This window comes from Acanthaster planci, linkage group LG01 (assembly GCF_054643075.1).
Source record: "Acanthaster planci isolate LZ-2023a linkage group LG01, COTS_SCS, whole genome shotgun sequence".
NCBI lineage: Eukaryota > Metazoa > Echinodermata > Asteroidea > Valvatida > Acanthasteridae > Acanthaster > Acanthaster planci.
Window position 1 is genome coordinate 6,086,066 of NC_141777.1, and position 144,179 is coordinate 6,230,244.

The following is a 144,179-nucleotide window of genomic DNA, read 5'->3' on the forward strand; positions in this document are numbered from 1 at the left end:
TATGAAAAAAGAGATTGACCGTTGACAGTATCGCCACAAAGCATCAGTTTGCCTGAGCTTTCTCCAGCCAATTTCCTTGTTTACCAGTTAAATAAAACAAAACAATATTTAACCTCAATTCATAAATATCAATTTTCAATTTTTAAAATTCCATCCTTCAGTATTGCCTCATTTGATATGTAAATCCACAATCCGAAAAATAAATTAAAAAACTGTTGCCTTAGGAAGTTTTGGAAGTACACGCTCTTGCATTATGGTTTTCAGAGTAGTGATCTCGTCCATCTTACATCCGTTACAAGTTAGGTCACAAGTATTAGATTAACAAAGGTATAAAAATGTTTCACAGTTCATTTGCACAGCTTGTATCCCTCTTGGGACGGCATGTCTCACGATTGGCCAGTGATTACGTCAGTATGGCTTTGCTACAACTTTGCAGTTTTCAGCATGGGAAGATTTTATGGCTCCCAATCAAATGAGCCCATGCCGCAGGCTTTTTATAACTAGTTGAGGCAAGTTGTTGGCCCGGGGAGTAGGCTAAGCAAAAGTGCTCAGAAAGGAAGAGACATAAAGGGAGATTGGCTCTCAAGAAATTGATTAAGTGACCAGAAGTAGGAGCTGTTACTGTAGCGGTGTCATGCTTGCGTGCATGTTGTGACTTGGAAAAATACGGGCACACCTCAAGTTTAACAAGTCACATGTGAGTTTGGTGCAATCAGTGGTGTAGCTAGGGGGGGGATGTGTCCCCCACAAATTCCCGGTGTCCCCCAGGTGCCTCCCCCACTAAAGAAAAGAGATGAATGGATACTGAGCAAGGCTAACAAAAGCTTACCCCCCAAAAACCACACCACTGAAAGCTGGTGCCCCCCATAGGATGCTGGAGCCCCCTTGTGTCCCCCTGTAGTAAAATCCTAGCTACGCCACTGGGTGCAATCAATGTATCAGTATCTCCTCGGATTGTTCTTCTGAGGGAAGCTGAAAACTTTCCTGCCATTTTATTGATAATTTGCAAAGGAAATTGAAATAGATTGAAATGTTTCATTTTTTCATTTATTTTCTGAATTCACCTGACTTCCAAATTGCTTCAAGTAAGAACTGACATTCACTCATTATGGGCACTTTAAATTTTGAATGACAGACTCAGTGAATGAACTTCGATTTTGATTCTAGAGTGTCACTAAGGAGCTGGAGAACAAAGAGAGGCATGCCGCTAAACTGGTCACTGACCTGCAGGATGTCAGTGAGAATCTCAAGGCAAGTCAGGAGCATGAGAAAATTGCCGTGGCCCGGCTGAAGGAGCTTGAGAAGAGACTAGCCGATGGCGACAGGAAAGCAGAGCGGCAGGAGGAGAGACTACTGGAGCTGGAGAGGTTGCTGGAAGAAGCTCGGTACAAGAAGGACGATATGAGGACCAAGGCCAAAGACAAGATAAGGCAGTGAGTGAAAGACGCAGCCTCTTATCGATCTTTGCATGTACCGACGAGGGCAAAGTGTGAGGTGCAAAATGGCACTGTCATGCCATGAGCAGAAGCACCCCCTCATTGGTTGGAAAGTGCCATGCTGGTGGGGGATGTTCAGTTGAGCGCCATCTTATTTAATACGATGCGACCGTGTCTGACACATTCATTTCAAAAGTCACATTTCAGCTGCAGTTGAAAGTGTGTTTTGATTCTGATAGAGAATTTGCCTGCCTAAAGTCTGCTGTTCTTTTTTTCATTTGTTCTATATTTATTTGGAGAATTATGCATCAAATCTTCTAACTCCAAGGTTTTTGTTGGACTTTGTTGGTACAGGAATGATTCAGTGTGGAATAGTTACCCGGTTTGCTTAAAACACTAAATTGTGTGTATGATTTTGGATAGATGGAAGTTAAAGTGTGCTAAGCTGCAGAGAGACGCAGACACTCTCAAGCGTCGCTTGTCTCAAGCTGTGGAACGTAATCAACATTTGCTGACTGACAATGAGTCACATCGGACACTGAATGGCACCTCCACACACCGCTTGGACAGCTTGCAAAGAGAAATCAATGATACCCTGGTATGGAAAATTGCCCCATATGTTTTCGTGATGTAGGTGCATTACTTCCTTGTTTGGTAGAGAAACGGAGGACCTTGGCCATTGTCATGACTTCGGGGGGGGGGGACAAAGCACTTTTTCTACCCAGCAATGATCTGATAAACCATTGACAATGGAAGGGGTCAATGTCGAGGTTTTTATTTTAGCCAATCGGTGATTTTCATCCCCTTTCATTTCTTTCACTCTTGGTCTTCCTTTTCATCTTTCTTTCCTTTTTTTGGGGGGGCAGAGGAGGGAGAGAAGTGGGGTGGTAGCCCCTGGCTACTCTACGACCCCTATGTGGAAGAATCTCAAAAATCACATAATTGTGCCAGGTCTAACAAAACAAGTCATAAGTTTGCAAAGCCACTCTTGAATGTAAGCCTTGAAAAGAGTTTTTCACAATGGAAATCAGTTGGAACTATCAACATTTTTCACCCATACAAAGTCTATTTGTAGTAGGACGCCAAACTGAGTGATATGTCAAAACACAGAGCTCGATTTGCTCTGTATAAACAAAATAACCGCCGTAAAACTCATTATTTGGCATCAAAATTGGTCAAAGTTGGCTGAATGCAAGTGTACTTTGAAAGTTAACTAATGTTGCTGGTGCATGGAAATTTTTCCACTTAACAACCTAATAAGCCAATCGGGTGCTTTATAACCAGGGGAAAAGATGTCAAATTGATTAAAATCATCATCATCCTTGATTAATGCAAGTTTGAAGAAACCCCTGCATAGCAAACATTTCTCAACTGTCATGAAAAGAAAGAGTTTTATTGAAAAAAAGTAACAACGGTTTTATTTTTTTGAACCCACCCGTATCGATCCACAAGTACATATTCATTGTGAATGATGCGTCTTTACCTCATGAGAAAAAGGAACAATTATTTCAGGATCTCAAAATACTAGTCTTTTAGGTGAAATGCAGTCATTTTGTGGCAGGTGCATTGTAAATTTTGCAGTGTGCAATAGATGTTAACAACATGGAAAGTAAAAAATACTGTCACTTGCAGTAAATCTTTTTCCTGTAACTGGCCTAGTTATTTGAATCTGGGTCACATTTGGTGCCTTTAGACATGCAACCGAAAAGACATTTATTTCATTAAGGGAAGAAATTCATTGTTTCACATTTTTTTTTTTTCCTTGTGACATCTCCGTAAGTTTCAATTTCCTCTTCCTTTATGAAGGAGAAACGTGCCCAGCAAGATGAACAGCTTCGCCTCAAGGATATCGAGATAAACGAGCTGAAGTCGGTGCGCAAGGATTTGGAATTGGAACTGCGAGACACAAGGAACTTCATGGACAAGGTAGGATATATTCACAGTTCATCCCGCCTTGGGTCCAGCCAGAGGAGGTGTGTGGGTGACTTTTAAAGAAACCCCCCATTTCCGAATTTGGGCTGTGCTAGACTTACGTCCGTATGCATCCAGTGTTGACGTTGGCCGGGTGTTGTGAACGAAAAATTTGTTTTGCAGTTTTGTCTTTGTTGTTTGTGTTTTCATCGACGGGAGTTCCTATTCCCTATTCCGGGCTTCAGGCCTTGCCTGGAGCAAATTTGGTACCTTACAACATTAGAGAATTTTGAACAAGCAGTTTCTGCCTACCCGAGCAGAATATCCGGGTTTCCGATGAACCATGCAAATCACTGCCGGGAGCGTAATGATGGTGAGGGATGCTAGTGGTTAGCTAGTCACTCCCATATGAACACATTCACTGTGTGTTTGCAGTCAACAAATAAATATCAAGTTATATTTCTGTGCCCTGAATCGGGTGATCATTTCCTGTCTGTATTCAGATGTGTCAGAACAAAAAAAACTGTCCTATCTCATGTCATTTTCCTGATTAAGAATTGACACCTGGAAATGATTTCTGAAAAAATTCAGACTGTTTTACATTTCAGTTAATATTGCAGCTTTTAAGAGAATAGATTTTAGGGGTGTGTGAAATATTTAGACAGATTAACTATTGCAAAAGTGATCTGTCTGACTGAATTTTGAGGGGTAAAAAAAATAAGTTCAACTCCATTGCCAATGGAGCCAAAAGCTTTGTCTGACTGTTATTACACAGGACGTCATATAGGTGCTGTGATCTCAAAAGTGAACTGCCTAGTAAAGCTATCAAGTTTTGTAGAGCTGGATATTGTAGCCTGAGTGTTTTGACTGTCTTCAGGAATGATTTCTGTCGTGGCCCTTGGAATTTTACTCTCCTCGTTATCATGAGGAAGGCAGATTATCATTTTTTCACATCGAGTCATTCATTTCTTTCTTAGGTTTAGACGAACTAATATCAACCCTACCCATGCTTAATCCAAGAACAAGACTCTACGTAATCCACTTAGGTTAAACCTAGTGGCATTTTTTACTGAAATGTTCAATGGTTGCATTCAATTTACCAGCACGCAGTGCAACAACAGTTTTACTTGATTGCTTACGACCAGCTGAGCGTTAGACGTTGTGATCCTTAATGACTTTTTTGTGTCATTATTTACATAGAAACAAGAGAGAGAGGATGAACTGTTAATTAACTCCACTTACGTTGGGTCAGCTTGCAACCAGACCCTGTAAAAATAAAACTGAAGCACATTTTTTCCAGTATCCCTTTGGTGATTTAAAAAGAACATTCTCCGTTCATCGTTTTGACGTGTCACTCAGTTCAACTCTGTGATGAAAATGGACGACAAAAACACATTTGGTTCCTGTTAATTTCCATTGAGTAAGAATTTCTGAAGTGCCTGCAACTCAAATGTTCCTCTGGGGACTTGAGACTGATTTTGTTGAGTGAGATCACCCATATCAGTTCATTCCTCTCCGTGAAAGACCTCTGATGAAGGCCTTTCATTACACTGTCAAACAGGTGCTGGAATGAGGGTAACCACACGATCTAATGATAGACCTTGAGGTGAAAAATTCCTTGTTTCAGAAGTTGGTGTGTTTTTTTCATAATGTACACCAGTATTTACATTTATATCCATAATATGAATATTCATGACTGGATCCCACAGAGGGAGTCTTGAGGCTCCTGTTTTTGTAACTTTGTTTTGTTTGCTTTGCAGAGAGGACATGTAAACTTACATTAGCTTATTGTTCTTATGTGTCATTCAGTTTGGCACCCTGATAAAAAGTAATCAGGTGAAAAATCTCGTAGTACACATGATTGTGACCAAATAGTGCAGACTGATTGTTCAGGGCTTACGAGAGAAAGAGCAATGTCTCATTCACTTTGGTACCCTGATGAAAATGGACAATACATGGGTGAAAAATGCGAGGGCTCCAATTGATTTACATTATGCAAGAGTTTTTTTACATACTGTCAAATCTGAAGTGGCTGTTACCACCCATGATTCATTTTGTTTAATTGGTTTGTTCATATTTATACAAATTGAGGTTACTTGCGTCATTTGTTTTGCAACCAGCTGTGAAAAAAGAATTGGCATTAAAGTTGCCATTCAGTTTGGAAGCCTCCCTCAAAAAGTGCAGCATGTACATAGTCCAGCTACTTATCCCAGCAGTCCCACTGACAGTCTAAAGATGTATTAATTTTGAGTCATCATGTCCAGGGGCTGGATATCGATTGGATGTTATTTGTTCAAGGCCTGAATGGTGGAGCGCCGTACAGGGCTGGTGTGTTTGCCCAACTGCATGCTTGGCAGCTTGGATATAACCATGCTCTTCCCTGTGCATTTTCTCATTGTTGACACACAGTGCTTTTATTGACAGACTCCGAACATCTCTCTCTCTCTTTTTTTTTTTCTTCCCGGCTTCGTCTTCTTTTTCAGTTATAATGCCCCCCCTCCTTTGCCATTGGCGTCACTGGAATTGCACAGTGCACATACGTAGTTGGGGCTAGAGTGCTGTGACTCTAGATTTGTTGGTTTTTTAGAAAAATTAATGACTGAAATGCTCCCGCATTGATGCTTGATGTAAGAGATAAATGGAATGGCCATCACACTACATGTCTTTAACTGTCAGACTTAAGTGTCAGTGTAAGTCTATCTGATAAAATGCTCATTGGATTGTTTTAAAAGGACATACAGATATTAGGACACTTCTGTCTGCACCTTTCATATTTCCTTACAGAGCATACATGTATGTCACAAATACACCCCTGATACATGCATACATATCAGTAATGTACCCATACAATACCCTGTTGATAAAACTTCATAAATGGTCAGTAGCAGTCCCAAATCCTCTGATTTCCATGTGATTTTACATACACCCTGGGGGGGGGTTAGGGTTAATATTTAAATGATATTTGTATTAACTTCAAGACCCAAGTAATAGGAAGTTCTTTTTTGACTGTTATTTTGATAACTTGTAGACAATTCATGAGCACCTTGATTAAAGACACTTTGTTTTCTTAGGAAATCTTAAAAATTGTTTCGGTGATCATCACTTCACATTTTTGTCTCGTCGACCCAACCAATTAACATTGCACAGTCATTCTGACGTCATTGAACACACTGCACAGTGCATATTCGCAATCAACCCACACATGTCGTAATTGAATGTGGAGCTAAAAGCGTCAGGTTTTCCATGATTGGAAATCTCAAGGAGGGGTCACAGAAGCCAAGCTACCGGTGTGCAGCATGTTATTGCAAATCGCAAGCAGGATGTCACTGCTTCATAAAATTTTGAGCTGGCGCTCAAGGAAGATGGGAAGCTCATTTTTAAGACATGCATACTGTATCTCTCTGGTGAAGTGGGAATGATGATATTGGATTCTTTTCAACAGTGTAAAAGATAGGCCGACATGTTCCTTGAGGAAGGGTGCTCAATTCATTCAACTGGTTTTGGGTACTTCTGAATGTACATACTCTAGGTTTATGAATTGGTCTTAAAAGTTTTGTTTTTTGTTACAGTGCATTCAGTGCCAATTACAGGATGAAGCGGCAATGACAAAGGCAGTGAAGAAATGTTCAGTTTAGACGTGGGAGGAAAACCTGAAAAAAATATGCTAGGGAAACCAAAGAATCCAGTGGGGTACATATACACGTACGTGTAGGGACTAGAACCCCACTCCACATGTTGACCTGGGTGGGATATGAACCTGGCTGGACCGAAGAGGTGGAAGCCAAGGAAAAAGCCACTATACCGGTACCAGCCTGACTCCCCAAAATTGTCATTTGTAATGATGAATAGATTTAAATACGAGTACTGTACATACATTGTACATGTACATGTACATCGCACTTTAGCTCATCACTAGCAGCAGTATTGCTCATGGTGCCATTGTATAAACTTTGAAAAGCAACCAAAGGTAAGTGCAGCACTTTTGTAGCTTCTTGCTTTCTTGTGCAGTGCTACCCTGTAAATACAGTTGTTTTATTGTCAAGTTGTTTAGGATTGTAGCAAGAGTTTGTACAAACTGTGTAAGTGTTCACCACTTTCCTTTTATTCACGGAGTTGCATTTTTTTTTTTGACTTTTTGAAAGTTTCGCAGTCATTCCGCTCAAAATTATGCAGTGCTGATTGCAATGTTTTCTTATCAAGTTTCTCTGGATTTGTAGCCAGAGTTTGCCAGTACAGGTATTTTTATTTGCCATTTTCCGATTTCCCTTTAGGTCAGTAGCTGTCAGATAATGTTTACTAGGGAATTTTGGGGCATTGTATTGAACTGTCATATGCTTGCCTTGCTACTCTTGAAGAATCCGACCCGCGCCCCAGAGACACTTTTCTCAGTGATGTTTGAAACCTTGGACAAATCCATAACCTCCAGAAATCGAAGCTTCCCTGAAGTGAGGCTGTTTACTCATAGTTGCGTGGGTCAAATGTCTCCTCTCCCCCGTCTTTTCTCTTGAGCAGAAGTCTGTCAATACTAAACCGCAGAGCAGGTTGTTTGTTGTGGGGTGCCCCCTGGTCTGCAGCATTGCGGCCTGGGTGGTAGTGTGTCACATCATGCAAACCCGCGGTAGCCAAGATTTTCAGGGAATCAAATGAATCAATTGGAGGCATGGATTCGGTCTTCACATCCTGAATAGTGATCCCAGCATGAAACAGATGTGACCGCTGGATATTGCACACTTTGTAACGGTTCTCATTCCATTAGTCTGGTTTCTGTCTCTTCAATTAAGTTAGAGGTTTAAAAAAAAAAAATTGCAGGGTTTATTTTAAATGCTGAGTCTGCCACAAAGAGGATCAGTGTTACAATAAAAGTTGTAGGAAGAATCATGCTCCTCCAAAATCCACTGATTGATTTCTGCTGTTGAAAAGATGATATTGGAAATGTACATGTGGTGTAGCAATGATCATAATATATGATATGAGGTTACCGTTAGAATGCATCATTGTGTAGACATCTGTATTAATAATAATAATAATATACTTGGTTCTAAGCCAACTCAGACAAACCCCAAAGAAGTGTTGGCATTAAAAACCTAAAATACACCAAGGTGCCTTTGGATACTCATCAGTTCCATGCCTAGGCTTCGGTTCCTGTGTATGAAGAGGTACTGTATGTTTATCTCAGACACCAAAGAACATGTAGAGCAGTTGTATACATGTATGAAGTCTGTACATACCGTACATGGAGTTGGGTCAGAAGTTGGGCAGTACTGACAAAATAGGCTTTTGTTTTAAGTTTATTATTGCCAACACTTACTTACATGAATAATTTGAACTTGAACGGAACAATTTTTTTCCACTTCCTGTACGTTTTACAGTTTACACCCAGGAGATTTCTAACCTTAATAAGATAAGGAGGGGAAACATTGGCCCTCCGTCAACTCACCTATTTTACTCAGGTTCACCAAATCAAATCATGGATTGTCAAAGTCTGATGATTCATTTTTTTTTGTTGCCTCTCTGTCAGTTGGACAATGAGCTGAGAGCACACCAAGTCAGGTACAACGTCCTAGCCGATGAAAAGCTCAGACTGGAGGAGGACTTGAATTCCTTCAAAACCAAAACTCAACTGGCAGAGGACCACATGCAGAAATTACAGGTATGTCCAATTCATTGCTTGTCCTTGCCACACAGTGGGGGAAAGTATCCATGGTTGTCAGGGAATTTAAATTGACGTCTACCTATCACTCCATTCTTGGAAATTGTGACCAGTTTGAATACAGGAGCAGTCAATTGGAATATTTACATCGAGTTCAATTCAAGCTTATACTGTTGCTTATAAAGTTGCAGATGCAGATACTGCTAAGCTGATCACTCAAGATATACAATTCCTATTGATGGATGTTTGTTACAAATTGACAATTGCCGCTAAGCATGCATATAAAGTTTGATACAAATGTCTTCAAGCACTCTGGAGTTAGACCGGTTCATTCGGCCAACAGCTCAGTTGTATGCTACATTTGCACACCGTGAAATCTATTTCTGCTTACCGGTGCCTATTTGTGTTTCTAAGTTGGGCAGGGGGAAATAATGATAAACAGTATTGCCTAAGAGCAAAAGAGTCAATTTGCACTTGATTGGGAACTCACATACCATACCACTGTACAGTAGTTTGATCAACATCCCTGATTGTAGGACCCGTGGCACTTTTAATTGACATTCATTTTCAAAATTTTGATTGTTATTTTCCAAGACCCAAAATCTCATAGGGTGACCCAAAAAACCCCCACCTTTCTGGTACATGTACATGTAAGTATGTATGTATGAAGCTACTTGCCACGTTTGTTTTTACAAACGGTAGTTTCAAGGCAGCTTTTAAGGAATGCTCTCAAATCATGCTTGAAAGGTCTGTCTGGAAAATGTGACTAAAACAGCACTCAGTATCTCGTGCGGATTTCCTGCATTACGCTAATACGTCAGACTCTTCACAGGCTGTAGTCTCAAGGTTGCCCGCCCTAGGCGTTCCTTGGATGTCTACCGTTAATGCACAGATGTTTTGCACCGGAGTGAAGTCAGGCTTTGCTCCCGGGATCTGATCCGGTGATTGCCTGAATACCTCGCTCGCCAAGTGTGACTTTCGAGCATTTTAAACCCCTAGAAATCCCAGCATTTGTGGGCATCAGCATTCTTAGCTGGGCTTTTCCCCGGACTCCCCCCATCCCCCGGGGTCTCTCCACTGTCTGCCTGGGCGATTGATTTAGGCTTCTCGCTCGGTTGCAGGCCCAGAAACTTTTGTAGCAATTAACACAAACCTGTGAGGCGTTTCAACCTTACAAGCTACCGTAGCACAATCCGTGGGGGGGGAAGGATTCGTCTGCATTGCTGCACGTTTCATTGCCTGCATACACATGCACATGTGCAGGCCTTGTCATGTTCAGAATGCAAATTTCTTGACATATGTACCAGTACAGTACATTGGGCGCATCATTCTTCTTCATAAAGTTATTTTTTGGGGCACATTTGGTCAAAAAACATGACCATAAATGGCCTTCACTTTTCAAGGATGCTAGTTTTTAGACAAAAGCCAGATTTCAGGAGTGAAGTCAGGCTTTGCTCCTGGGATCTGATCCGGTGATTGCCTGAATACCTCGCTCGCCAAGTGTGACTTTCGAGCATTTTAAACCCCTAGAAATCCCAGCATTTGTGGGCATCAGCATTCTTAGCTGGGCTTTTCCCCCGGACTCCCCCCATCCCCCGGGGTCTCTCCACTGTCTGCCTGGGCGATTGATTTAGGCTTCTCGCTCGGTTGCAGGCCCAGAAACTTTTGTAGCAATTAACACAAACCTGTGAGGCGTTTCAACCTTACAAGCTACCGTAGCACAATCCGTGGGGGGGGGGAGGATTCGTCTGCATTGCTGCACGTTTCATTGCCTGCATACACATGCACATGTGCAGGCCTTGTCATGTTCAAAATGCAAATTTCTTGACATATTTACCAGTACAGTACATTGGGCGCATCATTCTTCTTCATAAAGTTATTTTTTGGGGCACATTTGGTCAAAAAACATGACCATAAATGGCCTTCACTTTTCAAGGATGCTAGTTTTTAGACAAAAGCCAGATTTCAGGCTTTTAATGTCAAGCATTTGTTCAATTTCAGACTCCAATCAGGTACCATATATTAACAAATGCTTTTTGGCCCTATTTCAAGGCTCTGGATAAGAGCCTGACTGTTCATCCATGGCCATCGATAGGCATACATGTACCTGTACATTTATATACAAAGTGCTTGCATTTGACTCCCTTGAGAAGGAGACAGAGTGCCCTCTACAGTTCATGCTCTGATTTACACGTATATGTAACAGTTGGTCTGAAAACGATTTGAGGCTTTCAGTTTGGTGATCGGGCTTGTTGGCGTTGGCTGGTATGTCAGGGGTCAGGGGGCTAGGTCGTGACATCAGGGTGTGACCAGAGTTTCAGATGGTGGTGGGACAGGGGTTTTGGCCGGTGATAAGATTGGTATTTTGAACCTTGTCTAACTCTAAAACAGGAATGTTCATCTCATGCTGTTGAAGTAAAAGATCGGTTCATAGCCAGCTAATGTTTGTCGAAATTGTTCTCATGAAGATTGACACATTTTGTCTGTGGCAACTTTTTGTATTCATTTAGGTGCAACCCTGATTGAAATTAAAACAGTAACGGAATATTGATTTATATTGAGTTCCTGTTGCTCAAATGCATGCGACTACTTTCTGACGAAATTTTCTCTGAATTGTTTACGCACTGCATTCCAAGTCACAAATCAAGCCGCCAGCTTTCTCCACCAATAGAAATATTGATAGTCAGCGGACATTCTTGCTCTATCATTAATTGCCACCATTTGGCTGGCTATGGGGCGCAGGTCACAAACATCATAACATTTGTCTGATGGGGAACATTTGAAGAGCCAAAATATTATATTTACTCAACCAGAAGAATGGATAATTTACTCTGAAGAATAACCGTATAAATTACTTTATTCAGGCATTGAGCAAATAAACCAGAACATGAGTGAAAGGTAGTGGGAGAGACGAAGGGTTGAAACAAATATTTATTGTCCAAAATGCCACAGACTCCTCTCAGTGAAATTTTACTTTCTAGTTGTGAAAAATTATGGAGAATCTAGGGTTCTTGCAGGTAATATTTAACAGATTAAGAGTGTTTTGGCTAAAGTACCTGCACATTTTGTGGCCACATACTGGAACTTCTGTCACATTGGACCAAGGACATGTTTTTCTCCCACCAGTAGCTCAGTTCTCTAGCCAAAATTTGTAAATATTTACCATTTGGTGAAAGTGGTGACTGACTGCTGGAACCTGAAGTCCAGATTTGGATTGGATGATGAGAGCAGAGCAAAAAGAAGGTTTCGGGAACCATTTTTCTGAATTTCTTTTGCCAAGAAACAGTTAGGAAGAGTGGTGGTTGTAATGTGTGTGTAGTTCCTACACATTTTTAATGGTTGTGAGGGGTTACGGGCCAGATGTTGTTTGGACATTGAAGTAACATATTCATTAAACCCAGGGATCCTGAATCCTCCAGTCTTGGTTGAGTTTGCACACACTCAGGGAGTTAGGAATGATCATTGTATGCTGACATGTTCGCATACTTGCAGATGTGTATTAACACCTCGTGCCCATTTTTCTGTACAGCTTTTCCTCTAAATTTGATGTGAAATTCAGGCGTAGAAGTATTGACTTTAAGCCTGATAATTCAATCTTTGTTTCTTTAGCCTGTTGTTTCTGTCATTCCCCACTATACCGCGGGTGTGAATGCTACTTCATCCTGCATACCCTTCAGTGCTGGGGTTTTGGCCTGAAGTGATAGTGTTTTATAGTGGAAACCATCGCAAGTCCTGGCAAGTTCTTGCAAGTCCACCTCAAGTTGTGCAGTCTTAAGTCAAACCACGATCTGTGTGACGAGTGAGAAGACGTGCAAAGGACCCGATTACAACGCTGACCTGACATCAAGGCAGCGTCATCTCTGGTTTTGAGAACTACGACAGCTTGTGGAATTTTAAGATTTTCCCAAAACAAAAAAAACAACACAAAACCACACTTAAACCCCAAAGAGCTGTCTCCTTATTTTCCTCCACTTTTATAGGGGTATAACTCATTCTTGTTCCAAGTAATCTAGTTTGTAATCATCAGCATTCAGTAACACATGTGACACACTACACACTAAGGTGGGCTAGTGACTTTACCAGTGTTTTCCCTGTGGTTATTATTATTTGTTTCTGGCAATGACACCAAGAATTCCTCAAAAGCACCCTAGGCACTGTAGCTCGCAAGCCTGAAGAAACCTGTAGAGAGGAGACAATGAGAAGCAGTTTTAGAAGTGGGAGGAATATTCCGGGTAAACTGTATGGAATCAGGTAGGGATTGGAGACCCAATCCACATGTGGACTGAGCCGGGAATTGAACCTAGACTGCAGAGGTGGAAGGTGAGGAAATAAGAGAACCACTACACCAACCCAATTATAAAAATCTGCAAGTGTTTCAGCACTCAAAACATTTTGTGCTTTATACGAATGGACAGAACAAAATTTACCTGTTAGTTTCGAAATAAACATGGACATAGATTTTTTATTAAATGTAAAATCGAGATCATTCTCTGGTCTCAATCCAATTATAAACCTTCACACTGAGATTGTTATTATAAGGCAAAAATGTGAAAAATAAATCTGGCAAACTCTGTGAATGTGATGGTACCTTACTGGCCCCGTTACTGTGTTTTTGTCTTGCCATCCAAATAAGAAGAGCTACAAGTACATGGATCATCCTCCAGGGTTTGTGCACGGTGGAAAAGCAGAAGAGGCTTCAAAGTCATGGCTTAAAAAATTCACATGTCCCTCTGCTGGCTTGTAAAAATATCTTAGAGCCATTCACAGCATAATGAAAAGGGGGAAGCATACTAATAGCTTATGGTGTGAAAGATGCCTTGAAATGTGATGATACTAGAGTAAAATTACGTTGGTTCCTAAGGTTCCGACTTGAGACGAATGTCGAAACACGAAACATCCACTACATTGCAACTGGATGTTAACCCGGCAATGGGAAATTCTCTTCACACTTTATCTTTTCCCCTCGGAATTCAGTTTCGTTTCACAAAACGTGAACAACTTTTCCCCCAAGTGGGAAAAGCTTTTCACAAATTTTCTCCCGAGTGGGGAAAAAACATTCACAGATTTTGTCACAAGTGGGGAAGACATTTCACGCCTTTCTACACAAGTGGGAAATAATTTTCATGCCTTGTGAAATGCAAGCGTGAACGTGGATGTGAGTTTGTTAAAAAAAAAAATCCCACACCAGCTAATTTTCATTTGTGTTAGATATACTGTACCTCTCTTACACGTATGTGTTTTTGAGATGTTGGTACTCGCTTCCAGATGGCTTCATTGTAAATGTACATGTCCATTCAGTCTGTTGTGCTCTGTGCATGTACATGTAATTTACATTGTAATGTAAAATTTCTCTGTGTAGTCTGCAGGTATACAACAGGCACCATTTAAAATTCACCATCGGCCTCATGTTCTGACTTATACTGCCGCCCAAACCATAGAAGTACGGATAAAAAGAAGTAGAGCCTGATTTCCTTTAGGCTTATTCATGCATATGTACATGTAATTGTCGTAGAATGTGTTATTGGTGGCTCATCAAAAACAAAAACGTGTTGTGCTGCTTGGGTGACTCGTTTTAAATGGCCAATTCATAATCTCTTTGATGGCTGTTTGTAACAACATCAAACAGGAAAGATATACACAGTACATGTGGAAAGAGAAGTATCGAGTATATGTATGTAAATTGTACCGGTACATGGGACCCAACTGAACCAAATTCGTCACAATTCACCGGGGCCTCCTCGGAGCGAAAGGCCTTACAAAGAATTGTGCATGGCGTGAATAAGGGAGAACCCCCAACATTTGTCACCCACAAAATACCCGTCATTGTACACGTACATGAATCATGAATGTATTTCAAAACAAAAAGCTGGGTTTGGTGTTTTAATTTAATCTAACAATGCCAACTAGAACAATTAAAATTCCCTAAAAAAAAACAAACAAACAAATGACCTCAAACCTCATTTTGTTGGATCCAATCAAATGTATAATATGTAAACCAAGGTTTCCATGTGTGTGTAAACGTACATTTGGGCCATTTCTTAATTTGGATTTGCCTGAAAAAATTCTTGAAAATACCTATGCATGCCAAATGTATAGTGTATGCACCGGGACTAGGTATGTGTGCACTTGTGTGTTTTGTCCTCCTTGTAATCAGCCTGTGATGATGGTCATTTCCTCAGTTTGTCACGGAAACCAGAAGAGTTGGAATTGCTCTCAATCCGGTGGTATTTTCAACATAAGCCGTCCCGGATCATTTCTCAAGGGGATGGTCCGAAGCAAATTGATATTTTGAAATTTATACTCTGGAGACAGGCATTTGGCCACGTCATATTTCATGCAAACACGAAAGCAATGCAAAGTGCATGCCAGGAAGAATTCAAGGACAAAATTCAGTGCTGTACGTTGAGGTATGTTCAACTTGTGATGAATTTAATATTTGCAACACTTCACAAACTGGTGTTTTTGTTCATTTTCACCCTGAGGATGTGCATATGTACACATGTATCTGCTTGTTGCCACTTTGCTAAGCAGTAGTGGGTAGTGTTTGTTCTACTTAAATACAGTGGTGCAAGAGCTGAGTGGGGGCAGTTGCGGTTACAGGTCAGTAAATAAACTGCCTTAAAAGAGAATGGGAAAAGCCCTCGCATAACAAGGATTAATCCATCTTTCCAAGGTCCAACACATCAAAAGTAAGCTTATTATTTTTCGTTTCAGTTCAGCTTGTGTGAGTAATGCAATAACTTTTAGGAGAAATTTTCTTTGTAAGGATGATCACCTCAAATACCCGTCAAAAGTACCACACAGTAAGTCCATATTTTGGCATTTTGAAAAAAGATTCCTCCAATCCAGTGCAGAATAGAGCACTGGAAGGGCCTGATATCATTTGACAGAAGTACAAGCTCACAGCCCTGTTCATTGCTTTCATTGGAATGCAAATGCACAAAACATTCCTGCCTTAATGCCTCTAGATTTTTCCAAATCCACCAGGGAAGGTTTTGAAGGATTTCAAAATGACTGAGGATGCTCCTTGAAAAGTATTATACAGAGAATTTGAAATCGTCACTGTTGTACTCTGAAAGCTCTGGGAAGGTTACAGGGAACATGGCCATAAAATTATGGTCAGAGGGTTGGACAGGACATCAAGGATCTCAGACCAGGGTATACTCTTCAGATCTGGTTGACTCCTTTAATGAAATGCACTTGTCAAGACTTGGTTCTAGTCGGTCATCCGTGGAAAACCCACAGTAAGTGTGCACAGGTGGATGAAGCCGCCCTTGTGCTTGGTTTACATAATTGGTCCTACTGAAGCACTTTGCGCAGCCTGTGTCCGTCTTTGAACCCCCTCGATCATAACACGTGGTTGATCCAATGGCTGATCTGATCTCACCCTGAACTTTGGATTGCCTAGTGATGTTAGTGTTGACATTGGGAGAGCACGCGTGTCAGCACGCGGGCATTGACATCAAACAGAAGCAAATCCTGGGGCCTCTTCAGGAAGTCCCGATTGATTAGTCGGTTGTTGTCATTAGCACAATTGAAGCCCATGCTGCACAACTCGAGGAATGATGCTTGCTGCCGGAGATTGCCTCACAGCTGGTGAGGAGGTTGCCATGACAACTGAATGGCAATGATGCCAGAATCTGTCCTGACCTTGACCTTGTATTGCGTAAACTGCCCTTGCAGTCCTAGTAACGTAGTACATGTGTACGAGATGCATAAATTTCATCCAGGGAAGAGCAAATTGACAAGGTCCAGAATTCCTGCACTGAAAAAAATCATTTTTCAATTTGGTTATTTGTAAAGAATTGCTTCTATTAGTGATACTTAACAAAAACTCACAAGCAACATCAAGAAATTGCCTTTAAGAAAATTAAGTTCTGCCCAATTAAAACTTGGTCGCATAGAAGTCCCCCATGCAACACTCATGTAACATGTATTCAAATGTAGCAATCAACCAGAATCTGCTACAAATCAAATGGTTTTAAGTCATTGTTTCACAGCTTTTTCACTCTGAAGTCCGTGTGCCAAGATCACTCAACTTCAGGTGTGGTTTGCCTATTCATCACGCCTTGATTTCTGGCCAAGTGTGTGCTTTGAAATGTTAGTGTAAACTTTGCTGGACACAGTCTGTGCTGGGCTTTCAGGGCTTTCAGCAGAGGACTCGGCATGACACGGCCAATTGATACCTAAGGTAAACAGACCAACGCAGTGGTTGCAATATTGCCAGCTGAGTATCTTAGTGAGTGGTAACTTAGGGAGAAGGCAGATATCGTTTGACTTCCTTTGAAAAGACTCCAGATGAGTCTAGATGTCTGCATGTAAAGATTGGCCAAAAGACTTGACACTGGAGAGCTCTCCATGGGGAGTATTATACTGACTTGTAATCCAAGCTGTAAATGATATGGCAGCTCTTTAGGAGTGGTTTGTTGACACCATGGTCAACAAAGGTATTCATGTACTTTACAAAATCGGTGCACACTATGACTTCCTTATTTGATCGTCAGATCATGAGGGCACTTTCGGGCCATATTCGATTGTCTATGTTCATTTTCCAAGTGTTATCAATCATTGAGGGGTAATCATACATGTTGTATCACTTCTCAATGAGAGATCATGATATGCTCGAAACTCTGGTACTTTGAAGAAAAACTGACTGCAGTAATAAGGATAAATTTGTGGACAGCATGTCTTTGAATGTAAAACATTTGGAGTGTCCCATGAGAAGAAATTTGGAATAAGTAGACAGCTGTAAGCAGCTTCATGGAAGTTGCCAGCATCTGACTAACATAAAGTACCATGTGTTATTAGCATATATGTTGACAACCTTCATATGAAGAAGCAGAACATCAGTCATGCTGCCTCAAAGTTGTTTCTTGAAAAGTTGGTGCTCCTCTTGGACATCATTGATGCATTGGATGTTGTATAGATCTGCAGAGATTGCGTGCAGATACTGTCAGTTATTAATGGCTTTGGTGTGTTACTTGATGACAACATAATTACATGTAGTTGGTTACAAACAGAAATAACATGTGCGTTTGTAGAAGCCACCGGGTACCGGCTGTGTCTCAGCCATTTCCCATAGACTTGTGTATTGTGGCTGGCCTCAGCCAAGTAGTTTGGATGCAGCCCTAGCTGCCATTAGGAGGCTAAAGAGAACCTCCCACTCTCCGTGCACAAAGCCATTCGACTCATCTTCATGGCATCTACACCTAGATAGCAGAAATTTCTCTTTCCCAATAAAAAGAAAGAAAGAAAGAAATGGGTTAACACGATAACTCCCCTCAATTGTTTTACCACGTGTAACAAGGAGTCCGTTGATTGAATGGGTTGCGTGTTGCTGAATGACATACTGGCTGGGAATGTTGAGGTTTGTCAGTGATTTTCTTATTCCCTTGTCACTTCTCGTTAGTGGGAAATGCAAACCCCAAATGCCATAAAGCAGACATCAGGTGCGCAGTGGTCTAGCAAAGATCATTTTCACTCAGTTGGATCGCTGTTCCGTGACACATGGACCAGGCAGGGTTTTACATCCTGTAGCCGGGGAGACTGTGGGGGTTGGACTGCACTCGCTCAGCGGGCTTGAAACTTTTCCTTGGATCAGTTGAATCCCTTCTTTGTCACCGCCCACATGCAAATGAAACACACCACACAAACTCTAGTGCGAACTTTGCGTCCTCATTTTTCTGGTGGCCTCACGAGGGCATATCTGGTTCATTTCCCGGAATGTCGCTTCAGTGAAATTGTGAGATTTTTACTATGTCATGCCCTTCGTACAATTGCAGCTCTTCAGAGAGGATTTCAGGGTCATAAACATTAACAGAAAATGTGCTTAGTACACATGTATGCCTTAAGTTCTGATGTGTGGAGTCTCATTGTTTGCAACTTGGAAAATTCTCTCTGAGCAATATGCTTCAAAGATCAAAAGCACATACATGTATGTATTGGGTATGGCACGATGGAAACTCACACAAATACAGTGTAACAAGTGACAGTTAACCATAGAGGCTTTGCATGGAAGACATCTTGCCGGGCAGTTCTTTTGTTTCACTTGGACACCTCTTTTGTGCATACCCTGTGAAACAAAAGCTATGGCCTTCAAGATGGCAGCCATGCAAACCTTCCATACGCCTACATTTCCATTCATGATATTGGAGTTTTCCAGAGAACTTTATCTCAACCTTGTATGTAGGATGATGTTAAAGGAGATCAGGCTAAACTTGCAAATGTTACAGATACTATTTGCAGCAACAGTGTTCTTGGAGTTCTAAATTTTAAACCATGGTCACAATTTACCCAGTTAGTCTGGTCACAGTTTACTTGCCTTCACCATTGTGGCAGTGGGATGTTCTTCAAAAAAGTGTCAAAAAAGATCAAGCTCTTGGATTTTGTAGTCGGTCTTTACTGTATGTTACACAGAATACTTGTATTTTGATCAGACTCTGGAAAGCAAAACTTAGACACTGAATCTTGAGCAGTTGGTTATTTAAGTTTAAGTAGGTTGGTTGGTCAGTCAATCTGTCAGTTGGGTTGCTTTGCTGACAGGTGACGGTCATTCAGTCGGGCAGCCAGTTAATTGGCCAGTCAACCAGCTAATCAGTCAGTTGGTTATTCAGTTGGTCGGCCAACTGGTCAGTCAGTCGGTTGATAAGCCCTCTCCCTACCTCCATTCATTGCAACTCTAAATCTGCGTCTCATTGCTGACCCCCTTGTTGGCCTAGGGTTGATGGAATCTCATTACCTTGGTAATTGGGTTCAGTTATGATTGCCATCGGATACTGAACCAATATCAAACCAAGCAGTGCATGCCCTGTTTACATCACGGAGATGGAATTTCAGCATTTTGGGGCCTGGCTATGGTCTACAAATCAGCTGGTATGAACTCCACAAGATGAAATGTGCTGCTCCCCCCCTCATTTGTTTGTTGATCATGTGAGACACGTAACTGAGAAACAAGGATTCGCCAAAGTTTTATGGTTATATAATTCCTTTCATGCAAATCAGTTCAGCCATTTGATCTCCAGCGAGCTGTTCAGTCAGTGCCTCGAGGGGTTTGCACCAAGGGCAGGAAAGCAAGCCATAAAACACAAAACAATTTTCTGGCACTGGTGTACTACTGTAAATTGTGGATTTATTGAGACCTCATAATGGCTTTCTTCACCGTAGGGTCATAAATTGTCACTGCAAGTGAACAATTTGTTGTGAGCACATTTTCCATTCAACTTATTTGGGACCTGAAAAAGTTGTTCTAAAAAAATCTGTTAGCACCTTTGGGACATAGGTTTGTGCCTTGGGACAAGTAAAAAAACCCAGATGTGTAACTTTGTAAGTGCCACATTTATAAATGATTGCTGTTGGAGTGCTTCAATTTGCTATTTTGCTCTGATCAGAAGAACTGGCAAGAAATATTCAGTGCAAGGGTGACCTTCAGCATCATAAAATATTAATTTTTGCGAAGGGCAAAAGCACATGGATATCAGTTTGTGAAGTGCAAGTATGCACCTCTGTGCCATGGGTTTGCATCCAGACCCTCCCTAATAATCCTAGAGTTTCCTCTGGAATAACCATTTTAGGATTTCCCTGCAATTTTGAAAACCGAAAATGTCTTCATTTCTTCAACTCCTCTCCCTGTTGCTTTGTGCTTCTGAACTACGTCATCCAGTGTCTTGTGTGTTCTTTACAGGAACTCTTTGTTTTATTTCCAGAAAGAATCAAATGAATGAAATCATCTGCATGTAGAAGTAATTGATTGACATGTATTTCACAGCATTGCTCTTGTTCTGCAAGCATTAGACTACTCCTGTTGGCCCTGTCTTTCTTGGTTTGATGGGTGCAGAATTGCACAGCCGAAGTCCTTTTTATGGGCATTCCCATGTTGCCTTTTCCATGTATTGTTCTTGTTTGATGTAGTCTGCTTAAAGTCACTTGTCTTTACCTCATACATGTTACTGTAATAATATTGTGGGTTAAATAAGAAATGGGATAAGGAAGGAATGAAATCCTTTGGCTTCTCCTGAACTCTGTGCTGACATTTTGTTGTAACCGTCTAAAACTAAGTTCTTCTAAATTAGAATTTTTTTAACTTACCGGTATGACTCCCCATAATGTGTATCCGTTGTGGTTGTCAGCGTTGTACATTGATGTCATGATTTTGCTTAACACAGACTATGTGCCATTTGCTTGCTGTGCAGTGTGAGATTTTGGTGAAGTGGTGATGGTGGTGGTGGGGATATTGTAGAATGATCTTAAGATTGGGATGTTTTCCTCTTCTTTCCAGAGTGAATGGCATAAATCCAATGCCCAGAAGACAGAATTGTCCGCTCAGCTAGCGGAGGAGTCTGGCAGTCGTCGCGTCGCCGAAGCCCACATAAGACAACTGACTCAAGATATTAAGATAGCTAAGGAAGATGCTGATCGACTCACACAGCAACTCAAACAGGTTTGGTAATTGTAGCTTAGATATGTATGCATTGCTCAAAAAACAAGATTGAGAGATGGGAATGATTCATCAGTGTTGATATTCAAGTCTCCATAGAGAACCCCCTTTGTTGATGTCAGTATTTGCGCTCAGTCTTGTTGTGATACGATCGCTGTTTGCTAACCAAGAGCCCTAGGAGGCTTCCGAAGCATGGCCCTCTACAATATAGACAAGTCCTGGAGTTTTTCCCAAATGTTGACTTGGTCTCTGCCTCACTGTCTGTAGGCTTTTAGCCCCAAAAGTTTAGATTTACCTTCAAGCTGAACACAGCTTCATTGTTTACAACGGAAATATCCGGTTGTCGGATCCATGTTGTAGTTGCCCATCACTTAGTCTAGTGACAACTCCTTGCACATTGCTAGTCATGAGTAATGGATTAAACAATGACAAACGAATACTTCTGAATAGCTTTTGAGTTGGCTCAAGACTGGATGACTTGTGATGGAGGTGTGATGGACTTGTGGGGACTCGTGTTGGACTCGACTACAATACTGTGTCTAGTCATGTTTGAGGCCTAGGTTTGAAGAATTTCTAGCCTGTTCCATCATTAAACGTTGGAAACCAATTGCGGGGCCTGAGAAATAGAAAAGACAGAGTTGAATCTGAGGCTTGGAAAATCCCTGAGCATGTGAACTCTGTAGATGTGGCATCCAATTGGTGGAGCTGAGAGACACACAAATTTGTTTAGCACAAACTATTTGCTCAGCGAGAATAGGTCATCAGCCAGTATGCACTGTATACATGTACTGCTGATGTTTGCTGAGCACGTAAACTTGCTTGTGTTTCCAAGTGAACAGCTTTGCAAAGTTTGGCCCAGGGAGGCCCTGCCATATTATGAAAACAATTAAGATACTTATCTAATTAAAATTCTTATTTTTTGCATCTTTTTTTACCCATTTGATGAAATTTGTAATGACATTCTACAGTTCGAGATGGTTTGGGGAAAAGTTTAAAGTAAATGTACATTTTACAGTACAACTTCCAAAATTTCACAATTCTGTAAGGACATTTTTACTCAAGTTGGCATCAAATTTCTTTATTCCTTATACATGCATACCCAGCAGTTCTTCAATACTTTGTCACTTTCGCTATTGGGGGAGTGCATATTGTGCACACCACTCCTGGTCATATTATATTGCAGCTCTCTCATACTCCTGATAATGTTATCTGTAACACTGACCAGTTGGTGGTGTGAGTGGATTGACACAGATTCTTGTATGTATGGTTGATCTGAGATATGGAATGTACCTCTGGTCACTGATCTCATTGCCAGGCAGGGTGAGGCTCACTGGTATGTAAGTGACCCAGGACCTTTGACATCCCGAGATTAGCCTGATTTTGAAGACAAAACCATTAAGTCTGCCCTGATTTCCACAGTTAATTATTTTATTCTTTTTGCACAAAACCTTGTGCTTTTCTGAACTCTGAAAATTGTCCTTGGTTGATCCCCTGAACTTGGGATTTAAATTTTTGATGAAATTGTTTCCCCTCACTATACACAGATTCACTCACTTGATTACTAGCTAGGAAAGCCCCTACATGTAGTTACAGTGTGTAACTTACAAAAAGTGCCACAAGAACTGGTAGACACATTTGATATGATGCTCCATGCATCATCCAGCTCCAAGCTCCATGAGTTCTCAGTCCTGATGGAAAGTGTATCTGAGTTTTGCCCTTCACCTGATGACTATTTCAAAACACTTCCACTGAAGTGGCTTGTTGCAGGGAATCAAGGTTGGCCGTATCCTGAGATTCAGTTCCCTGTATACATGTGAATTTCATGGATCATAAATCACCCAAACTTACATGTAGAAGATCAGCTAGTCCTAGATTCCAAGTTTCGTTCACAGCAATGTCGGCACATATTCAAATCTCCTGTCATCAATCATGTTGCCACAATGCATGCACCTCTTAAATAATTTTAGAATGTATGCCACATGTTTGTGAGCATAGTTTGCTAGTATGTCACAAATGTTTTTGATTTATGATTATCGATGTACTCTCCTAGAGCCAGCTTTTAATTATTCAATAAATGTTGCAAACTTGAAATGAATATTATGTTACCTACAATCATACACGTACATGTACAGCTATGCATATGTGGCAGAGAGCAGTTACACTTTGATAGTTTGACTGTGAACTCTGACATATTCCTTGAAAGCAGTCTTGGCAGGTTTCACAGCCAAACTTACAAAATTCCTTTATTTACCTGTATTTCTGCTCTCCGTTAACTGACTATTGGAGAGCCAATGCTTTCACTTGGTTCGTGTTTTCTTATAAATACTTAGTGTATCAAATGAAAACAAGAGCCGTCTGTCTGCCACTGTCACAAATTGACTTTGTAATTGGTGACATCAGACACAATCAATACTTCTTGATTTCATTAACCTTTTCCGGTACAACATGTTCATGCAGAATGTTTGAAGTACCAGACACTCGGCCCAACTCCTTATGAGCCATTATGGAGTGTTCACGTACCCAACCTGGCATGCAATTATGTTGCACATCCTGACGCAGTACTGAAAAGCCTCCATGATGTGAATTTTGTACTAAAATATCTAGTACATATTTTTGCAAACATCCATGAGAATGATCTAATATTCTTAGAAGTGTACTTTTAACTGGTAAAATGCTGTACTTTTGATGTCATAATTAGGCACATTCTCTGCAGTTAGGTTTTTCTGTACAAATTGAGAAACAAATATGTTGTTTATAGCTTTGGAGACAATTTGTGCAAACAATACCCATTTTCTGACTGTTGTCACTGAGTCAACAATGACACAAGAACAGAGAAGAGAAGTAAACACTAAAAGCAAATAAACAAAACAAAAATTGTAGCATCCTTTAATGTTGAAGCAGCCTCAATACTGCCATTGGCCTCATGAAGAGAGAAATTTACTTAAGACTGCCGCCCCAAAGCCGACAGAAACCCCTGAAGCGGCACCTGGAACGCTAAAAACAGAGCAAACTGGAAGCGAACATGTTCTAAGGATTGTATCCTGAACTTGCCAACATTTATGGCTGAAAATGTATCTGAAAATGACTGCAGTTTTTTCTTGTTTAGGAATGCCTTTTAATCCCGCTCTCGACACAAAATGTACGCTAAAACTAACTGAGAAGGTTAGAAATTCACAGTACATGTCACAGTTAGTAGAAAATTCGGTCCAATGGAGCCAAAGATTTAACTATTAAATTAAATGAGCATGACAAACAAATGTTTGAAATAAGAACGGGTCCTTTCAAAGACAGCTCTGTCACTACTCCCCAATTCAATATACCTATAGTACATATAAATTAAACATCAAACATAGTCAATGAAGTAATAGTTTGCATACCACAGGATGCAAATTTATGCAAGTTCAGTTTACCGACGTCGACATGAAGCTGAAAAAAAAGGTGAAATTTGCTGCTTACTCTTTGAAATAACAATCAGAAGTGACAAATCATCCAAATTCCAGACGTAGCTTTTTCCAAATATTATGGCTTAGTATTTATAAATGTTGCACAGTATGAGTTCTCTGTTTATAAGGCTGTCATTGGCAAGAAATGTCAGCTCATTTTTTTTCCAGTGAAATATTTGATAATGATCGTCGGAGAGACCTTCAGGAGACAGTCAATCTATTAATTCTGGCTGAGAGTTTCCCTACAAGGATGGACGGAAGAAAATCGTTGCCGCCTCGGTATTCATTTCAAAATTTTACAGTGGAGTATAAATCTTCCCCAAACATTCACCAGCAACTAATTTTCATGTCTTCCTCCGCATTCTTTGGTGAATATTTCTCGGCCTGGTTTACTGAAGGTTTTGGGAACATGACATTATCACGTTTCAGATTGCCCAAGCTGAGAAAATAATCATTGCTGATCAAATTTGTGGCTCTTTCTGAACAACCTTTGCTTGAATATGTGTGTCTGATCTTGTTGAAAGACTTTGTGAGATGACAATTTCAAAAGCCAAGTCGTACCATTTCAAAGGCATCCATTGTTATAAGGAATAAGGTTATATTTAGCAGACATGTATAGTAAAACGTTTTTAAAATTTCCATAGAAAATAAGGTCAGAAGGATCCATCCTCTTCATGCTCAAATAAATGGTCAGTTAAAGAGTAGATCAGTCAGTGTACAAAATGAATTTGCACCCAGGTAACCCCCCAAAGGAACCGCCAAGCACCTTTCAAACTAAGTGGCTGAAACTAAGTAGCTGAAAAAATGTATGTGTAGGGTAGGTTCATGTAGTTCTGCAAATGAGTTTATTTTAAATCTTGTCTTTTCATCTTTTACACTAACTTTGTCTTTGGAGATGAATTTCTTTCATAGTTATTAAATTAGCTGGTGTAATTTATCAGTTGAAACTTTTACTCTCAACTGGTTCCAGGAGTAGAAGGTAGTGGGTCTATCCCCAAGTTTATTTATTGCCATTTTCCTGTCAACGACAAGTTTGACTGGTCAAGATGTCGACAAAAATAGGGTAAATACATGAACTCGTTTTGTTTTTTTGTTGCTGCTTTTTGATTATTTTTGTTTTGGCCTTGTGCTGAAGAAAAGCAGGCACAAACCCTTGCCAGCAATTCCGTACCCCGTGAAATTTACAATCATGTTCGGAGTGGTAAAAACAAATGAAAAGTTACGCCGCTGCAAGGGATATCAGTCAGTCATGGACATTGGACAGCGTGAAGAGACTGACACTGCTCAATAACTTTCAAATTTCCATGTTTTTTAATGCTGCTCCAACTCCCCTTCTTACCTTGTAACGATAGGAAGTCCGTCTTGAACTTCAAAAGCTTTGTTGATTTTATTAGTATATTCCAAGCATCATACATGTACCTTGTTCCTAAACTACAAGGTAACTTCATCTGAAAACAGCCCTGCCACTATTAGATAAATGGATGTCCATACATGATCTGCTTCCTGCTTTTATGTGTAGCTTATTGTCCTGCCTCAATTCAGCAAATTATGAGGACATGCCCCACAGCTTTATCTTTGGCATTACCGGAATCTCAGCTTGTCCATACCATTCATATTACAGTTCTCTAAATATACCACGGCCTTGACAAATGCTATACTTTCCATCAGCGGTTGCCATTCAGTGGCCTCGTGCATTCCCTGTAAGAACCGCTGTTGAATTGACTCCATTAACCTGTGCTTCATCCGTTAAGAGGTTTCTAATTGTTCTCTGCTGGGACTTACGTGTATTTTCAGAAGACTTTTTTGTTGGGGATGGAACTGGATGAAATAAAGGGTTTCTGTTCATTGTTGATTGAGCAAGCAATTCCGCTTAAATCGGAAAAGACACTCTTGGAACTTTCAACTGCTGCATGAATGCATTTACCTGGAAATATTTTAACCCTGACCCCCTAGGGTGTATAAAAAATATATTGAAGTTGGAGCTGGAACAGTTCTGAGGTTGAAAATCATTATATGGCGCATTGTGTTGAACTCTGGGGTCTATAACTTAAGGGTGAACTTGATTTGAAAAGACAGAGAAGAGACTTTTTAGAAGTGATCAACTAAGCTGCTAGTTCAAGTCTCACCCACTCTCAACACAAGCTGACATTTCCTGTGTGTGCAAGGTTTTTCTTACTCCGATCACCGACCGATTGGAAGTCATTGATTGGAAAGGAGAGACCAAAAGTTGTTGATGTGTTGATAGATGTCGGATGACTCTGATTACATGAGGTAGCTGCCCACTGGTTGTTCAAAGTTTGGATATCAGGAATTGCTGCATAAATAATACACCAGTGCATTGAGCTGAATGTCTAATTCACCGACATCAGGACAGCCCACGAACATACAAAAAGTGATGCCGAAAAGACCAATGGCTGTCATTGGTCTGTAAGTTTTCCCGTTGCAGTGAAGTGATCTCAGTGTTAAGCTGGTGGTAAAATGGATAGCCTGCCTAGGGCTGGCTTTAAATGGTCTATATTTGGGATTTGTACATGATTCTGTTGAATGTTAAGCTATTTTTCACGGGAACGGTAAGAGGATTGGCTTAAACTGAGGATATTAAGGAATAAAAGAACCGTAGGGGAATTGTTTGACTCAAGAGTTGTACCAAATTTTGTTGGTGTACAGGCTTGGCTTGGAATCTTCATTTTGGACAGGTAGTTCAGGAACAGATGCAGTACATCCAATAAGCTTACATGTGCCAATAAATTCCGTGAGTGCTAGTGATCAGATTATAGTTTATGCATATTGCTTATAATGCAACAGCACAAAGCTCATTTGTTGGTCATTACTCTAAGGTTGCAGACCAGTAAATAAGCAAAGAGAGAGAGAGCAGTGCTTTAAAAATCAGGAAAAAATACAAGTTTTTCATGTGTTCAAGACACGATATCAAATTACGGTAACTCTCATTTTCTCATCTTTCAGTTGCCTTGCAATTTTTAGTGGCTTGAACGGCTGACTTTAAAGATTTGTCTCTCCAGAGATAATCTCCCTTAGAATTAGTTGTGAAGGCACTTGTACACTCCATTGCAAAATAGAGTGATTTGAAGGGCTCCGTTTGGTCTGATACTTTCAGAAATACAGGCTGGAAGTCCTGCTGGTAGATTCCATCCTTCTTTTTACAAACCGCTCCGTCCTTGTGCCATGGAGTGTTCTAATAGCAGAGAATTTGACAGCATGTACATGTAAATGGTGATTTGATCCACGTAGGCAATTTTGGACCTACACGCGTTTACTGGCCTAAGTAGGCTAAGTAAAGGCTGGCTTATTGCAGGAGGTGCATTTGGTTGTCTTATCCAAGACTGGCTCAGAGGAATAGTCGGCTATGATTATACAGTCTGAGCCAGCCATTTCTGTTATTGCAGTCTGCCCCTAGTACTTACGTGGATTATGATTTCCAGTACCAGTATTAAAAAATCCAGTATTTTCTTGCAAGTTGCAACGCATCCAAAATTGGCATTTCCTTCATCTTTGCTGAAATGAATCTTAGTTTAATCGAAGAGCAGTAGTGACGTGGGCTTACTGCCTTAAAGAAAAAGTATATGTACAGTGCAGTGTGATTTATGAGAAAAGCCACACCAACTGGTTAGTTTTATCTTAAGCTTTCTATACTAAGCCTTATAAAAAAGCTGTCTTAGTGAAGCAAGGTTTCCCAAAGATCATTCCCCCCTCACAAAAAAACAAATTCTCGTGCATATCTTGTCCTGATTTTGGGCACCATTTGGGCACATTCCCATTCATGAAATCTCTCAGTGGTATTAAAAATCCCTCGGTAGTGTTTGCACAGCCGTTTCTAGTCACTCTCAGGATGGCCCCCCCTCCGCTTCATCCATGGAGTGGCTTATCTCACCTGCCAACATTCATCGACATCAAATGAGGACACTCCGGCATGTATGGCCTACTTCCAGAGGGGGTGGCCCCCAGGTAAGGACTGGAGTGGGAGCACCGGCCCAGATGCTGACAATTTGTTCCCCGTTGGCCTGTGCACAACACCAGAGTGCATTGTCTGATCAGCTCGTAGCAGAGCCTGAAGGTGGGACGCCCTGTACAAATCACAACTCGGGTGCAATGATGTTGGTAACTCGTCATCTGGCATGACTTTCGCAGAAGAAGCCGATAGCTGAGGCATCCCCCCCAAGCAGTACGAATGGCAACAGTAACTGATTGAGTCCATCCATGTACGTCCAAAAACACAGAATTTGAACACTTAAAGTGTAAATAGCAGTGCAATTCATTTAGGCGTGAACTTCACGTGTAATCCATTTATTTAAAGATGTTCAGCACATTTTTTGAGAAATATAATTTGTTAAAACTGTATTTATTTTCCAGTTTTTCTGGTCCCTTTCAGCATTAGCAAATCCAGAGGGCGACACAACTCATTTGGTGCATGCCAGCCCTCCTTTTTTCCCCACTTTTTTTCACTTTTTTTATGGGGATATTTTGTGCCATTCATTAGTGTTTCTTCAGCTCATAGGCCGTAACTTTTAACAATGTTTAAGACAGATCCTCCCTTCCCCGATGAGAAAAAAAAAAAACGGGTCCGACTTGTAGAATTTTTGGCGGGTATTCACAGGTCTTCAGTTTGGAAGTCCCCTGCCAATGTCTCGTTTTATTTGTCAAGTATCTGCTGGTGGTACTGGTACTGGTGTGTTGTATTCCAGTGACATAGCCATTTCCTGGAGCCTTGAAGGGCCGTGGCCTCTGTGCCCAAAATGGCATGAGGCTATGCTTCTATGCTGGGAGCCCACAGGTACATGTAGACAGTCTAGGGGCAGATTTCAAATGGCTGCTGTCAATACACAGAAACGTAACTAAACTGAGTGCAGAAAATTGCTCTGGAAAAGCTGGTTACCAACTACGAGTACAATAGTATGCACTGTATTTCTTTTGACTTGTTATCAGCTGACATTTTTTTCTCAGCGCATACATGTACGTGTACATGTAGATTTGATAAACACCATTTGCTGCTTAGTAACACTGTCAGATTGGGCTCTGTTTTGTGCACATTCAGATGAACATTAGTTTGGCTGGCTTGCGTCATTTCCACACCAGTGCATTCATCTTGTGAATTCCACATTGTTCTCATGAGTGATCATACAATACCATCCGCAGTTACTGTACAATACTATCCACAGCCGGGCTGCTCCTCAATCTCGCCTTGCTCATTTCACCCACTATTAGCAGTTACTCATCCTCAAAAGGTTGAATATCCTCCACCGAATTAATTTTATCCCCCTACCTAACCAGTCTGTAATCGCTGCGGTTTGCCACTTCATGTTTTCAATCAAACTGGGCCAGTGCTGGCAGGCAGCACATGGTCCCCCCTCGTTCCAATTTGTCATCCTTGGCTCTAGAACTGTGGGTTGCATATGCATGTCACTCAGTGGCGCACAAATGTTGAATGTTTGTCCTGCCATCATCCCTTTTGTGCTCTTCTGAAGTGCTCACATAGTTACACGGTGTCCCCTATCACTGCGCTGCCAGTCTCAGCCGCGCTGTGTTCCAAGGCCACAGGCATTCCAGTCACGCGGACTGTGTTTAGTTTTCTTACAGTTCCAGTTGCCCATGCTTTGTATGCTATAATTGTAGAGTTAAGAGCGCAGTCACATCCTGACAGGTATAATCAAAATCATGTGCTCTAATTCGCTGATTGATAACCAGGAATCCCAAAATATTTAGTTTGGTAACTTTTGGAATGCTTGGATATTGACTGTGATCACTTCGTCATTTAAAAAAGATAAAAGATGGAAAGTTCTTTGCGGTTTCTCTGAGCAGTAAATTCTCCATCAGCGTTTTTATGCCTATTCAAAAGAATCATCCGGTATTTGACTGTCAAGATTGCTCAGTATGTACAAGGAAATCTAATTTAGCTGAAGGATATTGGCATTGGTAGAGCTTTTATCAGAAATATTTCCTAGGTCAGCAATTTCAACCCTTGAAAACAACACTGAGTTGAGCAGGATTCTGCAGAATATCAACAGGGGGGGAGGGGAGTTGGGTCAAACATCAGAATTCTGTCCTGGCACTTACGCACTGTATCCTGCTGGCCTGTATACTATCTGAGAAATTAACTTCTTCAAAGTAACTGTGTCTACTTAAGCTTTTCAGGTATCCAGTCCTGCTTTGTACATGGAGACAAATTGTACCTACAGTAACAGCTATTGTCAATGGACTTCTGGGACTGTATTCACACTCAGAAGTAGAAAGAGTCCTTCTTTCTTTTTGTATTATTCATATAATATTTCATTTCTACTTGCCATGATATTGCCTACTAATGTACTTTCCTGAAATTAAGTCAGTACATTATTGAACTTGACTGTTTATTTCCTCTTTTTTTTCCTGGAATGCTTCTCAGTTCCCTATATTAGGATCAACTTTATTGAACTCTGTTTAAAATTTTTGCCCCAGTAGAGATTTTGTTAATAATGTGCAATGTGTATTGTGGTTTGTGGCATCTGTGGCTTTGTCGACATTCTGCCCTTGCTGCCATAGACAGCATCCCTGGAAGCACTGAAGCATTTTAACTGTCTCATTTTTTTTATTGCCCCATTTCAAGTATGGATTTGCTCCAGTTACAAAAGAAATGATTAAAGCCTATCCAATTAGATTAAGATCACATAGAGTGCTTCATATTACTGATCGTGCTTCGCCGTGTAGAATAATCCCACATTGCCTGGTGCTGACATACATGTATCATTTCACCTCAAGAACTTCCAAGACGTACACGTACTGTACATTTTTATTTCCCTGGCAAACATTAACCATTCATCCAGTTGTTTGACCTAGCAAAGCTTGCATCTGGCCTCACCATTTTCCCTCAGTATGTTTCATTATCCAGCCCCTGCGCATTGCCCCAATTTCAACAGCCGTAATTGTGTGGTGATGATGACATTTCATAAATGTAAAGAACCAATCGGTTCCCATCATTAGGCACCCCCCCTCCCCTGCTCCGGAGAATAATTGTAGAATTTCTGCCGGCGCAAGGGAGAAACTGCCATCAAATTAGGTTTAAATTAATTTATAGTCATTTTAATGCTTTCCACCTGCCAATTACCAGCGGTGTGCATAGAAAGGGACGATAATTCATGCTGTGACAACGATCACTCATCTCAGGTTCACAGAGGACAAATTTAATAAAGGTGTGCACAGCCTGATTTATTGATTCCAAGAGCAACCACAGACAGTGCAAAATGCCCCACTGACTCCAAATAGCCCTGGGTTTTGGCATAATGACATGATAATGCCAATGTTACTCACACTCTGTTGCCTTTCCTCAGGATGGGCGTGCATGTCGTATTGCCTTAGCAAGCTTTCAGATGCTTGACGCTGCCCCCTGCCTGCAACGTTCCCGGTAAATGCGGTCTTATTTACCCTTTTGTGCTGCGCATGAGTTGACAGAAAACTTCTAAAAATAGGTGAACCCTAGTTGAATTATAAGGCGAGTAGATTTCCCAGAAATAATGAATATTCAAAATCCCCAAGCCATTCATAAGAACCGGACTATTTCTGCAACTGATTTCATTTCTTAACTTCCTCCCTCAAGATCTGACGGAAGAATACACTTGCTTTTGCATCTCCCTCCCTATCTAATCAATATTTTGTTGTGCCTGGTATTTTGTTAAACACCTCGATGCTTCTTATCCTCTAAAGACATAATTATAGACTTTGACATCTCTCTTCTCCTCTTCATCCCAAAACTCAATCGTTTGATGGAGATAACACTGACAGTCAATGGCAGGCTAATGAAAATGGCCGGAACTGCTGTTTGTTGCAGGGTGTATTATATTGATGGAATTGAAGAAACATTTGAAACACAAATTGAGCACATAGCGACTTCAACCTGTTTCAATTACGTGATCATCTGCAGCCACAGCAGCTGGTTTTATTGTATTGGGAGCGTGACCCCAGCTGACCTTTTGCTAATAGATGCCCCATCTTCCTTCCGATCTCTTGCCGTACGTGCGCTTTGCACCGCAGCCAGCTTCTGTATTTAGCTAAGGTAGGCATTCCCCTGGCTGGGGCTCATGGATTTACTTATGCAAAACACAGTATCCTTCATAAGTATTGGTACACCAGAAATTTCTGTGCCCACAATTGGAGTATTTTACAACTTTGAATGGAATTTTGGCGTGAGTACGGGCTTGCAGACTGCAGAGTGTGCGGCAAAGAATTCTTTTCCTATTTGCATAGTGCTAAAGTTTTGTTCTATCCCTTGGAAGCACAGAATCGTCATTAGAAGCAAGCAAGTTCCAGTTACATAAAGCTGCTAAGTACCGGTAGAAATAACTATGAAGTAAAGGAAAGGAAATACAGTTTACTGGCTAAGGTCTCATGCGTTGCATATTTCTTGGGACTGGTTACCGATTGAGGTTTACTCCGCACATAAACTTGTTTAGCCGAGACATAGCATTGGGCCTTGTTAGGAGAGCAGAGTCCAGGTTACCCTTCGGCTTTAAGATGACGGAATGTTAGATTGCCCAACTTGGGTTTATTGCTGACGGTCACAGGGATTGTCTGTACAATATGAGACTTCTGTTTGTCTGTGTTTACAAACATACGATGCAGACCGATACAAACGGTCCTGCTAGAGAGAACACCTGCATAAAAAAGAACAGTCTGGCGTGGTACAGTTTACTTTGTGTATTTGCCAACCATCTTTGAGGCATTCTGAAATTTCAACACAGTAAAATCTAACACTGAAATGGTTTACACGCGCACAACATTGCAGAATAAAACTGAATTGCTGCCGTGCCCAGAACTCCCGTCCCACAGATCATGAGAAGGTCCGTTCCTCAGCTGTTTTGTTCCTCACATGTACAACGGAGGTAGTGAAAAAGTACACACATACACATGGTAAAGTTCTTAATTTTTGATTGAAGCACTCAACCTAGTTTGAAATGGTTGTGAAAGCCAAAATGTGAGAGGTACGGTACATGTAGAGAAGTGGCACTCAAGTATGGGATGCCCAGGAGCACAGCCAGAAATCTTATCCTGTGAAGGCATGCTGTCGTCGCCCACTCATATTTTTCTGCCTGAGCAAACATCCCAAGGAGTGGAAAATACTTAGACAAGTGGGAGGTTAATTCAGTCGTCAGTACACTGTTTCACAAGGTAGTTTTCTTGAAATTCCATTTATCTACAGTGTACTCTCTACATTCGTTTCTGAAAGTTTTAATTCTGACTCGGAATGTTGTTTATGTTTTGGTTTTTCATCTCTCGGAACATGATGTTTGTTTTCACACGGCCAGTTTGGGTGTCATTTGTTGTTAAGTCACAGACGGGATAGATTGACAATTGGGAAGGTCTGTTTGTCATCCTTTTTTGTTTGCGGTGGCCAAGCATAAAGTCTTTAATAATTTGACCTCCCTAATAATATTGTCCCAATTTCAAGCAGGCTGTGGGCATTGTACATGGTCATATGTAGCACTGAACAGAGCTATTTAAAATTTCATAACCTGGAGACTTCATCACCGGGTAACATTTACCAACACTGAGATAAAGATTATCTGAAATGGAGCATATGTGGATTTTCCGGGAAAACACCCAGTGGCATTGCAGTTCCATTATATTAATATGTCCATTGATTTTGTCTTCCATTGTTAATGGCAGGAGAAGCGTGACCATGAAATGAACATGGAAGAGTTGCAGAAGGAGAACGAAGAGAAGAAGGTACCTGGTTTTGTTTAGTTAGCGGCATTTTATGGTGATGGCGTGCATAACACTGGCTTGTTTATAACGACCACAAACTTTTACATCCCCATCCAGGGCCAAGTTATTTTGAAACCAGATAAATTGAAACTGAAAGCTTTTGACAATCCTTGCCTTGTTTTGAAAACACATTACCTTATTTTTTAGATTGTGTTTACTTTTATTCCTCTTTTTAATGATTGTTTGTACTACTTTTGAATGACCTCGCTATCTGAAACTTCTGGAAAATTTCCAAAGGACTCTTTAGAACTGTTTGTTGGCTTGCCTGAGGAGAGTAGGGAGAAACAAAGGAGATGATGATGCCAACATGTGATTCCTACTTCCGCCAAAAACCTATGAGGGAAACTTTTCCTTGACACCTGTAAGAGAAAATTGAGTCTGTTGAATTGTGCCAGTTCTGGCCAGATTGCATCAAATTAAAGAATTAAAGCATGTTTGCCTGATCCTCCTCTTAAACTCTTTTTTCTTTCTGCAGTAATTTTTAAAATTCTTTTTCCTGGATGTGTCTCCGATTGTGACTTTGCAACAGTCGAGCAGATCATCGGCTGCGCCAAACAGAGAATAACGCCTAAGCCCGAAGTCGCTTTAATATTTCATGGCTGCCAGACGTTTTGAATTTGAATGGCTATTGATCAAAGCTGTTGGAAAAAGGAACTCCACATTTCCAGGCAGACGACCCGAAATATTATCTTTTTTATTTGATTCCTCCATTGTAGAGTCAGGGAGAACGAATGATCATGGACCGATCCAATCGCCTGAAGCGTGAACGAGCCGAGATGGAAGCAGAACTGCAGACCCTCAAGGTTGGTACATCTATTAAGCATTCAGTTTATCGAGTCCCGCACATGCCGACGTTTTTTTCTTTCTTTCTGTCTTCTGCCTGTATCCCAAGTAACGTCCCCTTGAGTAGTCTGTGATTAATCGTGACTTGTAATTACTAAAGGCATTGGAAACACAATTTACCAACCAGACTTGGCTGGCTGTGCGCTGTCTGGCTGTACGCTGCAGTACTTGCAGATAAAGGAAGGAGGCGCATGCAGGGTTCTAGGATCTGTGCCTCAGGATTTGAAGAAAGAATCTTGGAATATGGTTGCCCCTTGTCGCGTTGCATAAATATCAACTAAGAATTAGATGTGTAGCACTGAGGTTTTTACATGATATTCATGTAAAAGTGCTTTCTTGGCTGCAAGTGCCTTACAATATACTGAACAATTTCTTAATTCTTGGTTTTTGGAGGGTGAGAGTCTGTTACGGGAATTGGCTCATGTTTTTAAGTACCAAATTTGTTTTACAATTGAAATTTTTAATTTTTATTTAAAGCTTTATATTTGTGGCCCGAGTAAAAATTAAGAAATGTGTGACTTTCAAGGACTTATTTGAAATTATTTTCACCCAAAAAGAGTTAATAAGGGCAATTTTTTGGGAGGGGGGGTAGTGGAGCACCCGGGTTTGAATTAGGAGGAGGGGGGGAATAGGAATTGTTTTCTGCAAAAAAATGTCAAGAATTTTTTCCCTTTCGCAGAGGAACTTTCCCTCCTCCAAGGGAAGATGATAGACTGAAGAATCATTTCTAAGAGTGTTGGCACTTTCAATTCCCTGCCAAAATAATAATTTGGCAGTTTTCTTCCTCAAATTGCACCCTACCGAACCTAACCTTCTAGAGAGGGTACATAAGACAGAGTGAGCAGATATCAGAATCATGCTGGTGGCCTTCACACTGTGTTTAATTTACATTGATTACGAGAGGCTGTCATGAAAGAGCAGCTTGGGAAAAAGATGCCATAAAAGAACTTAATATCAACCCAAAGTGTGGTTTGTAATAAAATTAGGCGTAAACAGGGCCCCCTGTTTTGTTTAGACAAGATCTTGAATGTTATGAGATGGCTGCAATCTTTTTCTCTTCTGGTGTTTTCGATAGCATCCATTGCAACATTCTGCAACAGCAAAAGTGTGTGCCCACTTTGGGAGGGCACTGTTTTGCTGTCTTTGGTCTAAAAAGGATATTATTAGCAGCCAAAATATGTGTGTTTGTGGAGTGGATGTCAGGGCTGGAATAAATGATAATTACATGTACTTTAGCCATGGGTAAGATACATGTAATTTAAAGGGAATTTCAAAAATGCATGACTTGTAATCCTTATAGTGGTACTAGTTTTTTATATCAGCTATATGCCATTGGCACTTATTGGAGGTTCTTTTAAATAGGGTATGTCTAATCCTTATACCGTACTAGTTTTTGATATCAGGGTATAAATGCAATTGGCACTTATTGGAGGTCCCTTGAATAGGATATGTCTAAGCCCAGGTTTAGCCTGTGTGCTGATGTGGGCAGATGCTTTCTATATTATTGAGAAGGTTTTGATTGACAAATTGGAACTGAGTTGTGGGGGCATGTCTCTGCCCATGCAAAATTTGTACTTACAAAAATTGTTTACTTCCCAAATGAGTTGGCCAAACATACCTACCTGACAGTTTCATATTCTTGCACGAATGAAAGCCAAATTGTTATAATTAACATACTGCAGAAATTATATTTAGAAATTAATATTTTATCGTAGTTCATGCTTTACATAGATTAAGCATTGATTACCCTCATCCCTTTCTGTTAATCATTTGTTTCAGGTTTTTTTGGAGGGGAGGGGTTTTTTTTTTCTTTAAATGACTTTCTTTCAAACTGGTTTTCTACACCATGTACAACTGCAAGCGACTTTGAAAAACTCGTGATGAAGACGTGTATGAAACACCATTGACCTAGATGAAATACACAAATGGGTGCAGTGAACTTGTCCTCATTTCAAGCATAGCTTGACATGATTGTGCACCGATTGTGGCCAGGCTCCGAGCTCGTGCAGGCAAACCGCAACTTCATTAGTCTAAATTTGGGGAGGGATGCTGCTTAATCCAGAACAATTACTGGAGTGGCAGATTGCTGGTCCCGACTATTTAGGGACAGGACTGGCCGAGATGACCGCACCACAGTGGGTGAACTCTGTGATTGATCCACCCTAAAATGCATAAAGTGCAGGTCAAATGTAGACTAATCTGGTGTCCAAATTTAGATGCCAGGGCTGAGGTTGTACCTTGCCCATGTCTGGTCTTTTGTGTTATGTCTGGTCTTCTGATGGACCGCGCCACTGACAATAAATACATGTAGTGTTCTCCTGCACCTTACATCAATCAAAACACGTCAACTTTTACGTGGAAGCCAAAGCCCTGCATTCAGTTTGGGGGAAAAGCAGTCAGTGCTTGTTGTTAAGTTTTTGCACAGTTCTGTGTATAAGTACTTCTGTGTTAAGTTGAAATTAATTGAAAATCCACCCTTACTGTTTCCAATTACAACCAAGATGACATTTCACATTTGCTATTGTGTGCTGTGCTATGTAGGAAAGACACAGATGAATTGGAACAAGTGCCGTTTTGGGGTCGATTTGAACTATTTGAGAAAGCGTGGCCATCATTTTGTAGAAAATTAGCAGGCACCACATCACACGGTTTTAGTCATACAAAGAAAAAAAATGTGAACCCCCCCCAAAATTTATAACAAAAAATTGATAATTGCTGAATTTCCCTTCCAGTGTAAACGTGGAGAACTTTAGTTTCTTAAATAGGTTGACTCACCTTCTCAGTGTAAAATTTTATTACAGTGCAGAAATTTCGTTCAAGAATGCGCAGGAAAGGTGTTTTCCAATATGTATGTGCCGCAGAAAAAAATAAGTAAACTCATTCACCATCTTTAGAACGTTTCGAAGATACACACATGCAGATACTTTTGTTTTGGTTCATCATTTGACTTGAGTTGGTTTATTATCCTATTTTTTTACGAGACTCTGAGGAGTACCTCTTTTTCCGCAGAAACAGTCAATTCAATTAAATTCCAGAATCTAGTTAAGTTCCACCTTCGGTACTTAGTTCAGGGAAACGCACCCTCTGGTGCAAGGGGACAGGACAGAATTGATTTTTTGAGCCCCCGCAGTGAACAATGCTTAGGGGACATGTATTTATGAAGCATACATGTATATGAGAAATCAAATTAAATTGTTTGAGGAGGGTATTTTAGTGGGTAAATATTGAGGGCACTTTTATGGCAGTGTGTGTGTGTTGGGGTGGGGGGGTTCAACAGTGGCGGAGCAGTACCAGCACAGCATTAAGTGGAAACAATGAGAAGACAGATAGTTGTGTATGTTAATTCCATGTTAACAAGGAATTTAACGAGACGATTCAGAAATTTGGCGGTTGAAATACTGAAGACATCAGAAATGTAAAATGCAAACTCTTCTACAAACTACACTGATCAGAAATGTACAAAAAATTGGAGGGCCTGACATTTTGATCGAAACACAAGTAAGTCAGCTCGAATTTTGGTAATTTTATTTCCCTTGGATACTTCAATTTTCGTTTTATATGTTATATCTAAAATATGCCTCAGCAGGTAAAATCATGTTTCCATTGTTGTTCTGTATGGTTTAATACAAATCACATCATAATGCAATGAGAAACACAGTAATAGGTGCATGAACTTCAGATAAGACAAAGGAATATAAAAAACAGTTGTTCATCATTGCAAAATAAGGCTGCCTGGGGGAATAGATTCAGAGTTTCTGCTCTGGCTGTGTTTTTGAAGTCAGTCAATACGAAAGAAGCAGTATGGTCTAGTTTCTAACATCCAATTCATTTTGTACCCCAGTACCTGTACCTTCATCGGGAAAACAAGGAATGAAAACAATTCCTTCAGTACATTGTTAAATCTCAAGAGTAATTGTAAATACACCTTTATCCAGTTTGTCTACAACTTGATTCACAATCTGTTTGACCAAGTATAATTTACAGGATTTCCCTGAGAGATTACTGTTTTACAACACCACTATCTGATTCCCCAGCCAGGCAGTTGTTTTCTTAAAAGTGATGTTGGACATTGTGGGCACTCATCACTAAATACACCTATTAACTTTAACATAATCTGAGAGCTGTTCCCTAAATGGCAACATGAATTTAGGAGCTAGGGCTTTTATGGTTGTTTTCTTTTGATAGTAAATTTTGTTTCGGTTCATTGTGGCTGTTTGATCAGTTCCTGCGTCATCGATGAAAATCTTAATTGACTGATGTGATTTATTTTTAGATGGTTTATTGACTATGTGGTTAGGGGGCCATTTTGTTGGAATGAGTTTCTCAAGTAAAAAACCTGGAAGCGATGACCAAAGAATGCAAGCTACGCGTGTGCATGCGGTAATGCATACATATTGATACGAGTAGTTTGAAACAGTTGACATTTGGACATGTTCATGTATGCCTAAGCAAAATGGACCTTTTCCATGAAATATGCAAATTGGACAGGTGCATATGCGCTACTACCACTGGTTGGTGAGTGCAGTTGCCAACACTGTCGGTAGCATAGGTGAGCTGCAAGTAACCATAACCTGGTCCGTTGACAGTCAAACAAAACCATATTACAGCCCTTGCCTGATACTTGAGCACGCTTTTCTCGAAACTAAGTGAAATTTTCAGTGTCCTGAGGTTGGAAAGTAACACTTCCTTGTCTTTAAGTTTGGCACTCATGTCAAACTATACTAGCACAGAAACGGCGATAGTGACGTGCGCATGGAGATTTGTATTGTTACGTCAAAGATTTAAGCAACTTTGCCAACCAGTGGTACTAATGCGCACGCGCTTGCCTTATTTGCATATTTCATGGGAAAGGTCCATTTCTAGGACTTTTCAACTAATCTAAACCATATCTAATATATTTTTACATGTTCATGTAACTTTGACATGCTTATCTGACTGCCAGTCATTTTTGCAGCAGACTAATATAAAATCAATGTGCCAAAATTAAGTTTCACTTCTAGATAAAGAATCGTAGAATTGTTAAAAAATCTAAACTGCTCCAAACTGCTTGCTCACTAAGGCGACCTGAAATGGACAAGGATTTTACAGGAAGTTTCTGCTTGGATCAAAATGTGAGGCCGTCCATAAATAATTAAATAATAATATATTCATTTATAAAGTGCAAATATCAAACAGATACTGGTATGTTCAAATGCGCTGTACAATGAAGACATTAAACATGGTCCAGCCAATGGCACACACCCACATCCACCTACATCTGTAGAGAGGAGACAATAAGAAGCAGTTACAGTTTTAGAGGTGGGAAGAAAACCCCAGAGAAGAAATTTCTGGGTAAAACCCATGGAATCGGGTAAGGACTGAAAACCCAATCTACATATTGACCAAGCTGGGAATCGAACTCGGGCCACAGAGGTGAAAAGCGAGGAAAGAACTACATGTACTTCACCAACTCGACTCCATTAAAGGAGAATTCTTTTAGATGTAAGTGGTAAATGAAATTGGCCATTTGAAGACAGACAGTCAGCTGTTTGAACAAACTGATTCCTTTTTTATTGCTTTTACAAAAGTATGTTTCTGTGCTTCTGTGTAAAAGCATTATTTTTTCATATTAATTAAAACAAAGTGGCCAAAACAAATCTTTCCCTGATTTCTTTTTGGTGAAAACAAAAACCACTGAAGTTGTTAATTTCATTTTTTGAAATGCTATCAGCAAGTCTCTCTCAGTCCACCTCATCTCCACTGAGTCAGAGTAAATGAACAGGAAATCCGAACTTGTTCAGTTTGTAGTACTGATATCCTGCAATTACCATGGGTTCCTGGAGTGCCGGCGTGCCGCGTAGGCAAGAGCCGAGATCAGATCTCAATGGTCTGACAGAGCCCTGGCGGACCGAGTGGGTTTTTATCTTTTGAATGGGGCAGGGAGCCTTCTGTAGTGTTGCAAATTGGATCTGCGTGTAGCCTCTCCAGCTTCATTATGTGCTCTCACCCCCTCTCTGCACTTGGCCATGCGAGATACCGGAATCTGGACGTATCTCAAATGCTTTCATCAGAATGCTGTTAACTCTCTGATGCACGGGTAGTCACGTGTGGGTATCCAATAACGTTGTCCCCATAAATTTTCTGAAGTTGCGGCCAGGATAACTTCAGAATTAAATTTCATTTTTTTTTTATTGGCCAAGTTTTCCATTCGTATTTGGAAACTGCAGCATTGGAAATGCCTGAAAGAAATCATATGTCTTCGAGTACATGTAGTTAAGAGGCTCTTCAGAAAAATGTAAGTCAATAGTTGATGTAAAAAATAAACCAATTGCCAAAATGTCATCGTAAATGGATATATATTCCCCCCTTTTTTGTACTGGTTTTTATAAATTAAAAGTACAAACAGTAATCAGTAGGTATGCTTAAATTCTGGTGCCTGTCGTTGCTTCAAGGCAGATCCAAAGAAGGAATGCATGTGAACTTGCATACTTTGTAACTTGATTTTCTTTTTGTCAGGTTCCGTTAAAGTTGCACAGTCATATCTTTCAACACATTGATAGGCAGGTGATGAATAGACATTGAACTTGAATTACATAACATATGGATCTGCAAAAGTTGAAGCTTCGAAGGACACTGTTTAAAGTATAATGTACATGTAGTGGTAGGTTAAGATTGAGATGGTTTAAGTCGTGCTTGGCCATGCTGTAGCAATGCTGAGTTACGTTTATTGTAGTTGGTAGAAGATCTTGTATATGGCTTCCATTTTTCTTGCTAGAAGACACTAGAACCTTTTTGCTGGCTCGACTGGTTCACCGTGGTGTCAGTGGAAGATGGGGGTCTGTTTTGATTTGTAAAGACAACACTAATTTTCTTTATCCTTCACAATTTCAGCTTGAAATTGCGGACAGCCAGTCTCAGCTGAAGACGCTGAGACGTCAGTTGGAAGAAAGCCGCTCAGATGCCGAGAAAGCAAAGACCGAGCTGATGAGCGCAGAGCAGGAGAATGGAAAACTCCGACGGAAGTACGAACGCGCAAAAACTGGTTATCAGGAACAAGCTCAGCTCGCTGAGGTAGAAAACATCCGGTGAGTGCCTGCTCCGCTCATCTTCTGTCGATTTAATCAAATTGAAGTTGCAGAGGAGGAGGAAAAGAAAGGGAAAAAGGAGAAGAAAAACCTGGTTGATGCTTCAATGCTAACACAAAAGGGTTAATAAATTGCTGACTCTAAGAATCTGTCGGCAGCTTTTCTTCGTGCCACACGTTTTATTTCAAGTCTTGCATGAAGCACGGATCAGAAACAGTTGTAAGTGGTTTCAGTCAGAGGCAACAAAAAGTGAAATTGACTTTTTTTGTGGTTCGCAAATGGGTCACGGTTTGTGCAGGAAATTGCTCGGGCAACCTTGACAGATGGGATGAGAATTTAATTTTGCGCTGATTTTATTTTCTGTCGTTCGTGTGGTTCGGGACTTTTTCACAGAAGTTTGATTTCCAGACCAGTTGTAATTGTGCAGGAGTGTAAGAGAAAATCTCCGGTTCATAGCATTCAGTGATCTTATTTGTCTTACTTTGTGTATGCAGTCCTGGAATTGCACATGAATCTGCAAAGATGTCAATCTCAGGGGTGGTGTATACACTGCATTGAAGTGACAGATAATTCCTAATACCTCGGCAAATATTTGCTGTGCAATTTACAACAGTTGAACATCTTTCAACTGTGGTAAATTTGTCCAGAATGTTTGGCTTAATGTTTGCATTGGATTGAAGCACCGTGCAAACTGGAAATAATCTGAAATATGTAAAAAAAAAAAATTAAAATTCCTAACCAAGAAGTCAGTCCTCCATCTAATTCGCATGAAAGTTTTTAATTTAAGAGCAAGGAATGAAAATTTCCTGACTTCATTTTGTAGTGTACTTGTGCATGTACAAGAAAAATTCATGCAGTAAAATTTCCATAGTCCTGAGACACATTATATCTTTACTCTCTTTGCTAGTGTTTAATGTCAATCCATACATGTTTAATGACTCTCTATTGCCTTTTCATGTATGAACTGAACTTTCCCTGTTTTAGGACGTGGTTATTGCCTTTTACCCACTAATGCATGTCTGAAGGTGCATGCAAAGCTAAGGAAGTGGGTCTGTCGCTTTCTTTCCTTTCTTGGAAATAAATGAGTGGAGAGAAAAGTGAAATTTTGTGTGAGAAAATTTGCAATGCTACATGGAATGGATATGTTGTCATAAATAATATCCAGAAAGTTTTAACAAATGCCGTGACATGTCGTGCTTCTTCACTGATATGTCTTAAATGTAGATACTTCATTTCTAATTAATGGTTTCATAAAAAATTGGTCTACTGAAAACAGGCCGCTGCATTCGGCCTGAAGCAAGTGGAATAATCCTAAATATGTATATTTTCATTTAGTAGTCGATGCAGTGCTTTCTGTAGGAAAATCTCCATCCATGGTTGCACTTCATCAATCAGGCAGCAAAAAAATTGGTATTTGGAAAGAGTTTAATTAAAAGAGAAAGTGCTTGTCATTGATCTATAGCAAGAATGACATGTAGCATTCATGGTGTCAATGTGTAACATCTCTTAGTGCACGGTGAGCGAAGGTCAAAAATGGAAAGGGCCACACCATGAGTTAATGTTGAGCTCTGCCTTGTTTGCTAAGGGGAAAAAAGAACATGAATGTACCCTTGAGGCTTCCAGGGACATGTACGTTAGGACGTGGAGTAATTTATGCGTAAGAGTGGCGGTGCTTTAAACAAACAATATCTGGAGCAAGGACGGGGCGCTTGGGTGGTGTTAAAGGTCTGTGGTACACTGTACATTCCAGTGGATGATGGCTAGTCCATCTGCTCTTGTACATGTAGGCCGGAATGACTGGGCCATGTAGGTCATTGGGTTGCGATTGGCAGATCATCAGAATAGGAGTTGAGTTTATGTCTTGGCGGACTGCGAACTCTTGATGGAAAGGCAGCAGACAGACACGTAAATGTACATGTGCATACGTATTTGGAATTGAGCCTAAACTACACCTTTCCAGTTGGTGGTATCCATTTACTTTTTTACCACAGTGCTACAGTGTGTCATTTTCTTTTTAAGTGGGCTGCTCATTGTTACATGTCCATTGCATGTGTAACATTTGCATATCTGCCATAATGCGACAGTGGCGACCAAGAGCTGGAATGTGGGAATGCCATACAGCACATGTACATGTATGATCAGTGATGATAGGTTGAAATGTCAGAATTTGGGTAAAAAGGTGCCATTGAAAAATAAAATGCCAAAATTCGTATTGCTTGAAAATGGTTTGAAATACATGGAGACGGTAGTCTGGTTCCAAGTGTTTAGAAAGATACATGTACATGTGGATAATTCCAGAAATTTGGGGTGCAAAATTGTGACATTTTTGTGTCCCTGTTACATATACACCTGACCTTTATTATTTGACATGGACATATCACTGGAATGAATTTCAAACTGTTAACTATTTGTTTGGTAGGTAATTTGCATTGATTCATTGCTCTTGGGAATTAGAAAATGTGTTCCGAACTTAAAAACTCATATGTCAGATGTGACAGGGACGCCCCCCTCAAAAAGGCCCCCTTATTTCTGGAATTACCCATGTAGGGCCTACGTGCACCAGTACCGGTACAGGTTTTTTTTTTTATTTTTCTTGCATAAAACTCTCAGTTCTCATTCATATTCTGGTTCAATTCATTCAAGCCTTCAAGTCGATATTGTCTTTGAACTTGGGCTTGGAACTGCCTACTGTTATAACCTCGCTAGGTTTTGCAGGTGCATTTTCTGGTTCAGAAACAGAGAACCCTGCAGAAATACATCCCCTTTGGGTAGAAAAGATGCATCTGAGGCAAGGGCACTTCAGGTCCACTCCCAGTCATAAACTCACACACTTCACTGTGTACCTGTCAGTCAAGCTCGGGCTGAAAGGCTTTTCTCTACGCCGTGTGGTTTCTACCCAGTCCGTTCAAAATTTTTTGTACTCACATGCACTTTAAAGTGCCATTTGGCCACAGTTGTAGTGCGATGCACCATCATTGCCAAGGCACTCTCCCCACCCATGTACTTTTGGTGGCTTGCTGAAGGCAAAACAGCGCCCTCAGCAGTTCCAGTGCAGTGCCAATAGATATGAAGGATGGAGGCAGGGGCCAATTTTGTACAGATATTAAGTTTGGGGGGGTGTCTAAGCTCAGAAAATAGCTTGCCAGCCAAAAACCCACAGTGTGCGTGTTGCCTGTGGCTGATGATTTGCCGAGCAAACAATATTTGGTAAGAGATCGTCTGCAGTTGAGTTCCGAGAAAGTGGGTCTGATATTACTCCATTTATTTAAGGACATTGTAATGGCCTCATACTCAGCAATGAAGCTGGTTGCTATGTACCTTTCCAGTTTGATTTACTGTGCTACATTAGCATGTACATGTATACAAGGGGCTTGGGAGACATTTACATACACCAGTAATTATTGATTGATTTGGACTCACATTTACATGGAAATTGTGGGTCACACCTCAGAAATTGGGTCCAATCAAGGCACATTAATGCAGTTTAAAAAAAAAAATTGAAGAGCAGTTTAGAGGAATTGGGGATTTGGAAGGCGCCATGTTCCTCATGAGTCATTTTCCTCCCCGTCGTTCCGTATCAACAAGAATCATTTTCATTTTATTTGAGAGATATACTATTTCTTTTTAAAGGAATGTTTGGAAAGGCTCTTTGTGAGAATTGTATGGCCGTGAGGATGTTGAACCAACAATGCTTAGGAAATATGACTTAATGGCTTTGTTTTAAGTGGTACATGTGTGCCGTAGCACGTCGTCTCATGTGTGATTTTCATTTTAAAAAAATATTTTAACATTTTAGCTCTTTCAATCTAGAAAAGGGGCAGGACAGATTCTGCTCTCCTGTGTAGGATTCAGATCTCAGCCCTTTAATGACCGATATTATACATGTATTTAGAAACGTGGTTTTGTAAGCCATTATTTTGAATACAGTTGTCTTGTTTGTTGTAATTGTATTGACAAAAGTATAAATAATTACAAATGATAAGAATAAATCAAATAAAACTAAATTCAAACACATGAATATATGAATTAATTAATGTATAAATTAAAGACTAAATAATTCTTGTCAACACTGTGAATTTTCTATCTTGCACTTTGGGCAAATGCTAAAAAGCTGTCATATTGACAGTTCTTTCATTTTGAATGGAAAGATATGCATTTCAATTTAACAGCGTGATTAAAATTCAGGCAACTACAGGAAGTTGGGCTTATTTGGGAATTAAAATACCGTTGAATTTTCAGATGATTTGAGAGCAAACAATCCTCAGAATGGTCTTCCGGTGGTGAGGCATTGATGTTATTTTATCTGGGTCTTACATTATTCACTGATTGACGAATGGATCCCTATGTAAAGAGCAGACTCCTTGAATTCTTAAAATATACATTTATGTTTTGGGGGAACCCAGGTATTGATAAGGATTCACCAACCAATAGAAATGTTTAAACTTGATTAGATTTCCAGTGATTTTTTGCAAGATAGTTTAAAGTTTAACGTCCGTGACTGTACAGTGGCCAGATCCCTTATTTGCTACCTCTTGTGAAAACCAATCAGACTTTATCGAAGGTAGTGAAATTTAGGGACCTGGCGACCATACAGTCACGGATGTAGAACAATTTTAAAGGAAACCAATGAAGGACAGTGAAGAAGATAACTTATCATAATTGTAGTGGTAAACTCCATCATCTACCATTGTATATCTCATCTCATGCCAATAATTAGAAGCCAGCTTCAAAGGGTGCTTATTAATAGGTATCCATGACACACACAAACTTTTAAGCTCAGTACCCAACATGTTTTCAAAACAAGTGGGTTATTAGCCCTAAATAATACCATACCTGTCCACCATTGACTGCATCAATACTGGCAGGCTGCACCCTGCTGCGTACTTCTTCTTCCTGCTTATAGTAGTTTCTTGAAATTTGTCCAGCCCATACTTGAACACTTATTTCAGAGCTAGAGCAAATTTGGCAAGAAAGCTGAGAGTGCCATCGTAGCGGTGGGACTGCAGATTGACGTCACTGGTTCACATGTGAATGTACTTTCTTTACACAAATTATTCAGAGAATAAATGTGTTTGTAATAGTAAGGATGTCTATCTGAGGAAGAGGGATTTTAGTCCCTCGGAAATCCGCTGCCCCTCTGTTTGTAATCTCCATTTTTTAAAAATAGTATTTGTAAGATGGCCGATCACTATCAAGGTTTATGTGATCCAGTACTTTGTTCCTTCGGAATGTAAAATTTGGACAATACTTATCACTTGAATGGGTTTCGTGGAATTTCGGATAAAGAGCAATTTAAAGTGACTTTTTTTGGTGATTCAGCTTTTGTAAAACTCTGAGCGTGATTAATTGATTCAATTTGTGGGCTTGTAATGACTTGTCTTTTTCATTAGTTTTTCTTGAATCCGAAATCTGTTCATTGAGCTCAACCATTATACATGCATCTCTATAGACAGCACTGGTTCTGATGATCTCTTCTACGCTTTTACACCGGAGCGGAACGGACGATTTGATGTAATCGGAGAAGATTCAATTTCCCATCGGCCATAATTTCGCATGCCATCTGTTCTGTTCCCCCTCCCCCCGAGCGTTCATACCAGGACTGCTTGACACAATACTCTGCAGCTGCCACGCAGCGGCATACAGGAGATGCTCTTAACGCACAGATACACCTAGAAATTCCCCCATCCTTTTCTGTTCTTCTCTAGCGAGGGCATTATGCCATCATTTTTTCCCAGTGTTTTCCCTGCTTCCTCTCTCCTCTTTCCTTCCCTGTTCAAAGGTTAAGAAAATACAATACTGCCGTGAATCGCTTCATACCCCACCAGCCTAGATTTCTTGTATTGATCTCACTATTTTCAGATACACATTTCAAAAGTTTGTGGCCACCCTGATATCAGATGGACCACAGCGGGCCGTATTCGTGAAACCCATTTGGCAAGTGTGCTAAGTGGTCCACAAAGAGCTTCCATCATGAAGCACTTGTAGGCCGTCCCTTATGGCTACAAATGGAATAAAGGCTGCACTAAAAGCGGCGGCAAATTTCGAAGTTAGGAAAGCCTGACATTTTGATTCTAGAAAATTATCCAATCCAATATTCTGGATAGTTCTCTTCCAAATATGTACACGTGTTTCATAATCTGTATGCTGGTCATGTGCTGTTTCGTTTTCAAAGAGGGAAGCACTGTCATGATCATATTTCGGTTTTTTTCCCCACAGTTGTACATGTAAATGTGGGAATGATTGCCCCATAACTGCTTCAATGTGGAAAACTTGTAGATTGAATAATAATTTGGGGGACAGTGTGGTGGTTTTTCAGGGTCTCAGCTCAAACTTGCACCATATGTGAATTTAATGGTTAATGTTGATTCCTTTGCAATTAACTTTTGCCAATCTTAGGGGAACTCTTTTGTGTACTCAATTTTTACAGCTTTGGTGAAAATGTTTCAAGACCCCACTTGGATTGTTGGTGTTGTATTGCAGTAGTATAAGCCGGGAATTACCGGTCACGCCTAATAAAAAAAGAATTTAGATCAAAGCCACTATCTCACTACTTTCCAAGACTGAATGGCTACCTTGAAGAGTCAGCCCATGCTATTAGCTCACCACAGCTGACTTGTCATTCAGGAAATTTGATCAAGCAACTTGAGTCGCAGCGGAAAGCAACCGAGAGATGCCACTTTGCTTACGTAGAGATGCTCTTTTTTGTTCCCGAATGAAAAGAGTCTCTTTTATGTTTATATGTTTATCGTGGCTACTGCCAATTACTTCACCGTCTTTTTTTTTTTCTTTCTCCCTTGCAGTTCAGGGACAATTCTTGACACATCAGCACATTTGCACAGAAAACATTATGAAATATGTATCAAAAAGCTGCTCGCTGTTCGTACTTTGGAAGCAATTTCAACTATGCATATTTCCAATCAAATGGAGTGCTTACATAAAAAAAAAAGAGTCTGCAGCTGTTTTCCACTCGGGAATTGTCTTTTTATCCGGTGACTGTGGTATGGTTTTGGCTCCCTTTATTCTTTCCCTTTTCCCCTTGGGCAAGACATGGCATAAAGCAAATACGACATGGTTTATTCTACTGGAGGCACTGATGATTACTAGTCCCATGGTGTTTAAACCAGAGCTACATCTTTGATATCTGTCCAAGGGTTCTGCTCCCCCAAATCTTAGCTTGCTGTAAAACCGTGGATACCGTCAATAAACATCAGAAATTACATGCACCTCTTTCCTTTCTCTGACTCTCTCTTTTCTTGAGGATTTTTCAATACTTCTCCTCTTCTTGGGTTTCAATTTGACAGATGTGCGCTGTGAACACATATTTTTCAATGCCCGACGCATAGCGGAGGCCATAATCCGAGAAGCCTATTATTCAACACTCACACTCTGATATTTGGGCAATTTCAGTTATGTGACAAATTTTTTTTTGAGGGAGGAATTTTGAAGCAATTTGAAATGGCGGCATTGAAAAAAAAAAAAATCAAATACTGTGAATAGAGGTTCAGGTAAGGAATTGACTTGTATCCGGGCATTGAAATGGGGAGGTTGAAGGCTGAATGATCATCTGTCAGTGGGCAGTGCAGCCAGTAGAGGATCAGGTTTTAATGTCAAACATTTCAAGGTGCGCTAGTCAGGCATAATGCGTTCATCAGTCCATCTTTTACCATTCAGATTGCCTCTGTGTTTTTGTGTCATTCGGTGTTGACACTGTGAATGTTCTCAGGGTGATGTTTACTTCCGAGTATTGATAAAAACTGAAAAGGAAATGAGAATATGTTGCTAACTAGAGCCAGGAAGAAAGTGTGGAGAGTCACCGTATGAACTGAAACAATCCAAAATGGCCAATTCAGTCCAGCTGTAGCATCAGAAATAATAAATTTTCACCAGCCACGGCTGTTACTAGTACCATATATCCCTTATGGGGAAATACAAATATTCATAGGAGGGAAGACAATTGTTTGAAGCTCAGATGAAAAGCCTTCCACCACAGGAGCAAAGACACCTGATCTCACTGTTTCAAGCCTGCTTAAATTGCTCAATGTAGAAATCGATTAAGCTCGGGATATACTTGCCTTGTGAAGACAAATTTTCGGCAAAGAAACGTGTGAGAGGCTCCCTGTTAGGCATTACTTTTTCCTTTGCAGCCCCGTGACATTCAACCCTGCAGAACTTTGAAGTACATGCAGAGTGAGCACAGTCCATGATTTATTGCCGGCTCAAAGCCAACTCAATACTTTGCTGGTGTTTGCAGCATTTGGCGTATGGGCTTCCTAACTGGTAATCTCATGGTCAAAATGCAGTACAGGAAGATACTGTGACACCTAACTCGTGGCTTGCTAAGCTTAGTAGATAGAACACCAGAACTTCAGTTTAGTGGTCTGAGGTTCAAACCCGCTCAGATTCAAGGTTGTATACTAGTTTACAAACTGGTGCCAGTCCTCTATTAAGCCTGACTCCGTTTCCATTAGTGCTCATGAAGGAATATATTGTTTCTTATCCCACTGCTTACTCCCATGGAATTAATGTCTTGTTTGTCACTTCCAGGGCGTCCAATCTAGAAAAACGTCTTATAGGTGTGTCAAGCCAACTGATGGATCAAGACTTGGAGAACGAAAGTGTTCTGCATGCCATCAATCAGGAGGTCGATCGTCTTGTGGAGGTTTGTGCTGGACAGGACGAGGTACACAGGGCCATCTCGTCCCCGACCAGAGACGTGAAGCACAAGCCACAGCACTGGCTCACGGAAATCAAGGTATGATAAATAGATGAACGCAGACAAATCCATGGCTGTAAAACAAACACCGCTGTCTGCAGGCCGTTGGTTTTTAATGAACGGCAGTGGTTGGCCGGCTGTTTGTTGTGCAGAAATGCCATATATCATTGTAATGAGTGGGAAACTATGAGCACTATGCGTGGATGCTTGGATGCTCTTCATAACGGTATTGTCCTGTAATTACGGTGTTCTGTTTATTTCTTTTAGTTATTCACAGTTTACAATGCATTGGGGAATTTTTGGTATAGTTTTTATATCCAGGGGGCATTGTTGACTGCACTGAAGTTCCATCGTGGGTGGATTGTAATGCAGACGGATCTGTTTGATGTACTGATTTAACCACTTCTCACTACCCTGTTTTAGCATCCAGATATTAGATCCGACTGAAAAAAGGTTTTCCCAAACATTTCTGCAAGGACAAATTATTTGAACTATGGTGTGGGCAACCTTCATCTCCAAAGAAGGAATCTTTTTAAGTGACTTTGTGGGCAACCTTCATCTCCAAAGAAGGAATCTTTTTAAGTGACAGACTTTGTAGCATAATACATTTACATGTCCTTCTTCCGGCAAGTCTGGCAAAGGTCAGGCCAATAACATGAAAGATCAATGAAAATGGATAGAATTTCTGGAGGAGGGGAAAAAATTGCAACCCTTCGGACATGTTACTGCTGATCGTTACTACGCTAACAATTCTGTGAGGGTGCTGGTCCTCTTAGTGGGAGTAACTTGCATCAGTCAGACTCAAGCTGTGATCTACATGTTGAAGTAAACAAAAACTAACTCAAAATGGCAGTCTGAATTACATGAGCCGTAAGTTACTCCTCAAGAGAACGAAAGCTTAAATTGATTCTTTCATCGAGTGTACATGGCAGTACCACAAGGAGGTGAACACTTTTACGTGTGTGCCTCGCTTTCCCTGTTGGCAGGGTAAATTGCAATGGGTAGAGGAGGAAATGAGCAGAAAGCTGGCCCATCAGAGGAAACTCCGGCAAGACCTGGAGCGCAGCCGCACTGACGCGGACGAGGTGGCCCGCTATGGCGATCTCCAGAACAGACTGCTGCGGTCGGAGCTGGACAAACAGAGTGGCCTGCTGCACGAACTCGAACAGAATAATCAAGGTACACTGGGAAAACCTTTTAGCTTGATTATATCTCGTCAGGGATCGTCCTTTTCGTACTCGACATGCATGTTGGGCGAATGGCCGCAGCATTAATGAGTGGTAATTCACAGTGGAGCCTCCCATGTCCTGACACATACATGTACCTGGCAGGTCTTGAAGTGGTTTCAGACTTTGTGCTGGACATGCTCATTGCTTTCACTCGCCCTTTCAGTGTTTAAAAAGGATGATGGCCCACATTGAGCCATGAACATTCTCGTACGGGGGTCGAAATTGCTCTCTGGGCTGAATAGATTTCTCTTTTTGATTGGGAAGCAAACTTCAAATTCCAGAATCACGGCCTTTTGGCACAAGTAAAATCTAAATTTCAGTATTCAGCTAATAAATGGCTAGATCTCTAGTAAGAAGTGACTGTTGCAATCCCACATTTTCAGAGCGACTGCCTTAATATTTACTCATTGTTTTGGCGTGTCCACTTGAAGAAGCATGCTTACCATAGCCATGAAGAATATACAGTCTGTGCATTTTGGTCTGTGCTCTGCAGAAGAGCGTATTACGGTAGATGTCAGGTACATGTACCTGCGTCTTAGCTGTAAAGTTCTGAGATTACCGCGGCGGTCTCATTCCATATCTGATGATGTACATGTGGAGGGGGGGGAGCAGTGGAGTTGGTGTGAACGCGAAATGGTGCTTTTAGTAACTTGCTTATGAAAAGGTGCCCCTGCAGCGTGTGGTAAATGTAGGGTGTGTGTGTACATGTATATCTACATCTACCGTGTCCTGTTGAGATGTACTGTGAAAGATGTGTTGCATACTGATCGATGGTTGATGTTTAGTTTATTTTTGCAATGCTTGGAATTCGAGTAGGCTTTGTAGCTGGTTAGATTACGCTCAAGGGTGTGTGAGAGTGAAGGGATTAAATCTCCTTCAGATTTTCGTTGCAAGTTGAGATGGACTTGAAACCACACTTGTCCATCTGGTGTATTTTAGCCTGATTGAAAAAGACGTTTTCAATTTGTGGTCTTTGGTATCTCACCCTCCTGTTTCTTTGCAAGGTCAGTGAAAAATTTCAGTTTTTCAAACATAAAACTTAAAATAAAATAAAGAACAGCATGCTCATATTCTGTGAAATTAGCGTCCAAATCTCAGCCCTCAACAACCCGAGACACCCCCCCCCAAAAAAAACTAAACCAAACAGCAGCAGCAACATAACATCCCCAAATAAATGTGACCCTTTAAAAAAATGGGAGTGAAAATAGAAATTATACATGCAGGCATTGGGTGGGCCAACCTGTGTGAGAACAGGCAGCCGTCGGTACCCATAGGGTTGGTCAAACAAGTGCATTGCACCTGGTTGTTATCTGCGAGCATGCATCAATATGAACACAAGACATTGCAAAGTTCAGGCAGAAATAGAAGGCCCATTTGTGGCTGTTCAGTTTGATGCTGTACATTGACACCCCCCCCATGGTGACCGGTTACAGGTATTGTTGAAGTCGTTTTTCCCTTTCCATCAGGGACGTCATGCAACATTATTTAATAGATAATGCCTCTCATCCTTGCCTCCTGTTCATCACATTTTAATCTTCTTATTGAATATTTTCCCTTTACATGTACATGTATTTTACATGTATGATATCGGTACTGTTGCATAATGCAAGAATTTTTAAAAGGAGTGGTCACAGTGCAACAATATTTAATTAATAGTGCTGCGCATATCATGATGAAAATCCTAGCCAATAGTAATGGCCCTTTTGCCTCCGGTTCATTGCATTATTATGCTCTTATTGAGCAGTTCCCCTGCACATACATGTACTGTTGCATAATGTAAGAATTTTTGAAAGGAGTGGATAGGATAATGCAACAGTGTGAATTGACAATTTTTCTACTTGTATCATGGTGAAGATCGCTGCCAAATATTATGATAGCCCAGTGAATAGTTGTTCATGAGCACTGTATTGTGTGATACCGTTGCATATGTATGAATATTTGAAATGAGTGAAGTGTATACTGCCAATTGCCGTGGCTACTGTATCTATAGACAGATGAAGCGCAAAAGTCAGGAGCATCAATCAATATTTGACTTGTTGTCTGCGCACTCACTTAGACTGTCTGCTCGTTCCGTGTCATTTGTGGTGCGGAGAAATGTGGAGAGATAGCCCCGGCGAGAAACATGTTGAGTGAAAATGGAAGATTAATTAAATTTGTGTGTGTGAAGCACTCCAGATGTATCTACCTGTAATGCAGCAAAGAGGGGGGGGTTGACAAATGTGTCTAAGGTTGGAAAAAAAAAGCCTTTAAAGACATTTCTCTAGGAGTGTTAGGTTGTTGCTTCTCTGCGTTCAAAGTCAACTTTAGAGAATCTTTCTTGCGGCATAGTCATTAATCCTGGATCGAATTTTAGTACTAAAATAATACATCATTTTTGCCAGTGTAGGAGGCTTCCATTTATGAATTAATATCAGCTGCATGTATTTAGTAGTGATTTTTGGGAAAGTGGCCCTGGTTGTTATGGTTTTGTGACTTATGATCAGAGGGTTAGGGGTTCAAATCCAGCTGCTGGCCACGGGTTTGGAGCAATCTGCAATGGAGTGGCATCCCATCCGGTTTGGGAGGTTTTCACGTCAAGGAAACTAGGGGCAAACATATACACACCCATCCACAGTGGCTTGAGACAGACTTGCCACTAAATATCAACGAATTACGAAATTGAGCCAGTATCTGTTCGCAGCTTTGATGCAGAGCTCATGCGTCAACCTACAGCAGGCAAAGACATGCAGCACATGGAAGATGTATTCGGTCCTTGATAATTGAAACCAAACAATTGTGGTTGTAGATAGAGGGGCCAGAATCTGGTGAGCAGTGATCTTCAACATCATGCTGTGTTTGCCATACCGTCGATTATAATGCCAAGAAGTGTGTACAGTTTTATGATGTACATGTACAATACAAGAGATACTCTTTTTCTTTCTGAATTGCATTGTGTCAATCAGTCCACACAAGTTTTCCCGTCTTAATGATATCTGAAATTACGACTGCAAATTTTCACGTGGCTAAGACTGAGATGTCAGTTTGCTGGTTTAATGAGAACCTAGGCTTGTTAAAGTGATCCTGTGTGTATGGAATGCATGGTCTGTTTATGGAACTTTAACTTACAGAGTACACACACAGAGGTGAACCACAATGCCTTGGATCCAGCAATATTCCTTGGGTGTAGCCTGACTTGTCCTGCTATCCAATGGAAATTATCAGCCAAAGTACAAAGTTGAAAACATGGCAATATCTTCTGGAAATTTGTTGGTCAGAATATTGGGGTGTATTCCAAAGGAGACCGCCCATGAAATGAATAATACAAAATTATCACATTCATTAGATTAATGCTAACAGTCCTCAGTCCTCCAATTTCAATATGATCAAATACAGAATTCAGTTCAAGATCCTCCTTCTAACATTCAAGACACTCCACGGCTCTGGCCCTCTTTATTTAACAAACATGCTGGAACCGCGCTCTGTCAGGTCGGGTCTGAGGTCAACAAGCAATACCCTTGTTGTTCCCTGGACGTGGCTGGCCAGTTATGGAGACAGAGGTTTTTCCAGCATTGTACCTCGCTTATGGAACTCGCTCCCTGATCATTTGAGACAAGAATGTGACATCAAACCTTTTCAGCAGCATCTCAAAACATTCTTGTTCTCGTGAGCTTTTTCATTGTGAGCACAAAATTGGGTTTTTGTTTTCCACCTCAGACTGGCGCCTCTGAGTGTTTTACAGATTAAGTGCGCCTTATAGGGGCTTTATTATTATTGTTATTATTTTACATGCATGCTAGGGGGTTAGGCTTAAGTATACACACTTTATGTCGGGATGGGTCTGTATTGAAGGCTTCAGTCCATTACATCCCCCTCTTTTGTTTGTAAACATTGTACAAGTCTGTACACACGCACTGTATGTCAGTTTTGAAATAGTGAAAGTGCGGATGGTGATTTTATTTGTAGTTGTGCAGTGCACTTTAACTGAGCGCGTTTCGACTTTCACTCCTGTTTGAGTGCATTGCGCATTTATCAAAGTTGACTGACTGCGGTGATGTGTCAGTCATTGCTCTTGCCATTCTTTCGAGCGTCTTTTCAGTTGCACCTGTTCTTAGCAGCTTTTGGCATTTGCGTCTGCCCCTAACAAGTTACTACATTGATCACTGCCAAGAAAACACCTTGCTCACAATGTCTTCTTGAAGTCAAGTTGTTGAAAAGTAATTGGCATCTGGAAAGGATGATCAATAGTGGTGCACTCTTTCAAGCGCAATCGAAAAAGATAAGTGACCAAAGTGGATATGATATAATTACAAGATAATGCAGTTGCACAAGGCGTCTGCAGTTTCATTCAAGGCACTGTACAGTACATGACAAAGAAAAATAATGTAGCCATAAACATGCATAATATTCTTTTGTCCTTGCTTTTGAGCATACTTTTACATTTTATATATGTACCTACTCTCAGATTTGTATGTGCGGACCACTGAGTGCACAGAATCGGGCACTCCTTGCCTCCGTAGTCAGGACACCACAAGGGCAACTGACTATCCTGCCACATCTTCACTATGGTAGATTGCTACTAGTACAGGTGTTGGCAACTGCTTGTAATTCTGTTAATAGAGATTGACCTTATAATAATGAACCAGTTGCAGGGAAATGTAACCGCATATTGTACACTTTTACTTCTGCGCGCCCCATCTGTCACACACATTCCCCATCTGTGGCTACTAGCCTCCTATTGCATAAAGACATGCCACACACCGTATGTGCACATCAACTTGTTTACCGTCTGGAAATGTACCCTGCTGTAGGCCAATACATGTGACTGGTAAGTCCATGTACATTGTAGTCCACAATCTGGAATAGGACAAAGTTCCCCTCGGAGAAGTCACTAACCTCAATTGGAATTGGTATGTACACATACATGCACATGTACAGCCCAGGTGGTAACGTACATTATTTGGATTAAGGTATCGTAAAAAGTGCCAGGATATGTCAGTTGGGTGCATTGATTATAAAAGTTTGATCCTTTTACTAAAATGAATTGAAGGAGGTTGACCATCTGGATTGGTGCACACATTCCTATTGGATATATACCAGTGCCATTTTAGAGTGGTTTATTTGTATGGTGTTTCATTTACAAGAAACAAGCCATTGATTTGTCCCTTACAGGGTCAAACTGCAACCAATAAGTAGGAGATTCTGCTCCATCTGATATGCTTTACTTCAATTTGTGGGCAAACGGTAGAGACAGAGAACACGAAGGAGGAGAAATTGCATAACACTTAACTCACCAGCAGTGTACATAAAGGGTCATCCATGGAGCTCATGGCTTGCTGTAAATTAAGTAACAGTATGAAAGGCCATCCTGTCATTTATGACCACTTGAAGTTCATCCTTTTATTGAAAAGAGAGAAAAAGGAACAGAGACTTTTGTTGTCCGAAATGCCATATTCATCAAGAAAGGCACTTCCCACAGCAAAAAACGTTTACTTGGACATTCACTTTAGCTAGCACTGGAAAAAAAACATTGTTGGCAAGTCTCCAGATTTGACTTAACAGTTTGCTGTGACAAGGACCACTGTGATAGTTGTGCTGGACACTGAAACCTTTTGCCACAAAATACAGGTAAGTAATGGCCACAGTGTCTGTTCTCATGTGTGGGCCTTGACTTGGGAGTTACAATTGCTAATCACTGTCCCCACTTCATACAGTTCAGCCCAAGTCTAATTATGGTAGGTGTCTCATGACTGCAGATTTGGTGGCAAGCAAAAGGCAGAAGGACATAGTGGTGAAGTCTTTGGAGAAGCAAGTGGATAAGTTGGAGCATCACATTGAGATGGTATGTACCCGCACTTGCATCTAGTCTGAACTTTTGATGACACTGAATCTGTATATAACTTCCATATATATTTATTATATTGCATGTTTACTCCTAAATCAGTGTCTCATAGCCGTCATGTTTTGGTTGATCATGCCTTGTGGTATACACAACGGTCTACCTTCACTGAATCTGATTTTACAAAAATAAACCTTGCCATATGCTTTCCGTTGCCGCACCCGCACAAGAGCTGTTACATTTCTTATGTTCTGCATTCTTGTCCACAAAGTGCAGTCGACTGGCTGAGCGGCGGACAGACAGAGCCGAATGTCCAGCTTTTTTTATTAAGTTATCAAGGCGCCTACACACTGTCAGAGCTGGAATCCTTAACAGGTGCATGTTTGTGTCTGTTGATATTGGGCGAGCGGCAGGGTTGGCAAAAAAGGACTTTTGCCTTGTGCTCACTCGCGTCATTTGCACAAATGTAATTTTAAGTTTGTGTGTTCATACATTTGATGGTGTCTTAGTGTGATGGTAATTCAAACTGAACGCTTGGTTTTACACTTGGTTGGTGTTATGTTAAAGATACTCTAATGTTAAATGCTCAGTTCATCCGAGAGCTGGTAAAAGTAGAATGTAGGTACGAGACTGCTGGAATGGGACTGGCTCCCATGCTCTTCACCTATTTGGTGCATACACGTATGTCATAACAAATTGACCAATCGGCTTGCTGGAGTCAGCTGATAGATAGCCAGTTAACGTTGGATTTGCTTACCTGAAAAGCTGCTGGGGGTGGGTTTTTTACCTGCAAATTCTTCAACCTTGCAATTGCGCGCTCTTTAATACATTAACCACGGAAATGAAAAAAAAGAATTCCTAAATGAGTGTGCACGTCCTCAGTGGAACAAATAAGCAAAAGGATGTGTGTTTGCATGCCATCCAGCATCAAGTGGTTAGGTAAAGTATCCTTCTGGATATATTGGCAGTCGTAGCATCTCCATTCAATATAGAAATATATTAGCATGGCAGCTAGGAAAATGGGCTTAGTTAACAAAGGTGCTAGACTTCCAATGTTCAAATTACTTTAAATGGGTACATGTTTTTAACAAATTGCACATAAAATGAACAAAGAAAATGACTTTGCTTATCCTTAACCTATTACCATGCAAGTACCTAGTCAGATTCTCCATATGGTTTGTTTGGTTACAGTTACCTGTGCTCATCTGTTGCATCTTTCATTTCCCAGTCTTTTTTTTGGGTTCTTTTTCTCGGAACGGCATGGTTACTTTGTGGTTGGCGTTACCACCTGCCTTCAATATTGGTAAACCCACAGTGTGCTGCAAAACCTGTTACTTATTATCGAATTATTTCTGGAACTTTCGCATGTGGTTTGTACATATATATTAAAACCGGAAGGAGGGGCTGTGAAATGGGATTTTTGCATTAAGGAGACAAGGTATGCCTTCCGTTTACAAAACCCTAATTAGATGCTTGAGTTTTTTTGCCATGCATTTGCCAAGAATCCTTGGGCAAGTTCATCATCATGCAATTTATTTTTCCCCTTTTAATATAAAGAAGTCCACTTTATTCTGCCTACCTTCATTACAAGATCTCATCTCAAGGAGGTTTCAAAGCAGTGCAGGGTTTCACATTTTCTAAGAATAAAAATCAGAAAAAAAACTGCTTTTTAACACGTGGTGCCCTTTTAGGTTCACGTGTCTTGTTCATGAGCATCTCGAGCGTGATCTGCAATATGTGTCACGGGATACGTATCAAGTTAATGAACGTGTAAAAACATAACTGTGGTGAGGTTGATTCCAATAGTGTGTGCTCAGTTTGATTTTGTTTCATCGGCAGAAGTACTAATTAACCATGACCTGTGTTCCTGCCATTAAAAGGCGTCCCTGAGTGATTACAATTCCTTGGCTTCTCTGTACTCTTTTTGCTCGTCTTCGTTACGTTTGATGGAAGGTGCTTCATATTCATTTCAAAACAGAAAGATCAATTTTCAGGAAAAAAAGAAGTAATAGCGAACCCGTCTGTCTCAGTAGTAAGCACAATTAAAAGTGGAAACTCCATTTCCTGAAGAGCCAGATTAGTAGTACATGTATATATAGGCTCGACCGACGCCCCGCCTCGATTCCAGAGAGTCTGCTTTGCTCTCGGTCTAACTCATTCATTCATGACTGAATTAATGTGGAACAAACAACTGTAGAACGCTATAAGAGTAATTAGCTAATAACAAACCCAAGTGCACTTAACCTTGTTACAACCACTAAACCATATTACTCCGTTAATACCCTCCCCGCTGAATTAGGGAATCAGCCAGAGAAAAACCCTATGAAAACAGGCTGGGCAGACTATAGTCTTGGCTACTGCCTTATTTGATTTGTCATCCAGAAAACGCGCAAAGCAGCTATGAAAACACTGGTTTTAATCAGACAGCAATTCGCTGGGTGCAGAACTTGAGGCAATAGCGCGATCATGGATGGAGTGGAAAATGACGTTGACCCTAGCTCCGACGGTTGAAATAATCACGGCGGCCGGGGGTCTCCTAAGAATTGTACCCAACATGTCTAGACAGTCCACAGTCCGGGATTCCCAAAACCTGACTCCATTATGAGTGTGTTATCCAGGGCAGAATCGTGTTCGTGACGAGATTGGCATATCATCCATCATTTTGGTCAATAGACAACTTATGTTTCAATGGGAGTGATTGCCCTGTGCGCGATGAATGAAAGTGTGTCAGGGTAGTATTCCTGCGGGGGACGCAAATCTGAAAAAAAAACCAACAACAACACTAGAAGCATTCACTTGACCAACACTATCACCAACTTCTTCTCATCATATGATATTTTTTGTGAGTGAAAGTGCAGACATGACTTAATGCAGCAAAATTTTGGCATGTTAAAAGTCTGTGATGCCCTTGACATTTAAAAAACACATGGTCAGAACAAGAGGTCAAAAAGAATTCTGGGAATAATTCAGGGTAACATAGAGTGTAACATAACATGTTCGAAATGGGAATGTAGTCGTTTGTGAAAGATTCTTGGGCACGTTTAGAGTCAAAGGCCTTGGAGGCAGTGTGAAATTTCCAAGTTCCTCCTTGCTCCATTCAAATCCTCCTGACAGGTCTTCTAAAGCAGGGAATTTAAGAATTCCTTAATCTCCCACTCACTCAGCCACATCGGAGCAATTTTTCATTTAGTGCCTCCTACGCAACTATGCATAATACATGTACATGCGCACTTGCCCCCGCCCAAGTCTGAACTGGAGGAATTTTGACAGGCCTGTATTACAAATTCACACCGTGGACTTTGTATCTCCTTCATTTTGACACACATTGCACCACTCGACACAGCAAGAAGTAGGCCAGCGTGTACTTGCCCATTTTTAATCTTCCCTCTCCCTGACATTTGGTATTTTAATTTGTCAAGGCTTTCGTGTCGAGTACCGGATCTTTCCTGCCCGATCAATTTCTGGTTATTGATTATTATGGCATGTGTGTTGAATTGATAAATTTGATCTTCGTCACAGATTTCATTGATGGATTTGTGTTTTCCTAATAGGTTTTAAGATGAGGCAGATTACTTATCTTTGGTAACACTCAAAGCCACGTTGTTGTAATGTATGAGTTATCAAAACGAGCTTTTGATGGCGAATATCCTTGAAGATCAAATTCGGTTTTTTTTCTGAACATTGTTGAGTTATGCGTTGGCCAATTGAATAGATAAATTAATTTCGAAAATACAGAGGTGTTCATATTGAAATACTAAGTAAACACGTCAGTTTGGATTGTTGAAATATAATGTGTTTCCATGTGGTCCAAATACTTGGAGAAGTATGAGATTATATAAAGAAATTGGTTCAACACCTGATCCAGCTACCCCCAGCTGTTAGTAAACAAGGTTTTAAAAGTGGACCACCATTAACAAACTTGCTGGTTCTATATTATTTCATAATAAGAAATGGATGTTACACTAATGAGCGAGGCACAATTCAATTACGTGTTCAAGTGAGCGTTTTCCCCTTTGAATAAACCAAAATTCACGGCAACAAATTTGGGCATTAAATATCACAACCTGTCGACATTGATTTTTAACCAACAGAGAAAAAGGAAAAGTACCATCCAGAATTCGAACCACATCTTCACCATATGTCCTTTATCCGCAAACCAACTCATGACATGCCACCCCACGTAGTATGCTGAAGCAGTTACGTCATTCATGTGCCTATTATACTGCTTTACCGGCTGGTTTCAAACGTGGCATTTTGCTGCCTGATTGACATGGCATTTTCCTTCAAAAGCCTCGTTTATTAACAGCGATGAGTTGTCGGGTCGGAAGGGTAAAAGACACAGACCACAGATAACACTTAAAAGGGCTCATTCAGAGCGAGTTTCTTTATATTTACCTTTGTTAGAGATCCTGTCTCTCAGTTAAACAATGTCTCAAAATAATTATAACAGTTGTCATTACAAACCAAAAAAGTTGGTAGAGACCACCTGTGTCTCAGCATGGCTTGCCTTGAAACGACGGTACTCTGTCCACAAAAATTAAAAATAAAACAAAAAATAAAACAAGAACCGAAACAAACAAAAAAGCAAAAAATTCCCAACTAAAACCAAAGACAATCCCAAACCTGAACCTCAAAACCCAAATTCCAAAGCTCGAAATCCAAATCCCCAAGCCCAAATCTCTAACCCGAAGCCCCAACCCATACCACAAACCCAAACCCGAAACCTAAAAACCCAAAATACAAACCTCAAACCCCAAACCTGAACCTCAAAACCCAAATTCCAAAACTCGAAATCCAAATCCCCAAGCCCAAATCACTAACCCGAAGCCCCAAATCATACCTCAAAACCCAAACTCGAAACCTAAAAATACAAACCTCAATCCCCAAGCCTAAACCTCAAAACCTAAACCCAAATCAACTGAAAATAAAATAATAAAAAAAACAACAACAAAAGGCTTGGACGAAGACTCAGTGCTTGTGACCCCTTTAAGGGAGATGGCACGAGACTCCCCCGGGAGGGGAAATTCTGGGTGCGCCGCCGGGGTACCGCGTCAAAAGCGAGGACGTGCCTGGTCTGCGAACAGCTGTCTTTGCGTGGGCAGGGGCAGATGTACATGTACACGCTGCGTGTCCAGACCGGCGGGGGGGGGGCTCGACACTATACAGACGGTGTTGTAGAGCACGTAATCTCAGTTTTCTCCTTACCTGGTTTATCTCGACAGCATTCTGAGAGGAAATTTCTGACCATGTACTGATATCTCTGTCAAATCTTGTGATTACACTCTTGTGGCAGAATTAATGTTAGTTTAATGTAAAACAGAAGTTCTGTGGTGTTTCTGTTGAAATATTTGTTTGATGGTTGGGGACATCTTAAAGTTATTCCTTTTTCAGGACCATTGTTGTGTGGACAAATAAGAATTTATTGATGAAATTTAGAAATACGAATGAAATTCAAGTTGAGATTTGGTAACATTTTAGAAAGAATGCGAGGTTTTGAGGTGTTGTAACCGTCTCCCTAACTCCTAGGAAGCTTTTTTGTCCGGGGGGGGGGACAAAGTTAGTAATTAAGGCTCCTAGCCCCACTACAACTGAAGACTGTATTTTACAAGCAACTGATTGGTGGGGTTCAGACATTCTAAGGGAACTATATTTTTGGATGTTGAAGGCAGAAATCGTAAACTGCTGTACTCATTGGAACATGTGATAATTAAAACTCAGTAAGCGCTAATCACCCATCACCGCAGGGGCACCACTGTCGCATGCACATCGCACCTCATAAACTTGAGGTACTTCCATTCGTTTTGTATTTTAGCTTGTCATAATTGACATTCTAAGTGTACATACATGTATGTAGGCGAGCCTGAAGCACAATATATTACGCTTTTTACTTTGGTCTCCAGATTAGTGTATTATACATGTATTCTATTAATGCTTGACTTCGGCACATCGTTGCCATGTCTACGGACAGATAAACCAATTTGTTTGGTCACTGCACAAAGAATGATTGAACTAAACAAGTAGATTTGTAGCACAACCTTGAATTTAACTCAATTCTTCCTGCTTAATTCGACTTAGGAATCTTTTGATTCGTTCTCATTCACTCTACCAGAGATGCTCCTAGTAGGATTCGTTGTCATGCTCTCTGCTTGCTGCTGTTGATTTGGTTTTCATTCTTTAGCGCATAACGTATAGTTTCGGTTCAAATCAGACATTAATAATTCTTCAAAGATAGAAAGAATACCACTTTTTAATAAACAATATTGAAACCCAAAGTATTAAAAGCGAGATTTGAAAGTAAACATTTCAGCAAATCTGCAACATGAAGACGATTGTGATTGCCAGTTATGATATTCAATCAATAATTTTGGATTTGATTTTGAGTTAAGAAACGACTATAAAGAAAGAGACAGGAGTCTAGGTCAGTCAAGAGTCAGTCAACATTTTTTTTAAAGGCGCGCGCTTGTTTTTTTTCCGTTAAAATTTATCACACGGCAATTGTTAAATAGATGTATTCCCAAATGGATTATGTCCAAACAACATTTCAGGTTTCGAACATCCTTCACCTGACAAGGTTTTATTGCTCCAAATTGATTCAATCAACTAAAGAAAACAATGCCGAGAATAACAGAGGAATGCTCAACATTCATTTCAGAATGTCAAATCGCTACGTCGCAGCCTTGAACTGATTCCAGACCTGGACAGCCCACCGAGAGACTCTCCCGCGCAAGACTATAAAAAACTCAAGGTACGCCGCTTAAGATGATAATGAACCCACCGTGCCACCCAGCGGTGTGGTTGGGTTCTTTCTGGCCACGTCTCATTGCTACGCGCCGTACAGTCGGCAGTCTGCCCGAGCCTTCGGGTCTCCACAACCCGAGTATCAAGAGTCGAGCAGGGCAGGAGTGAGAACGACGCCGAGCTGAAATTTCAGAGCAATGGCAGTCTCGCTTACCACTATTTGACCTTTTTAAAAGCCCTCTGCGCGCCGGGTCCTCTGTGCCCGAGCGGAAATTTAGCCGAGGCATAACGGTATTTGCAATGAATTGCATTACTTTCACCAAATGAAAATGTACGGCCGCCTTGCTGCGAGCTGTGGTTATCAGGTGCCATGGAGAGTAGCCGCGAGATTGCTCAAGCTTTGATTTTCTGGGGTGAACGTGAAACGTCAGGGCTTGATCGAGCATAATTATTCACGAAAAGGAGGACCGTATACTGCGTAGAGATTCAGTATTGGCATTTTCGAAATAAACTTTCTTCGTAAGGTAGTCTTTTAATATTTAACCTCAGATAATTGATTGATTTATTGGCTGTCACTGGGATAAAGAATGCAGCTACTTATTCCTTACATCAAACCCTTCTCTAGTCACTTATCCTACATTTGCCATTTTGTCCGTGTCAGGACCTACAAGAAGAACGTGACCGCATCAATGACAGATACAATAGGTGAGCCGAAATTACAATGTCATTCTGAAATCTGCATAAATTCACAAAAATTAATACTTATTAATATTAATGTATTTATACAATGAATTTTAAAGTTTTAAGACGAACAACAAAGTCTCCCAACGCTGGAAAAGGTTTAGTGTTTCCAAAGCTGTACAGTTTACCAGTTTATTTTGTCGGGAAGATTTTCTCCTTTTTATCACCAGTTATTGCAGAATAAGAAGAGAGACATTGACAAAATTGCCGGGTAATATATTATGCCATAGCTCATGTAACTAAATGGAAATGACCAAAAACAAAAGGCGAGCCAGCTCTGCCGTTTGGATCACAAAACTTCCTGGAAACAACCAAAAGAAGAGGGTATTTATCAAAACGAATCAAAAATATATTAGCCGGGGAATTTGTGAAGGTACCCGGTTCTTGAACCTTCAAAATCTTTCACACTGTTGAGGAACCAAACGGAATGTCAATTACACTTGTGCACCGAAGAGGAGTCCGGTCCCATGTGGATGTATCAGTGGCGGGATCTTGTGGCTTCTGTCTTCTATTCTTCAAAATCCTCTGAAACGTGGTGGATTTTTGAGCTTCGGGGAATGCTTAAAAATGCTAATGCGAATGAGTCCCCTGCGATGTGACCTGTTCCACGTAATATGCTAACTCCACGACACTGTCTATGAATCGACAGGTACAAAGGAACGGTCACTCTCTTACAACAGCAGTTGGAGGAAGCTAAGCAGTCGACCGGCTTCCAATCCCCAGGAACGAGTCCCCTTGTACAAAGTTACAAGGGCAATCGAATATCTCAACCCTCTTCAAATCTCTCCTTGAAGAAGCACAGAAGTCCAGAGACAGACTCACGAGGAAGGCATCCAGCTAAGGGGCTTTCAGATCTGATTGGTAAAAGCGTGTCACCGTCTTCTAAAAAGAGAGGTAAGTGCTATTAAACCGAAAAAGGTACTAAAACTCACCCAAAAACTTTTAAAATGCGCTTAATAGCCAAATTGAATTGGTTTATTTTTCTGTAACTTTGTATGGAGTGTCATAATCATACTAATTGGTGAAATGTTACTTGTGGTTGGTAAAACTGGAGCATTTATAAGGCTTGGTCACTACTTCTGAGGGGATTTTCTAATCGAACAAATCCAAAAGCTTGTTTTTTCAACTTTTGCAAAAGTGAAGCCTCAGTGTAAAATAACACTTTCTCGATGAAACAGCCGTTAATTAGTCCAAATCAGGCAAACCCAGTGCTAGATTTTCAGATAAATATCCTATGAATTACGACAGTTCCATAAATGTACGTGTAATTACTTTGGTATTGATATAGTTTCTTGTAAATTGGTGGTGTGTTTACATATACTTCTATGACACTTTGGCCATTTGTGAGTAAATGTAATTTTCAGTCGATTTCTTAACATCTTGAATATTAGTCACTGGCATTCTGTTCCTCTTTTTGACATTTTGTCACTGTCGCATCTTTGATACCATCACTGTCGCTGTCAACTCACCAGTACTGTGTATCCCGTGTCATTCCAGCACCTTACAGATTGATGCCTCCGGACAGCAGCGAGAACCCATCATCCGCGTGTCTTCCTCGACATTTGTTATGATGATAAATCGTGTGCATGATATATCTGCTGCCCAGTGTTAGTTAATATTTTTGACCCTGGAAGATTGTTTATTTTCCTTTTACAGCGCATCATTCCAAATTGTCTCCAGCTGATGACGCATTTTTGTCTCTGCGGGCGAGGGACTTGTAAGGCCCAACATACCAAAGCGAAGATCGTTTGTCTGGGCCCTTGACACTCTGCACTCAACCACGGATAGCAGTTTACGCTGTTCACGGGAGCATATTCTCAACTGTGAATCGCTGTACAAATGAGAACATTAATGGCAGTAATAAGTAAAGTGCACTTTATCTAGCAATCGCTGGTGCTTGGTGGATCAGTGAATAAAGCAGGACACTGCCGGCAGATACCAGTGAAACTAGGTGTATCCAGGGTATCGTGTTCTTGTGAATAGCACATACTGTTCATTAATCATGAATGTTATTACAAATGAATGTTTATGCTTGGAAGATACGCCATGCAAGGATGACGATGAACCATGAACAGTTAATGCAGAACTATTGCTGTCCTTCCTGTTCCCGCGTCACAGCTGCACTTTTTTGCCCATGCCAAATCGACAAACATGAGCGCCGGCAAAAGCAAAACCAATTAACTCCAACAAACTTGAGCATCCTTTCAGTTGTATTGTACGATTAAATGTGTTGATACACTTTATAAGAGAAAATACCGCCTAAATGACTTAAAGCGCCCTACCTCTTTCAAAATGGTGGTCAATTGTTAGGATAACATAAAAAGACTCTACCAGATACGGTTCTTTCCCATGAAGTTTAAACTGTATTGGTAAATAAACCGCGGCGTTCATTACCAAATTAGTAGGCCTACAGTTTAGGGTTGGATGAGTCCAGTTGTGTATGAAGACTGTTTTTATTATTCAGGTGGTATTTTTGCGGCCTGTAGCATAAATGACCAATTTGCTGTGATGTTAGCGTAATATAGAAATATTTATAGAGGTATTTATTGGTTAATGGGCATTCGTTTGCCGACTTCTTTTGTGTGGAAGCCATTTAGTCGTAGCAAAGTGTACGTTTGATTCTGTCTCTCTCTCACGCCAAGGAGATAGTGAAGGTTGTCTACAGCCTACCCAATTTGCTATTCGAAATGGTAGTCTTCTTCGCAGTGTTACTTCCAGATGGGGTGTAACATAGCGGCGATGAACAATTGAATCTTGGTTGGGAATCGGGATGAAATTTTTTAAACACTCTCTGTTCAAACTCACACCACTGTATCTCCCTTGCCCTACTTTGATAAGTTACATCACATCTAATGTGTTTGCGGTGAAATTACCCCGTCACGTGCAAGAGGGCTGTCGGGGGAAAAATCCAGCGCTACCAACTTGTGTGATTTTAGAAAGTCAACAGTTCAATTGGAAGGCATTTGTACGTTGGCACGAGATTGTATTTCCGCGGTGTGTTTGCTTGAGAGGAATCGGGTATTTATTTAGTGATATATTATGTCGCTTTATCGCGCAGTGACGGTGGCACGTTGACAGGAATGGCGTCATTTATTTTACTGTATGGAGACTTCAGTGCGGGAAGACTTGAGAGTTGGGTATCAAGACACGCAATCAGGCATAGGGTGTAAGAGCGCGATGTCTCTCCAACTTTTGAATATGGGTTTTGAAGTCAGGGCAAGGGTGACGGTAATGTTGAATAAGCTTATACGTCGTGTTTGTAATGATGGCTATTGGACATGGTCGATTTATTCCTGGGTACGTTTATGGAAGATGTTTTGGGTGTGTGTTTTTTATCGAAGATAGGGAATATGCATAGACATCTTATAAACTAATTTGAAGAGTTGCCTTCATAACTGTGATTGCTTAGCACTCGCGAGTATTCTTCAACTCGACTGGCGCATGTAGTCCTGGCGAGCCCCGGCACCTATTGGTCAAAGAGTCATGTAACACGCGCGTACCACCTGTCCACGTGTGTGGTGTCACCGCAGTGAAGTATTCGTATTCTGGCTGTCCAGTTAGTTTACAGGGAGAGGTTTTCGTAACAGGTAATTTTTGAATGTGCATAAGAACCTAATCCTCTCGTGACAGTCTTTGCGCCTGTAAAAACCGACAGTATACAGTCGACTGATTTATTTTTTGATTCACCAAAGCTGTTCCTTCTGTTGATAAGAGAGCTCATGTTAAACTAAACACTTGTTTCTTTGAGATGAAACGGAGCCAATTTGGTATGTTATTATTTTGAATACGCACTTAACTTGAGCGGTGCATTATTAATTTTCAACTACTGGGCAAAATCTGAAATGGAGTTGATGTGTACACTGTCGCTGCCTCACATAGGCTGTTTTCATTTGCCACACGGCCCGTGTGTCTCTTGGCGGCAGTGAAGCAGACCATAGAGGCAGGCGGTGCTTAATTGAATGCGTACAACCCGCTCGATTCCAACCAGGCGAGAGAGAGAGATATCAGAAAGAGAAGAAAGATCTTCATTTGGTCAGGCGCTGCTCACTCCTGGTGCCAGATTTGTCATTTTCCTGCCACATTCCCACTTTCCGGCGTTTGCTTCGGCGCAGTAATGACGTCAGAGCCCTTCATGTAACACACTGTGGACCCATCCCCACGTTGCCAGATGTCGATTTGCTATTACGTTAAAGGTGTTGCGCGCGTGTGAAGTCTGGCCCGCAGAACGCTCGCCTGCAGCTTCTGTTAAGTGTGCGACACTCTCGCAATATTATCTAGTTCCACCGGTTTTTTATTTGTACAAATCTGAAATGATACATATTTATACATTTTGCATTGGTTACATGTGATTTTTTTACCTGTATAAATTTAGGATATTTTAAGGAAATAAAACTTTTCAGAACAGATTTCTTGGAATGTTTTCATTTATGAGACAGTGCCGTACTCTTATGCTCCGGCTCGGCCGTGTGTTTTATATCTTAGTGCTTCCACTAGGTAATCTTGTACATGATGCACCGACAGTGTATTTAAGGTGAAACGTCTGAAGAGAAAGTATCTTTGTTTTGAATGATTTTAATTAACTACAGAGTAGGTCTTCCATTCCAACAATATGTGCTGTTGATGTAATTTTCACTTATATCTGTAAATAATTCAGTAGAAACAGCAATGCATAAGACTTTATGAAATACATTGCGTCACCATTTTCCTAAGTCCTGGGTTTACAGTTCGTGTTTGTACAAATTCTAACCACTAAAAACAAATATGGAATAAAATTTTCGAGGCCATGCCGACTTAGCAGTTGGTTGATTGGTTAAAAGCCGTTTTTATATTGTGTTTTCTTCTGCAGTGGTTTTTTTGGGGGGGCGGGGTAACGTCCCGTGTGCGTAGGAAGATCCGAGCAAAAAAACGTTGGAAGGTGCCCCAACAGCCTTCAAAATACGGTGCTGTCTTGTTTTTTAAACTGTTGGGTCTTGAGCAAAATAATAACAAGAAGACCTTGAGACAGGAATCACTGCAACTGCTTGGAATGTGGATCATGAAATACTGGATTCAAGGATTAGTACACGGAAAGATCAAGTTTACCATCAACATCAACTTTTGATTTTCACGTTAATTGGATAATGCAAAATCATGGAATTTGATGGTTTTTTGGCATGTATATGGAAAAAATGTAGACGTAAGTTACAGTGGACATGCTAACATAAACTGTACTCTGAATCAACATTTCGCATCAGCGCGCAACATAGACCTGAATGTTTACGGTTCGCTCATAGTTTCCTTCATAGCTTCGTTTTCTTTTACCTTGTGAACACCCAACTCATCGGTCTTTCATCTTACTACTAGAACATCTCCACTCAATGTAAATAGCATTGATTCTCTGTTGAAATCTAAATGCTATTCAAGGCCATTATCTGTACTGAAGCATGTGCAAATTCCGATGCTGAAAGATACAACTCGGTACACAATAGTCTGAAACAGGTGTATGCGATGCAGATGTACGCGATGCAGATTTCTGTCTTGAGAGTTTTGTTGCCGTTTTTCTGCTGTAGTTCTGCACTGGTTGACCCACTCTCAGCTCGGAAGAGACTGCGTCTTTAACCAGCGAGTGTTGAAAGCAGGAAGCGCTATTGAAGGCAACGATTATGATGATGACGGTCAGTCCGAGCGATGTCTGGCCGATGCGCGGCGGATTTGGCCCGTGTGGCAAGTACATCAACCACACTGAAGCCTTGCTGACTAAGTCTTCAGTGGCAGTGGGATTCTTTTGGGGGCAAAACGTCACGTTTCCAGTTTGCCTATATGTGTTATTTCCCAATCTCGTTTTTTTTATTGAAGGCCCGTTATGTTTCGCAAATGATGACATTCATCTCAGCAATAAATAGTTGAGGTAGTGGATGATAACCAGTGTCCTACTCCAGAGAAAGATTGCTGAGTTGACACCCGTATAGTATGCCTCCCCTCCCCTTCGCCTGAACGTCACCGATGGACCAGACTTGTTCCTAACACGAACTTGCACCACAATGGCTTCCTTTGGAAAGGAAGGAAAAATGTACAAACCTATGTTGGTTCTCAAGATACGAATCAAACTGGCGATCTGAAGCAGGGATTGCGTGATAGTACAGTTGTATTTACGCTGCCCTTGCCCCAAGCTGTGATTCTCATAAAGGGCGCCGTGTTTGTCCTAATTGGTGTTTAGCCGACACTGTAATGCGATAAGAAATGAATGGATCAACTGGATTTTCCAGCCAGGCTCAGTTCATTGCCGGAAATAACTGCCCAATTATCTGGGATGTTAGGCTCGGTAAACGTTAAACCATCCTCGAACATGCCTGTATAAATTTACTGTGCACACGAGTCGTTGTGCATCAGACTGTCAGGTAGTACATCACGTTTTTTGCAAAATGGAAAGTTTGTCGAAACAGACGCACTGAGGTGGAAAGGGGAAAACGTTTATTGTTCAGAAATCAGGTAAGTCGTGTATCCTGATCCTTATAGCGCCTGACGATCCTGACGTTTCGTCAGATCCCATATGCAGTAAGGTATGAGACGGAGAGAACCCCCCTGCTTTGTGTTGGTCATTGTCGCGCAGGAATCTGGGGAATTCCTTTCAGGCATCTTGGGGGGGGGTGTGTTAAGTAACAATAGTCTGGAATGTGTATAGGGATTGGACATGTTCGGGGGTACCCCTCGGTCTCATTTCTTGCTGGATTTATCAGATCCCTTGTTGGTCAGATAGCTGCTACGGTCTGAAATCCAACGACTCAACCCCCGTATGGCGGCTAGAGGGCCGTGTCTAACAACGGCTTCCAGAGTTACGGCTATGTCTGGTAGTAGGAATTATTACGGGTCTATGTCTTCAACTTGACCTTGGTCTTGCACGATACAGATGCAGCCTTGTAATAATGTAATAATGGTTCATGGGTGGATAGTGGATAAACTCCAGAGAAGGAACGTATTGGTTGATTTCCAAATAAAGCCGAGAGGAGGTAATGTCCACTAATACCCACCGCCATTATACAATGTATGTGTTTTACCGCCCCCCGTATTCGGCTGCCATAACAATCCCAGACATCATTTGAACGCCATTCAGTACGGAAGCGTATTGCTGCCAACGCGAAAAATTATTTTACCTCCTTTAAAGGACTTATTATCTCGTTTAAACGAGATATCTACATGTATGTCGTTTTAAAGAGATGGAGATTTTTTTCGCGTTGGCAGCGACATGCTTCCGGACCTTTCAATGTTTTTTGTGCCGCCATCTGCTCATATGCAGCTAGGGTGATGATTACGCATGCGTACTTACCTGGGAGAGAGTTCGACTGTAGCTTCACTAGCGAATGCGCAGTATACCGTTCCCGGGCTTCCAGCCCTTGGTATCGACGCGCTATTCGGCCAGTTTTTAGATATCGGTGGTCTTAGAACTTGCAGAAATTAGATTAAAATCACATCTTCATAGCTACAGTGTGTTTCCATTGCGTTCCAGAACCATGGTTATCTGAATGCTTTTGCTTCTTAACAGACGTTTCTTAACAGCATCTAGGCCCACGCGTTGGCAAAATTTAAATAGGCCTACGTCAAGATAAATCTGTTCAGTATGATGTTGCTACTTGAGTTCAGTTTCATGAGAAGTACCGTACTGTTAATGGCTGGGCGCTTTAGGTTTCAACTGGAGTAGCTTGTGAGACTCGCACCTTTCACGGATACGCTCGCTACCTCGGGGTATCGGTCTGTGAGTCTGTGTACCACATTTGAAAATGCAAAGTGGTACTCGTCATAAACGTAGCACGGTATCTGCCTAGTTCTGGTATGCTTGTTGATACCAGGGGCGGGAGACAGCTTCAGACATTATCTTTAGTTGAAGGTACGTAGGTTTTTAATATAGGTAAAGTATATGGACGACCGCGTCAGCAGATCGTATCGGTGTTTCATAAAAACCGCGTTTCTGTTTTTTAGCTCGAGACTTCCGAGATTACTTGATTGATAAACACCTTAAATCGGAAATTATTTTACATTTAAAATAGGAGTTCAGTTGATAAACTAAGGAACTAGGTTTGGCTTACACGGAGGAGTTTACACTGTCCCTGTATAGGAAGTCTTTTATATGCGCCAAACTCATATGCTCCTCATCTCCTTTTGTACTCATTGTCAAACTGAGGACAGGTTATCATATCCGAGGGCCTAATGTCAATGTCATTCTCTTGTTAGTGTCCGCAGTATACACATCACACACACACGTGCACCTTTGGATCAGAGAGGGGAATCAGTATTCCGCCTCTATTTGTGTTTTGTTTTGGAATGAAATTCTTGTCAGCTGAAATCTTGTTAGCTGAATGCTTCGTCCCGGCTTATCAACAGAAGCCTTTCGCAGTCGAGCTAAGCACCAGTCTGCGCAACTCGGCGCGGCTGTCGAGATACTGCCGCGTCCACGCACACCACACCCACACCATGAGTAAATTGATATGCTTTTATAACAGCCGAGGCCTATATCATTTCCCTTCCTCCTGCACCGAGAAACCAGAGCGTTTAGCCGTTACAAATCGGAATGGATACTTAGCAACTGATGGATGCTTTCATTTCCTGGCTGCCTGGTCCATTCGGCATTTGCAATACATGCCCCCGAATTTACGTTAAAGTGGGAATCGATGACAAAAGTAACCATGTCACTCAAAATTACAGTCAGCAACATGATTCCTACCCCTAATAAATTTTATTTTTTGTGTGCTTTTCTAAAGAATGAAAGGTCGGCACATTACATTTGGGACATAGTTGAATACTTTTAGCTGTCTGATATAAATCACTGACAGCTTTGGTTTTAACTCATTTGCAAAACAAAGAGAATCCTACATTGTTTTAATTCTGACATGTTCAGAATTATTCATATCCTTTGCCTGTAAGAGTTATTATCATAGTTAATAGTCAATTGCAAAGCCCTTGTTCTTGATTACAGCATTTAGGCAGTTTGTGTAGCTGTTCAGGAAGGTTTGGCACAGCTCCACGGGAATCTTAACCCTTTAGAATTCTTCCTTGGCGAAGACCTCTAGCTCACTCAGGTTGGGAGGACTGCGGGCACGCACCTTGGACTTGAGGCTTTTCCACAGGTTTCAATGGGATTCAGGTTTGGGCTTTGGCTTGGCCGTGGTAGCACCTCCACGTTGTTAATCCTGGACAAATTTCTTGACTGCCTTTGCCGTATGTTTAGGATCATTGTCCTGTTGGTACTGGTACATGTATGTCCAGTTGGGGCTGAGATGGAGATTTTCTGCAGACATTGCCCTGCAGGATCTGGATGTACTACTCCTCCTTCATAATTTTCTTCCACTTTTATGAGATTGCCAGGCCCACTTGCAGAGAAACAACCCCACACCATGATGTTCCCACCTCCGAACTTCACGGTCGGCACAGTATTCTTTGGGTAGAATGTTTCACCTTTCTTGCGCCAAACGAAGAAAACATCCTGGCCAACAGCTGCATTGTCTGACCACAGAACTGATGACCAGAAACTTTGAGCCTTGTCTCGGTAACCTCTGGCAATTTCGAGTCGAGGTTTTCGATGCCTGTGGGTGAGGAGAGGGGTCTTTCTTGGCTGCCGCCCACGTAGCCCTTTCCTTGTGCAGTGTGCGGCGGGTTGTCTGCGTTGAAACCTTGGTGCCTATCTCACCCAAGTTGTCCTGAAGTGCCTTGATTGTAGTTCTGGGGTTGAAAAAGGCCTCGCGGCACACTTTCCTAACCAGACAAGGAGACACCTTTGACTTCCGTCCACGCTTGTCGATGTTTTTCACGGTACTGATCTTCTTGACGTTGCACTGTACAGTGGAAATATTTACTCCGAAGAGCTTTGAAATGGCTTTATAGCCTTTCCTATCTTTGTGGGCATGCACAATGCCCATGTGAGATCCTTGCTGAGTTCCGTATTTTTCTTCATGTTCACAACAACTGAGGAAGACTCCAAGATTGCACTTTACTTTATACTCTAGAGAGAGAGTACTGACAATGACTTTTTACAAACTAAGTGCAAAAGATGACATTCCTAACAGATTCCTGGAGGATGTATGCATTATTGCATATATCCAAAACAATATTGCCGAGTCTTAAGAATGTCTGGAGCATGTGCATTTCGGAGGAATGTGGCCAAATATCCTGACATGTAGAAAGGTATGAATAATTCTGAGCATGTCAGAATATAAATAATTTAGCATTCCCTTTGTTATGCAAATGAGGTAAGACCAAAGCTATTAGTCATTTACACTCGACAGATAAAAGTATTCATATCCAGAATATTATGTGCCCACCTTTCATTCTTTAGAAAAACACTAAAAACCTAAAATTCATCAGCGATATGAATGATTTGTTTGTTAACTGTAAGCATCCCGCTTTCTGACATTTACAAATTTTGTATGTAACATTTGCAGAATGAAGCAGCCTTCCTAAATTAATCAAATATGGAATCGTCACCTAGAACAAAATCCGTTTTAAAATGTCTCAATCAGCCGATTTAAAATATCTCATTTAGCCTTAAAGTAAGCTGCAGTAAATTTAGAGCGATAAGTCCAGTTTAGAATTTCTTTAATTTTATCGGTTTCTGATAAATGCTTTAATATAAGTGAATTAATAAGTGTGACATTAAAAAGAATATGATTGAATTCTGAGATCGCACCGTTATTATAAAGAGCAGCTAGAAGTATTTGTATTACATATAAAGCAGTATGGGGCTCCTTGCGGTCAATTGAATAATCATAGCGGACTATGTTTTTGCAGGATGGGACCAGGCCTGACAGCAAGCTGTCATGCATTTGCTAGAGTCCTCGTCTACGAGTCGACTCGCTGCTTGACATGCTGAGAACTTTACGAGAGCACTCTAGTTGTAGTCAGCTGACGACACGCCGACGACTTGGCGGACTTGCAGCCTAGACAGGTGCATAATGCTCGGGGAATACTCAACTTAATCCGAATTAGTATGTTCGTGCAAACCACCGTTTGGGGCCATTCTTCAGTTGCCGGTTGAGGGATCTGCAGTTCGGCGCCAGTATTTTGTCCACTATGCATGTTTTAATCGCCTTTGGAGGAAAGGAAAACTGCTTCTAAGCAAAAGTGACTTGTGATTTTAATAAATTTAAAAAATAGAGGCTGCGTAGTCGTTTATAATTTTGAATTGTTTTCTTCTTTCTCAGATTAATATGTTAGCGCCAGTTTTTATGTTCTTCGAGTTTCGTCAAAAGTCTTTCCTTTTTACATGTGACATAAATTTTCATTACTAGGAGTATAACGTCGAAACGTGCATTTGCACAAAAGCAATTACACACACATGTATGGGCCTGGAAATAGTTTTGTAACTGATGGGTTCACGACTATGTAACAGAAAAAGAAATCGAAATTCTCACCAGAAGCAGTAGATAACCTTTCTATTAACTATTAACGGGCCTATTAGTGTTGTTCGTGGCGGTTCTTTTGTGGGAAAATCAAAATTATCTTTGAAAAGAAGCAGCCTCTTAGTTTATATTATTAGAACCACTATGATATTATTTCTGCAGATCTGCTTAAAGGTAAGAGGACAGAATAGCCAGTGAAATTAACATTATGCCCACATTTTATAGTTTAATACTGTGAAGCTTGTGCACACTGGGATCCCTGAAGCAAATCACAGTGATTACTTTACGAAACGCTAACAACAGAGAATCGTATTCTTTGCTGAGCCAACAAATTGAGTCCAATTCTTTTTATTGTATGTTGCCTCTGGACACTTTGCATTGGTCACGCGTGACGAGAATCGTATCTGTCATTGCTATTCACAAGACAGTGATTTGGTTTGCTTTTTGGAAATCCCTCAGGGATGTTCTCAGTATGTCCATGTTTTTGTTCTCAATCTGTTGTTTTTTCATTTGTTTCCTTATATTGTTGTTTATTATACTACCTGAGAAATGATAAATGAAAATGAAACTGGTCTGGCGTTGATTTTTTACCTGCAAGTTATTCCCCATTTGTCCATCTCAACGGTGTCCGATATTGGCCATTTGTGTTTCAAACCATGGCAAGTGCAGTGTGCAATCACAGCTATCGCACCGTCATACCTAAAATGCATCGCAGGTCCGGTTACTGACATTTTTCTTACGGGTTTTACGAACGGTTGAACAAAGCTCAGTCTAAGTTGCTGCCGTGGCTAGTTAAGGGTGTTCAAGCATATATATATCGATCCATCATTCGATTGATAAAGGTTCGCACAATGACGTTTTCCTTCTCGCCTGTGTCAGTTCCTGTTAACCTTGACATTTGCAGTGCATGTCACATCATCTCGATTTGTTTTAGAAGAGCTCCTCAAAACGGCAGTAAACAAACCCGAGAGGAGTTTTTCTTGCAAAGTCTTTAAGGGTGAAGTGCCATTCACGTCTCTTGCAAGAAACGATGCATTACTAAACACTGACATTGGCTGTTATGACACCAGCCGTCAAGAACCAAGCCATAGACCATTAGGCAATTATCGCTCAGCCCACATGCTCAAGTCAGGTCGGTAACTAGCAAGTGATATTTGGCTCCGTGAGTAAGCTATCATTGATTTTGACATGATTCGTTATGACAAACCCATTCGGTATAGGAAGGCTTCCTGAAAAGGGTTTATTATTGTATCAAGCTGTCATTTCTTTGTTGGGGATGATGGAAAATATTAAATCTCCTGTTTTTTGGGGAACCTTTCGTGAACCTCTTTTGTTGCAACTTTCTGAAACAGCGTTGGCTTTTGAATGATGCAAGTGACAATGGACTTTTCGATTGCGCGATTTCGTCATGCAGGTGTTTTATGGCTAGAAATTAGACATTTTCTCTCAACAGACTTACTTCCCAGGGAAGTCATTTTCTATCTTGTTTCTATCATATTCACTGTAATCGGCTAAATGTGGTGGTGCCAGACTATTTTGTGTTTCAAACCCTTACTTTAACTTTGCTGAAGTGTGGTTTTAAACATTAAGATATAATTAAGCACCAAATTTAAATTGTTTTAAACAATCACCTTCACGAATGTATATGGAAAATATTGTGACTGGTATTTTACCCTCATGTTCCAAAAATGGAAGTTTTACCTTATATTTTCAAAAATTCAGGATGGCCGACATGTGAATACAGTCCTCTTGGTTATAGTTCCTTTTTAATTGGCAGTTGATTCGCAAACTTTGTTTGCCATTCCAGGGAATCAAAAGTAAAACCATTTACTCTTTCATCCTTCAAAACTAATTCAACTTTCAAAGGCATGGAATAAGCAGCAGACGCTACCAAAATCTTGATTAAGAAACTGTCCCTTGGCAAGATTTAACTCGTCTGGTTTTTGGCGCGAAACTGTTGTCAACCGTGTTTGTTATTGTGACGCACGGCCACTCATTCAAAACGGTATTTAGTGTTTGGAAACAAAACAAGGGTTTACCGCTTACAGCACATAGTCACGAATATGGCGGCTAAAAAGTCATTCCCTAACGAAAATTCTGTTTGAGATTACTGTTGGCCTCTTAAAGAAGGTAAAAAGCTACGGACCTTTCCCACACCTGAACTTTCTTGTCTTCTCCACTGTTGCTACAGGTAAATAGCACTGCATGACTTGAATCGTGACTTGAGACAAAGTCCCCTAACTAAAGCCAGCTGCTCTAAGGATGAAAGCCCCGTCTGGGTTAGAGTCCTGCGTTTGCTAAATGGCATTTACATGTCAAATGGTATTTGGCGTGGTTAAGTGGGTAATGATTCAAAAGAATTAGTTGCATGCTGTGGGGTCGGTATACGACCGACACAATGCATCCTATTAGGAGAAATATCATTTCTAAATATACTAGTTGATATTCTTGTCAAATTCGCCAAGGGGAAAGTTGGGGAGGAACAGCAGGAAACGCCGTATACAATGAGCGACGACTACAACTCGGGCACTAACCGGCTTAAGAAGCGACTGCTGAATGCAATGAGGTCTTCAAAGTGATTAAAAATGGTTTAAAACGGAATGTCACATTGTTATATTGTAGAAACTACCATTGCAGTACGAAAACACCGATGTTGCCTGATTGGTGCAGGCGGTAGTATATACGCCAAGTTCACTAGGTCTTTTAAAGATACAATAGTAATGGAGAAAATCATTTCTAGAAGCAAGGCAGCTTTTGTCTTTGGCTAACTGGCTCTTCACATAATCTGTTGTTACGCAATGGCATGGTAAAGTAGATTTGTTATGAAACATGAGCGTAGTGGGATGGCATCAAAATGGAAAAGGTATCAGTAGTGAGCTAGACACGTTGAGTATAGCAACAGAACTGACTCAAACCCAAAAGGAATGCCCAGGTAAACAGCAGTCAACTTGAAATTAACATATTTACTTACACACTGTTCGTCCTTCTTATCTTTTCCAACGCCAGAGTGGATCGATTATGTCTAGCACCATCACACCAATTTGGGGCGCTATTGTGCCTCCATTACTCTGAATTTGGTCTTATTTTTGCCCGGCAAGGTCGGTACAAATTTAGCTGAGGCAAACGTGATCTGAACAGTCGACCGGCTTGATGATTGCCGGTCGATATCAGAGAAAGCCGAGCAGAGCGGACCGCCAAACGTAACAAATTACCAGCAGCAGCGACCGGGGGAAGAGGCTTTCACGCAGCAAAGGGTGGATTTTTAAGGCATGACCCGTACAGCCATCCTCGCGGCCTTGTTACAATCCCGATAACCATGGAAACGACGCATCAGTGATAACGATTATGTTTGGCTTCAACTAGGCCTTCCCTTTATGCAACACAAGTGAGGGATCAATGCAGTGTCTCCACCATGCCCGTGGCGGTGAAATCCATCCCGCGCGGCTTATCGAGTGAAGCCCACCAACCGGCCGGAGGCTTTGCTTGTCTGATCCGGTAATGCCTGGTTTCCAAGCACTACCGATGTATCGTATTTCAGTTACCGCGCGCATTCACCATGTTGTTTGCATGGCACGCGGCCTCCCTTCATTGCCTGCGTTTCCCGGCTTTGTTTATCCCCAAAGTGTCGGGTGGAGGTTTATCCAATGTCTTCAAGATACGCAGGTGAAAGTAAAAGCGATTGGGTTTTCACACTTGAATTGTCCTGTAGGAATTCACTAGGTACGTAAGCAACGAAGTACTTCTCAATAATTAGGTCAACAATAATTTTTTTCTCGTGGGGCAAGAGTTGACACGGGGAGGGGGTTGAAAATCATTTTTTTTATTCATTTAAATCTGGCATTTAGATAGATTAAGATGCACTTAAAGTTATTTCGAATACTGTCAGAGGAAGGTTTGGAGATTTGTCTTTTTTCCGTTTTTTAAAGAGATTTTCTGTAGATGCTATTAATCAACAAAATGCGCCATGTTTTGAACGGAAAATGTAGATTCCTGGAACTGTACAATTTTTAGCAAGTACCACTATGTAGATTGTATTCTTTCTGCCTATAGCAAGTACCACCATGTACATTGTATATATTTCAGCCTAGAGCGATAATTTTCAGTTTACATTCGCTGATAAAGTAAAGTAAGTACAAGCCATTGGGTATTTCCGTTTTGTTGTCAACTATTTAGATTTCTACGGATGAGTAGAATTTATTGTGCGCAGTTGGAAGACCACCATTCGTTGCACATAATAAATCTGGTAAAACTTATTGTTCGAAGTCAGCGACGATCCCATCAGTGAAGATGCTAATTTATATCCTGAAAGAGCAGGAAGACTACCGATAAGTCTCCCAGCTAAGTCATACTATTTGACCTAGATGTGAATTTGGCACCGCAACAAGAACGATGCCACGGGAATTCTTGGGGGTATATTGGTGGCGTCAGTATTGTGTCACTTCAGCACTGTGGTACGGTAATTGGGGGGGGGGTAAATACGTGATGAATGCTAGAAATAACCCGAGTGCACCTGGTCTGGGCCAACACATACAGGTGTCCAGGCTTGGAATCGTGCTTTGGGATTAAAACCCAACAAAGAGATGCTTTCTAGATAAAAAGCAGCATTTTCTTGCACGCCCCAATACCGTCCAAATGCCAGTGGGGAAAACAAAGGCACCAGTGACGTCAACCGCTTACATTATCAGCGAACACTCTCCACTGGTCAACCCAGTTCTTTTCTTTGGTCTCTCTGAGCTGAGCATTCGTCCACTGGTTCTCGGCGTCGATCATCCCTTTGCATGCTCGTGTTTTAAGGTCACCCCAATTGAATCAAATCTAATTACGAATTTTGCTTGGTGCTGGAGGTACGACAGCGGGCGGGGAGTAAAAACAAATCAATGTCCAATCCAACCAAATTGTTTGTTAACGGGGTCCAAGACTGTGTGCCTCTGCCCCGCGCTCGCAGTCTTGTATCTGTGCGTCTTTTTATGGTTCTAGCGTGGACCTCCAGAGACACAATCACCGATTCTCATTTCGTTTTTCACCTGTGCATTTGTCATTGCCAGCACTCACGTCATTACTGGAGGGCTGTCAAAATACTCATTGGCTCAGCAAGCTGGAAATGTGAATTTCAAGCGTAAAATATACTTCTTTTGTTTAAGATGAACGTGTCATGCGCTTCCGGCGCGTACATCGTTGCGCATTGAAAAACACTTACTCGTATAGAGACACATTGTAGAATAACAAACATCTACAGGCGGTAAGCCTTGTCTGGATTTGGCTCTCGACTATGACTATGAGTGCTGTGAACATGCACTCACAGGATCGTATTTTCGAAAGGCAAGGACCTATAGACCTAGCCGTAGACACAAAATTAAGACGCTTCCTAGTTCACGACCTAATATACGGGTAAATTAAACAATTGACCCATTCAGTATGAGTGAAATGGTGGTAGCGATTCGCAATTAAACAGTCTTACACTTCGAAACAAAAAATCAAGATTTTACTTGGACAGTAATGCAGTAAATAATTAAATGTATAATTCCAATTTACCATTGTAATCTTCTTACTTGTGAATGCATGGAGAGGAACATTAATGACCATAATCTTTTCAATTATCATGCATGCTTTCACGCTGAAAATATCAACGGTATACGTTCCGTTGGTTGTGGAATGGGCTCACGACGAGTCCAGAGTTGGAGTTGAGAGAATCTCCTATCAGCCCTTGAGGAGGAAATTGAGAAGACCTGTATGTGTAGAACATCGTATGAAGGGAGAGATCGTATCAGCTTGTCTTGAATGCCGGCTATGTTGCTTACAACAGCTGTTGCTGCTCTCGCTGCTATTTTAGCAGAGATATTAATATGAGTATTCATGGATGTTGAAATGTTGACCCGGTGAACATACTAGGAACAAATATAACTTCGGAAACTCTCCAGACCTTTGCCCTATTTAATTTCGCGCTACCTCTCAGAACAAATAAGTGAACACTCGGGTGTAATTTGTGTGGCACCTTTGGTGTTTTGGTAAATTTCTCGTAGCCCAATGATACACCACCCTCTACAAGTCTACTGCGCAGAACATGGCATAACAAATGCCTTACACTATAAGACGAACACGTACATGTGAGAGTATTACAAAGGGAGAGAGAACATTCCTTCCCCTTTCAGCTTACTTCCATTGCTAAAACTTTTCTGAAATGATGACAAACGAAGGATTTTTGTCCTTGATATACATATCTGTCAGTTTTCCTTCACAGTTGAGTGATGGAAATTGTATGCTTTCACCCAAACTTGTCCTTTTTCTCACTGGGTTTATTTAATGCAGAAATATTTACCTTCTGTCATGGTTTTAAGCCTTGGTCTATAGCTGTTTCGGTAAAACAGCTTATTTGCTGATTCTGGGACTTTTCTTTATTTTTACATATAATAATCTTTATTGATTGGGACAATCTGACAAACGGGTCATGTGATGCAATTCAGTCAGTGTATTCTTTGTGTAGTACTTCATTGTGTGAAGCTAATACAGAATTCTACAGTTCGTATCATTCTTTGCCTAGTTTTCTATGATGTCTCCTTTTTCTTTGTAGTTCCGTAGGGTAAATCAATTGATCTAGAAATGATTCAGTGGGTGACAGTCGACCCTGAATGGATCTGTTATGTTATTTACGAGCACTGTGGCATTTACCGCCCATTTCAAATATGGACAATGGATGTACTGGCGTACGGGAACTGTCACTGACTTATGCGCTCAGCCGGACCCCTGAAAGTCGTTCCATTCGGAAGCGGGGAATGGCAGGGGGTTAGTGGCGGTTTGGCCCCGCATTCCGTTGGGGGCAACGCGGCAGGTGCAAGATGAATGCTCGCCGAGCATTATGATCGCTTCGTTGTGAGGATGACACACCATCTCAGCTTGCATGCCAACATCACAAAGATTCCCTTTCAAATCCACTGGGATTTCCACTCCAGGTACGGAGACCATGTTATGTTTCCCAGCATCTGCTGAAGTCCCCATCTTGTAAATAAGGACAGATTCAGAGCCAAACTGTCGGAGGCAAACAATTTTCCCGGGGATGGGGATTTGGGAATTTCTTTGCATAACTCTGTGTGGACTTTCTAAGGGAAGAGGCTACAGTGCGCCAGCGTGGCATACAAAGTGTGGACCTCTGCACAAAAGACGTCCTCGTAATGTAGGGTGCGATGGCTTAAAGTGGACTTGTACACGTCTGAAAATAGTTTCAGAGGCATTTTGGGGTCAAGGTTATTCGTGGTCAAATGAAGAGGAACAGTCCAGAAAATCAACAAAAATCCAGCTGGAAGGAGTTATCCTAGTTGGAGAAAAAGGAGCATATTCCTCAAGTTTCCTTAACCACAGGGGAACAAAGGAATGTCCACACTTTGTATGTAAAACATGTATGTGCAGGCGTGGCATACATAGTGTGGACCTCTGCACAAAAGAAGTCCACATAATGTAGGGTGCGATGGCGTAGTGTGGACTCGCACACGTCCACACAATGTTCCCCCCATCTGAAAAACAGTTTCAGAGGCATTTTGGGGTCAAGGTTATCCATGGCAAAATGAAGAGGAACAGTCCGGGAAATCATCAACAAAAATCCAGCTCGAGGGAGTTATCCTGGTTGGAGATTACAGGTTTCTTGGGCTATCCTTGGTTTCTGTCTTTTACCATTCTTTGTATTTTTGTGTTTTTGTATTGTGACAGTCATCATAAATTGTCTTTTTGCCAGAATAAATAAATAAATAATAAATTTTCCTCAAATTTCCTTAACCACAGGAAAACACAGGAAAGTCCACACTTTGTATGTAAAACCGTTATGTGCGTGTGTGTGTGCGTTTGTACATGGGGCCTTGTGGGATACCGGAACAATGGGAAGTACCCCACAAGGCCAGTTTTTACCTTGTGAGGTACCAAAATTGCTACCCCACAAGAATTTCACGAAACTGATATTTGGAAATAACTCAAAAAGGGGAAATGTTTTATGGGTAAAAATCCGTCGCAAATTGAAGCGTTTAATATAAGGGACATACAGTCGAAATGTCAACCCAGGAAAGCGAATTTGGATTAAATTGGAGTGATTTCAAACTTTTGGCGTGTTGTGTGGGAGTTTTGTACACGAGAACAAAGGAAATACCCCACAAGTATGGGTGTGTAAGGAAACATGTGTGTATGTGTGTGTGTGTGGGGGGGGGGGAGATTTTAACATTTCTTGAAGGAGTCATAGTCTCCCCCACTTGTCTTTCACCACACAAAAAATGCCCCTCCTTCTTGAAGGGGTGTGGGTGGGGTTAGGGACCATTGTTTCCTGTCCGACAAGGCAATAGAGAAAAGAGACACAAAATGCTTCTCAAGCTTAACAGATAACATAACAAACACTGTAAAGTTGAAAAGGAACAGATGTTCGACTGTAAGAATACAAAACAACTTGGAAGCAGAAGGTAAATAGTTCGGAAATGAACAACTTCAGGTTATGGGTGATCGCCAACATTTTTGAAGGCGTACAAAAGGTATAAGATTAGAAAGGCTAACGCAAAAACAAACTTTGTCTGAAAAAGAATCTGCGAAGGCGCACGATTTTTCCCACTTTAAATGTCAAGGATTTCAGCAAATACTAATGTAAATTACGGTGCTTGTCACAAAACGCAAATGACGTGAGAAAGAACACCGGGATCGAGCATGGACCTGGTCTTCAAGTAAAGGAATAACAACGTATTTCCATCGTTCCTCTGAGTTTCAGGTCATTTCTTGGGCTGCGAAGCCTTGTTTAATTGCTATGGCTTGAACGTACAACAGTGGTTACAAGTCTCAAGGTAATTACCTGGCAACGTGCTTCATAACGACAGCTTTTATCTCGCCGTTTGAAAATGATAGACACACGTGTTTTGATAAGAACACAGGTTTGTCTGGCAGATGCCCTTTGTAACACATGATTCTGACCTATCTGTGCCTAGCTGTTACTGTTAGGAAGTGCTTTGAAAAGTCAGCAGACTGTCCAGGGGAGAAGTGTCTACTTTTCTGTGTTTGAATGGGTACCATTACAGAGGGCAATTATATACATGTATATAAGTTCATATAACGCATGGATTTATCTTACTGCCTCTTGCGTCTTTCTGTGTCCAACAAGCACATAATCTTACAATGCCACATTGCTATCTACATACTATACTGTTGCTCTCTTGAGGCTTTTGTTTCAGTTTTTTTATAAGGGTGTCTTTTTGCGTCCTTGTACTACGTTATATAAATGCTTCTGTGACGCAAGAAGCGTCTTGCGTCAGAGATGGCGGACCCCAGAGCCATCACGGCGGTGAGCATGGAGCTTTTGGAAGTAAAGCAGGTTTTATGTCTGATATGATGACGCGTTGCCCCGGAAAAAAAGCCAGTAATCCCTGTAATGCTCCTGGAAGATATCTAACGCAAGACATTTTAAAGATTGGAAATAGCGAAGACAAATGATAATAGAAAGATACTTCTTTGCGTATATATGTAGTTTGTAAGCGACATGCATTACTTCGTGAGTTATCTGTGGAAACCTCATTGGAAGTACCTTAGATAATTTTAAGATTGAAAACAAAATAGCTCCTAGGCATGGTTCTGGAAGTAAGCGTTTTATAGAAACTCATTCTTAGGAGACACTATCATTTTTAAGGACACGATTTTTTTTTACTACATGTAACTGAAAAAGAGATTTTCCAAAATCTTCTTCATTACTGAATCTTAGTGATTTTCATGAAATGTTCATTGAATGTCTGGCATTTTTTGGTGTTTTTATTATGTACCCGTATGTAACTTTATCCCATTTGTCTTACTGTAACGACAAGGTACGAGGACAGTGATGACACTGACACTAATGACAGAGTGTGTACGTAACTATCCGGTCTTCTGAGTACAGCAATACTCATTTCTCTCTTTTTCTTACGCAAACCTAGTGACCTATAAACTAGCTGCATACGACCTGCCCGTGTTCTATGCATGGTTTTTCTCATATCGATGACGTTGTCCAATAAACCCATTTGCTTTCGCTTCAAGTGGCGCTTGGAGTGTCCTCGGTAAAACTGCATTGCCCAGATCGCTGAATGTCTTTTCTTTCCCACATCGAATGGGTAATCCAAATCAAGGTCTTACACCGGCATCACAATTCCCCGGGCAAAGATGAACCAAATCCGCCTTACTGATGCCAAGTCATGAATTCCTTGGAAGCTCTGCGTCACTCATACAAAGCGAGGTCGGAATGTTATACTATCAAAATTATCACCAGCCCCGCCAGCGCCCAACAACGATCACTCCTTACATATTGAAAAAACAGATGGGTCCATTGCATATAAATCCTACCAACGAAATCTTTTCCAACGAATGGAAGCAATATAAAGTGCTACTGAATTTGGCATGAACTTTGAAGGCTACTGGAAGTTGGTGCATCGCTTAATGTACCCCTGTACTACTTTCCCAAATGAATTATCCTCACGAGACTTCAGACGCACAAAGGATTGGTCATATATTGCCCCATTTCCAGTCTTCCAACCTACCAACCTGTCGCGAATGCAGCCACACCTTTGCAGGCCTTGTGCACGTGTCGAGCGAAGAGGAGATATTTCAAAGCACCATGACATTATTTTTAACAATGAAATTTCCTCTACACGTTCAGACAATTATTGCTCCCTGGCGCGAGCAGACTCGCGGCTAGTGTTCAGAAGTTGCTATGACAACGTCTCACAATGATGCTGACATTCCACAAAAAAATCTTATTGCAAAAAGATGAACTGTCCGGGGCTTGTGAACACTGGGGGTTTCGTCTATTGCGTGCAAAGTTAACATTTAATCCGCGTGTACAGATATCTCTATTTCTAATAGAGAGATATCTCTATTGTACGTCTTGTTTTAATTGAGATATTTCTATTATGTTTCCCGCCCCGCACACTGGGTCAACGGAAAACGTCATTGTAACGTCACGTATAAAGTTTCACTGAGCCAGAGGGTTGTGTAAAGTTTCATAACCACGGGAGTACAAGTACTGAGACACGGATTCAAAACCCCTCAAGATAATAGATTTTTAAACACAAAACGTCGAGGGCGACCCGCTGACCTCGGAAGCGTTAACCTAATCGAGATATCTCTATTGCGCAATAGAGATATCTATATTAGGAATGAAGATATCTCTATTCCGGGATTAAATGTTAACGCCATATTCGTGAAACTACCGAGGATATCTCGTCCAAACTGGTTACATCATGGCGTTACCTATGTGGAGGATTTAATCAGGATCCCATTTGCAATGGGGCTTGTGGGGTCCTCCTGAGGAAGTCGGTATCTTTGGTCACTCTCAGCTAAATATCAAGATTTCTCCATATTTGCAAAAGCCTTAGTTTTGTTTGATTTTCTAAGCTGGAGTGGGATGGGGGACGGTCTGTGAGGGTGGATTCCAAGGAGGGACCAACGGGGGCAATGACTCCGTAAAACGGAATGGTGAAAGATGATTTCTTAGTCTGTTTCATCTTCCTTCCTTTCAAAAGCGTGTAAAAAAAGCCCACAAAAAGGTCATAAATGGCTACCTTAGGTTTCATAAACATTTTATTTTTGCCCCTCCCCCGAACAATTATACCCCCTCCCCCAAAATGGTCCTGGATCCATACTTGGGCACGGCATAACGGTATCACAGGGCTCACGCAGGGGGGATGTTGCTCCCGCGTAATATTCTTCCATTAAGCTAGCCCGCTAATGGTCGATGGTGTGGCTGTGCCCACGAGAATGCCTTGATAAACCTGTCAAGGTGTCACTTCCAAAGGAGAGCCCTAAGTATTCATTTTACACTATTGAAATAAAACCACTTTGCCAAACCAGGAATTGTGCCGAAAACAACCGACAGTGCCAAATTAAGCTCTGTTGTTTCCTACTATGTGGCTATACAGATACCAAAGACGGTGAAATTTTCGCTGCAACTTTTGTATAGTTTATGCAGAAAACAGCATTACATTGTCCTCCTTTAATCCTTAGTAGACATCGCTGCCCGCACAAGGCGCCAATGGTAACTTGGTAATTTGCTTTTCATGACGTCACCGGGATAGAAAAAAACCTTGCCATTGTGGTTGTTATGTGTAGGCCTACGAGCAGGATGTGAGTCGCTGGAAACGTCCAACATTAAGACCAATATTTGTAAATCTGCTTTCATAAACGACTGTCGTTATGCCACTCTTAATTGCAAAGTAAATTAATCACACGTATATGTTGATGCGGTTCATGCTATTCTGCTAGCTAAGGACACGAGCAGATATTCTTGCTAGACTCCAAGCGCCCCCCATAAAAGAAAATACATAAAACTGTCACACTGATGAAGTGTGTATGTAGCGAAGGTTTGTCTTAATTAAGCTTCGGTCACAATAATTTGTGCTGAGGGAAATAAAACGACGTAGCTACAGGCACGTAGCTAAATCGACAGCGCAGTGGCGTCGCTAGGAAAGAGGTGTCTCCAAGGAAACAGTCATGGCCCAACACCAATATCACAACAGTATCTTATATAGAAATGATAGACATAAGAAGCCGCCGGGATATCTACTATGTTCCGAGGATGACATTAACCATTTTTATGTTTTCAATGATGATCTTTTAATCGGCATTCGTTAACATGACTTACCTAGCCTATACATGAATTTGTACAATCTGAGAATCCTGTACAGTGTCTGCGTAAATAATAATTTAAAAATAATAAATTAAAATAGGATATAGTCATTTAATATAGGGAACATTCCCAAACGGAAACGACTAAAAGAAACCCAAACGAGATAGGCAGCAACAGTTATCTCGATTTTGACAAAGTGCTTTTATCTAATTAAACCATGCTTGTTTAACAATAATTGAGCATTCCATGGTGTTGATAATTTTTTTCACAAGAGGGAACTCAACGAAGGCATAACAACACTGTGAAAACATGAGCAGTGTCACTAACATTTATAGAGCGGATCATCTAATTAACCAAGAGATATTTCAATCCCACTTATTGTCTAGTTTTGACGAACGTATATCTTAAGTTACATTACGTAAAAAGCACCACCGTGACCAGCCCCTCCGAGTTGCCCCTTTCGACTGAAGGTCCCACCCCAAATGGTCCCTTTTTGTCCACGGAAGATTTAGCAGCTCTATCCGCAAAAAACATTTTTCTGCAGTCGTCTGTTTCTTGTGCGGCATGCTGTTGCGAAGTCTTGTGACTATACGGCAGTGTCTTTGTTTTTTTTTTAGTTTTTAAGGCCAGAAGAATGCCCGATTACACATCAAGTCAAAAACAGTAATTAAAAAGATTGCATTAAAGAGGCAATATTCGTTATTTGTTTCAAGTGCACATAAAAAGGAGTTAACGAGTTAACATGACAGAAAAATCGTGGAAGAGGGCCCTTTTAAGTACTCCTCGGTTTAAATAATCTGTCAATGAAACGGGGAAATAATTCAGAGACATGTTAAGCCACCCCTTGATGGAAATGTCCAACTATCAAGTGAAGAACAGAAAAATACACGTGTTTATGTAGTACGCTGTGTTTACTGGTGATTCTGACGGAGCCTCTTCGTATATAACAATGCAGCATGCTTTAGAGAGTACGGTAACCTTGCGACGAAAATAACAGTTTAAAATGTCGTTATCAAATTATCTATTTGCGAAAGTCATGTGATGAGCTCAAGCTGAAGTGTGACGGGCTAAACTTCACATTACATAGGTCTTGGTGCTGAAAATGCAACCCAACATAAGGTCAACAGGAGTCAGATCAGATTGCTCCAGTCAATTTGAGCGAAACAAGTATCCAATCAAAAGTTGGTAGTGCTTAATACTCAAAATTCGCTGTTTATGAGACGTAAAAGATCCTTCATTTTTACCAATAACAAAATCCTCTCCCTTTCAATGCTACTCCAAAGTTTCTCATTATGGAAATTCTTGTTGGCCCTCTTTCTTCGTAGATATTGAAATGGTCTCAACCTTTTGTGTAGTTCCGTCTCAAGAGAATAGCCAAGGGCTCATGATCTTCATTACACTCTAACTTCGGACATTGATATTCGTTCTGGTGAAAATTTTTGGTTTGATACCTCTCCATGAAAGACCCAAGCACAAAACCCCAGACAAATCCCCGTTTTCTGAAAGAGTTCAGTGTTAAGCCTTTGAAGCAATCTGTACATCCGAAATGGTTACAGAAAAGAAAGCCCAACACTTCTTCTCAAGCTGTGTAAGTGACTTTTGGCTTTGAAATTGACAACTTGAAACAGAAAGCTTCTGAGTGCCTGTCAATTTGCTCAGTTTGGTTTGCAATTTTGTTCACACAAATGAATAAGCGATCGTTTTATCCGCGAACCAAATATAATTTGCTTATCTTCTAGAAGATGAGTTGGTATGGTGGACTGGCTTATGTGTGTTCACTCGCCGTGTTTTCCATTTGCAATGCAGGATGCGTATGAACGCCCTGCGGAAGTTAGCATTGCAGAGCGCATAGCAAATGGGGTTGGCGGTGCTGTTTAGGTAGCACAGCCAGTAAGCAATGTCAAACACTTTCACCAACACCGGCTGGTTGTCGAGGTTCTGGCCATAAGTGGCTAGGACCAAAATGCTGTAAGGGGTCCATGTTATTATGAAGACGGACAGAATGGCACACAGAGTCCTGGCAGCTTTCTTTTCGCGGATCAATGCAGATTTCTTCCGTTTGACCACATTAGTTTTGGCTCTGGCCGCCATCTTGTTCACCATGGATATGGTGCTGATGGTTAAGGGTTTCTGTTTTTGACTATGGATGCTGGCGGTGGAACCCGCCCGATCGCGTTGTTCGCACGTGTATTGCTTAGACGGAGGGACAAGATGGCTGCCATCTTGGTCTTGCAACAAGGCGGAACACGTATCATTTCCTGGCTCCCCCTCGATGAGTGTGATTTTAGGCTGTTCCGCTGGCTTGGTCTGGTTCACCCCATTCTCTCCAGGCAGCTTAATGAGGATGGTGTACAGGGAGGCAGCGAAGCTTTTATCTGAGTCGTGCATGGTGCGTTCAGGTGTTGTCGTCCGACTATCCTGTTTTGGCTTAGATACCGGGGAGAGACGGGGAGAAGTTTTTGAAGAGGCACTGCTGTGAACGCTGTTCTGACCGGGAAAAGGTTTGGGCGACGGGACATGGCTGTTAGTCGTCGGCATGGGAGACGCTATATCGCTGCTTTCCTCCAGTTCATCATCATACATGTCGGATATCGCGCAGCACAGCAAACGAGCTCTGAGCCCAGTGCGCCGGTGACTCGTCCTGTCTGCATGCTCTGCACAGTCATCAGGAGACAACAGATGTTTTGACGTCTGACTGTTGTTTTTCCCGCCCGCCTGCAAATTCCCCAGTTCTCTAGCCCGTTTCTCGGTTTCCCGCCAGATCCGATAGTATAGGACACACATCAGTGTCACGGGCAGGTAAAACGCTATTATGATCGTGATAATGTTGAGAGTGATTTCATCATTCAGGAATTGGATTGAACACACTCCTTCGCCAATGTTTCTCTTGCCAACGAAGAACTGCCAGCCAACTATGAGCGGAACCCATATCACCAGGGAGATAACCCAGGCAGCTGCTATCATCATCTTGACCCTTCTCGGCGTCCTGTTCGCCCTGTAAGTCAGTGGACGGGTTATGGATAAATATCTATCAAAACATATGATGCATAGGTTCATGACAGAAGCGTTGGATGCAGCGTAGTCGATGGAGAGCCAGATGTCGCAAATGACCGGCCCGAGTCTCCACTCTTCCTGCAGCAAGTACAGTGTGTACAGCGGCATCGATAGAGCTCCTATAATGACATCAGCCACCGCTAGGCTCAGCAAGAAGTAGTTGTTGATGACTTGGAGCTGTTTGTCCATGAAGAAAGACATCCATACCATGAGGTTGGCACTGACGGTGAAAATGCTCAGGCAGCCCGCTACCAATATGATAAGTATGGCTGCCCATAGTGGGTGGCTACCGAAGGGTGGATTGGAGTCGGTGGTCAAGTTGTCGGCGAGTGCCTTGGAGGAGTTGTCCAAGACAGGGCTTGCTGTTACCCATGGCGCAGTCTGCACGTAGTCATTCATGGTCGCTCACTGAATGAGGAAAAGAGAGTGCATAAAAAATATTGATTAATTCTATATATCAAGAGCACGTAGGCCTATAACAAAACACCGCGATATGAAGCAATGTCCCATTCATCCAACGCACTGAGACTGAAGTCTGGCTTTTCAAACACTGCATTGAACAAGGTCAGATGAGACCCAAAACGAAATTCCTGTGGCAGAATTTCAACCCTCGATTTTTACATTTCAAAAACTGTGTTGTAGTCCAGACCATCAAAAGCCCAGACACAAGACCATACCCAAGACCAATTACAAGTAACAGGGTGAACAATGACAAAGTAATTAATACTTTTGTTGCGGTTCATTTCAATAGCTTGTGACTTGATTCGGACCTGAGGTCTTGTGTTGGTCTTGTGCTGGTCTTGTTTAGTCTTTTGAAGGCCTTCAGTGGTTTCGACTACAACACTGATAAAAACTAACCTTTGCAGTTCAGGTATGAAGCGTTCAAAAAGAATTTTGATCTGTTATTTCCGGAAACGAAATTCGAGTATTCGAAAAAAGCACTTAATTTTCCTCAAGAAACTATGTATGGGTTTTACAAAGGCATGGTTACCAAAGGATTGGTGGATGGCAGACACTGTCATATGGCGGACACTTTCGTATGCACCATTTGTATATTCAGTACGGATAACCTTTGTTAGGGTATAATAAAGTGGGATAGGGTGAGGGATTTCAGTCCAGTAGACCCAGATGGTTTTGCTCCAATGTACTGTTTGCCGCATGTTGGTTTATCTGGGCCATATGTCCCTGGGCAGGACATCCCGTTTCATTAAGATCATCTCCGGTCGAGTTGACTGTACAGGTGTAGCGATGTTATGGTTCTAATGAGATGTCTACATATCCAGAAAGAGGCTACAAAATTGAGGTGGATAACTTGAAAAAGTGTTTCTTCATTTGGCAACTGTTCGATGTGCCTGGTCGGTTTGATTAAACCTGGTTGAATTGGAGTGACCATTCTTTATACGGGCTGGTTTGGTTTCTTTTGAGTTTGTCGCTCAAGGTTTACCATGGGTCAGCTGGTACGTTCTGGGTCAGGTCAATTGCCTTGGACTTGGGCAGTATGGGATCACTCTTTCCCAAGTTTAAGACAACTGGCTCGTCGCCTCTCGAAACACGTAGAGCGGTAAAGGAATTACATATCAAAGAGCTCTTCTCACAAAGTTAATTTGCTTTTGCATCTTTTCAGAATTATCATTCTGTCAACTCGCTGATCATATTGACTCAGGCGCACACAATCACTGCGCATTGTTGCCTACATGCGCTCCACACTCACAAGTGAGGTTCGTGAGACCGTTAGGCAAACATTGCTGAGAGCAACCTAATGCAGTGTAGGGACACATGGGTCACGATTAATTTTATAGTTCTGGCATGCTATAGGAATCACACACCATACGTCGTGGAAGTGATTTCTTCACCAGTTAATTGAAACAAATGGCATGTAAATGATCCATTATGAAAATTATCAGCCAGCTTTCGCCGTAATGATGGTTGTTATTTGTTATGTTACAGAAATATGATGACGTGTGTCGCCCATTCGTGATGATTAAATCACGTTTGGGATTAGATTGAAGTCTTAAACGGAAAATCTCAATCACAGTACACTATCTAACACCACCAGTTGCCCCGCCAACGTGCATTGGAGTTCTTTGCCAAAATGCACGTTTTTCATTTGTCGAACTGAATCAAACTGACAATTGTCCCGTTTTTATTAATCTTGCAATCAGTTTACCTGTGTCGATTTATGGCACAAAATTGGCGTATGTCTTAAAACGTATCCCTTTCTAAATGAAAACATAGATTAGTCATTGCTGGAAGTTGGAGGGGGGGTTAGTGTCTGTAGTTTGATGGCTTGTATCAGGGCATTTTGGTCCAAATGTATGTGCAAAATAATGACACAAAACTAGAAAATTAAAATTACTTCATGCGCCGAATGAAAATATCTTCTAAAAAATCTTTGAAATGCCTTTTTTCCCGAAGCAACAACAACAAATATAAACAGGACCAGTCCCGCAGAACTTTTGCAGTGAGTGTGGCAAGATTCAAAAACAGAAGCTGCTATTTCAACAGCAGACACTGCAGCAAAAAGGGTTGTAGCAACTAGAGTTGCAACAACGACGTTTGCGTTATAGCCGCAGCAAAAATTAATGGCAGGAAAAGGCAACAACACAGCAGAAGCAGTGATAACTGCATAGTTGATGGCAACGACAGCACGACATAGGCAGCAACAGCCCAACAGCACAACAGCAGCACACACGACAACGGTAGGACTTTCAGATTACAGCTATACGAGTGGTGGGCTATCACCGTGACTGTTTTTACTTTGGATAAAATAAACGTCGTCAGCTGGCACCGTAAGTAAAAGTTGAAAATAAGTGAGTCCCTCTATTATCATCACTTAGCATTGAAGCATCTCGACTTTGCTCAAGCTCAAATCGGCTTAAAATTGACCACTTATCGACTACGTTAGAGCACTAGTAAGATTTTATCTTGGTTGGGAGTTTTGACTAGTGGTTTCTGTGGTAGAAACAATGGCATCGTGCATACTTGTACTTTTAGAACGAGGTTTTTGTTTGCGGTTTCGGTGTAAACAGCAACTTCGAATCACGCATCGTACTGACTATGTGTTGTCTATTCATGCCGAAAGAGCCCCCTTGTTACTATCAAACTTGAACGGGTAAAACGATGCAGATTGTGTTAAAAATTGTGAAATTTCAAATGGGGCCCATGATTAGCAAACATTATGATCAACATTTTTGTATAGCTCAGGTTGCGATGTGTAAAAGAAAAATGAGATCAATCAATAGTTAAGATGAATGTAGATTTCGATGTCTTTGTGTGATTCTTCTGCATTGCCTTGTCGTCGTTTGGGATGAATTTAACAAGCACAAACATTCATATGGGGAGTGTGTCGTTGAAAAGTCTGCAACGTCGCAAAAATGTTCTAGCCTAGAATACAGATAATGCATTATATACGCAAAAATGTACATTTACGGTCGACTCGTTTGTGCGAAGTTCGCGAGACACTGCCAGTAAAATATTTGTTCTGTTCGATTTTCGAAGTCACTGATCCAGCATTATGTACATGTTGTGTATCTATAAGTCAGACCCAATGATCAACCAATTGGACAGTACACATAAAAGGATTGTTGAATCTAAGAATTCGGCCGATCTACATCATAATCGAATATTTTTAACCAATAATTTTTGGCCCATTTGCAGAAACAGGGAAGAAAAATAGGGAAACCAAACAAGAAATTTTCGCAACAAGTGAGGGGTTCCATTTTTTTTTATTTTGAAATAAAAAACTCTTGCACTCTAAACTGTGGCATTAAAAAAAACGCATACTGTCTTATAACTGATCAAACTGTCCTCCAAACAGCTTCAAAGACAATGACTATACGACAATAGTATGATTACAATGGTTCAAAGACAATGACTATACCAAACACCGTTGAAATAATTTGACAAAAGAGAAGAAGCTGTAGGTTGATGAAACGACACAAATTGTGAAGAAATTTTTGCCACGATCATTGCACTATTCAGATTAATATTACCACCCCCGAAAAGTCGGTTTGGTTTTTGTGCAACTGGAATAATATTGCATCATTTTAATGCATGAAAACACGAAAAAATTTATATTCAAATCTTCAAGAAAAACACATACAGGTGACATGAATAAATAAAAGGGATAGAACATCAAATTTTTCAAAAACAATTTTCGAGGATAATGGGTTTGGTTTTGGCATTCAAAACATGGTATTACATCATTGCCATCTTGTTGAAGAACTCGGGTGTTTAAAATGATTTTGCCTTGATATGCTACGCGAAAGTATTTGGAACAAAGAAGTTTCAGACAATTTCGTCGAGGATATAATCGACCTAGGCGAAGCTCGAAAGACATGAAAACACTTTTAAAGCCTTATAGATCTTTCATATTCACATTTCTTCCCGAAATTTGTGGAATTTTGAAAATGTTCTCGTTGAAAGGTGTAAGGGAACAGATACATTGTTGGCTTTGAGAGATGTTTGGAAAGATGACTAAACTTCGTCTTTGAAGACGCAAAATATTAGACTCATCAATTTACTTAGGAACTCATCAAGCGAATTCTGCTTTGCTGAGAGATCTTTACAAAAACTTGCTCCAATACTTCATAACTTGAAGCAGGTTCTTGCACAGTTGACTTTAAGTCCCAAGCACATAGCTCAGCAGTACATGTGTCATAAGGATCTCTACATAGTGAAGTCTCTGAGAAATTTAATTCAGGAGGTGCTGAATTTAGGAAATCCTCTGTGGTGATTCGAGATTGTGCTTGTGGAGTGATTCAAGGTGTTGAATTGTAAGCACAAAGACAGAAACAGAAATCAAAATTCAACTTGCCTGTTGTTTGTCACCATGAATGATGACGTCACTGGAGGAATCCTAGAGAATGATGCATCCGTCTAGACCTTCATTGTGAAACGGTAAACATTATATAAAAATCCAATTTTGAGGTTCAACCAATGAAAAACACGCACTCTGTTCCTGTAGATCAAATAAACCCTTTTCCTCTCTTCGTCAACCAACTCAATTAACTCGAGATGTCGAGTAATAAGTTCGTTTAATTCGTTGTTACCTGCGAATGGCCACACAAATGGGCCTACATTTCCTCTTCAACGCCTGGTTCCATCTTTCCAGAATAAGATCCTACATCTTAAAGCTCCTCTATGTCCATCCCGTGTAACTTCAGCCTTCAAAATGGCATTACGTTGACGCGCGTGCCTAGTTGTTGATCGTCATTGGGCGTGAGCGCATGCGCGTCAAGAAAGCACCACTGGAGTTCCTGTCACAGACAAGCATCACTGTAATAGTGAGGTTTTCTTTGGCTGCGCAAAATATACAAATATATCCAGTCTGTTTATCACCTCCATTCACAGAGGAAACTTAACTGCACTAAATACGGACCTGAACTGCACTTGCTCACAAGACAGGATGAATTTGGAAGATGAGGGCGCCTCATGAAGGTGCAATAATGACTATTTTTGGTGCTGTTGGCGCTTCCAGTTGTGGTGAGGGCGCTGTTGTCAATGTGTATGATTGCATGCCAGTAAATAGCCTGCACCGGCGAAATCGCAATTTATAGCTGTCAAATACTCTGTTATTTTATTTAAGCATTTTGTGGGCCATGAACTTGAAGATTTAGTTGGGGAAGAAAGATGGAGGCTAGCCACAGGAATGTCAGCTTGTGTCTGGGTGTTTCTTGTCAAGCTAAGAGCTAGATTACAATTTGCCTAGTCAATTCGAATCCAAAACACACTAATTTGCTATTTCAAAATTGCTTTACTCATTCGTTTTATTTTGTCGTTTTAATTTCGATTAGTGTGTACCAGTAAGGGGGCAGGGCGGATGGGGGTTACAGGTCTTTTAAAAATCATTAATAACCATGAATGTGAATTTGGGGTTGGACATCATTTGACGCCTGAAGGGGCTGTTCAAATACCAGCAAGTTCGCTTATAGGTGAAGCGTTTGAAGCCCCTCCTGGCAATATATATCATGGGTCTAGCTTTTCCCGGCTAATTATAAAAAATGCGCGATTAAATTTGTAAAATGAAAATTCAGTGTGGCGTAGTTTTTGAAAAATGACTTAAAACCTGGTTTCATTTTCCCAGTAACAAGCATTCAAATTCGTTTTACATTATTCAAATAAAATGAATGTGCATTAAATTTCATATAAGAGGTTTCACATAAGTGATTGGGATTTTGGTTTGACGAATTAATTACCAATTATAACAAATATGGTATCTCATCGGCTGAAAATTTTACCTTTTACCGTGATCCTTGGTATTTGGTATACTCATTTTCATTTGCTGTAATTCAAATAAGCAACATTTGCGTTCATTTTGATTAGAATATACAAGGTTAGAGAAATCATGACACTACTTTGATAATAATTGTAATGTTACTCAAGAAGGATTAGGCTTCTAGTCTAATTCCTCTTGAATAATATTACTTATATTGTGGTTGTTATCAAACTGGACACTAATTGAGGTCTTTATGACTTTTCTACAGTTCATTTCTTCGTTCGGCCATTGCAAGAAGGCCTTTACCTCGCTGTGTGATGTAATTGTGAAAAAAAAGTAGCACAAGAAGGAAGGTTCCTTCAGCTTCGGTGTATATAGAATTCGTACAATAATCGGTATGTTTCCAAAGACAACATGAATGGTTTATTTGAACCATGAATATTCAAACATTTAACCTTTAAACGAAACACCTCTGAGAATGTAACTTCTGTAGCACACAAACGAAGTCCAACTCTTGATCAGGCATACGATTAACACTTCACGCGAAATTGCCTGCATATTTTACGAATTACATTGAGTAAGGATTGCAGAAGTGCATTCGATTTCGCACAAAAATGAATGTCACCATTCTAAACCAGTGCAATATCGAGAAATTGAACGCTGACTTTCTACGACTGAATACACCTGAAAAAGATTTTAGTTAAATAGATTTGAATGTTCGTTCTATTCGTTTGATACCGAATGCTGCTATTACTAATTCATTTACACATTTTCCGAAATTGGCTGGAAAAATCTGTATAGTACAGTCAAATAAGACTCTTACCCTGACTTGTCCGCTTGTATTTGCCATTTGGGTCGGGGGGAAGACTGAGCACTTTTTTGACTGAGGAAAATAAGACGTTGGGAGCATGACTCAGCTCAAAAACCACAAGAATCAAACAGGTTGATCGCTCTGTCGCAATGTGACAAAATTGCTGTGGGTGCAAAAGTGGGTGCCAACGGCTTTTAAGTGGGTGCATTTGCACCGCCACTGGAAGAGAACAAGAATTATTATTGACCTCATTGACAATGGTTCTAATCAAAACCTTGTACTAGGTTGCAGACTGCCTAAATGAAGTTGGGATGTTCATTAACGTCAGTAGGGTTGTTTCATATCTCAAATGTTTGCATAAATTATCATTGTATTAAATTTTCACAGCTTGAATTATCCGATTTCTTTGAGAAGAGATGAAAACAAGCCTCACATTTTTAGATGTTTAACTGTGTCAACTGTGGACAGAATTTCATAATTAATTCTGTTGACTTTTCGCATTTCTGAAAGCATTGCACTATTTTTCTTTGACATGAAAATGAACATGCAACAAATGGAGGGGAAAGGAGAGGTAAATCGAGACTTAAAGGAATTAGCCAGATGACACAAGAAGCCCAAAACACAACTTGAATTAAGTTATGCAGCATCCCCGAATTCTTATCCTACCAGGAAAAAATCGAAAAGAGACATATATTGTTTTGCGCGTAAATAGATAGGCACTTTAACTTCTGCTACGTATTCTCTGTTTTTAGATGTTACATTCTTTGTCTTGATGCTTTTGTATAATATTTTAGCATTATTAGTTTTCTAAAATTTGGCTATTGTAAAGTTAATAATACTTCAAAATAATTCGTCCTATTAAACCGATTTGGAAATGATCGAATTGCCGCCAGCCAAACTGCACGTGTGAGAACTGCGGAGATATAACCAAAGAAAGTTCGACGCGTTTATAAACTTAACACATTTAATTTGGACGCGCAGTGCGTTTAGACATGAACGTGTTTAACATATAAAGTGTTTAACACGACGCCTGTTTATAGCGGCTCAAAATGAATTCCATTATTTCCCGCCTATACTCTTTAGTGTCAATGATCTGTGATCACTGGTTTACCAGGAAGTGCCCTGGTGACCAAGTCGGATATTATGTCGGCCTTTCGTTTACTTCCTGTCCATCCAAGCGATTATGATTTGCTTAGTTTTTCTCGTAACCGCGACGCCCGGTCTCTCCATGTCAGCGCCCCAGATGTAACACGTGCCCCTACATAGCTAACAGCCCGTCGGTCGTCGGCCCCCGCAGTAGCTACAGAATACGCGGGGATCATACATGCATTTCAAGTAATGTGGTTTATTGCATTACATGTCGTCGCGGCTGTGGTAAACTGTACATCGGAGAGACCAACAAACACCTGGTCTCACTGTTGCGCAGCACTTTTGCGCACCGCCACATACCTTCGGTGACGTAAGCGTCTGCATCCTGCGGAAAGCGTCATCTGATGTACAGCGTATGGAACTGGAGCAGTGCGTCATTTTAGAACTTGGAACGCTGCATCCAGGGGGAATGAACTTGGGTCTTTCTGCGTTCATTCAGAACTGAATCTGCTTGCCCTGAAGAAGGTACAGAGTTACCGAAAGCTCGGCAATTACATATTCCAGAGCAATGATTTTATATCATATTCCCGTCGATTGTTAGTTTGCTCGGTCAGAAGAAAACAACACTGTGCGATCTTCAGTCCCTCTCCATCTTTTGCATGATCAAGCTAGGGGGGTCTCCAACCCTCATCACAAAATTCGCATTACTTCAGTTCAGGTGCACGAGCAGACTTGCTGGCGTGGCAGCAGTTTTTTGCATATTTCAGTGGGACGTTAATTTTTCCAGATTCGGTATGGTACAATAGTGACCAATTTCACTTGTACACTGATGCTTCTACTGAAATTGGTTTTGGGCCTTGCTTTGTTGGGCATTGGTGTCGAGGGAAGTGGCCCGAGCATGTAAAAAGTCAGTCCCTCTCTATTGCCTGCTTGGAGTTGTTCCCTATTGTGCTAGCCGTTCAGCAGTGGGCTGCCCGATTGCATAATAAACGCGTGATATTTTGGTGTGACAATCAGGCTGTAGTTAGTGTCATCAACAGACAAACGTCTAAATGTCACTTAATGATGCGTTTGGTGCGCCGCCTCGTTGTGACATGTCTCACATACAATATCCAGTTTCGATCTCAGCACGTTCCAGGCCTGGATAATGGCATTGCTGATGCTCTTTCCCGTTTTCAGATGACCAGATTTCGTCATCTCACACCCGCTGCAGACCGCGATATGACCCCCTTGTCCTCCAACCTGTGGAGTGTCTTCAGTTAGAGGTCCTCGGAGTCTTTTGCAGGATGCGGTGCCCCCCGTACGAACTTATCTTTTAAGAGGGCTTGGCATCTTTTTCGATGGTTTAGTAGAAGTCATGGTTTGGATGCCGAGTGCTCCCCTCTCTCTGTTTCAGATAGTTTGGTTCATAACATTTTTGTCGGTATCTGGTTATGCCCCTACGACGATTACCTCTTACATATCGTGGGTTTCCTCCAATTTGTAGTCAATGAGTTATCCTGATATAACTGAGCATTTTCTAGTCAAACGTCTACCGGATGGTTGTCGTAGGCGTAGTAGTCGTCGCAATAGACGGCCCCCTATCACTTATGATATTTTATGTCGTATGGTCCCAGCCTTGCAGGCCGTTTGCTCGAGTAATTGTGAGCCTTGCCATTTTCGAGTGGCATTCTTACTTGCAGGTCACTTTGTCTTATCTTGCCTGTTCCACATCCCCCAATTGCCCGTCTCATTTTGATGGAAGTCCTGTCACGCGTTACCAGTTCGTCGAGGTAGTCCGCCAGATTTACCTCCTATTCTTTTCGCATTGGCGTGGCCACGCCTGCGGCTATGGCGCGCGGGCGGGCGTGTCCGACGATGATGTTAAAGTTTTGGGGCGTTGGAAGTTTGGAGGTTACCGTTGTGACATCCGGATTCCCCCAGCTATTTTCCACTGAACGCTCCATTTTGTCTTAATTTGTTTTCTTAGCTTAAGTACTTTGCTAATGTGTTTTTCCGTTTTTCTTTTTCACATTTCTTGTGAGAATTGCCCCTTGGCAAGCCGGCTGTGTGGGTCATTAGAGATGGCTCTGTGTGCTAGTGTGCCCTCTAGGCGGGGTCATCGCCTTGGGGAGAGCGCCTAAATAGGCTGGCCCATATCCACTGGATGGGACGACAGCGAGGACTCCAGTTCCCCGATTTCCTGATGGAAGCGTGGTCAGCAGTACCTATACTACCTGACGTCATCGTCCTGCAGATTGGCGCCAATGACCTGGGGCTTGTACACAAGCATCTACTGAGTATTTTCGCTCGGCAGTGCATCAATTTGACCAGAGAAGGACAGCCGCACACTGTCGTTTTTTATTCCAAGTTGCTGTCCCGCCCAACTTAGCCCATGCCCTGAAGCAGAGTTCCTCCAAGCGCACTCGACGTTCGCTGAAAGTGTATGTTCGTTCCTTATTTCGAAACGCTTGCGGAGGTGTTATTTGGCCCCCAGATCCAGTGGTCATCCGTGGCAATATATCATGTAGACGGATTTCATTTGACTGATATCACTGTTGCTCTGGATAACTTTTACCAAGCTCTAGCGCCATATTGTTTCGCCATATTGTTTTCCCATTGCATCTCCCCTTAGTACCACCACCCGAGGTCGCTTTGGCAGCGGTCATGTTGTTAACTTCAGTCAGCAACAAGCCAGTTTAGCGCAAATTTCATTCAGGGACCGCAAACTGCCAGTGACCTGTAAGTTATTTGTAGTTCCGCGTCACCAGCTTCCGGCGGGAACTATCTCGGTAAATTGCTGAGTAGTCTTTGCCTGTGCCCAATGTAAATTTCAGCAATTCCGCGTCACCGGCTTCGGGCAGGAACTACCTGAACTGTGTCAAGTTTAATAAACGGCTGCTCAGGCAAATCGACAAAGTTAGAATGGAAGGGTCCACCTGTCCCTAAGTTCAGTTCTCTGGTCGTGTTCATGCGGGAATAATACGGATGGATATTGATAATCACACCAAAAGTAAACACCGTGTTGAGAGGATGTATTCAGTTGTACCGCCCAGCGTTTAATAAGACAGGACTAGGCGCATCTGCTGCGTGCACACGCACGTGCTTAGGTACTTTGATCTCTTTCCGTGCCCCTGCACGTCTGCTGACTGTTGTTAGTTGCGAATGCGGAGAAATCGGACTTTCCAGAGTTGCATCTATTCCAGTGACGTAGCTACGATTTTAGTAGTGGGTGGGGGACACAAAGGGGGCACCAGCATCTTATTGGGGGGGGGGCGCACCAGCTTTCTGTGGTATGTTTTTTGGGGCAAGTATTTGTTAGCCATGTTCAATATCCAATCATCCGTTTTTTTTTGGGGGGGGGACCTGGGGGCACCGGAAATGGGGGGGGGGGCTGCCCCCGGCCCTCTTGTGGCTACACCACTGATCCACTAATCTATTAGTTTCTTACATAGGTTAGTGCATATAACGTGCATAGATATTTCAAGATCTCGATGGGGGATAATTTTTGGAAATGAAGGTCTGTGGACAGTATTTCAACCATTTTTGTTCCCGTGTTAAAAACTGTTTCAAACCAGAACATATGCTAAACACATCCATACATTTAATCATAAAGATACTTTGCGTTTATTAAATTAACTAGAGTATTCGATCGTATAAACATGTAATATGTATTTATTTATAAAACGCGTCGACATGTTTAAAAAGTGTTACATATTTGCGTTTAATTTGCGTTTAGAAGTTAAAGCATGGGTTTTACAGTAAATCGTCTGTCGGAAAGCGTCTCTGCCATGGCCAACGGAGCGCGCAACAGCGCCCTCTCGTGATTCATTAGAATTGCTCAATCATTCCACGTCGATTCACGGGTCGAGTTCGGGCGGTACGTCCTTGACACGGGTTTCATGTTTTCGCACTCGAACACGAAACTCGCGAGATTTGATTTTTGAACAGCCGCTAAAAGTACCGATATGGCTTTACAAAGCTGAAGACAATGGAAAGTTATTGCAAAAGTAACAGTAATAATTGTCTATGACAGAAAGGAATTTTTTAATTGGAAAAGAAGTAAGCCCAGTTATCCAACATTAACTCTCGAAGAATGCACAAGGACACTGCCATGTTGCATGTTGCTTGCCACAAATAACTACTAGCGCTAAGAACCGGTTGTGCGTTCCCGGCGTTTGAGCGACCGACCCACGAACAACAAATCGAGCAAACAAGAACAAGCCGCCCGAACTCAGCCACGTTGTATCTGAAATTCCCCGAAATTCTGTCTTAATATACTCCCAATCGCCCTGTACCTTAATTATCCAGTTACCGGGCTAATCATCCCCTGTGCGTGGATGACATGGCGCCATTTGAGCAAGCGATACGCTTGCGCAATGCACATTAACGCACAGGCGCAGGCGCCGCGGCAGCCACGTGCACCTGGTGAGCCTGCGCCCAAGCATTACTATAAATTGCGCAGGCGTATCGCTTGGTCAAATGGCGCCCATGGTAATTACATCTTTTGTTCAGAGTTATCTATCTTGCGCCTTCGGCGCTATACAATCTTTGGACGAAACCTTGCCTGTGCGCGCCTTTTACAGCTTTCGTGCTGCTGTGACCACGCCCGCGCATGCGCTCACGTGACCAAGCACTGACTTTCGCTGCCCTATCGCACTACACACAAGACGGAGCCTATGCACCACGCTCGCTTCTTAACAAGCAGCTACGCGCGCCTAACATCTGCCTCTGTTACTGGGCAGAGCGCCATCTATAACTTTGCACCGCGCCTAGTGACTAGCGCCCTCTGTTACGTTACACAACCTTACCAGAATGATGGACTGGGTGCCAGTTGAGTTGCCATTGGTGGATGATTTGAATAATCAATATTTATGAAGGGTAGTACGCAAACATTCTTGGTTCTTTGCAATAAGACGTGGCAGTGCTGGAATTTTTCCTTCGGGTTTAAAAGTATAAGATATGGGTTGGTGTGATCAGTTCAGTACTCAGGATTCGGAGGAGAGGGCAGCGGCCAGCCTCGATGGTTTGTAGTTGTGAGTCGATGAGTAAGTCTTGAGTGGGTTCTAATTGTGGAAGTAGGTTAAACTACATGTACGTGCAGACTGTTAATAATAATAATAATGCATTCATATTGCGCAGAAGCCATAGAAATGTTCTAATGCACATTACAAATATTTAAAAATACACTAAATTAATCAAAAATACAATAAATTAGGAATACACTTAAGACTACATAAAATTGTATAAATTAAATACAATTACAATGACAAAGCTTGCCGAAAGAGATCAGTCTTCAGTATGGTTTAAACAAAGAGAGAGATTGAACAACCTGGATTTCAAGTGGCAATTGGTTCCAGAGTGTGGGGGCTGCAGCTTGTGCAAATGAACAGTACCCAGTATTTTTTTGCATTTTGCCATTAGGATGTTCCAGAAGTAGCTTCCCATTAGACCTCAGAGAGTGACACGATTGAGCTTTAACATGCACCAAGGCAACAGGATATTTTGGAGCAAGACCATGAATGGCTTTGAAGGTCAAAAGAAGAATTTTATATCGAACCCTGAACTGTATCGGAAACCAATGTAACTGACGAAATGTAGGAGTGATATGAGTCCCAAATGATGAATTACAAACAAGTCTGGCAGCAGCATTGTGTAATCTCTGACGCCTCATCAATTGAGAATTTGGCAAACCATAATATAAACTATTACAATAGTCCACACGACTTGTTATAAAAGCATGGACCAAGGTAAGTAGACCATCTTGAGACAAATATCTCCGAATTCTCCTGATATATATTATCCTGCATATAATAAAAAGCGGTAGAACATGTGGAAATTATTTGCTTATTCATACTCAAGTTGGAGTCAAACCAACAACCCAGACTGCGAACATTCAATGAAGGAGAGATAATGGTGCTGCCGACCTTAATACCCGATATAGAAACTTTAGACAACTGTTGTTTGCTGCCAATAATAATATATTCAGTTTTTGTGTCATTTATCATGAGTTTGTCCCTGAGCATCCATTGTCGTAAATCCCAAATACAGTTTTCCTTGGCTAGAACAGCCTGTTCCCGGTTCACTGAGCTACAAGGTTTAAATGACGAATGTAATTGTGTGTCATCGGCATAGCACTGTGTATCAGAAAGATGCCGCTCTACAATGTCAAAGAAAGTGGATGAATATATGTTAAAATGAAGAGGTCCCAGACATGACCCTTGTGGAACACCAAAATCCAACTTAAACTTACACCATTCAGTAATACACGTTGACTCCTGTCAGTAAGATAAGATTTAAACCAGTCTAGAGCTGCTCCAGAGATCCCAATTTTAGATTGAAGACGGTTCAATAATGTTTTATGATCAACCGCATCAAATGCAGCACTGAGATCTGTTCTGAGAAATAATAAGACAGGAAACGCCCAGTTCCTGTAAGTTAGCCATGTATAGATATGATATATTGAATATTTTATACATTTGTTCCTTGCGAAACCAGATATTGAGCCAGTAAAAATGAGATTTTGCCGAGATGTTTTGCATAAAATCCTGATAGGCCCAAGTAATTTGAGTTGAGTATGTTACAGCACTGAAACAATTTATCGTTATCTTGGAAGTTTGACACACCTCATAACACTTGAAGCTTATGAATGAATATTTGGCGTTAACTGTAACCTAGCGAGAAAGACTAGATATATGGGAATATGGTTGTAATGTTCAGGGTTTGAAGTTAAAAGGAAGAGGGAGTTGGTTGACCGGTGGTGACGGAAGGGTTGGACCGCAGCATTGGGACGCAGAAACTTACCGAGTCGGCCACAGGCCACAGAAGCCGGCTACAATGCGAGACGCTAGAAGCAACAGGGTGGCAGGGCATTGAGGTGCTCATCATTTCATTTACATTATATTTCAAATTGTCAATGTAAGAAATTATCCTTATTTCGTGTTCTTTTATAAATAAATGTAAATACTGTACAGGCAAAAAAAATTTCCAGCATAAGGTGTGTAGGCCTATACATGTACATTCGTGTCTAAGCTACCAAAGGTCTGTCCCTGAGCGATTTACTCTTTAAATTAAATATTCAAAACCAACATTCCTTTTATCCAATTCGTAACTTTGGTCATTTATACAATTCCAATGTCTGTTTTCAATTTCTTTATACAATTCCAATGTCTGTTTTCAATTTCTTTATACAATTCTAACCTTTGGCTACTCTTCTTGTCCAGTAATTCTTTGATTCTGCGAATGATTCCTTTGTAATTTGTGTCAGGACAACAATAAGAAAGCAAATCATAATTTACATGTCACTCAGCTCACAAGCCCAGTTTACTCGTTGCCTGGACATCTATATGAATTAATAAAAAAGGAGTGTTGTTGAAGAGCTCAACCAATGGGCATCTTCCATGGGCATCTCAAGGAGTCACTCGGCTTCTCGAAGAGGGAGGGGACACATCCCCCACTTTTTGACGGTGGGGAGGGGGTATAACCAATATATTCATTCCTCCACTTTTTAAGTCATTGACTTTGGGGCATCCATAGCCGGCTCCACCGTACTTCTGCCGGCTTGTGGATGTCACCTGGGATGGAGGCCGGGCTGAGCTTTCAGAAATCACCCTCCACATGTGACAAGAAATCTCCGCCAATGCAAATTAGCGTCTCTGCTACATTCCCACTCTTCAACGAGGTTATCGGACCCTGTTTTTATGTATGAATTGCCAGCTAGTTTTTAAAACTTCATCCGTGTTTCCGTGTTTTTTGGTTAAATGTATATATTTGTCTCGATACAAACGATTTAGCGAAACGTGTTTTACTGTGCGAACGTAACCGATGACCGGCGGCAGTCATGGCACTGTCGCTGGCTGCTACGAGTAAACGCCATTACATGGGCTGGAGTGCGCGAAAAGGCAGAATAGAACGGGAAAGGATTTCAAAAGGAAAAATTAAGGCACTGAAAGGGAAAAGTTGGGATGTTGATAAAGCAGATTTGGGATAAATGGGATCAAAATCAACAGGCAGACAGAACCCTGCCTTCCAAGATCGAGAGTAATTCACAACAAATACGTTTTGGTTACTGTTGACTCGTTAAAAGCCCAAGTCGAAGTAAATTTCGTTATGTGAATAGCATATGTCTAATTCGACGCTATTGAAAACTTTTTAGACGAAAATGTACAAATTATATTATCGTCGTCTTATGTTTTGCTGATACAGCTTAGTTGGACTGAAGAGAGAGCATGCAACCTCGAAACCAAATGCCTTAGACGGTTTCCCGATTCAACATCCGTTTAAAGACAGTCCAGAGTCTCGGTCGGTAACAACTGCCAAAATTCTCATTTTTATATTCCAGTTGAGCCTATATTATGTCATTTAGGCCTATCATTAATCGAAATGCTTCTCTCAATAATTTTGATGAATGAATTTTATCGTAGGAGTCAAGCCAGAGATTTTTTTTAATGTTTAATTTTGGCGGACAAGCGGAAACGACGATGAAACATTGTACATTCTTTACTGTGGTATTGGTGCACCTACTTTTAATAGTTACTTTTTATTCACACCCCCCGATCAGCGCCTGCGTTTTTTTAATCCACGCTTTCGATGCACATGGGAACTTCCTGTGTTGCAGCACGTCCTCCCAGTCCAACTGGGCTGATCTTGCAGACTCGTGTAGAATTTTTTACTGCCAGATAAGATTTTGTGATGAAACTTAGAAGTTTACAGATGTTGTCTTTGCATATGTTTGTTAGGAATTAAACTTGAACTTGCTATCACATTATATTTTCAACTCTAATTTTAAACGTCATACAATGCATTGTAAAGCACTATCCCTCAGTAAACAAGCTAGTATTTAAAACTGATACCACGAAATGTTTACGTGTATTCGCAGACCACAGTTTGGGCAGTGTTCTTTCTGGTAATCTCTTGCAATTGAAGCTAATCTGTCTGTGTGGCTTTATCGAGGCAAACATTCAGTTTTCTCAGTCAAAAATGTGTGGAACGACTCGGGATAACATTGGAAAATCTGTAGAACGCTACATGGGACTTCAAAATGAGGTGTCCATTGACCCTCGGCAACGATGTTTAAGAGTTTAAACTCTTACATTAAATTAAAATTCAAGAAACTCTGTGAAATCTTTAAACAACATTTAACTTCTTTGAGTGCCGTGCTCACACTTCAACGGACTTTTTTTCGGGGCGGGTGCTTTGGCCCATAACCAAAGGTTAAACGAGGAGATATTCTGTTTCTCCTGTTTATTTACCTTCATTTTACCCTCTTACCTTTCAAAATCAATTACACATAGGACATATAAATACTTAAACCGTGAGTTGAATGAAACCCTTCATCTAGAATGCGCAGAAACTGGAGATGTAGAACTTTATAGTAATACAACCTCACATATTGAAAAAAGAGGACAGGCTATTTTTTCCTTCCAGTCTCAGTTTGGCTACATTGCATTGATAGAGGTCTACTGAATAAGCAGGTTTTTCTGAGTCTTGATATAACGTTCATGGATTTTGTGGCCGCAGTGTGCGTGGTAGCAACTTTGGTCCTTCTTAACCAGAACAAGCGGCCATGTGACAAAATTTCAGTTTTGCAAATGCACACTACAGAAGCTGTAAAAATGGGTAAAAGAATTCTGGAAAATGTTTTACCACATTTTGATTTATATTTAATCAATGCTGGGTAACTGTTGGGTTGGGAAAATGGTGAAGATTGGGGAATGTAACAAGCGGTTGCTGAAGTAACTTACTACTAAGTGCGGAAAAAAAAACAACTTTCATTTTGTTCTCATTTTCCATGTTGACCAGAGTAGGCTTATCTCAACGCAGCAGAGTTAGGTTACTTTGACAAGAGCAATTAAAAAATTGAGTTTCAAGCCATGACATTTTCCAATATTGAATACTGGTTTCCCGCCAATATCAGCAAAAATTTGTTTCAAAATAATACAAGGCCCACTGAAATTCGTTTTAAATGAATGCTGCTTCAGATGAGCGTTCGAATATCAAAAGAAGTCACTCGAATTCGTTTATATTTTAGAATTACTTCAACAAATACGTTCATTCGATATAGTCAGTTGTTTATTTAACTTCATTAATGGCTTTATAGGAAGAGAGTAAGAAAGAGTTAGGAATAATAATAATAGTAATAAAACAACAATATGTAATAATATAGAAAGACAGTAATCAAGAATTCCAATTGATATATAGGCAACATCTTTCACATATGTGAATTTAAATCTATTCCTACGCTTTCTGGTATACGCATACGCTTTCTGATTAGTATTTGCCCAGAGGAGGTAAAATCTATTTCAGCGGTGGATCGTGGTACTGTGGTACTTTGTTAAAGGACACTGCAGAAACTAGCGGCCTCTGGTCTAACAAAAACGTTACCAACGTAGATATGCAGACGCCGATCTACTTCCATCAAGCATGTGTATTATTCTGGCTGACACTTCCCCTAGAAATGAATGTTTTACACGGATAAAAAGTCTGATTTTCAAGGAGGTGGTGTAAAGTGACTGCAAGATATTACCCCCCCCCCCAAAAAAAATACTCCGTATGGCTAGGCAGGGAAATGTACAGATGTGAAATTTGTGAAATAGTTTAACAGCCTTTTGTAACTCACGTGCTTACTGCAAGTTGCTCTTATAATAGGCACAAATCGCAGATGAGCGGGGCGTGAGCGTGGGTGTGATTTACGTCAATGGCTGTAGCCAATCTATTCAAACGCGATTATAAAATTGTGAGCTTCTAAAAATGTGGAAATTCCCAACAACATGATAAACAAACGGCTGCTGCTTAAAAATAAAATTATCAGATTTGTCAACAGAACCAAGCTTATATAACAAATGACTGGTATCATTGGTTCAAAGAAAAACGACGAACCCTGGAAGTTTGTTGAGTTGTCCTCACACCTGGATGCCTGCTGCGTCTGGGAATAAAGTTCGAGTGGGTCGGGATCGTCAGGAGTTACTCTTTGGATTCGCTGTGCAGTGGTTCATCAGCGACAAAGTTGACTCAAAGGGGCAACAGGACAAGCAGAGAGTACAGAGGGAATAGACACTGCATCTGACGAATAACCTATACCATCCGGACTGTCGTGTTATGTTTCAGGGGGTAAGTTAATGCCAGAAAGTAAATATGGAATGTCATCTACCACGATTTAAAATGCTGTCAGATTATTAGTATCCGTTTCGTCATTCTGTAAAATAAAGGGGCAAATGGTTAATTTTTCTTAGATAACTGGGCTGAATTCTTTATGAATTAAAACGGGAACAATTCATTTCTGTGTTATGGAAACGTATTGATACGAATTTTGCAAAACTTTCCAAGTCTCTGCGGGTTTGTTAGATATTTCGCTATTTTCTTGCGGCTGTTTAAAAATCAAAATCTCACGAGTTTTCCGTGTGATCCTGGTCAAAGAACAAAATTCTCGAGTCGTTTTGCAAAGTTTGAGCGCGAGAACATGAAACCTGTGCCAAGAACACGCCGCAAGTATAAGCTGTGGTATGGTGTTATATTAACAAAAAAAAAAAAAAAGGATTTGACTCTTTTTTTTTGGGGGGGGATAAGTTTCCCCTTTAATCAAACCGGCTGTAAATAATGTGACAATTAGACCTTGGGTAAACAGGTTAGTTATTTCACAGAGCAAGTGAGCACAGTCCTTTTCTTCCTACCACACAAAACCGTTGACGTTGGTGTATTAAACTACCACATAACTTACAAATTGACATTGCATCTTTTAAACTTTCCAAATGTTACGATAATATTTCTCGGATCATTAACCTGACGATATGCCCTTTAAATTAAAGAGCGCTCTTTGGTTCGGTTTGTTATTAAGCACTAATTTCTACATTCTTTATACTACTAGAAACTTATAATTTTCTAGCGTTATCTATATCTTAAAAATTAAGGGTTTTGATATTTGAATCTATTACATTAATAACCGTGATGACCAACTACATGTATACACATTTGTGGTCTGGTTTATTTTCTCAGGTAATCGTAGGAGCTTACACAATCTGCTGTGCATGCAGTTGTTAGCATGACAGGTAAGAGTCTATTGCACTTCTGATCTAAGTTTCGTAACTGTAAGTTAGGGGTTTAAAAAATGAATCGTTTTGAAAATGGGTCTTTATCGATCCGATGGTTGATTAGGAGTCAGAAAGAGATTTGGCATGTGAGTGGTTAGGCCTGGTACCGTGTAATGTAGCCAATCAACTTTAGTAGGCGATCAACTTTATTTTAAATTTTTGGGGAAGGGTTTCGGCATTTGGAGAAAAAGTACCAATACACGGACACTGATACCGCAGGCATATCGGCCTAATATGACAGTTGCCTGTAGGGTACGTACTTGGCAAATCTGTAAGATGTAAAAATTCCGAAGCACCTTTTTGTGTTGGCCTAAAGCTAAGCACATTTAAATATGCATCATCTACTGTACAGTGTATGTTAACTGTCACCTGCTCAGTGGGGAACAATGCATTGTTACTTGTTCAACCGTGACACTGAGCACATGATCAATGTGCCTTTGGAAAGAAGATATTCACGCCTCTCTGGAGACATACAAGGCTTAATTAAGAAATTTTGCAGATTTCCTATAAAATTGAACTTGGGTTTCCTTTATTTTGATATGCCCTGCAGTTTAATGCAATTGATAGATCTTCATGTCACTGGCATATATCTTCATTGTGGGCCAACGCAATAAAGCACTTCGCTCATTGAATGGTTCTGTAGGATCTGTGAAGCCCCTAATGTTGAATCAGAAGCGACCTCTTATCAGAATTTAATCTGCTTTCTACAATAATGTTGAAAAAAACTTTGCATGGAATAACAGAAAATTCTAAATAGGTCGTGCAAACACTGAGGCATGATTTCGTGATGCAGTACATGGGAAGATAAAGCATTACAAAAAAAATGACCATCATATTAAATTTAAATGCATGACTTCTTTCTTCTAAAGAGCAGCGGGGAAATACACGACAAAAAAAGGATATACTTGAAAGCCCGCTGGTACTGCAGGTGAACATGAAAGCGAAGCAGATTTTAAAAATGTGCAGCAAAATTTCGCTCGAGCTGACCTGTTAACGTTTATCTGACGTTACGAATTCATGTTTGTGTTTGCTTTCGTGCCATTTATGAACTGGCCTTAATACAGAAGAAATTATTCATTAAAACGACAAACGAAACGAAACCTTACCTTACCTTACCTCACCTCATACATTACATCACCACACCTCACCTCACCTAGTAACTCACCTCACCTTAACTTTACTTTACTTTACTTTTTACTTTACTTTACTGTTTACTTCATGACTACAGCCCAAGTCAACACAGTGCGATATAAATAAAAATGTAATGATCTGAGCTGCCAACAAGGTCTAGTAAGAGCCGTTATAGCGAAAAACGCACGTTGCTGCCATGACCGGCGCACAACAATGTCCCCCTCGGATTTTGCGATGATTAGTTCGGCTGCTCATCATTTCTGCTATTATCAGCATTATCCGTATTACCAACGTCACCCCCATCGCCATCTATGATCATCTCCGATAGTTCCCAATCACTGTTTGGATCAGCAGCATTGGTTACAAACAACAATAGCAACGCATGATCCCCAGACAGCATGAAAATGGAATCGTGTTTCCCACCTATTCTCTTCTGCCATGCCCCACCCTTTTATTTTCTATTTTTTAGATTGATAGAACCCGAGTGAGAGGACACTTTTAGTCAGCTGATCGCGTGTCTTGTTTTGAATCCTATATCGAGACAAGCCAACTTCCCTGTAAGGTAAATTTTGAAACAGATAAGCATTAAAAGATAATATGTTTTCTTTGCCAGACAAGCTGTTGTTTAAGACTGACAAGACTCACAAACACGCAAGAATGTTGGGGCTTAATATGTCATGTCTATACCACCTGCCACTCACGCTCCTGAACCATTGTCTGATGTCTGAACCATTGTCTGATGTGATTGTACAAGTGCTTGTTAAGTGGAACGAATTGATTAAAGGCCATGGCTCAGTCCGGTTGAAAAGTTAGAGGCAATTAGAATTTTTTAGTCATTCTTCATTTCACAAAATTAAGAATGTACACAGATCCCAGGGGAAAGTTTCAAAACAGAAAAACAGAAACGCATGCATAATGTAGACAAAAACAAAACAAAATTAATGAAAAATTACAACTACTTTCACTATACAAAAACCAGCGATGAAAACGTAATTTTTTTTAGATAAGATAAAGAAATCTTTATCCTAGGAAACAGAAAGTAGGCTATAATATTAAAGAGGTTATGAACTTCCAAAAATTAAAACAAATCGAGGTAACTGGGGGAGCTGGAATCACCTAAAGTCTACAATGTCAGGGAGGGACGGTTTTCCCAGGCCATGTTGTGGCGGGCATTCCAAATAATGGAGCCAGAGAGCAGAGCAATCCGGCTGAGACCCTTCTCGAGATCATGGAGCTACTAATCACAAGAAATTTAGAACGAAGTCCCCACCGACCCATATTCCGATTAACTGCTCCGGTCAACTCCGTTGACAATACGCAGTTACTGTTGGCCGCAGTGTAGACGACCCTAGACATTCTTTATACACAGTGGTTTATTTGGCAAATGTCGGACGTTTAAAGTCAGTTAAAACATTAACGGTAGAGAACAAATATCCAAAATATAAACTACGATATTGCTATCATGATTCGTAACCCTAGATGTTCCTACGGCTAAAAGAAGGTTGATATAGGCACTTGACAACTTGGCGAGGTTTCAAACCGAGCCAGTTGTGGCCAATGACAGAAAGGACAACGAATCTTCCCATGTTTTTGTGTATTTTATTTTCTCTAGACCAACTACATTCTTTGTTTTTTTGTGTCATGTTTTTGGAGAATTCATGTTTGTCAATAATTCTGTTTGTCGTTAAGAGAAACGTTCTTGGTGTGCAAAGACGTAACCAGGCTTTCATTGTCATTGGAATATGAGAACAATGACGGAAATTATCGAAATTTAAGTCTCCGATGACGGTGGTTTCCATCTCGATGGCGGCCATGTTGAACGTGCGGAAGTTTACGGACACGCATGCGCGGTACCCACAATCCTCTGCAAATGCAACTCTGAGCATTCCTTATAGCCCGCAAGCAGCACGTAACTTGTTTTATTCTTGCAGCAAGTGCAGTGCTGACGGTGGCCTTCATTGACCCTTTTGATCTCTGTATGTGCTTACTCCTTGTGTATAAAAGCTCCATGTTGAGATTCTGTTTTTTTGCTGGCTTGGAACGTAGCCTGTAAACACCTTCCATTCTCCGCTGAAATGTTATCCTGTAGCAACCATGTCAGGCTTTAAACTAGTGACCAAAATGCAACTGAATGATCCAGAATATCTGAATACGCCACAGCAGTATCGAACTTGGATTTGTATGCTCTAATTAACCGAGTTCAACTTTGGCGCCAAGTCAACTAGCCTTGTTTAAGAGATACTCGGCAAGAATTCAAAACAGGGTTCAGTGTCTCCCTATTTCCACAAAACTTTCATTCAGCGGTAGCTCTCTTGCCTTCAGTACACAAATTGCTAAGTTTGGGTAAAAGTCAGCACAAAAATTCAGCTTAGGAGTACATGGAGGTACACTAAGGGCTCTGTGCTTACTTGATATAGCGTTGTATTTCGGGGCTAGCGCTGAAAGCCAAAAACTGCTTATCGTTTAAGCGAAACATTCCGAGGATGTAGCAGAGCTATGAAAGTGGTCGTGGTTTACGTCCCACGCTCTTGTTATGATCCCATAACAAGGTCCCTGGCCAACAGTCAAGGACATAGATGTTTACAATGACCCTCAAATTCGTTTCAAATAACTGTGACAATATTAAGTACTCATTATCCTTAATTTCATGATTCAGAAAACGGTTGAACTCTCATGCCCCAAAAGATGAAATGCTTATTTCTCGAGTAAGACGTCCAAAAAGGTTTTCTTAGTGATTGATCTCTAGTCTTTCTAACCTTCGTTTCAGCGTATCAGTGGAACTTACGGTCAGTATGGAGGTTTCAGAAGAACTACCAGGGCCTGATTCAACCGACTATGCAGGAAGACTATCTCAGCTTTATTTGTGTGAAGATGGAGGTCAACCAAAAACTCTGACCATTCCACTGGATCAGATTTTAAGATCAGAAAACTATTGTTGTTTTTCCTACGGTGAGCAGTCTAAGGCATACCAACACCACAAGGTGATAATGTTAGTTGGTGGTACAGGTGTCGGTAAGAGTACCTTGATCAATACAATGATTAATTATATCCTAGGTGTGAAGTGGGAAGATGACTTTAGATTTAAGATCGTAGATAAACGAGTAGAAGGACCACAGTCGCAGGCGCACAGTCAAACACAAGTTATAACTTCGTACACTATCCATAGCAACGAACATCACACCATCCCATACACACTGACAATCATTGACACGCCTGGGTTTGGAGATACAAGAGGTATTGAGTGCGACAAAGCAATCGTTCATCAGGTCAAAGAGTTTTTCTCCCATCCCGAGGATCACCATGTGGATCATCTCGACGGTGTAGGCTTTGTAGCAAATTCAACGGCCGGACGTCTTACTCCCACCCAAAAATACATCTTTTGGTCAATTTTGTCTTTATATGGCAAAGACATTGAGCCTAATATAATCATTCTTGCCACATTTAGTGACAAAGGACGCCCACAGGTTGTCTCAGCATTCAAAGAGGAAAACATCCGTTGCGAGGACAATTTGTTCAAGTTTAACAACTCGGCACTATTTGAGTGTAATGTGGCAGAGGGAGGGAGTGACAGTGGTGAAGAGGATCTTGCTGTTTCTCATGCGTACTGGAAAATGGGAATGAGGAACATTAAGTCCTTTTTCAAGTCACTCGACCAACTGGAACCAGTAAGTCTTGTTCTCACGAAGGAAGTCCTCTGTGAGCGTTTACGTTTGGAGAATACCTCTGAAAACATGCATCAACAGATTCGAGCAATTAACACAAAAGTTGAGCAACTGAAGAAAGAAAGCGAAGCAATCGAACGTCATAAGAATGATATTGGGCGAAAGGAAGGTTTTCAAATCACAACCCATATTTCAAAAGTGGAAAGGATTGAGGCAGAAGAAAGTGCAATGAATTGCAACAAGTGCAATTATACCTGTCACTACCCGTGTTCACGTAAGAGAAAAGCAAACTATTGGTGTCGTGCTTTCGACATAAAAGGTAGATGCACTGTATGTCCCAAGAAGTGTAAGGCACATTACCATGATCAGCAGTTTGTAAGGATAGTGACCAGAGTGGTGAAGAAAACGGAGACATATAAAGATATAAAGAAGCGATACGAGAAGACAACAGGTCGAGACCTGTCAGTCGAGCAGGTAACACAAGAACTCAAAACTGACATTCAAAATCACATGCAGTGTTTTGTTGACATGAATGTTGAGGCTTGTAGGTGTACGCAACGTCTTCAAGAAATCGCCCTTAAGCCTCAAATGAGCATGAAAGAATATGTAGATATTTTAATCGAGAATGAAAAGAGAAGTCATGTGCTGGGTTGGGAAGATAGAGTAAAAGCTTTTGAACAAATGAAAAGCCGAGACGAGGCATTGTCACAAGGCAAAGCAGTGAAATTTAAGGCACGCGTTTATGACATTTTTGTTAAAAGCGACACCTGAAAACAAAATTAAAAGGCGGAGAGAACTAAAGCAACCCCATCGTTTTTCAATTTAAGGACACAAATAGCTGCGTAGTCATAACCGAAGTTACTTTATGAGATCCAGTGGGCGTAGCCGGGGAAGCAAGACGAAGGGAGACTGCCCCATGGAACGCGGTTATTCAGTTGGGGCTTATTATTTGCTGAAGATGGGAAAAAATAAGCTATATACAGTCTGGGAAACAAAACCCAGATTTGTTTGTCTGACAGATAAATCTGTTTACAAAGAGACAAGTCTTGAGTATGGAATAAGAAAAGGGAAAAATACATACGTAGCCTGTAACTACATTCCAATCTTTACACTATTGACACACAAATGCACGATGCATGTTTCAAAATTCAAGTCACGACACAACTTAAGTATTAATTTCAGGAAGACTGAGGTTAGCTTGTAAGTCTTGGTGTTCACAAACCAGACAGGAACGAAAATCATTGCCATGGAAAAAAAATGCTTTCTGAGGTATCTGCTTTATTTCCCATGTGTTGAAAGAGGGACTAAAATCTGTCCATCAATTCAAATGTCATGCCTACTGCAGGCGCTGGCTCTGCGGTTTTTAAGACGTCCTCTACGTCATTAAACTATCAATGTATCCCGAAAAGAGCGAGCGACCGAACTTGATTCGATGTCTCCCAAATGAAAACTTTCCTTGGCCATATCTCCGGGTGAAACGGCAACAACTTAGTAAAATGATACCACCCAAGATATGGCGAAGAGAAAAGGAGTAAATGAAATCAGCATAAATGGGGTCATTCAAATGAAGTAACGAACAAGCATTCTCTGAATATTGCAACTTACTGTCACCGAAAAGCACTGTCTGCATTGCCCCCTAACGCCAACAGCTGTCGGTCAAGAAAGGATGAAACAGATCCACACACCTTAAAACGAATGTTTAAAAAGTGAAAGTTTTGAAAACAAATATTGCCTGCAATTGGTGACTCGCTTCTTCCTCTTTTTTTCATCCTTTTACATTTTTGAAGGACCCCCCCGACATATTTTGTACAAGATTGTCATTCAGGGCCCTCGATGAACTGGGGACACTGTTATTGTCCACTTTGTTCATGTTTGCCATATGAATGCAAAACCAAACTTTCTCACACACACAAGTGTGTATTTGCTTGCAACTGGGGACCCCCTATTGTTCCTCTTTTGTTTGCACTGCTAACTTTTTTTTAGAAGACCACCCATATGTTTTGTATAGAGTTGTCAAACGGGGACCTTATATAGTCCTCTATTGTTCAGGGTCCCCAACTGAATGCAGAAACAAACTCACACTGTCGCATATCTCCAGTTGACTGCGTGTCTACATAAACGTAGCTGTGTATGTATTTTAGTCTCCCAGTCATGTTGAAGAAGACTAGCTTAAAGATTAACATGACTGGTCTTGCTTTCTAACGAAAGAGAATGCCTAAAAACTCAGCGAAATGAAAAAACTTTACGAAGAGGAAAGCGTTATTATTACACATTAACCACAAGTATTAATTAAATTAAAGGGCTGGTAAAATGCAGGAATTGTATGATTACAACTCTTAAGACGATAACAGTGCTGTCTATTAAAGCGGTAGCCAAAGGGGGGTAATTCCCCATATCCAGACACGCCACTTCTGATTAATTCTAAGGGCCTGGATTGTTGGCCTGTTACTTCCTCAGTAACTACAATGACGGATTTCATTAAAACTGTAAACTAATTGAGTAAAGGTGCATCTTGCCCCGCTCGCTTTAAAAATAGCATGGCATGTGTGGGTAAACACGATCTCTCATATATATATATATTTTATTTCATTTCACACGTGTTTGCAATGGGCGTATTATTCTAACATTTAATTTTTAGTGAGCATTCGCTAGGGATTCAAGACCCGTAGAGTTTGGCTGGTTTAAAAACGATATCGGAGGGCGTTGCAACACAGAAACTAGAACTCCAAAATTCCGTACAGCAGCCAATAAATGAATGTGCTTATTGCATGACATAGGCAAGGACGTCATATACATGGAGTTACAAAAATTGTTTTGTCAGTTCTAAATTCATTTACAATGGTCTGTAAATATGACTAGGCCAGTTGTGCGTAAAAAGTCAACCTATTTTGCAAGTGCATAATGCTAGTAACATATTTCTATTAATTTCCATGCATTCAGCTTCTAAAGCAAACTTTGTTATTGTCAGCAATAATTTTGATTGGCTTGTTTACTTCATGCTAATATATTTCCATGGAACATTTGCCATGGGTATCAGTGGGTTTTAAATGACCGCCTTTCAATTAGAATAAATGCAGGAGCTTCTGACAATATGCGCCTAATTTTTCCAAATATGTTTATGCACTTTTTATAAAATTACGAAGCTTCTCTGTTCAAAGTTAGCTTAAAAATCATTTGCCAAAAGCAAACATTAAAAAGAGAATTCTGCGTACTTACACCGTGTACCTGACAGGGATAAATGATGGAGTGATGTACTTGCATTTACACTCAGACTTATCCTCCAGTAACTATTTTAATACTTGTACTCGTTGACATGTATTCACTAGCAATGCCTGTACTGCAGAACAAATAGAAATGTACTTAATCTTTTAGAAATACTCGGCTATATCACTTTATTGACCACTTTGCTTTGTTGGCTAATTAAAAAAAAATGTAGCCACCGTCTTCTTTCAAGGAAAGCTGCACAGTTAATATATTCCTTCCCAGTTTAATTAAACAAAAATTGCATTCGGTAATTTTTGTGGCATTAATTAGTGACGTCACTATTTACGATTTTATGCAAGTCGTGAATTTTGACGTGATTCACGAAGCGCACTCAGCTGCACATGCGCCACCTCTTCACTTATGTGGACAACCGACTAATGTGAACAATCAACTAATTATTGCCTATAGTTGATAGCGTTTATGGCATGTATTCTTTTGGAGCAAGAGAGGAAATTCGCAGGTGAAGGATGAAACACAGTAATGTATGTTTAATATAGCTTATTGGGCATTTACCTGTACACTTTGGTTAATTAATACACTACCACGTTAATGATCACAAGGTGCACTTTGAAATTAGTTTTTATGATGCTTACTGTTACTGTTCTTAGGCAAATATTTGTGAGTAAATTATTTTCCACGTTCAGACCCATATGGCAAACGGGAATTTCCAGTATTGTCACACAATTTGCACGAACCTGGGACGATGGGTCATTGGGTCAACAAGACTAGAACTATCGCACTCGGGAGCTTCTTTGGTGCAACACATAATTTTGCCCTAGACCTCTAATCAATCCCGATGGACCAAGTGTACGTTAAATTCCAATGTAAAGGCAGGACCTCACACGAAGTAATGTAACGCAAAATGCTGTACGTTTCTGCTGTGTACGTTTCCAAGTTTAAAAGGCACTCAGATCTCTGGGAATCACTTCAGTCTCGTGTCAGCGCCATCTCAGCTTTGACTATAAAGTTGGAGCTACATTTAAGTGGGATCTCCGTGATTGCCGTCTCGATCGACAATTCAATGTTTTATCAACGGGAGAAGCAATTACAGTAGAGAACATTCTACAGACGTGTGTGAATTGAAAAGCTGCCTCCCTAGCTTTACGTTGGGTAAGTTACTTATAAGTTTCGAAGTCAGAACATAGAGGCTTCAATGTACATACATCAACCATATACAGGATGAATGCTTTAAAATGAATACATATTTTGATGAGGATTTGTAATGCGGAAATTCCCTCCTCTTCCACTAACTAATCAGTATCTTTCTATTAAGTAGAGAGGTTGCGGACAAAACCATATGAATTATCGTTTCGGACAGTGAGTGCTCTGTCTGTCGACAGGACTCAGTGTCGGTTCTTTTTAGCAGCACAAATACTCACAAAAGAGATAACCCACATGGTGTCTCCGCGAACCACCTACCGTATTGTAGATGCATGCACAGATCCAGCTTCAATTACGCCAGTGACATTTTGCGTGTGTATGTTGTTTTTTTCTTTTGGTCATTTTAGTTATTTAAAGTAGTGGTTCTTGAGCTCATGAACGAGAATCTAAAAAGGTGCTTCATGAATCCTTGTTCACCAGAGTCCATGTTTTGTGTCTTACGTATTTTACGTACTCGCAAGGTTAAGTGTATGATTTTTGAGCGACTTTCAAGCTAAAGACAAATATATCAGATACGTATCAGGAACAACACACAGCTTCACACCCGCTTGTCTTCTGCCGTGTCACATCCGAAAATTTACACACTTCTTTCAAGATTCAAATTTATTATCCATGAACAAAATTCACAGAAATTTTCTTTCCACTGGCTTGTTACAAAGTAAAGAGAGAAAGTAAATATTACATTTATCGTTACAATTAGAATCAATAACAAACAACAAAATTGCATTTGAAGTAACATAAATGGCAATCACTTTCTAGAGACATCATAATTTCTTTAATGCGTACTTGTGTGTATAAATTACAACTTTACGGTACCCGTATGGTCATTTTTCTGAGCAAAATATCGCTTACAAACCTAATTTTCACCATGCGTCTTTGCGTATTCGGAGCGAAATTACGAATTTTCCAGTTAAAATACTTTAGTTAAACCATGATATTTGGGGGTTGCATTTACAGAAATAAGTTGTTTTCGATGTAGTTCCCCGAGGTCTCACTCGACTTGATGCGATGTCAGTTCCCAATCAAGTGATTGCTTATCTTCGAGGAAAATGTGCTGTAACAATAGTCTCTCACACTTTAGCTCCCACCTTTCTCCCTATTGTTATGCGTTACTCGTCATTCCAAAATGCTGTGACTGGTTGTGTTCATGGATTGGTCAGAAGGTTAGTCGGTCGGTCAGTCAGACGGACAACTTGTCCGTCAGTCCGATAGTTAATCTATTCAAGAATACATTAACTACTCGGTTAAAAACTCGCTCCACTTGCAGGCAAATTAATTTATGGGTCGTTAAGATTAGCCCTGTTTAAATAGGTATCATGTTTTTTAAACGTATTGGTTGACTTTTGCCTGTAGTCAATGACAAATGTATCTTGCATTGTTTCTGTCACATTTCTATTTAGATTGTCGGCGTCTGAAAAGGGTCACTCTTTGTCGCCTGATTGCCTTTGTCAGTTTTCTCCAATCCCGTATCGGGACATCCCTACTTCACTGACAGGTAAACTTTCCAACAGATCTTTATATATAACTTTTAGCAAGAATGTTGAGAAAAACTTCAAGAATAAATTTCCGGTTCGGTAAACTCGCATGGGTGTTGACGCCTTTTTTCACTCCGAAACAATACGCGCATGCAAATTTTACGCAATTGTGCGCAGTCGCAGAAACAGCATGTAAATCCTATCCTATGATGGCTACTTTCTCCGATAATTTGTTTTCAGAGTTTGGTTGAAAATCATCGTCGGCATGAGCAAAGCAAACGAATCATCCGGGTCGAAAGAGGAAGACCATGCGGAAAGACTGTCCAAGCTTTACTTGTGTAGAGACACAGGCAAACCAAGAACTTTGATAATTCCTCTAAACCAAGTTTTAAGAAAAGAAGGCTTTCGCTGTTTGTCCTATGGCAATCAGTCAAAGGCATACCAACACCATAAAGTGATTATGCTAGTTGGGGCAACAGGTGCCGGTAAGAGTACCCTGATCAATGCGATGATAAATTACATCATTGGGACAAAGTGGAATGATGACTATCGATTTAAGATTGTAGATGAAGTACAGTCATATTCACAGGCTCATAGTCAAACACAAATTACAACTTTATATACAATCCACAGGAACAAACACCATACCATCCCGTACACACTGACAATCATTGACACACCTGGCTTTGGAGATACAAGAGGTATTGAGCGCGATAAAGCAATCGTTCATCAGATCCGTGAGTTTTTCTCCCATCCTGAAGATCACCATGTTGATCATCTCGACGCGGTGGGCTTTGTAGCGAAATCAACCGACGCTCGTCTCACCCCCACTCACAAATACATCTTTGACTCTATGTTGGCTTTATACGGCAAAGATATTGAGCCGAACATAATACTTCTTGCTACATTTAGTGACAAAGCTCGCCCAAAGGTTATTTCTGCATTAAGGGAGGCAGAAATTCGCTGTGAGGACAACTTGTTTAAGTTTAATAACTCAGCACTATTTGCCACGAATGTTGAGACTACAGAAAGTGACACAGATCAAGATGATCTTGCTATTCATCACGCGTACTGGAAAATGGGAATGAAGAATATAAAGTCATTTTTTGAGTCTCTTGAACGACTTGAACCGGTAAGCATCTTTCTTACAAAGGAAGTCCTCCTTGAGCGTTTACGTTTAGAGAATATCTCTGAACATCTGTATCAGCAGATTCAAGCCATAAACACAAAGGTTGGGCAAATGAAGAGAGAAAAGAAGATGCTCGAGTCTCAGCAGGGTAAAACGGCGCAGAATGCACCTTTTCCAATCCCATGTTATGCTAAAACATTTGAGTGGGTTGAGACAGAAAAAAAAGCGATGAATTGCACCACATGCGAATATACTTGTCACTTCCCTTGTTCACGTATGAAAATATCAAATTACCAGTGTCGAGTTTTTGACATTAAAGGGAAGTGCACAGTATGTCCCAGAAAGTGCAAAACACGTGACCACAGCATGCAGTCGGTGCGTAAGAAACCTCAATTGGTGAAGAAGATGATGACATACAAAGATATAAAGGGTCGATACGAGAAAGCAGCCGGTCGGGAGCTGTCCGTCCAGGAGGTAATCCAAGATCTCAAAACAGACATTCAGGATCACTTTCAGTGTCTACAAGGCTTGAACTTTGAGGCTGCTAGTTGTATGCGACGTCTTCAAGAAATCGCCCTTAAGCCTCAGATAAGTGTGAAAGACCACTTGGATATGTTTATCGAGAGAGAAAAGAAAGATCAAGAGTTGGGTTGGGAAGATAGAGTGGCAGAACTTGAAATAGTAAAAAGTCGTCATGAAGCGTTGGAGTGTGGCGGAGGCGTAAAATACAAGGCAAGAGTTCTCGAAACTATTATGAACTAAATTTAGCTAGACGTGGAAAACATGCGAACAAATCAATTCAGCTCTAAGACACTTTAAGGCACATTCATTACTGGAATAACTGCCAGACATTTTCAAACCCTCTTTTGTGTTTTCAAACAACACAGACTAAAAGAGCATATATTTGCCCATATTCCTAAAAGGACGGATAGCATAGTCAACGTTGAATGGACCAGGGATAATGACATACTAAGGTAGATTTATAATGTTGGTACCGGGATGTTCCTATGTATGACACTACTGAAGTATGAACCCAAAGTTAGAACTGCCACTTGTGGAATAAACAGCTCCTCAACAAAGTGTAATTCTATTGGCCCATGGAATATTATATCTGCATTGAATGTCTTATTATATTTCCGTGTTTGACAAATATACTGCCAAAGCAGGAAAAATTTAGACATTTACAATCAAGTCGGTCAATAATAAGATCTATGAGATACTAAACCCGAGAAATTTAATGACAAAATGTTTTGATTCAATACATCGTAAAAAAGATATGAGTTCGAGTATTAATTGAATACCGCAGAAATTGCAGAACACATCCAAAGTTGCGGATTTGTTCCAAACCTTGGCGAATCACTGAAGGAACATAGGCAAACTTCACTGTCATTTAGCATTTACAACTCATTCCTTTTTGTTCCTGAGGAACCAAACTTACTTTTTGTAAATTCTAGTACTCCTTTTGAAAGTGATTTTTGTACGTCGTCCTTGTTGGCGTTGCCAGGGTAGGGGGGGGGGTTAAATGCCCAGTTTCCGCCTCCTGATTACTAATAGATCATACTGTCCCCATACTGTCCCCAAATGTTGAATCGTCGTTTGCTTCTCAGAGATCCATTCACTCACAAAGAATATATAACCTGGAGTATAACCGAATACCGACGACTCAAGCTTGCATTTGGTTGTATAGTTTTAGATCCGAAAAACCAAACAAAACAAAACTGGAGAATGAAACTTACACAAACGAAAGGTTTCACTTCTACGAAAACAAGCCGCAAAGATACATATAAAGATACATATGCGAAAGTATCTCATATGCAATGAACGTTATAAGGCAAGTAAGATTAACAGTAGTTAAACTAACTTATTGAAGTATAATGTAGCTATAAAATCATTTCACTGAAATGTTCGGTAGGTTTGAATGGCCGGATTTAGTTATCTTTGCTTTTCATACCGCTGGCGTGGGGGTACAACCATGGAACAACTGAGTATAAAATGAATATAAAAGAATTCTTTATATAAAAGAATGGTAAAAGTATTTGGTTATTAAGAAGTAAATCCATTGTCGCCGATGAATTTGTTTTGGTGGATTGTAGCATTGTATTTTTATTAAACCAAATGCCAAGGTTGACCAGAAAAAGAAAGAGCTAGGAGACTGACCTTCGGCACTGCATTACCGCAATCGTGCTGAATGAGCTTGTTGATCAGTATATATGAGTGAGTACAACCATTGTTTATTAACACAATTACATTCAAAGCAGTATTTGTTTGAATCTGTATAAGTTTCAACAAATTTGATGCATATCATTGCGCTTAGTACCCGTCCACACTTGTAATTTAAATACCGAGTATTGATAACGTTTAGCCGATGTATAACTACGATACTTTTGAAAACATGTGTTACCAACATTAGATGTAGAGCAGATCTCTACGTGTGCTGTACATGTTGCATTTCATTTGATGGCATATTGACAAAAAATTAAAATGTTTTGGTTATTAATTTCATTTTAGCGTGCTTTTCAAATCAGTACAGTTTGGTACCAATTTATTTAGAACGTAATCTAACACATGCCTTTACCTGTACCTTTTAACCTTTACCTGTATTCAACCAGAATAAATACTCATAGCGATGTGACTAATTGTTAGACTGGTGAGAGATTAAAATTGTTCATTCTTTAAATGACAACAGAAATTTCTGGTTTGTCAATTCCTTTTAAATGCTATTACCGAAGCTGATCAAATCACTTAAAAATCAAGCAAACTATACCAACATTGATGTTATTTTCAACTATTGACTTATATGTGCCTCAGGGATCTCGCAGGAATCTGAGAGAGCACTGTCTGGACCCGTGTACTATAGGTATTGCTTTTAGACGAATAATATCAACTTTCTGCTCTCCCACCCTTTTCAAAAATCATGATGTAGACTTCTCCTGAATCCTGCGACTGCGCCATTCTTACACGCACATTCTTCAGTTTGACGCGCAGGTGCATTTAGCAAATCACGACACCCTATTGCTCGAAGAGGCACGTAACGCATGCTCACCACCTGTCCAATGTCTTCTCATTCGAGTTTATTCTGTCCAGATTTTGATTGGGGGTGTCAAAATAAAAACGTTAATGTGCCATTATCCTAGAGGTTTGGGGTAAGTTTATAGTACTGTCATTGTAATGTCCAAGCATTCCAGACTTGTATATTTCTTTCCCTTACGTCGTATCGACAAACTAACATGGTTAAAATGGAGGAGGATACACAGCGGTTGGATAAATCCTTTAATTTTTCTCTAGGGGATCTAGCTAATTTTTTTATTAGGTCTGATGATCAATTGTTTGCACAGCTTAGATCGTATCAATCCAGGTTTGGTGGTTGAAATTTATTTCTAGCTTGTTTCAACCAAAACTTGATAATATTGACCCATTTTGTTGATGATAAATGAAACAAACCAAAACTCCTCCTAAACTGGTTTAACATAACCGAAAATTTGTATTATTACAGTATTTATCCTTTCTTGGGTTAACATGTGAAGTGACCCGGGTAGGTTTTCAGCGTATTCTCTTCTGGTTATTATTAACTTTGAAGGCAGAGTTTCTTTTGACCAAGATCAGAAAATATATACCTTTCGCTCCGTACGCGTACGATAGGTCTCCAGTTCTGAAGTACTAAAGGGACGGCCGGTGTTCAGTGATGTGAATTGGTGTCGGAAATGGCAGGGGGATGAGGGATGATGGGGGATGACTTGCCCAGCCATGAAAATTGTAAAAGCAAGGTGAGGGGAGATGACACCATTGAATTCGATTTAGAGGTCACTGTTAATGATATTGATGTTCATGTTTTGCATATTTAAGGCTTTTTAAAGAGTTTAACCCTTTTCAGTGATATTGAATGCAATGGATGCAGAAATAATTTCTGGAAGACTAATATGTACCCATCATCGCACGTAATTTGGTTATCGATGCACAGGCTTCCCTTCTCAGAACGTCTATCGAGGGGAAATTCCATGACACTCGTACTTGGTTTTCTCCACATTGAGTAATTAGAAAGCAAGTCTAGCACGTTACGATAAGTGGGGAACTTCGTGCAAAACTTTCCTTGGCCAGAAAAAGGGGTCCAATTTGTTTCCTTATGATCATTTTCCTGTTTGTGTCGACAAGTAAACTAAAGGAGGTGTTTCACAAGGGATTGGGGGATCAGTGTAATTCTATTTCTGAAACTGGATACATGAACTGGCTTTTTATCTAAATATTTGACATAAAATTCAACGCCGACCTTCTCTGGAGCCGAGGCCTACGTGCCAAAGTGAGGGTTTACCATACCCCCTCGGTTCGACCTGATGACCCCTCTAGCTTCCCTTAACCGTTACCTGATTAGGTTCTTTTTGCAACAAGTGATCAACGTACACACGGAACAAAAACTGATAACTAATGCTATATACATGCATTAGTCATATGAGTTGTGTATCCTGGTTAGTAGTCCGAGGCAATGGGGGACTGTTAATGAATTTGATGTCGCTACAACTGTCCGAATCATGACAGATGAAATGGTGAGGCATTACTGAAAACAAAGCAAAACGGAACACAGCACAACGAAATCAACGCACGAACATACCTTAACAGTCGGGTTAAAATAGGATAAACAGATTGACCAGTTGCATCAACTTAACTCAAATCATGCGAATGTAGGACTAATAATCCCCAAAACACACTACTTGACAGCAATGCTTTCCTAAATGAAGATTCTTATGAGATGGACTGTTGTATAATTATGACCCGTGACGCGCTGTACTGAACTGATACGAAACAACTGGACAACTCTCTGACATTGGATTGGTTGGAACGAGGTTGGTCTTGGTGACGGTGACAAAAACTAAAGGAACGCAAGGCAACCTCAAGACTCGCAGTCTTTTTCAATTGTTAAAATTAAACACCTTATTGAACGAAGAAGTAATTACCAAACTTCGATAAAGCAGGTATTGGAATAGATTGCCTTAAATGAAAGGAATATCCGTATGAAGGCAGCTTTCAAAACTGAAAACTTATTGTGTTATTGAGTTAAATGTTACAGTCCTTTTGAGATAGTTGTGAATAAACTATTTCGTAGGTTTTGTGCTCACGACACTCGAGAAAATTGCCAGTGTTGTAGCTGGCCTTTAATACTCATTCGAAAGAATTTGCAATGATGACAATTATATTCCACTGTTTCCCACACGACGGTATTTGCTTTATATACCTGCGAACTTTGCAGAAATACACCAACGGAAAAGTTTGGTCAGTAAACCCCTGCTATGTATGATTGTTACTCGTTAAAAATATTACCCTCAAAACGGATTATAATGATTTCTAACTTATGTGTTCTTAACTTGTAATAACGGTTGACAAACACCTATAACCTGAATGAGTTTTACTCATAGTTTAAACAATTTCATGCATTATTGCTGACTGTCAAGTATTTTGTCATTTACGACCAATGAAATGTACTGGTAAAAACACAAGCATGAAAAACACCTTTTTTGTCTTGCTTAACAGTGATAAACCGAGTGTAATTCGACCACCAGAATTAGAAGCCCTTACTGAGGTGGCACAACGCTCGTTGACAGGTGGTACGCGAGCGTTACATGCCTCTTCAACCAACAGAGTGTCGTGATTCACCAACTACACACGCGCGTCAAGCTGAAGAATGTATGTGTGAGTGTGGTGCTACCGCAGTTAGGGCGTCTGATCGGATTAGTCAAAGGCCGTTTTCTAATACTCAACTTAGGCTCCGTCTCAGGCTTCAACTGCTTTTTTACTACCTGACTTTGAAGCTGTAAGCGCACTAATTAGTCTAATAGTGCCACAAAACATCAAATAAGATGCAAAAGAGCAAAAACGTACACTAATCCAGTTTGATTTAAACACTTCAGACCCACAACCGGGGATTGGTTTCGGGGAGGAAGCCTAGCTGAGAAGGAGACGAAGTTGAGTTTTGGAAAACGGCTTATACTTATGCTTATGTTAAAAGCCTACATCCCGTAAAACGTGGTCACCGGCTGTAACAGTGGACTGAAGGACAGGGTTGTTGACGTTATTTTTGTCTCGACCAGTAGATGACCTGCGATCTTGATCTTTGTGATGAAATCTACATTTTCAAAGGCAAAGTAATCAGTTGCACTGATACATTTAATAAAGTTACTTCCTCCCCATATGCAGATAAGCATTTATGGTAAAAATCTTGGGGTTGTAAACAAGGCCACCGCGCACCTGAAATAAGAGCTTGTTTTTAAATCTCGGGTTATGGATGAGCTGTGATCTTATTTTCGAGAACTAAATCTACATACGGATATAGCTGCAGCAAAACAGCCCGCAAGAACTGTGTTGCTAATATATTTTCGTATGATACAATACAGTAGGCAAACTTATAAGTGAGGCTAGTGAGCGTAAAGAAAATCTGCAAGCAGAAGGCTGGAACAAGCCTCACTTATATAAGTTTGCCTACTGTAACATACGATAATATATTCAGTTAGAGCATGGCTATTTTGCTGCACAGTCCTCACTTATAAGTAGCAGTGGGCAGTCGGATCGGGTGATGCCATTATGTTCCGTGCCTGCATCCCTGTGATAAAATAACTTTAATTGAAGTCCAAAAGGTACAATTTGAAGGGTTTCAGTAAAATTTTGTGGAATAGTGAGAAATTTCACGCTGCGTCAAAAAACATGTCCGCTCGTCAAATCATAAACTGTTTTCTCACTAACATTATACAAAAAAAGAGGCATCGGTGGAGATCCCAGGGGGATCTGGGATGTATCTGCCACCACTTTTTGACCAGGGGACGACCAATTTAACCATCCCCCCAATTTTCAAGTCGATGACTTTGTTCGCACCCTAATTGAGCAGGAACATTGGATCCTGTGCCGCGTCACGCTCGGCACAAGGATGGTTTTCAGAAATCATCCCTTCCGCATTTGTCAAGAAATCTCCGCCTTTAGAAGGAAGTCATCGGCACACAATAATCTAGGAGCACGTACCCCTTAATGAATGTCGTTACTGTCCTAATTTTTTTCAGAGCTCCAGCGTTACTCGTCATCAGCATGCAGAAAACTAAAGATTCGGCTGGATCAATTAGTGACGAAGGCTATGCAGAAAGATTGTCAAAGCAATGTCGGTGTGAAGATGACGGTCAAGCAAAAACTTTCATAATTCCTTTGAATGAAGTTTTTAAAACGGAATCCTTCTGTTGTTTTTCCTACGGTGAGCAGTCTAAGGCATACCAACACCACAAGGTGATAATGTTAGTTGGTGCTACAGGTGTCGGTAAGAGTACCTTGATCAATACAATGATTAATTATATCTTAGGGGTGAAGTGGGAAGATGACTTTAGATTTAAGATCGTAGATAAACGGGTAGAAGGACCACAGTCGCAGGCGCACAGTCAAACACAAGTTATAGGTGCATACACTATCCATAGCAACGAACACCACGCCATCCCGTACACACTGACAATCATTGATACGCCTGGGTTTGGAGATACAAGAGGTATTGAGCGCGACAAAGCAATCGTTCATCAGGTCAAAGAGTTTTTCTCCCATCCCGAGGATCACCATGTGGATCATCTCGACGCTCTAGGTTTTGTTACAAATTCATCGAAGATTCGTTTTGATTATACTCAAAAATACATCTTTCATTCCATTTTGTCCTTATATGGCAAAGACATTGAGCCTAACATAGTGATTCTTGCCACATTTAGTGACAAAGAACCCCTGCAGGTTGTATCAGCATTCAAAGAGGAAAACATCCGTTGCGAGGGCAACTTGTTCAAGTTTAACAACTCGGCACTATTTGAGTGTAATGTGGCGGAGGGAGGGAGTGACAGTGACGAAGATGATCTTCTTGTCAATCGTTCGCACTGGAATAAAGGAATGAAGAACATGCACTTCTTTTTTCAGTATCTTGAACAACTAAAACGAGCTTGTCTATGTTATACGAAGCAAATCCTCCATGAGCGTTTACGTTTGGAGAATATCTCTGAACACCTGTATCAGCAGATTCAAACCATAAACACAAAGATTGGGCAAATAAAAATAGAAAAGAAAATGCCCGAGTCTCACGAGCCTGAAATGGTGCAAAACATACGTTTTCTAATCACCTGTTATGCTGAACCATTCCAATGGGTCGAGACAGAACTAGGTGCAATGAACTGCACCAAATGCAAATATACCTGTCACTTTCCGTGTTCGCTTATGAAAAACTCAAATTACTTGTGTCGAGTTTTTGACATTAAAGGGAGGTGCACAGTATGTCCCAGAAAGTGTAAAACACGTGACCACATCGTGCTGTCGGTGCGTAAGAAACCCCGATTGGTAAAGAAGATGACGACGTCTAAAAATATAAACGGTCGACAAGAGAAAGCAGCTGGTCGAGGGCTACCTGTTCAGCAGGTAATCCAAGAACTCAATACCGACATTCAAGATCACATGCAGTGTTTGCAAAGCTTGAATTCCGAGGCTGCTAGCTGTATGCAACGTCTTCAAGAAATCGCCCTTAAGCCTCAGATAAGTGTGAAAGAATACGTAGATATGTTAATCGAACAAGAGAAGAATGGTCCTGTATCGAGTTCAGGAAGAGTGATGGAACTCGAACAAATGAAAAGTAGGGAGGAAGCGTTAGCACGTGCATGGAAAATGTACCGTAAAACCCCATACTGTTTTATAAACTAAACAAATTAACACACCCTTCCACATGTACGTTTTTTAGATGCGTTACGTATACAATGCGTTCCACTTTCACGGACACAAAACTCGACTCCACACGTGTGCGTTGCATTCGGCCGTCAGAATCACTCCGGGAGCGAGTTTGAGGGATAGGCCCTACACAACGTTTTGCATAGGTGTTGACGCGCATATGGAAAGGCGCGTTTTGACGTGAACGTGTTTAATTTATAAAGTGTTTATTACATTAAACACCCTTTTATAGCGGCCTGAAACGTGAATTCCATTATCTTCCGCCAATACTCTTAAGTGAGGATGAAATTCGAACCTCATTTTGTAAGTGGTTAATTTAAGCTGATATAACGTATAATATGTGGACACAAAGTGGCTTTTCACTTGATTATAGCATCAAAAATAAACACCGTGTTTAGACAATATACGTTCAGTTTTTCCACCCGGTTTTTCAGACACGATTAGGGGCATGAGCTATACACACACGTACACGTGCACTCCGATCTATTTCCGCATCCCGTGGATGTTGGTAGTTGCAATTGTAGAGAAATCGGACTGTTTCAGTCCCGGGCACTTTAGGCACACTCATCACTGAAATAACATCCAGACATCCTGGAATCCTCTTTTGTGTTTTTTTTGGGGGGGAAAGTTTCTTATTCCAAATTTTCCAAGACAAAAATGGTGACGGATCCCTGCCGAGGTCATTTTCAGTCAAAAATTTAGAAGATGATTTCTTAATCACTAATTTGATTACCAACAGGTCAGCGTTACATTCGAAAAATGACAATTACGAAGCAAATGCCATTTGATTCAGTCGTTAAGCGCACTCACTTAAAATACTAAAACTTTCCCAGGGTTCAAGCTGACAAATGCATTTTTGTTCTATGAGCACCTGAATTACTTGCTAAGAAACCTTTATCAGGTAACAGGAAAGCTACAGAGGTCATTAGGTCCAACTAGAGGTGTAAAGTAAACCCTTACTCTGGTGGGTAGTCCAAGACGCCGCAGATCAGAACTAGAAAGTATCTAATTCCAGAAATGAGATTCTTCCTTCCCGTCCTGAAATTACTCATAAGTACCCAGTCTACAAAAAGAAGAGAATGATCATTGTGAAACAAGTGTAAAAGGTTTCACGGCAAAGAAAAATTTGGTATGGATTTCCTAGAAATCTTGGAGGCTTGGATAAAGATTACATATGACTGGAGGCAATGCGAAGAAAACACGTCTGGGGGGTTTTTCCTCTCAATAGACAGTCTGAAGCCTACATCCACAACTAACTTATGTGAGACGTGGATAAAATGACTTCTGCATACTACCTATAATAAATGTAGGGGAAAAGTTGAAGTGAGCAGACGATAATTTCATCTTACGTGACAACAAAGTTCTACTTGATCACATAAAAATACCTAAATTTATAGGATACAAAGTGAATAAGTGACCAATATTCGTTCGTCAACATTGATACAGACGCGACAGAGATTCTTTAAAATATTAATAAGGCGGAACTGAACTTCAGTCCTTAACAGACATACCCAGGATTGGTATCCCCTATTTTGTTTAACCACGTAAACTATGGACAGTTTTTACCTAGGAGGCAAAAGTCGTTCTATTAGGCTATATAAATATCGATGTTCTTGAAGTCTAACACTTTGTGCATCAACTATGTGACCGGGTTTTCATAAATCATTTGAAAGAGGAATCTCACGGTGATTTCGGTGTCGTGATATTTGGTGTGTACTTTGTTTTTTAAGGCTTTTCCGCTGACCTCAATGCGTGTCTATCTGTCTCCTGTAATATCTGCCGGCGCACTTTTCAAAAAGAATGTGCTTTTTATTCATAAGATCTAATTTGCGACAGGTAATTCTTGTAGACCAATGTTCATTTTAACAGCATCGTTTCCATTTTAATGACACATCCGATGACTGCTCTCTGTTAATAAATTAATTTCAACACCCCCTTTCCCCACCGATTATCTCTCTGAGATAGGCTTTACATGCATGCCCACCACCTTAGTTAAAGTCGCTACTCTTTTAATAACACGTACATCGGGGATGTATGAAGAGCCATTTCGTGATGAGGGGTACACGTCTGGCTCCATGCATTTAGAGGTGCATAGACCAATTCAAGACAAATCTCAGCCAGGCTGAAGCGCTTAAAAGGTACCCCTAGAAATTCAAAAAGAGGGGTCTACATCTGGGTGGGCCAGGAAATCGTTGGATTGTGAAAGTACGGCCAAGAATCATCTCTAGGGTCAAAGCAGACAAAAATGTGATTGAAATTTTGTCAGAAGAGCCTGAAAGCGGTGAGGGGTGTCATTTGTGTAGGGATCTGGGAATTCCCATCTAATTTAGCGAAATGTTTGACCTTTGAACCTGGTGCACGTCTTCAAGGCGTGATTCGGCCCACGTGGGTGCACAAATTGTACAGTACAAGTATTTTATGTAAGTCTTGCTTGTCGGCCGGATGTGGCCTACAATGTCATACTTTTTGGCGGCACTGAAGTATGGCGGGTTTCCAAGGTTTTCTCGGGAGAGCGGGGTGTGCTGTGCGAGACGACTGGGTGGATGGACGTCATGATGGCTCGGCCGGAATCACATAGATTAGCACCGGTTTAATTGTCCAAGCATTTGTGATTCTAGTGATGGCGAAATAAAAGAAATCTAGTCCGCTTGAACACCTAAGTCTTTCAGTGCCTGCTGGATTTTCTTTTTGCCTGCCTGGCCTCCAATTCCCCCTTCAGTGGCTCCAAACTTTGTTGATTTTACACTGTTTTCAATGGAGCTTGAATTAGTTCAGTGCATTCTTAGTGCTTGAAAACTAGAGTTAAAGGTCAAAAGGGAGTGCCGTCTGGATCGTTGAATTTGTTTGTTAACACGTACGCTTTCCAGCGCCATGTTTTCTCTACATATAATACACAAAAGCAAGAAGTATGGACGGAGGGAATATAATGTGCGGGGCTGCATATCCGCGGGTAAAAGTAATTTATTTACTTTACCTGATCCACTTTCACCCTTCATTCCAGTCTATCCATACTGACATTTGAGTCAGTAAGCATCTTCATCAGGCTGCATCTGTACGACCATAGAGTTAGCTTACGGCACATTGGGCTGCACTCTTCGACCAACAGAGCAAGTCATTATTTTACCGTTAGGTAACTTAGGAAAATTTTACCAAATGTTTCCCGATTTCGTAATTTTTTGTAAAACTTTGTATCATTTCTATAAATTCTATATACTATCACTGATTTCGATTTCACTTTGAATCATAACTTTCATGTATGGGTGTACATTTGTTAAATGTAAATAAAATTCAAATCTAGTTTTCTTTTTTTTCCATTACTGGTTTTCAAAACAATATGCCAATTTCAGCTTGCTAAGTTTGTTCCTTCCACCGGTTTCTTTTTATGTCTTGTGTGGTACACTTTAGGCCTACTTTCAGTTTGTGCTTCCATGTACATGTATATAATAGCAAAAAAGGGCTGTGAATGATTATATTATGCTTTGAAAGAATGGACGAAGATTTTTAATGAAAAGGCTGAATAACGGCTCTAACAGGACAATGGATTGGGTGTTGTTGCTGTTGTTTGTATACATGAAACACTTCGAATGTCACCAATGAAAATTAAACTCAACCCCCTTAATCAATGTGCTTTATGGATATTACATCAATAGCTGTGTTTTACACTTGCAAGAGCGGTTGTAAGTGGATAACAGTTGATTTGGTTATGCATATACCTTACAGACGGAACTACAGGACAACCTGAAATTTCGATTTATTTCAGGAGCTTAGGGGTGTGATGGTTAAGAGTTACTGTTAGGAAACTCTGATCATTTGTTGTACACAGGATTAATTAATAAAAGTACACCTCCACTGCAACTTTACTTTGCCAGACTACTAGAAATTGATGACGAGAACACAATCATATTGCTTAAAATTAAAAGCACTATATATCGATTCGTGGTGGCGTGTAGTCAACGCCCTCGATTTTAAGGTTAAAATGCTATTGATTCAAAATTGTCATCTGACAGACAAAGTGGCTGTTTTGTCAAGTAACTAGGCTTGCTGATGTTTGCATTCCTTCCTTTTCATGCAGATCTCCTTTTAAGGTGTTATCGTTTGTCTGTAACTATTTATTTTAGATTTGTTTACGCACAACTCCTGTTATCTCGTCTTATTTACTCCCAAGGCGATGTTTCTGGCTTTTTTTTTAGAGTCGCTATCTTATTCAACAGTAATCATCACCAGTGCTTTTTGACATTTCACCGGCATTCAGCTTAGAGTACCCAAACATATTTATTTTTACTTAAAGATATGGGTGTTCCATATTATTTAGTTGTTGACTTAAAAGTTCCATTCATCCTTTATTTTACTTTGGAGAGTTAGGGAAATTCCACCAGCTATTATCCGCCAAGCTTCTCACAATCAACAAGTCTCAAGGAAATGCATGGGGCGTCATCTCTATAATGTAAATGGACATGAGGCTTCTGGCTTCAACTGGTAACCGATCAATTTGTTGGTTAAGAGGGCTACACTCTAAAAAGACGCTTAGGATTTCAATACATTTCTAAACACTTTTCTTGGGCACTCTTTTAGTACCCTAGCTTTTCCCTTATCCTCATTCTATCCTCTCAGTGGATTTCAAAAAGCTGAACATGTACCACGGAAAAACGTTAAGCATATAAACGTATAATTGGTCACAATTGGTCAAACGTTTTAGAAAAGAGGTAAATAATGCTAAACGATAAATGTTGTTTTTACAGTGTAGATCTGGCAATATAAACCTACACCTACTTAAACAACTGGCTCTGATTCAGCCGAAAACCCCAGTATCTAGCGGCGTGGCGGGGGGGGGAGGAGTTTCATATCCTGAAGTGATCACGAATATGTACATGTATGTCCAACATCCACTTATCTCCCCTCACTTTAGCGTGATGCTCTACGCTTGTCCTCCGCATACAATCTTGACTACGCCGCTGGCAGCGAAGGAGGAAGGTTGAGAACTTTGAGCTGTTTTGGGGTATATTCCGGTCTGAGCCACCCCCACGCGACAAATACTGGGTGCGTCAGTGATTGAGCGGGTGCATGAAACTTTGCTGACGGCTAGAGGGGTGGTCGGGGAAGGGGGCAACATGTATAGGACTCATTTGACAGAAGGGAGTTAAAGTTACTTTGATTTGACCACATTCTGAAAAAACGTCCTTCGGCTTTGGTTGGCGCTTAGTGACGTTATCTCTAACTTGGTAAGTTGCGAGTGAAAAGAAAAGTTATACGACGTGCGGAAAAAACTCAATATGGCGCGATGCTCTCCATGATGCGTCTGAGGTCAGCTGATTACCTATTGTTTTCGTCACTTACAACTGTGGAAATCTAAGCCTACCCTGGATATGACATTTATATCATATAATTATCCATCGGTAGACAGTACACAAGCACATTTAAAGTTCAAAGTTAATGTGATACCATAAAATCCTTTATTAGGTTAAACATTAACACGCTTGTGTCAATATTTGTGACTTCATCCATATCAGAACCAGCAGAGTAATGGCTGATACACGTGTACAAAGCCTTTGGCAATCGGTAAATTAATGGCTTTAAAATTGTGGAAATTCCCGGCAGCGCGACAGACAGACCCTACGGATATCGAACCCTGTTATGCATTATAGAAGCTACAATAAGACAAGAAGTGATTGATGGGTTGTGATAGCGCGTTTTAGACAGCATACAACAAGCCCTAGAAACCCCCGATTTTGTCACACCCAGATGTAACCTGTTTGACTACAATTTCCAAATCGTTAGGACTGGCTTAGGAAGACTTGCCACAGTTTACGTTGACCAGCTGGCTAGGAAAACAAGAGGTAAACTGCATTGGTTCGTGGATGCAAAGGGACCATTCAACAGAAGCAAGATCTTGTATTCTGGTAAGCCATCTTTTATTTCAGTGATCGAGATTTTACCAAGTTTAATGTAAGAATTTCGGTGGCCTAAAATTTGAAACGCATGGTTTCCCAAATGCCCTCAGAAATGTGGTGTTACCCCTTTTTAGAAAGAACACTTCACAGGACAGAAAGCAAACGGTGTATTCGTTTACAAATATTTTGATCAAAGTCCTACAAAACTAATCCCATTAAATAAAAAGAGGATGTTGGAATCGCAAGTAAGGCTTTTGATATCTTTCTTCCCAACACCGTGTTAAATAATCCCGAAGCCCTATTCGCTTTTGAATTTGCCCCCCCCCTGCACACCAAAGCTGGATATGCCGCTGCATAATAAAATGCGCTGTTTATAAGCGTTAAACAATAACTCACGTGCAACTACATAAACTTCTCTGTTTGAAATCTCAACCATTGACATAAAAATCAATGAGTGATGCAAGGTAGGGCTTCAGTCCTATTTTACAAAATTCATCGCCTGAACTTTTATGACTTTGTAAAACTACCGAGAAAAGAACATTCAATTTAAATGTTGTCATTTGAGTCATTCTGTAACACTAATGATGTTTTCAAACGAACTGTGGAAAACAAAGTGAAGATAGTAGAAGCCCCGTCCTCGGTACTGCAGAACAAATGCTATAAACATTTTTAATTTGACCCTGCAGTAATCCATAATTGATGGCCAAGCCAAAACGTGGATTGTTGGTCAGAACTTTCTTCAGTCACCAGGGAAGGTCGTGTGTTTATCAATGGAGGGCATTAGTTTTTAATTGTACAATACGACTTTATAGAGTATTCCTCCATTTGCACTTGTTGACATGATGCTTTCTACTTAATGTGACATGTTTTCTTGCGAATGCTCATGGCTGCCAAAACCCATACGAAGTGTAACAAACGTAAAGAAATTCAGAAAATGAATAAGAAGATTTCCATAGCTCCTCAGCAAAAGTAAACTTTTTTGAACGTTGTGCGTATTGTATTCATTTCGGCTTCACAAAATATCTTATAAGGTTGCAATTCTATTGAGGGCTATATTACATGTCTTGGGTTTAAATACTTACTTTTTTCGTATTTTCTCTCCACAGGGAAAATAAGTCGCCTTTGACTTCAAAACAAGTTTGTCAATTGATTCAGGTAAGGATACTCCAATGTCAGTCCATGGCTGAAGCGCAGGCTCAATTTTTGTAGTCAAATCTTTAGCAATTTACTCTGGTCCGTTTAAAATATAGAAAAAGTACTAGGTATTTAGATTTAAAACATTTATAGTCCAAAAGGTTAACATTACTTTCTTGGTAATATCTGCCCAGAGCTTCAGCTTGGGAATTTGGCTGAGTTTTTACTGCGTTAGATGTTAATTATTTATGTTGTTTGAACATGAACTCATGGCGTCCAGGTCTAAGCTCTTCCCAACTAACTAAAACATTGTTGTATCACACGTAAATGCGTGATTGTGCCCCTTTGATCCCAACCATGATAAGGAAACTTCCGTCGAGAGCTGTTCACAATTATTAAAAAAATCTTATGACTTCTCTTTATTCAGAAAGTGTCAATTATTCGTAAAAATGTAAATTATACATTCTTGTTGAGAATGTGCACTAAACTGTACATTCCTCAAAAAACTGGATGGTCAAAATTGACTAAATAGTCAAAGAAATCGCAGATATGGCATTGATTTTCAGTTAAAGTAAACCACTCTTTTCATTTCACTTGAATTTGAAATATATCTTGTTCATTATGACAAATACTTCTTTCATTTTACTTTCTTCACTATTTTGGGTCATTGTTACTATGTTATATTTCGATTGCAATGCTTAGTTTATTTGTGTCTGTGTTTTCTTTTAAAAAATTCGCACGAAACCAATTTATTTTCAGTTGAATCTTGATTTTAACTTCGTCTATTATTAAACTATTCACATGATTTCTGACTACACAATAAAAGTTCATGTGTAACATGAGCAGATTAATCGTTCAGAAACTTGCCTTTTCCGCCCTGAGCAGAAGCACCCCCTCATCGGTTGAAAAGGGGTAATGCCAGTCGGGATTGGTAGCGACGCGTGCGAATCGCATTCATTTTATACTGTCGTTCTTGAAAACCAACAGATGTAACCATTTTCGTCCCAAATCGCATTGTACTTGAGGGGCAATAACTTGTCTGGCCAATGAAACTTGAAGGGGGGGGGTGATTGACACCATATGACATTACACCGAGGGTGAAGCTCATTATACAGGTGTACATGTACATTTGCGATGTGTATTATATTTATGCAGAATATTACATCAGAATGGCTAATTTATTTAATGGCTTTTTTCTCTTTTTGAGTGGTAATGAGTGTCGAGAGATATTGGAGGTCCAAAAATGCTTCATAATCTACTTCCACTTTTTTCTAAAAAAGTATGCGTGGAAATGATTAAATAACCCGGCCCGCACCTCAAAAAATGGAGGATACATACCCTAGTCAGTGGTCGAGTGACATAGTACGAATTATGTTTTCAGTTATATACAGCAGTCACAAACATTAATCAAATGGGAAGGACAATTAGTCGGTCATTTTTTGTAGGAAGCTCTGATTCTGATCAACAAGTGACTTGAAAGTGAGAGCTGAGTAGGATACATCGTTAGCAAGTTACAATTAAAAAGAAATTTAATACCAAAAGGCATAGTTTTAAACTCCCAAGGTAACTTTTTCCTTCTTAGGTTTTCTTAATAACTCCAACATTTGTAGATAGGAGCAAAGTTTGACTTCTAATATACTGGTAGTATGAAAAAGCAAAAATTTACCTTGTCACTGTTTCATTTTTAGATTGTTAAAAAAATATGGCAAATTTTTTTAGTGCATGCTACCTATCTCACCAAAGGAAATATTTTCTGTTAAAATACTTGTTGAAAGTCAACTACGATAAAACTGGGTGAAGTGTGAAAACATAACGTAACTAACTCCTGTAGAATTTTCGTTTATAGGTCTCCTCTGACATCGGTGCGATTCTAACCATGGCAGAAGATGATGTTCGTTGGCTCGCTACTCTAGGCAGGCGCATAGAACTTGGCATGTTGTATGATTGCCGTAGAGAAACGGTTGTCTCTAAGTCAAAGCTGTGGCATGATGACGAGATGAGGAAGGCTTGTGTCGTCCATCATATAAACCAATGCAATTTTTCCATTATTTCATCGAACGAGGTTGACGACAAAGCAGCGGCTCTTCGTATGGACAATGCATTGAAAGCCAGCTATCTTTGCGGACTTGTAGACGTTCGTGGTTCTGCAAAATACCTAGAGGACAAGATACAGTCATGTCGCCAAGCCCGGGTGACGGTGCATCACAGAAGCACTACAGCATTCACGGAGTTACCATTACAGCGCTGTAGAAGTAATGTTAAAGATCTTAACCAATTTGAGCAAAAGGGTGCTACCCACGTAGTTATTGGTGTTGTGTATGGGGTCCAGTCGTTTTTCATTTTCGATAGAAAGTGTTCGAGCAAGGAAAACGCCACAGAAGTGCGAAATCATCTACTCCACGTAATTGAAAACGAAGGTGCATTCGGTAAGCGTGTGACTCGATTGTCAACACCGAGCAAGTATGGGAATGTGGAAAACATCTTCTGTAGGTTTTTGGTGGATTTCAGCCTTGAGGTAGAACCAAAAACCTACAAAGATGCTGTCAGCATGGCTAAGAAACTGCCTTTAATGATTGAAAAGAATGGTGTAAACTCAATACCGATTCTGGTTAGACTATTGTCTCTTAATAAACTTAATCCACAGTTAGTGAAATCGGTTGGTCAAAACAGCTGTAGTGAGCATGTGCTCAATGAATTTCAGAGGATTTTGGAGAGAACAAATGCGATGCAAGTACGATGCAATGACCTAAAAAATAACGACATATGTAAAGACTTCCCCCAGTTCTCCGTTAGATTTGAAGAAATGAGCGCTATCCTCGATAATTTCATCAAATCTATAAAGCAGAAAGGTGCGCGAGCGTTATTGGAAATTCGTAGCGGTGGCAAAGAGCAAACGATTCGGGATGTAATTCGTGACTCAAATCAGTCACCATTCAGGGAGCAACAGCTGAGTGTATGGATCAAACATAAAGAGCATGAAATGAACACAGTCGCGGAATGCTTAAAACTCCTTGCCGGTGTACCGGTTATCCAATCACAGGATGACCTAAATCAGCTGCGCTCACGCTATTCCAGAGTTGTTTGCTTCTCATTCCCTCTTACAGCCCCGGACGACTGTCTTATTGTTCTGTCTCAAAGTACCGATTCGCTAAAGCAAACGCCCCACGTGACTGAACATTCTTTGCGAAGTCCTTGGCTCTTTGAACACAATGCGATGACCAAATCACTTGCAGCCCACTTTATGGAGTTATATAAAAAAAATTGGAATACCCAAACTTCGAGTAGGTTTGTGGTGTCCGGTTTTGGCAGTGGTGTACATGTTGCTATCCTTGTTTTTGAGCAAGGCCGTCAAGTTCATACGATCTTTGAGCCACCTAAGAGGTTGGGTAGCAAAGTGGGTCATACAGTTGTCCACAGTGATGAACGCAGTTCATTTTCCCAATTCTTAGTTCAAAGCCACGAGGACTATATCCTGGACATCTGCAGGATATCCCAGAGTGACCCTGTAGAGAGTGACCCCCAAATTCTTACCATTCCACTGATTGAGAGGTCGAGCTCAGCAACAGCTACGTACCGTAGTTACAGTTTTGGCCGACTAACATCTTCTGACATACATCATAAAGTGATAATGTTATTTGGTGCTACAGGTGCCGG

General features: G+C 40.7%; 5 protein-coding genes across 6 annotated transcripts in view; 4 read left to right on the forward strand and 1 right to left on the reverse strand.

Annotated features, from left to right (window-relative positions):
- Nucleotides 1–381: 381 nt before the first annotated feature.
- On the forward strand, nucleotides 382–70,579 carry cep128 (centrosomal protein 128). The gene is made up of 16 exons (XM_087141942.1): nucleotides 382–411; nucleotides 1,168–1,433; nucleotides 1,860–2,034; nucleotides 3,243–3,362; nucleotides 8,866–8,997; nucleotides 21,272–21,433; nucleotides 34,522–34,581; nucleotides 35,337–35,423; nucleotides 42,334–42,527; nucleotides 51,072–51,279; nucleotides 52,227–52,419; nucleotides 58,202–58,287; nucleotides 64,937–65,029; nucleotides 65,684–65,727; nucleotides 66,413–66,657; nucleotides 67,420–70,579. Exons 1-16 carry the CDS (start codon nucleotides 382–384, stop codon nucleotides 67,482–67,484), a joined length of 2,160 nt encoding a protein of 719 aa, XP_086998068.1. The 3' UTR covers nucleotides 67,485–70,579.
- A 19,084-nt stretch (nucleotides 70,580–89,663) lies between these two features.
- On the reverse strand, nucleotides 89,664–98,138 carry LOC110981960 (muscarinic acetylcholine receptor M1-like). Of its 2 annotated transcripts, XM_022240027.2 has the most exons (3): nucleotides 97,839–98,138; nucleotides 97,604–97,671; nucleotides 89,664–93,195 (listed from the first exon to the last, which is right to left on the reverse strand). In XM_022240027.2, the coding sequence occupies exon 3, from the start codon at nucleotides 93,184–93,186 to the stop codon at nucleotides 91,462–91,464; it is 1,725 nt and encodes a 574-aa protein (XP_022095719.1). In that variant the 5' UTR covers nucleotides 93,187–93,195; nucleotides 97,604–97,671; nucleotides 97,839–98,138; the 3' UTR covers nucleotides 89,664–91,461. The 2 variants fall into 2 exon arrangements, with proteins under 2 accessions (XP_022095719.1, XP_022095720.1); XM_022240028.2 differs by lacking the exon at nucleotides 97,604–97,671.
- Nucleotides 98,139–105,776: 7,638 nt separating this feature from the next.
- LOC110981925 (uncharacterized) lies at nucleotides 105,777–120,257 on the forward strand. The gene is made up of 5 exons (XM_087140353.1): nucleotides 105,777–105,931; nucleotides 111,749–111,992; nucleotides 112,875–112,927; nucleotides 114,570–114,662; nucleotides 116,868–120,257. The coding sequence occupies exon 5, from the start codon at nucleotides 116,893–116,895 to the stop codon at nucleotides 118,531–118,533; it is 1,641 nt and encodes a 546-aa protein (XP_086996479.1). The 5' UTR covers nucleotides 105,777–105,931; nucleotides 111,749–111,992; nucleotides 112,875–112,927; nucleotides 114,570–114,662; nucleotides 116,868–116,892; the 3' UTR covers nucleotides 118,534–120,257.
- Nucleotides 120,258–120,398: 141 nt separating this feature from the next.
- Nucleotides 120,399–127,467, forward strand: LOC110981949 (uncharacterized). The gene is made up of 3 exons (XM_087140357.1): nucleotides 120,399–122,136; nucleotides 123,588–123,682; nucleotides 123,903–127,467. The coding sequence occupies exon 3, from the start codon at nucleotides 123,928–123,930 to the stop codon at nucleotides 125,551–125,553; it is 1,626 nt and encodes a 541-aa protein (XP_086996483.1). The 5' UTR covers nucleotides 120,399–122,136; nucleotides 123,588–123,682; nucleotides 123,903–123,927; the 3' UTR covers nucleotides 125,554–127,467.
- A 10,243-nt stretch (nucleotides 127,468–137,710) lies between these two features.
- The window catches only part of LOC110981927 (verrucotoxin subunit beta-like), a 9,431-nt gene continuing 2,962 nt past the window's right edge, over nucleotides 137,711–144,179 (forward strand). The window contains exons 1-3 of the mRNA XM_022239973.2: nucleotides 137,711–139,400; nucleotides 140,498–140,546; nucleotides 142,372–144,179. The exon at nucleotides 142,372–144,179 is cut by the window's right edge and continues 2,962 nt beyond it. Of these exons, the coding sequence (XP_022095665.2) occupies nucleotides 142,402–144,179 (1,778 nt within the window). The 5' untranslated portion in view covers nucleotides 137,711–139,400; nucleotides 140,498–140,546; nucleotides 142,372–142,401. The remainder of the gene's footprint in view (nucleotides 139,401–140,497; nucleotides 140,547–142,371) is intronic.

What these genes read in the sequence shown, in the direction of transcription:
- LOC110981925 (XM_087140353.1), top strand. Translation starts at nt 116,893, where the DNA reads ATGGAGGTTTCAGAAGAACTACCAGGGCCTGATTCAACCGACTATGCA.
- LOC110981949 (XM_087140357.1), top strand. Translation starts at nt 123,928, where the DNA reads ATGAGCAAAGCAAACGAATCATCCGGGTCGAAAGAGGAAGACCATGCG.
- LOC110981960 (XM_022240028.2), bottom strand. Translation starts at nt 93,186, where the DNA reads ATGAATGACTACGTGCAGACTGCGCCATGGGTAACAGCAAGCCCTGTC.
- cep128 (XM_087141942.1), top strand. Translation starts at nt 382, where the DNA reads ATGTCTCACGATTGGCCAGTGATTACGTCA. An exon ending in ATTGGCCAGTGATTACGTCA is followed by an intron (nt 412 to 1,167) that starts GTATGGCTTTGC and finishes TTTTGATTCTAG; the next exon opens with AGTGTCACTAAGGAGCTGGA. An exon ending in GCCAAAGACAAGATAAGGCA is followed by an intron (nt 1,434 to 1,859) that starts GTGAGTGAAAGA and finishes GATTTTGGATAG; the next exon opens with ATGGAAGTTAAAGTGTGCTA.